This window comes from Engystomops pustulosus, chromosome 8 (assembly GCF_040894005.1).
Source record: "Engystomops pustulosus chromosome 8, aEngPut4.maternal, whole genome shotgun sequence".
Taxonomy (NCBI): domain Eukaryota; kingdom Metazoa; phylum Chordata; class Amphibia; order Anura; family Leptodactylidae; genus Engystomops; species Engystomops pustulosus.
In genome coordinates this window covers 91,324,227-91,456,501 of record NC_092418.1, presented here as the reverse complement: position 1 = coordinate 91,456,501, position 132,275 = coordinate 91,324,227, and the positions used below count along the sequence as shown (strand labels likewise).

Below are 132,275 nucleotides of genomic sequence, written 5' to 3'. Positions count from 1 at the left end.
ACTCGCACAAGGACAGAGCTCAGTGTGTGGTGAGATGACATCAGTGGGGGAGGGAGGAGCTGTGCAGGAGCAGAAAGGTGGGGGCTGAGAGCCGAGGAGTGAACGAGCAACACAAGTCACATGTTGTAATTTAGACATATGGGGAATTATTTTTTTTGTGTGGATGAGATCCACTTTTCAGGTACATAATGTATCATTTTTTGCCACATTCATCCACTGAGGCTTGACCTTGGTGTGGAGGCACCTGGATTCCCTGGCACCTGAGTGGCTAGCGCCACAGGGGGCTTGTTCCAGACCCCGTCCACGGCAGTAAGAGCCAGAAAGGGGATGCAAGAACTGGGGGAGGCCGCAGTATGATGGAAGGTTCCCCCTGGGGCATTTGTAATTTATGTGTAATGAAGGAATACCTGGGCAGAGGATAAAGGGGAGGCCCATGATGGTAGCGGCTGCAACTAGGGATCAGGTGTGGAGACCGGGGATGATTAACATATTACTCACAGTCTCTTTACTCAAAAGACTTCCAACACCGTAACCGTAAACAAACTGAGGTAGTAGATCCTTCCTGATGGGTTCCACAAGGTAGGTGTTGGTTGGCTAACAGTCTGCATGTAGTTCACAGCCCTAGTCCTTTAGCTTGAGCTGAAGAATAGCTTAGGCAGCTAGGGAAGGAATACATTGTTACATTTTATTGTAAACAGTCAAAACTTTAACCCTGCTTTCATAGGCAGAATACAATTCGGCTGCAATATCACAAATGACCACTCGGTGGTAGTATAGGATAAGGGATTTGGGCATTGGCAACAGAGCTGTGCACACTCTGCTTACCACACAGCAGCCAACCGGAGTGGGTTTAATTCGTTTTGTTCCATCCAGCAGGCCATTACAGTTTCCTTAAACCAAATCGAGCAATTATTATTTTAGTTACACATTTGATAATAGCAGTTGAATGCCTTGATTCTATTTCATGTTGAGAGGTAGGGCCTATTAGGTTAGTTAGAGGCCAGGCCCCTAGCTTTTGGCATACCTCCCAATTGAGATGTAATGGGACACTTCCAGATGGGGTTAAAGTGTGTCCAAAGCTCAGGTTGTGTACTTGGACATAGTTAGAAGGGAGGAATCGGATCCACGCTTCACTGTGGAAATTTTATTTCCCTTAAGCCCTGCTTTTTATCCCGCCTCTTACTCCACCCCCACACAGTAAAATTTTTCCCTTTGCCTAGTTCCACCTACAGCTCCCCTTCACATTTTGCCCTATCATCTCCCCCTACCATTGTGGCCCCCTCATTTTATTAATAATAATTATTCTTTATATAGCTAACACAGATTCCGCAGTTCCTGTCCCCAATGGGGCTCACAATCTCATCAACCTACCATTATGTTTTTGAGTGTGGGAGCAAATCAGAGGACCCGGAGGAAGCACACACAAACGCGGGGAAAACATGCAAACTCTTTGCAGATGTTGACCCTGGGACTTGAATCCAGGTCCCCAGCGCTGCAAGGCTGTAATTCTTACCACTGAGCTACCGTGTGCCCCCAGCTCCCTCTTATTGCTGCTTAAAAAAATATTAAACACTGTAGTCCTCCTGTCCCCTTCTGTTCCTGTCTGTCACCCTGAATCCATCAGCCAGATGAAGACATATCGCCCTTTGGAGGATCTAGAACACCCTACCACTTGGAACTGAACCCAAAATCTGGGACTGTCCCACTAGATCTGAGACAGTTGGGAGATATGAAGATTGTAATCATGGTCACATCAGTTCTACATCCAGAAGCTTTATGCTCTGGACCTATCGCATTCATCTCCCCTTATATTACACATGGACAGAGGATGTCCCAAAAGGTCAACTCCAGTGATACAATGACCTGTACAGGTGACACGTATCCCTCTTTTCCTGTGTTTAAAATTCTTTTAAGATAAGAAAATATTTTAAAAAAATCTATACTGTATATACTCGAGTATAAGCCGGCCAGAGTATAAGCCGAGACCCCTAATTTTACCACCAAAAACTGGAAAAACATATTGACTCGAGTATAAGCCGAGGGTGTAGTATACAGCCAGCCAGCCCCTTGTAGTATACAGCCAGCCAGCCCCCTGTAGTATACAGCCAGCCAGCCCCCTGTAGTATACAGCCAGCCAGCCCCCTGTAGTATACAGCCAGCCAGCCCCCTGTAGTATACAGCCAGCCAGCCCCCTGTAGTATACAGCCAGCCAGCCCCCTGTAGTATACAGCCAGCCAGCCCCCTGTAGTATACAGCCAGCCAGCCCCCTGTAGTATACAGCCAGCCAGCCCCCTGTAGTATACAGCCAGCCAGCCCCCTGTAGTATACAGCCAGCCAGCCCCCTGTAGTATACAGCCAGCCTGCCCCATGTAACATACAGCCTACCCCATGTAACATACAGCCAGCCTGCCCCCTGTAGCATACAGCCAGCCTGCCCCCTGTAGCATACAGCCAGCCTGCCCCCTGTAGCATACAGCCAGCCTGCCCCCTGTAGCATACAGCCAGCCTGCCCCCTGTAGCATACAGCCAGCCTGCCCCCTGTAGCATACAGCCAGCCTGCCCCCTGTAGCATACAGCCAGCCTGCCCCCTGTAGCATACAGCCAGCCTGCCCCCTGTAGCATACAGCCAGCCTGCCCCCTGTAGCATACAGCCAGCCTGCCCCCTGTAGCATACAGCCAGCCTGCCCCCTGTAGCATACAGCCTGCCCCATGTAGTATACAGCCTGCCCCATGTAGTATACATCCTGCCCCATGTAGTATACAGCCTGCCCCATGTAACATACAGCCTGCCCCCTGTATGCCAAGCGCATAAAAGAAAAACAAACTTAATACTCATCCTCTGACGATACTCACCTTTGATGCTCGGCACGGCTCCCGATGCTCGGCAGTGGCTCCCGGTCCTTGCGGCGGCTTCCGAACCTCGGCGGTGGCTTCTCTTTGCTTACTTCACTAGCCGGCAGTTGCGTCCATGCGGTCTGGCGGTGGGCACACTCTATGATGCTGATGACGTCATCAGCGGCGACACCGCCGCATCATAGTGTGCGCCTGCTAGCAGATCGGATGGACGCGGCTGCCGGCTAGTGAAGTAAGCAAAGAGACTGGGAGCCACCAGTAAAGAAAGAAGAGAGAATCGGGAGCTGCCGCCGAGGATCCGGGTGTTGGAGGGTGAGTATTAATTTTTTTTTTTTTTAGTTGACTCGTGTATAAGCTGAGGTGAGGTTTTTCAGCAAATTTTTGTGCTGAAAATCTCAGCTTATACACGGTATATAAAAAGAATTTAAAAACAAAAAAAATGACCTGTACATAATCTTCTTCTCTTTCGGATGCGAAAGACGTACATTATCAAGCCTTAAAGAGGACCTGCCACCCAAAATTTTGGCACTAGGAGCTGCTTACTAAAGTAAAAGCAGCTCCTAGTGCTTGAACAAACGCTGCAGTGTTAGAAGGATAGCGTTACCGGAAACCTCCGGTAACGCTATCTAACACTGCGGCGGGGTACAATGAAATCATCGGACAGCTCGCAAAGCTAGAGGCGCTGCCTCTACCCCGGACCGCCCCGCTCACTCCATTGGCCGGCGGTGACCGCCGCGGGTCATGCCGCAGTCACCGCCCCTAACCATGCCCCAACCCCGCCCCCTCATGAATACGTCAGACAGTTTTGCGAGCGGTCCGCTGATAACATTGTACTCCGCCGCAGTGTTAGATAGCTATCCTTCTAACACTGCGGTACTTTAGTAAGCAGCTCCTAGTGCCGAAATTTTAGGTGACAGGTCCACTTTAAGACATTGGGGGAGATTTACTACACTATCCTGGACTACACAAAGCCTGTGGAACTTGTGCAAAACAGCAGCAACACAACACAAAAGTGTGAAAGTAAAACAGACTTGGCCGACCTGCACACAACGTCTGCACACCTGTCATAGAAAGACCGCTTTATCTTATGCAGCTCCAGCAGTGGTCACAGTCTCAGTGACATACATGCGCTGGTGCCATAATTACCATAGATGATGTATAGACCCCTGAAAGTGACCAATTAATCGCAAAATCATACAGCACCACCCACCTGAACTAGCCAATCAGAAGCCACATCACCCTGCCCCACCCACCTCCCTCCATTAGAAATACCGTTGCCACTCATATGTATAGACAGTTGGCGGCAAGACTTCAAGAGGTGAAGAAGCGTGGACCTATGGAGCCCTGGGACCTAGGGATCCTGAATGTCTGGACGTGTGGATCTCTGGAGACCTGGCTACCTAGGATATTTATTGGCAGTAACCGTCTAAGCCCAGAGGAAGGGCGATCCTTTAGCAATGGTTTCCCTAAAGGTTTCCTCCACAGAGGTTTTTCCTCTCCTGAATGCCGAATGGTCACACCTTGTGAGTCTGCCATGGGATTGGGATTATAAATAATAATATTTAGGAAAATAAATAAATATTTGGTCCTTTAATTCCCAATCATGTTCCCAGTCATTTTTCTTGATAATGAGGGTTAATACAAGGTCTGTACACATCACATCGCACAGTTATAAGGTAAATATATGCAGGGGGTATAGTCCAATAACTGCCCCTATGGATGTTTCTGCCCCCAGTGATTGCCCCTTACCATGTGAAGAAGCCATACTTCCCAACTGGTGTACAAGCCCCGAAACAGGTGCAATTCCCGACCTTGCAATTATTTCCTATTTTCTTGGTAAGGGGTTGCGCTAATACTTGTTGAGGACATTTGGAAACCTTTATTCTGAACAAGTCAGAAAACTTGCATACAAGCCCAGATAAATGTAATCTCCCAACTTTCGAGAAAGAAAGAAAAAAGATGTGGTGTGCTATGCATGCCATAATTTTTTTTTTTGCCATAAGCCACGCCTTTTGCTCCACCCCTTATTCCACTACACATTATAATTACCCCCTTAGTGCCCTCCATCCCCCTCACATTGTGTCCCCCCAGTTCACTGTCACTTTGGAGCCCCTCTAATATTGTGCCCCAAGCTCTCTCATATTAAAGCCTCCACCAGCTCCCCCTTATATTATCCCCCACCAGCTCCCCCTTAATTTGTGGCCCCCAACAGCTACCCCTATTATTTTGCCCCCCCCCCCCACTAGCAGCTAACCCTCTTATTTAACCCCCAAGCAGTTGTTATTCTCCCCCTATAGTAAAATAATTCACACCTTTCCCGTTCCCTCTCAGCGGCTCCTCTCCCTCTGCTGTGTGTAGTAGAAAACCCGTCAGGCAGATGACATTATCACATCACGCCTGCCGCCTCTGCTACATTTAGCAGAGTTACTCAGTTAATCAGCTCTGTTGGTGTCCAAATTGCTGCCTCGGTACATACCTCCCACTGGGGGGGGGGACAGAGCCCCAGCTCAGTGGTTAGCATTACAGCCTTGCAGCGCTGGAGACCTGTGTTCATGTCCCAGGGTCAACATCTACAAAGAGTTTGTATGTTCTCTCCATTTTTGCGTGGGTTTCCCCCGTGTCCTCCGGTTTCCTCCAACACTCCAAAACATACCGGTAGATTGATTAGATTGTGAGCCCCATTGGGGACATGGACTGATTTGGCAAACTTGGTGCAGCGCTGCGTAATCTGTGTGCACTATATAAATAAAGGAATTATTATTATTATTTCTCTGCATATGTGAGGGTGATGCCACACGTGGCGTTTTGAACCCGTTTTTGGTCCGTTTTTAAGCAGTCTGTTAAACGCATGCGTTTCTTGAAAACGCATCCGTTTTTGACTGGTTTTACCAATGATCTCAATTAAAACTGGTCAGAATCAGATGCATTTTCAAAAAAAACGCATGCGTTTTTGGACGGACTGCTTAAAAACGGACCAAAAACTGGTTTAAAACGCCATGTGTGACATCACCCTCACAGGTGCGAATATAAATCAATTGACCTCCCAGCTGCCTCCATTGTTCTCCGCATAGTTTACAAAGTGGTTGTTCGGATTCCATGAGCGCTGATTATATAATGGATGTCTCCATACCTAGTTCTTATAACTTCTTCCTCTGTGCCACTCAGAACAAAGTAACTGGCACTAACGATGAAACACAGAAGCGCCTTGGGATTAGAGCCAGACTGAAGTTGCAAAACACGATACTAGAGCTCTGCTATTTCCCCACAAAGCAGTGACCCTCCTCCTCCTCGTCCTCCTCCTCTCTCCTCCTTCCTTCCATCATTTCAGGGGAGGGGAGGAGGTGTGGGCCCTACTCTGCAACCACCACACAAAGTCAGTCCAGTAGCAAAGTTTGTGCTGCTAAAGATGGAGGGTTACAAAAGTTTTCTGTTTTTCCTTGTGTCTGCCCTGGTTTTAGGATTCACTCTGGTCATCTTCGTGTTGGTCTGGGTGTTAGACTACAGCGACGGGCTGGCATGGGACGGAGGCAATGCTGAATTTAACTGGCATCCGGTATTGATCATCACAGGCTTCATCTTCATCGAAGGCATCGGTATGTTCCCAGTGTCTGATATCATCCTAGTTTCTAGGTGTGAAATATATTTGTCATTTTATATCTTCATAATTCACATTCTTTTACTGATTTAGTGTAGTTTTACATTCTTCGGCCCTGGGCTTATTCCGGTGTAATTATTCGTACAGACTGTATGCTGGTATTTGTAGTTCTTTAGAGCTGACACCGTTTGTTGATGCTAAACCTTAGAAAATTAAGAAGTCTCCAAAATGTAAACAAATCCCTATTTCATAACTTCTTACCACATGCCACATCTGGCAGGAAACCGAAACGGTGGGGAGTCCTGCACAAGTCAAGTCTTCTTACATAAGTGTCTACTCACTAACAGATTTTGGGAATGAGGGATTCTTAATTTTGTAATTAAGCTTAAATATAACAATTTAAAAAAAAAAAAAAGTTTTTAAAACCTGTGACATGTCAGACGTTTTGATTGGTAAGGTTCTGATCCAAACTCATATGGAGCCTGAAGGTTGTTTTCCTTGTGGCGTTTTTGGCGCATTTTTAAACGCATCCAAAACGCAAGTGGAGGGGATTCTGACAAAACGCAAATACGTTTCCCATAAAATGCATGCGTTTCATTAGAAAAATATATGAGTTTTGGCCAAATCCCCTCCACTTGCGCTTGGAATGTGTTTAAAAATGCGACAAAAATGCCATATAATAATGTCATATAACATACCCCCAGTAACATAACGTAGTGAATGTAATGTCATATAACATACCCCCAGTAACATAACGTAGTGAATGTAATGTCATATAACATACCCCCAGTAATGTAATGTTATATAACATACCCCCAGTAACATAACGTAGTGACTGTAATGTCATATAACATACCCCCAGTAATGTAATGTTATATAACATACCCCCAGTAACATAACGTAGTGACTGTAATGTCATATAACATACCCCCAGTAATGTAATGTTATATAACATACCCCCAGTAACATAACGTAGTGACTGTAATGTCATATAACATACCCCCAGTAACATAACGTAGTGAATGTAATGTCATATAACATACCCCCAGTAACATAATGTAGTGAATGTAATGTCATATAACATACCCCCAGTAACATAATGTAGTGAATGTAATGTCATATAACATACCCCCAGTAACATAACGTAGTGAATGTAATGTCATATAACATACCCCCAGTAACATAATGTAGTGAATGTAATGTTATATAACATACCCCCAGTAACATAACGTAGTGAATGTAATGTTATATAACATACCCCCAGTAACATAACGTAGTGAATGTAATGTCATATAACATACCCCCAGTAATATAACGTAGTGAATGTAATGTTATATAACATACCCCCAGTAACATAACGTAGTGAATGTAATGTTATATAACATACCCCCAGTAAGCAGCTTGTTCTAGTTAAAGGGGTCACTGGGATCAATTATATTTTTATCAGTGGCCTAAGGTAGTGTAAAATAAAAACACAGTAAAAGTAATACTTACTACACTGGACCATATGCGAAGATGTATCTCTGGTATCGCTGGCCTGTTTTTGTAAGGATATATGTTTACTGTCAACAGACAGGGGTAGATTTATCATTCAGAATAATGTCGTAATTTGCACCAAAAACTTGTCAACGCCCCATTTGCCGCTGGTTATAGACAGTTTTCAGGCACTTTTACGACATAGGTGGCGTGAGCTGTGAAAATCAGTGTGGGTTCAAGGTAAAAAGTCTGTGTGCCAAATATTTGTCCCCGCTTTCAGATATAAACTAATAGGAGGTTCAAAGTGCGACTAGACCGTCTTATACTATACCACATCATCCAGCATCAGACTCTAAGGGTGATGCCACACATTGCGTTTTTGGACCATTTTAAAACGCATGCATTTTTGTATGCTTACCGTGCGCTTGGCTGCTTTGAACCTGTTTATCATTTCTAGAAGTGTAGGCAGCTGGAAAACTGATTAAAACCAGCCAAACGCATGATAAACATTTAAAACGGTCCAAAAACGCGGCGTGTGGCATCACCCTTACCTGAATCTTGTGCAGCATAAGGCCGTTCTCACACTTTCGGTTTTCATGCGCACGTTCTTGAGGTGCAGAACCCGGATTGCACTCTACTTGGTTTTGTTAGACTTTTTTTCATGCACGTAAAAATCTCCGCATGCTCTACTTTTGCAAGTCACCTGCGGGAAAAACGCACCATACAAGTATACTCCTCAAAAACACATTGCACTCTGAGACAAATGGAAGTGCTATGCGTTATTCACTGATCAATTGTGATAGAAAAGATGGACCATAGTCATGAGTCTTAATTTTACACACGCTGTCAGCGCATGAAAAACACATTGGAAACAAAAAAAAAGTATGTGAAAACCTGTAGCCCAACTCATGTGAATATGGCCCAGCTACTGCTCTGTAATACATTGTACCACTGGGCCAAGTTATTTCCTAATTGAAAACATCTGTAACCGTAAAGCTTGTTGCCTCCATGTGAGTAAAATTCTTGAACCAATATTACCAAGTGAACACACTTTCTTGCTTGTCCCATTGTCCATCCACTGTCAATAAGTTTTCTTAAATTAGAGATACATATCACCTTCTCATGGAGAAAGTATCATGTAAATGATTCACAATTTTGAGCTCTTATATATGATTCTTTATAAAGGACTCGGCAACTCTGCGTGACCCTGCATGTTTGTATAAAGGTTGTCTACCGGTTAAATGTAGACAATGATAACACAATTATTATCTCATGCATATGGCAGAATATTCTGCCTGGGGCCTGTACGGCAGAGCACAAATGTCCTGTAGCTTATTGCACTTCTGTAAAGGAAAACAGGAGGAATCCTTCTGATACAGAATATGACGAAACGCGCTACTATATACACACTTCACTGACTTGGTAACTGATGGATCGCTGTGTAACTATAGAGCTTGGAATGATGCCCGGCTAATCTGTCTCCAAACACATGTCAATGGTAACCAACAGAAGAAATAAGGATGTTTTTATTTATAGGTAATGGATTAACCCTGCATATTTACCAACTGTATAGTTGTCAGGATCGTTAAGACCTGGAGCCCCAAATCTGCCTGTAGACCACATGTTTCCCCTTCATATTTTTTCCACTACAGAATCACATATTTTGGTAATCCCATCCATAATGATAATAATAATTCTTTATATAGCGCACACAGATTACGCAGCGCTGCACAGAGCTTGTCTAATCAGTCCCTTCACCAATGGGGCTCACAATCTAATCAATCTACCAGTATGTGTTGGAGTGTGGGAGGACCCGGAGCAAACCCACATTGTAAACAGTAGTAACTGCAGAGAACCTCCATCCACCATTCACTTCTATTCAAGTGTAAACTGTAGCAGACTTTTGGTAGAGGTTTACTCTTTTGGAGGGATTTCCTACTTATAGGTTATCAATATACAGTTATATATATATATATATATATATATATACACTCACCGGCCACTTTATTAGGTACACCTGTCCAACTGCTCGTTAACACTTAATTTCTAATCAGTCAATCACATGGCGGCAACTCAGTGCATTTAGGCATGTAGACATGGTCAAGACAATCTCCTGTAGTTCAAACCGAGCATCAGTATCGGGAAGAAAGGTGATTTGAGTGCCTTTGAACGTGGCATGGTTGTTGGTGCCAGAAGGGCTGGTCTGAGTATTTCAGAAACTGCTGATCTACTGGGATTTTCACGCACAACCATCTCTAGGGTTTACAGAGAATGGTCCGAAAAAGAAAAAACATCCAGTGAGCAGCAGTTCTGTGGGCGGAAATGCCTTGTTGATGCCAGAGGTCAGAGGAGAATGGGCAGACTGGTTCGAGCTGATAGAAAGGCAACAGTGACTCAAATCGCCACCCGTTACAACCAAGGTAGGCAGAAGAGCATCTCTGAACGCACAGTACGTCGAACTTTGAGGCAGATGGGCTACAGCAGCAGAAGACCCCACCGGGTGCCACTCCTTTCAGCTAAGAACAGGAAACTGAGGCTACAATTTGCACAAGCTCATCGAAATTGGACAGTAGAAGATTGGAAAAACATTGCCTGGTCTGATGAGTCTCGATTTCTGCTGCGACATTCGGATGGTAGGGTCAGAATTTGGCGTCAACAACATGAAAGCATGGATCCATCCTGCCTTGTATCAACGGTTCAGGCTGGTGGTGGTGGTGTCATGGTGTGGGGAATATTTTCTTGGCACTCTTTGGGCCCCTTGGTACCAATTGAGCATCGTTGCAACGCCACAGCCTACCTGAGTATTGTTGCTGACCATGTCCATCCCTTTATGAGGACAATGTACCCTGTAACATCTGATGGCTACTTTCAGCAGGATAATGCGCCATGTCATAAAGCTGGAATCATTTCAGACTGGTTTCTTGAACATGACAATGGGGTCACTGTACTCAAATGGCCTCCACAGTCACCAGATCTCAATCCAATAGAGCATCTTTGGGATGTGGTGGAACGGGAGATTCGCATCATGGATGTGCAGCCGACAAATCTGCGGCAACTGTGTGATGCCATCATGTCAATATGGACCAAAATCTCTGAGGAATGCTTCCAGCACCTTGTTGTATCTATGCCACGAAGAATTGAGGCAGTTCTGAAGGCAAAAGGGGGTCCAACCCGTTACTAGCATGGTGTACCTAATAAAGTGGCCGGTGAGTGTACATACACCAATATTTCTATAATCAACACTGCTTTGTAACCCTGAGAGCAAAATTCGGACCCTAAAGGGGTTACTCAGAAATGGCAGTGAAACGACAAAAATCCTCTCCAGAGCCAAGATGCAGCGGAGCCTGTCACATGTGATCTTATTAAACCACAAGTCCATGGGTGCAGTCTATGGTTAGCGTTCTGCTGCTGATGTATTTATCTCACAGGGGATTTCCTAGACTTTGTTCAGGCTTCGTTCACATGTTGTGTTTTCATTCCGCTTTGAAACGCTGAGGAGAGGGGGTTGGCTTAATTTCATTACTCTAAAGGGCATCTACCACCAGGACGAAAGACTGGAGCGTGGAGCCCCTCAGGCCCATTTGCATACAGTCCTTCATCCTGGCGGTAGATCCCCTTTAACTGTAGCATTTACAAAACACAATGGGATGTTAACACATGTGTAAACAGTAATGTAATTGGGCATATCACCTCTCCTCGGCTGTTGTAATGCGTTTCAAAATGCAATGAAAACGCAACCAAAATGCAACGTGCCCTAAATGCTGCATATACTTTTCAAACCATTAGGCACAGATTGAAGTAAATTGGAAAGTTTTCAAAGTTTTCTGATGAGCCAGAACACAGAGGGATGCTAATAACACCCCCCAAAAGCACTTCAGGCTCATTAGCATACTTATTAAAACAGTTTTTTTTATTGGGAGGTTGAATTAAAGGGAACAAATTACATGAATGACTTCCTTTAACCCCTTCCCGACATTTGACGTAATAGTACTGCATGGCGGGAGGTGCGTTCCCGCAAAATGCAGTATTATTACGTCATGCTTCTGGCCCCGGCTCCTGAACGGAGCCGGGGCCAGAAGCTGCGGGTGTCGGCTATATATTATAGCCGACACCTGCCCCTAACACCCGCGATCGGAGATTTCTCCGATCGCGGGTGTTAACCCCTAACACGCCGCGGTCGCGCTGACCGCGGCGTGTTAGAGGCATTTAAAGTTTGACAAGAGGGAATCGGACCCCCCCGCGGCGCTTACCGGGGGGGTCCGCTGCTCCGATCGCAGCCCCGGGACTGCCGGTGCCCGGGGCTGCGAGATCTTCATCCCGGTGCCGGGTCCCTGCCTCCTGGCAGGACCCGGCTGTAAGACACTGGGCATGCGCAGCATGCTCAGTGTCTTACATTACACAGTGCAATACATCTGTATTGCACTGTGTAACCTGTAAAAATGCTTGAACAAGTGATCAGAAGATCACTTGTTCAAGCTTAGATGGCAGTAACTGTAAAAAAAGTAAAAATAAATAAATAAAGGTTTTTTTAAATAAAAATAAATAATAAAAGAAAGTGAAAGTCCCCCCAAACACCACATTTCCCTGTACACAAGTAATAAAGTATAAAAAACACTAAATCACAAAAAAACCCCACTTATTTGGTATCGCCGCATCCGTAACAATCTGTACAATAAATCCTAATCATAATTGGACCCCCTCGGTGAACGTGGTAAAAAAAAAAACCCAAAAACATGCCAAAAATTTAAACTTTTTATCAAATTGCTTTACAAAAAATGTTCTAAAAAGTTATCCGAAAAAGTTACAAGCACCAAAATGATACCAATGAAAAGAACAACTTGTCACGCAAAAAATAAGCTTACAACCAGCTCCGTCAACCAAAAAATACTATAGTTATGCTGCTATAAAAATGGAAATACTAAAACAAATGCAATTTTTTCTATTCTAGTTTTCCTTCAATAAAATTGGACAAATATGAAATAAACTATATAAATGAGGTATCACCGTAATCGTAGTGATCCGTAGAATAAAGATAATATATTATTGTTATGCTACAGTGAACACCCCCCAAAAAAATGCTAAAAATCCAAAACAAGAATTGATGATTTTATTTTCCTCCACACGTAAAAAGTTAATAAAATTGCTTCAATAAGCTAAAAACCCACTAAAATTAAGTTTTTTTTACAGTGCATCTCATCTCGCAAAAAATAAGCCATTATGTGTCTAAATAGCTTAAAAAATAAATAAAGATTGTATAGCCTATTCCCAACGCGCATTGTTATAGAACGGTGCGGCGGGTAGTGACTTGCCAACACGGTTCAGACACAGTGATCGGGGTAAGACGGCGGCTGTTCCTGACGGCCATTCATCCTGCCCCATGGACCAGAAGGGTTACGTCCCCCCCACATGATCGCTGCTACTGGCTCATCAATTCAGACCAGCCAATAGCAGCGAATTTACTTATGACGTCAGTAATACCGGTCACCACGTCTGTAGACACGGTGATCGGGGCAGGGTGACGGCTGTTCCTGACAGCCACCAATTTTGCCTTGCAGTCCAGAGGGGTTTTGTTGCCCCCCTCTGTCCATGTTTGCCGCTATTGGCTGGTCGATTTGGTCCAGCCAAAAGCAGCAATATTCGTCACAATGGGCATCGCTAGGGTGAATAAGAGCAACACTTGGCGAAAATTTCCCTACGAAAAAACAAGATTTGGTACAAAAGCGCTGGTCATGCACATTGTACAGATTATGCTGTACAACTCTTACGTGCTGTTCCAATGTGCAGGTCCTGCCGTATCATTTCTCCATTTTCGAGAGGAAGATATTAGGAAACTAATATTGGGACAAGAAGGACGGAGCCCCAGTACCTCTGGTTTAGATGTTCCTGTGTTTTGCCAGGACAGCATTTTCCCGGTGAATTCTGCTGCTTCTAATGGTAGGACTCAATAAAGAGTCTGTTCCAAAAGAGAAGTTAGGATGGACACTATATACTAAGGATGGACACTATATACTAAGGATGGACACTATATACTACTAAGAGACATGCGACAACTCCAGAGTGACAAAAGTTTAGTTGGTCCCCTGGTATATTCCACCTCCTTATACGCAACACATTCACAATTCACAACCTGTTGTGAATTAATTTCGGTAAAATGAATAATTGTAACAACTGTTAGGTTACGATGCTCCCTATAACCCTCCATTATTTCATATGGGGCGCCACATAACGGGCACTGAACGTTCCAGAAATAATTGCAATTTTCATCTTGGACTCCATCGCACATCATATTTGGAAACCACCTATATGTTCAAAATGCTCATTTCGCCACATGTATTACACTATACCACATATTACACCTTGCTATATTCCCCAAGGGGTGTACATTCAACAATTAGGGTCACTTTTCGGGTTTTCCTCTGTTTTGGTACCACTACGGCTATCCAAATGTATCCTGACACATGTGAAGGATTTCTGTCAAATTTGGCCTCTAAAAGACAAACATCCCTCTTTTCCTCTACTGTGCACCCATAAAGCATTTTATATGCACATGTGGGGTACTTCTACACTCGGGAGAAATAGTTTCACTCCTTTTTTGGGGTTATTTAATATATTATCCCTTGTGGCTTACAAAAATTAGGGGTAAAGTGACATTTATAGGAAAATTTTCACCTTTTTAATGTTTAGGGCCTAATTGGATCATTCACCTGTAGGGGCAAATACATATATTACACATTGCAAAATTCTCTAAGGGGTGTGCGTTCAAAAATTAGGGTCACTTTTCGGATTTTTATCTGTTTTATACCACTAGGGTTCTCCAAATGCATGTCAAACATTTCTGTCAAATTTGGCTTCTAAAAGGCAAACATTCCCCTTTCCTTTTACTGTGCGCCCATACAACATTTTATATACACATGTGGGGTACTTCTACACTTGAGAGAAATAGCTTTACACATTTTGGGGGGTTATTACATTTTTTTTATCCCTTGTGGCTATAAAAAATTAGGGGTAAACTGACCTTTATAGGAAAATTTTTAACTTTTTCCTATTTAAGTCCTAATTAAATCAAACACCTTTATGGACAAATACACATATTACACCTTGCTAAATTCTCTAAGGGGTGTGCTTTCCAAAATGGTGACACTTGTTGGGGTTCCCCTCTGTTTTGGTACCACTACGGCTCTCTAAATGCATCCTGACATATGTAAAGGATGTCTGTCAAATTTGGCTTCTAAAAGTCCAACGCCCCTCTTTCCCTTCTGAGCTTCAGTGCGTACCCATACAACATTTTATTTGCATGTGTGGGGCAATTTTATACTCGGGAGAAATGCTAGTACACATTTTTTTGGGGTTGTTTCATCTTTAATGCCTTATGGGATACAAAAATTAGCCGTAAAAGTGACTTTTTTGGGAAAATGTTCATCTTTTTCCTTTTAGGGACCTATTTGAAGCAAACACCTGTAGGGGAAAATACACATATTACACCTTGCTAAATTCTCCAAAGGGTGCACTTTCCAAAATGGTGACACTTGTTGGGGTTCCCCTCTGTTTTGGTACCACTAGGGCTCTCCAAATGCATCCTGACACATGTAAAGGATGATTGTCAAATCTGGCTTCTAAAAGGCCAAAGCCCCTATTTCCCTTCTGAGCCCTACTTTACACCCATACAACACTTTATATGCAAAAGTGGTGCAGTTCTATGCTTAGGAGAAATAGTTCTACACATTTATGGGGGGTGTTTCATCTTTTATCCCTTGTGGCTTACAAAAATTTGGGGTAAAAGTGACTTTTTTGAGAAAATTTTCACCTTTTTTCCTTTTTGGGGCCTAATTGAATCAAACACCTGTTGGGGCAAATACACAAATTACACCTTGCTAAACTCTCCAAGGGGTGTACTTTCCAGAATGGTGTCTCTTGTTGGGGCTTTCCTCTGTTTTGGTACCATTATGGCTCTCCAAATGCATCCTGACACATGAAAACTTTTTCAGCCATATTTGGCCTCCAAAAACGAAACAACGCTCTTTCCATTCCAAGTGCCCCCCTGTGCCCGTACAGAAGGGTACAGTGACAAAATGGGTATTGGCATACTCAGGAGGAATTGCCCTCAACATTGTAAAATGCATTTTCCTTTTTAACCCATTGTGAAGGTGAAAATTTTAGTGTTCAATGAATCTATAGTAAGATAAAATTACATTTCTGTAATTTCACTTTCATTTATCTTTCACCCTCATGAAACGTTCATAGGGTTAACAAAATTCCCAAAGGTTGTTTTGAATATTTTGAGGGGTGTAGTTTCTAAAATGGTGTCATTTGTGGGGGTTTCTTGTCATGTGGGCCTTATAAAGTCACTTCTAACTAAATTGACCCTCCAAAAGTAGGTTTTGATGATTTTCGTGAAAATCTGAAAAATTGCACCTAAAGTTATAAGCCTCCTAACATCCTAAAAAAAGGAAAAGATGTTTGAAAAATGATGCCAAGTTAAAGCAGACATATGGAAAATGTTAGTTATCAAGTTATTTTAGTGATATGACCAACTTTCCAAAAAGTAGAAAATTTTGAATTTGGAAAACATAGTTTTTTTCAAAATTTTTGCCAAATTTCCATTTATTTCATAAATAAATACTAAACATATTGATTAAATTTCTCAACCAGCATGAAGTACAATGTGTCACAAAAAAACAATTTCAAAATCAACTGGATATGTTAAAGTGTTCCAAAGTTATAACCATTTATAGTGACACAGGGCAGATTTGAAAAAATGGGCCGTGTCAGGAAGGTGAAAAGTGGCTTCAGCGTTAAGGGGTTAAACTTGTTCAAATGGTGGGCGAATGTGATGGAAACATACAGAGTTGTACAGAAGTTCTGCCACCTCGACTTTTGACGACTTTTAATGAAGTTGCCTTATTTTTACTACAATTTTATAAAAAAAAATTCCTGCATGATATCAATCACTTTTATTTCCTGTACAAGTGGTTGATCAGCGGTTAAAGTTGCCCAGAAAAAAAAATTTGACTGTGTATTATACATTAGATATGAATAGTCAACATACCTGGTGCCCTTCGTTTTGCTCTTGGTGCCTCCGTTACTTTATTCACCTTCGCTGACATTAGGGAAACTGTCTATAAGTCACAGAACTTACAACTGAACTGAGACAATGATGCATCTGTGTCTGTGCAGTGGTCTCAACAGCATCTGTCGTGTTTGATGCTTGGGTTTCGGAAAATTAAGGCCAAAAGATATTCCCCTTTATAAGACAACTTTCCTAACATTGCAGCTTAGATACAGCAACTCTATGTAGGTTAGATACCTGTCTAGTATTATTTAGATCAGGGGTCCCCAAACTTTTTACATAGGGGGCCGTTCATTGTCTCTCTCAGACCATTGGAGGGCCGGATAAAAAGCGGTACATGTGACCACATCTGTAATACACTGCCCCCCCCCCCAATTAATTATTTAATATACTGCACCACCTTGTGAACTATTTTATATATTGGCCCAATGAATTAATTAATTGGGTCAATTAATTATTAAATATGCTGCCCCCCCCCCTATTAATTACTAGACTGGCCCTTAAAATTAATTATTTCCTATGCTGCCCCTTGACCATTAGTTATTTTAAGTGCCCCCCACCCACCATTAGTTATTTTATGTGCCCCCCACCCACCATTAGTTATTTTATATGCCCCCCCACCCACCATTAGTTATTTTATATGTCCCCACCCACCATTAGTTATTTTATATGCCCCCCCCCACCATTAGTTATTTTATGTGCCCCCCACCCACCATTAGTTATTTTATATGCCCCCCCCCCACCCACCATTAGTTATTTTATATGCCCCCCCCACCCACCATTAGTTATTTTATGTGCCCCCCACCCACCATTAGTTATTTTATATGCCCCCCCCACCCACCATTAGTTATTTTATATGCCCCCCCCACCCACCATTAGTTATTTTATATGCCCCCCCCACCCACCATTAGTTATTTTATGTGCCCCCCACCCACCATTAGTTATTTTATATGCCCCCCCACCCACCATTAGTTATTTTATATGCCCCCCCACCCACCATTAGTTATTTTATGTGCCCCCCACCCACCATTAGTTATTTTATATGCCCCCACCACCATTAGTTATTTTATATGCCCCCCCCCACCCACCATTAGTTATTTTATGTGCCCCCCACCATTAGTTATTTTATGTGCCCCCACCACCCACCATTAGTTATTTTATATGCTCCCACCACCCACCGACCATGAATTGTTTCATTATTAGGGCCCCCCAGCCGGCACAATGTTTTAACTGCTGTTTAAAAAAATTTAAAAATCCTATACTTACCTCTGGCTCCTGCGTCTTCTTTCTTCTTGTGGCTGCCGGACAGGAAAAGGTGCGCGGCCGCGTGATGACGTCATCACGCGGCCGCGCATGCAGGTTCAAAGAGCGATGTGCGCCGGGGTTGTCTTCCGGCCACATCGCTCCACCTGCAGTAATAGTGCTCGAGCGGCCGATTCCGACCGCATCGAGCACTATGTTGTGACTGGCAGGAGCTTCCTGTCCGGACGGACGGAGGCTCCTGCCCGATTGCCGAAGTTTGCGGTCCGATGCGACGGGGGCCGCATAGAAACGGTCCGCGGGCCGCATGTGGCCCGCGGGCCGTAGTTTGGGGACCCCTGATTTAGATGCTAATTGTACAACTCAGGGGCGTAATAAGAGAGGCAGGGCCCCATAGTAGACTTCTGAATAAAACCCCCTTAAAATGTACATATTACATTCATATACACCCACACATTTATATATCTATATACATAAACATACAGTTCTTCACTCTAACACACACACATAGAGTATATACAAATCACATAAACATACACATATAATGCCTCACACAGGCATTTACATTTACAAGCAGCTACATGGACATGAAGTGGTCATTTAAGGAATATGCTATTGCTAAACATGAGAGATCGGGGCCAAATATTCCAATAGTTCAGAGTTTGGAGAGTAATAAGGATGTTTTAGAAGTTGATTTTTTGTTCACCAATAAATGTAAATTCTTGTTCATGGAAAAATAAGATATCCACTGAAAATAAGACCTAGTGCCTCTTAAGGAGCAAAAATTAATATAAGATGCTGGGGCACATTTACTTACCCGTCCCATCGCGATCCCCGAGGTGCGTTGTGCGATGAGGATTCGGAGCTGCCGCGATTCACTAAGATCGTGCGTCCAATATCCTGCATGTGTCGCTTCCCCGCTGAGATTCACCGGAGTTCACCATCTTCTTCCCGGTGTATGTGAGTACTTGGCTTGCGACACAATTTTGAATGTTAAATCCTGCCCTTAGTCCGAATCAGTTAGGTTGTCCGACGGCCACGCCCCCCAATTTGTGTCACATGAAAATGCAGTCCGTGCCTTATTCTCGGGGGAAACAGGGTATATACACACCATACACCATGTACACATACACACATACAGCATGTATACATCATATAAATGTTACAATATATTTATAATCGTGCACATCCTCCATTCTTTAGTGTCAGATGATGGGACAACCCCCTGCCCCCCCCGACACTGCAGGTCCCATAGCAGCTGCTATGACTGTAGTTACGCTCTGTGTACAACTATGGTATATATTTGATTGTAATGGGAATGGAGACAAGGAGATACCCACCCAGCTCTGGTACAGACCATCTGTTTGGCCCAATATAAAGTCAGGAAATAGCAGCAATTTGAACTGTGCACTGTCCTGAAGGTGTAACTGTAGGTCCGGTTCCCATTCACTTCTACAATTATAGAATTCTGTACAGTTACATAAGTCTCATAAATGCCCATGTCATTTCCACTGCTTTTGTAACTTGTTGCCACTTTGACATTCTTGCTACGTTTGATATCACCTGATAGTTTCCAGCTCAGAGAATCACATGGCCAACTGCTCATTCTTAAAAACTAAGAGATTAGAGGCAAAACTTCCTGTTTTTAATATTTGATACATCAAAAACTATGAGTCACTATAATGTTATGCTGTGGGGAGTGCAAAAATATTTAGTGTTCTTTAACCTTCACCAATCTTGGTGAAGTGTCTTTATTACTGTATATCTGGAACACATGTGGAAATGGAAAAACATGTGGAATAACAACATTTTGGACTAAAAACATAGAGTTTCATCATGAAAACCTGATTCCCCGTTGTCCATTCTGCACACGGTAAATAGAAGCTGTTAAAATGGGGCTATAGTATCATAGCCTCCAACTTTTACATCAGGGAAAGAGAATAAAAACTCTGATGCATATAATTTTTTATGACCTAAGCCCCTTTTACTGATTCCCTCTGATGCTCTGACCTTGTAGTTAGAATGCCAGGGAATGGCTGGCATTCTCGCATTGGCTATTAAGAAACTAATATTATCGATGACACTGGGACAAATAATCCCACCACACCATGAACACGACCACTATATAGCATGATAGATTTAATATTGTGACCTGAAGACAACCGTTCTTATAATGAGAGAATAAATAATGTCAATACATGACCATTATCATGACCACCACATGGTGCCATTTATATTCTACTACATGTATCATAGTGTAACTACTTTATTTACAAAATAATAATAATAATGGCACAATACAGTGATTACATCCATGGTAGATATCAAAGGGAACCTGTCATCAGGTTATGACCTTGCAATCAGATGGCTGGTTCCTATAGCATAGCATATAACTCCACACCGTTTTTGTCTTCCCCACAATCCTCCCTTGCGCTGACATTATTATTAAAGCTCCTTGGCTCATTGCCAAAGATGGAGATGAGTCACTAGGGTAATTCACAAAGCTGTCTGAGTCATGGAGTCACTGCAACCTCTGTTCACCCTCCTGGCTCCTAGCACAGCTAGCCCACATAAGCACATGACAGAGGTTTCCTTCTTGTTTTGGACAATGTAGACTCCACTGCTATGTTATGTGGAAAGGGATATGTAAGGAGGGACACCATGACTCGCTGTCACCCACCCTCATGACTCGGCTGCATCTTTAGCAATGAGCCCGGTTTGTAAACTTAATTTTCTTCCCAAAGGTTCATAGGAGAATTAAAGACACAGGGACCTGTCATTCGCTTCCTAGGTCCAGGCTGCCTTTAACAGTAGATGTTCTACTTATCTTATAGTTAATTATAATACATGTTACATGCAATGAATTACATCTGACACATCTTTTATGATTCTATCTGTTTGCTTCACCATTTGTTCTCTGGGCCAGACCACTATGACGACTTCTTCCAATCATGTCTCTGCCAAATCTGTATCAGATTTGGAACACCTTCCTTACATTATCTGTATAATAACTTCCCATTCTAACCCCCCCATATGATGATTTGTTCATTGGTTCCTACATACATTAGTTATGTTACTATATTATGTATCATGTCTGGTGCTGTTTACACTGGAAGACAATAAACTCCATATGTTATAAAATGTGTTGTAAACAATTAAGAAACATATGTTACACGCCCATCTGGTTAGGATACAAATGTCTTTAGCAAAATAAACCGTTGTTTTGTTTGTTTTGTGTGTTTGAAAACAATGAAAATTAACTTTGTCCTACACACAGAGTTCTGTATGAGAAAGATGTTACTACATAAATGAACCAATGGGCTTGGTTGCAACCCTGAAAAAATGTCTTGCAAAGAGTGTTACTGTATAAATTAAGATAAAAAAATTCCCTTTGAATTTCTGGGCATTGCAGTGCATTCTAGATCTTCAATAGTCTGGAAGTGGAGACGTCCTGCTCATGTTTAAAGAGTAACTGTACAAGTTAATTGACAAAAAAGTGTTGGCTGGAGGGAAGCCAACGATACCTGTATCATTCTTCTGGCTTCTTCCTATGCTGAGATATAGGGCTAGTAGATATATGAGGCTATCTGTAAAATCCAAACTCCTAGAGTTTTTTACATATTGCGGGGACCGATATTCTCTGCTACTGATCAGGAGCGTGCCCATCTCCTAGTGCTCCTCCCAACAACATCCACCCACCCTCTACTCCTCACCACCCTCTACTCCTCACCACCATCTAGTAAGGCAATCTACGGATTCCCATGGCAACCAACCAAACCATGACAGACAGAGGGACCAGATAAAACTCCTGCTAGCAGGCTAAAGACTACAGATGGCTAATGAGATTAAATTAGAAAATTGATTATTTTAGCTAAGTCCAGAGCTAGGAAAAAGATTTTATACTTTACAGTTGTTCTTTAAAGTGACTGCTTCAGCTAATCACTGACCTCATTGTTCCTGTGGATAAATGACACATGACCACTGAGGCCAGTGATTAGTGTCTAATGTTTAAATTTTTTTTTATTTTATAGATGATTGGAAATCAAATTCCTAAACATCTAGTACAACCTCTTTAAAGTGGTGGTCAGTTTCAGCAAACAAATGTTATTGTTTGCATGATGAAAAGTTCCAATTTTCATCATACTTTCTGTATCAATTCCTCACAGTTTTATAGATCTCTGCTTCTATCTTTACTTCCAGTTGACAGAAATCTGATCATGAACCAGAGCTCCACAATGCTTTGGCTTCAGGCTGTTACACAGCATTGGTGTAACTTGTAGCTGATTGGCCCCAGTGCAAAGACTGTGCCAGGTTTATAGTACTAGTCTTCTCATATGGGAAAAGGAACACCTTATAGGCCCCCTAAACCTCTTGGGCCCAGTTGCAACTGCTGCCCCTGTTACACAGTGCAAGAGCGGTTCCCCCTTTTGCCTATTGTATATTCCTGCACAGCCTCTGGAGTTGCAGCATGGAGGAGGTCTGGTAATGCCCCCTGAACACTTCTGGCACATTAAAATAATTTTAAACATTGATTTTAGGAGGCCATAGACAACAGATATAAACAGATTACCGCAGTCACGGTGCCTGGATCTATGAGTAAGTGCCCCTGGTTTATCATGCTCCATGCATTGATGGTAGATTTCCTTTTTATCCGTGATGTGTTAATGTTATTAGAACCTGTATGTGATACTGACATTCTGGAACGTTCCATCCTGAAAGTTTTCTTTTTTTTCTCTTTCCAGCTATCATAGTCTACAGATTACCATGGACCTGGAAATGTAGCAAGCTGCTCATGAAATGCATACACGCAGGCCTGCACCTTACAGCAACGACACTCGTGGTGGTGGCTTTGGTGGCTGTATTTGAGTACCACAATGCCAAACATATTCCAAACTTATACAGTCTGCACAGCTGGGTTGGGCTCACTGTCGTCATACTTTTTGTATTGCAGGTGAGACAGAATTAGAATTATTTCCAAATTTACATTTCTCTATAATATTTCGCTGCACTTTAATCAAGATGAACTTGCCATGTTTGTTAAAGGGGTTGTCCAGTTTTCACAAATAAATGTTATTGTTTGTATGGTTGTACAATTTCTCAATATACTTTCCCATACTATCAGTTTCTAGATCTCTGCTTGCTGTGATGCAACAAGAAGCTTCATTGTTTACTTTGTGTGGATCAAGCCGATTCGGGGTCATCTATTGTCAACATAGAAGCTATAACAACCCCTTTAAGTCTACACTTTTCTCTTTTGGTGTAGTCCTCTGTTTCCTCATTTCTAAGCATTAATACACATGGTGCATAATGTTCATAATCTTTTGATCAATTTAGATAATCCTATGGCCATTGCAGTATCCAAAATCTAACAAGTCAACACGACCAATAGTAAACCAGGTCACTTTTAGAAGCATTTGGCCTAAAAGGCTACATTCACATATTGTAGTTTCTATCTCATTGTAATAAAATTTCAATCTATAAAATATACATAAAATTGTCTTTTCTTGCCCTGGAAGTAAAAAATTGTTAATTCCTCACTGAATTCTATCTTTTATTTTCTAGCTGTTTGTAAGTATCATAGTCTACCTCCTTCCCATCACTCCTGTCTCCATACGAGCGGCTTTCATGTCTATCCACGTCTACGGTGGTCTTCTTCTGTTTGGATGTATTATGGGGACAGCACTCATGGGGCTCACAGAAAAACTCATATTTTCATTGTAAGTATCATCACAACAAATATACCTCTGTATGTGATTTTTCTACCTTTTATTAAAATTTTTAGTGAGTCACTGATCTTCTTTGAACCAGGAAGAACTGACGTCCGCTATATGATGTTCTAGTTTTCCTCTGAATTTGAAAGAACTTATCCACTATGATGCTATAAAACAATGATTTTATTCTCTATAAAACTAGCCATATCATTGAGATAGTTGTCAACAAACAAATACTACACCTGTATCACCAATACATCTATGGCAACAGCTCATTCTAATGAGAGGAAAGGATTGGGCATCTGAAAATACACCAACCTGGTTCTTTTTTTATCCTGCCATTTGGGAAGAGTCCATATGCTCCTATAAGCATTAGATGGTCAGCCAGTTACACAAAAACATGGAGGGTTGAGCTAATGTGTATGGACAGCTTTAGACACAGTAGGGTGAATTTATTAAGACTGGCACATTGTGTGCCAGTCTTAAAGTGAAGTGGTCAGTTAAACTAACCCACACTAACTAAACATATCTATGAGAAGTGCTATTATACAGCAGTACAACTATCCTTATATTGTTATTTTCCATGCCTGAAGTTCAACACTCAATTTGTAAAGTTGTCTGTCATCTATGCATTTTCATATTCTGTGATCTCAGCCACACATCCAGCTTCCTGATTAACAAGGGACATCCTTTCTCTTCCGCTGAGCCAACTCAACTACATCATTCTTTTGCTGGTTTTGTGACTGCTGAACAGAATTCAGCAGGGGTAAATGAGGGGATTGAGAGACACTGGTTGTATGTGATTGACTGAAGACATATCAGCTCCCACACCCTCAGGAATTCTCATCTCTCTATAACAGAATATTCTGTTATTCATGTTTGCATTTTTGTTTTACAGTAAAAGTTTCCACAAGCGTTTTCCAAACCCTACTAACTGCTACTTTAGTTTACAATACATCGTCATACACTGCCATAGTCTATGTCAGTGGTGGCACTCGGTGCCCTTTCTGTGGGCACCCAGGCCATCACCAGAGAGGACTCCAGGTATTTTCCTGCAGACCCAAACAGCCCAGGACTTGCTGTGCACAGAGCTGTGTTAGAGACACAGTGCTACCTGGGACTACTGGAGGAGTGGGAAGGTGTGGACAGATCCGGATTATCATTGTAGCTCCTGCTCCGGCCCTGACAATTCTTCCTGTTTATGGGACTCTGATGGGAATCTACAATGATCATCAAAATTTCTTCTTATGAATGAAAGCTGTGACAGAGAATGGAGTATAAATCACAAATTAAATTTCTGTGTTGGCACTTTGTGATAAATAAGTGGGTCCTGGTTGTAGTTTGGGCACTCAGTCTCTAAAAGATTCGCCATCACTGGTCTATGTTCTTCTAGTAATCACATCAAATGCTTGCTTTCTAGGAGAAAACCTGCATACAGTTCTTTTCCTCCAGAAGGAATCTTTGTGAACACTTTGGGGCTTCTCATTATTGTCTTTGGCGGATTGATTCTATGGATCGCCACACGACCAGGATGGAAGAGGCCACCTGAACACGTTGAGAAAGACCAGCATCCTTTAGGAAGTGAAGTGGATGATGTCAGCACAACTGACTACAGCAAAAACAAGTCTGATGTAGAATTAAACAGCGAAGCCAGAAAAAGGAACCTGACGTTAGATGAGGCCGGGCAAAGATCCACCATGTGACAGTGATCCATTGGGAATTTGTTAATGAAGGACTTTTCACCGGACCCCTTGAGAATCAAATGGGTTATCCCATGATAAACATTTATCACCCGTTCACAGACACAGTGCTTGTTTATCTCCATCAGTCCTATAGATACTGATGGGACATGCGTTCACCACTCTGTTCAAGTGCCTTCAGGACAAAATGCTAAGGACCCTGATTTAGTGCTCAGTAGGGATCACATTAGTTGGGGGATTATCTAAAGGAATTAACAAACCTTCTCCAACTTTAAAATTAGGGCAATGGCATTTAATGGGTTAACACCCACAATTGGTGCCACCGGTGGGTGGGGGTCTAGATTCAGGTACCCAAACCGAACTTTTGTTCAAAGTTCGGACAAACTCTGCAAACCGGAACCTGAATGGGTCTGCTCGTCCCTACCTATAATCAGCTGCCAACCTGCTGTAGAGCAGATCACTGTGAAGCTAAACATGTCTTTGGTTTGTTGTTGCATTTAGGGTACAATTTAGCCATTATGCATACCATGCAATGGCCTGGGACCCCGAGAGAGAACACACAATGGTGAAATGCAGAAAATTCTTCTGGGCTGGGACAACAGCTGGTTTTACAAGACACACCAAGCAAGTAGGCCCCCGGACATAATATTGTTAGGGGTTTTAGAAATTCCAAATCCACTCTGGCTGCATTACATGTTTTTTTTTTTAGTTTTTTACATTCAATATGCTAATTAGCACATTAGACGGTTTGGGCGGCCTTCCAGGGCCCAGAAATTCTAAGGTGTCCATGACTGACTGAACCAATTGCCAAATTTGCAACTGTCCTGCAGAAATACATCACATGAAATGCATAAAGAGAGGCGAGAGAGATAAGAAGAGAAAAGAGTATGTGCCACACCCCAAAACTTTGGTGCATTAGTTAATGAAATAACAAGTGAGATAGATGGGCCATCACTGGTAGGAGAGAAGAAGGCAACAACTGGGATATGTGGTGTTATGGGTGACAAGGAAACTCCCTGGGTAAACCAAGCCCCTAATCTGAATATTAGATAAAACAATAAATTCTTTGTGTGTGTGTGTGTATATATATATATATATATATATATATATATATATATATACATATTAGTGCAACAACAAACCAGAGATGTTTTGGTTTTTAGTGACTTGCTGTACAATGCTGTGGCAAAGTTTTGTGGGGACTCCCTTAAAAAAACCATAACAGTACTTAAAATTTATGTGTAACTTTGATTTCCAAAAGTTTAGATTATCTAGAACTCCTTGGAAATATTCCCATCTAATCTGCAACAAAGTGTAAACCGGAAGCGCTGCTACTCCTATGTTCTAGTGTATTTCAGCACATGGACCTAATTCATCTCTATGACACGTCAATATTCTCTGGAATTCTTGTTTAAGTACTGTTTGAATTAAATCTACGCTTTATATACATTGAAACATATATATCTGGACAAGTTGACATGTTTTGAAATCAAATTAGCATTAGTATAAATTGGCCACATTGTTTTACTTATCATTTACCTCATTGTCGATTCACAGATTATATTAAATGTTTAAAAAGTGTCTGTTTTGTTCCCCCTAAAAATATTGTCGCTTCTCTATTATTTTTACAGGCTTTGGCAAGTGTTACAGCCTTTCTTATATAGTAAATTCCTTCCACTGACTGTTTCTCACCAAAACAAAGCTGCTTTTCCTACTTCTAGTCCCTCTTTGTGAACTTTATGGCAGTATTGAATGCATTTATATCCAAGAAATGTGATGAGCTTACAGTTGAGAGACAGATGGAGGGGGTCTTTCCTTGACTTGTCACCTATGATCTCTCTGAATGTGTTTTATGGATCATTGTAGATAAAATAAAATTATTGATGCTTTATTTACACATACGAAGATGTTATCATTAAAAAAGAGGGAACCACTTGGTTAAAGAAAACCTACCATAAAATCCATCAGGGACACTTACTCATAAAACGAGGCATGTAACTGTGGTAATCTTATAATTGTTATCCATGGCTTCCTGATTTCAAAAATAAACTTTTACATTTATTCTAATGATCCTGAAGGGCTCTGGTGCGTGTTTTAAGCCCCTTAGTGCTGTAGCTTCGCAGGCTGCAACAATGAGCAGAGCACGTCTCCCCTCCCCCTGCACTTGCTGCTAGATTACACAGGCAAAGGGGGAAAGGAGAGAGCAGGGGGTTGGGTGAGACATGTTCTGCTCATTGTAACCGCACTTGAAGCTGCAAGAGCCCTTCAGGCATATTAGCATAATTGTAAAAGTTTATTTTTAGAAGAAGGAAGGCCTTGAATAAAAAATATAAGAAGATTACCACAGTCATGGTTCCTGGATCTATGAGTAAGTGTCCCTGGTTTATCATGATGGATTTTGATGGTAGATTATCAAGGATTTTGTGATGGTCTCTTTAAAACTTGTGATTTACCAGAATCGTAACTTATTAAGCTCTGTTCACATCTTGGTTTTTATTTATTCCATCAACGCAATGGAAGCTACTTGTACAACCAAACCTATAGATCAGTGTTCCCCAACCACCAACTTACAACATATTAGTTTTTCAAATGTGAAAAAGAAAAACATAATATCACATTATATACATTCTCAAATACAAAGGATATATGTAAACCACAGCCTTAAAACCACCCCCCACCCCTCCTTCCAAAAAAACCTGTTCCCATTTAAAAGGTATTGTGAGGCGTTTAAAACACCAGTCTTAATAGATTCCCAAAGTGTGTGGTGGAATTGGCCAAACCATGCACATAAAATGGGTTTTACCAACTTAGGAAGTTACCCCATCCACAGGATAGGGGATAACAATGTGATCATGAGTCTGGCATGTGTCCATAGTATCAGTGCTTCACAAATTGCTAAGCACAGATTTTGGGTATCTTCCCACTCTCATTGACAATGAATGAGAGTGCCAGAGATAACTGTGGTGCAACCCACCGATGTGTGACATATCTGTATATCGACTGCGGGTGAATGGAGAGGACTTACGTGCTGAGCCCTCTCCATACAGGGTGGGTGTTTGCAGGGCCGCATTAAAAAAGGGGTTGCTGATTTTCTCTGTGTGCGATGTGCAGTGGCACGTGGCTGCCCACATCGCACATAGGGATCTAGGAAGTCAGATGTGTCAGTGAGACACAGCTGCCATCGCTGGGGGAGATCGCTGATGCACTGTTTCGGCAGCAGCAGGTAGTGATGGGACGCTGTCGGTATCCAATCACTACATGCTGCCGCCGAAACATCGACGATCTCCCCAGGTGATGACAGCGGTCTCTTCAGTGGCCGGCGGCTGCCCGAAGAGCGAGGAAGAGCCTGCAGCATCATGGGATCACTGGAAGAGAAATTGCAGTAAGTATAAAGTTTATTATTTTGTGGCTATTGTATACTACAGGGGGCTGCCAAGCTGTATACTACAGGGTGCTTGCTATATAGTACAGGGGGCTGGCAGGCTATATACTACAGGGGGCTGGCAGCTATATTCTACAGGGGACTGGCGGCTATATTCTACAGGGGGCTGGCAGCTTTATTCTACAGGGGGCTGGCGGCTATATTCTACAGGGGGCTTGCAGGCTATATACTGCAGGGCCTGGCTGGCTATATTCTACAGGAGGCTGGCAGGCTATATTCTACAGGGGGCTGGCAGCTATATTCTAGAGGGGGCTGGCAGGCTATATACTACAGGGGGCTGACAAGCTATATACTACAGGGGGCTGGCAGCTATATTCTACAGGGGGCTGGCAGGCTCTATACTACAGGAGCTAACAGGCTATATACAGAGGCTGGCAGGCTATATACTACAGGGGCTGGATATATACCTCCAAAAACATTGTTGGAAGGGCCACCACCAGTTTGCGCCCAGGGGCCCCCACCACCCTTAATCCGGCCCTGGGTGTTTGTAGCAAACACCACTGGTAACATCCGCCATCTTGGCTGAGGTGTCGCCCCTAGTTGTATAAAGACCTGTGTAGTTTCACAACATCTGTTACAATGTGCCAGTGGCACATTGTAATAGATGATATGTAAAATCCTACATATTGCTATAGTGTAGTATGGTAGTATATGGTAGGATCAATCAGACAACCTTAGGGGTCTGAAATATAGTAAAAAAAAAATGAAAACTAAAAATTCAAATCACCCCCTTTTTTCCTAGAACTGATATGAAAAAATAAACAGTAAAATTATAGATATGTTAGGTTTTGCTGCGTGACAAAATGTCAATATAAATTTATTATAGTAAACTGTGCCCAAAAGTCGGGAACAAAAAGTTGTACAGTCCCCAAAATTGTAGCAAAGTACATAAGCTCATACTGCAAAAAATTACATGTCACAAAGCTGTGTATACCAAAGTATGAAAAAATTATTGATGCATAGCAAAAGATGGCAATATTAAGAATGTTATTTGTACAGAAGGTTTAAATGTTTTTGAATGAATTAAAACACAAAAAAAACTATATAAATTTAGCATCCCTATAATTGTACCAACCCAAGCAATGAAGAAGATATGTTATTTGGGGCACACATTTAAAACCATAAAAACCGAGCCCACAAGAAAACGTCTAAAACATGTTTGTTTTCATCAATTTTACTGCATTTGGAATTTTTTCCCACTTCCCAGTACATGGCATGAAATAGTAAATACTGTCACTAGAATGTGCAATTTGTTATGCAGAAAACAAGCTTGGGGGGCTGTATATTAATGGAGCATGGGGGGCTGTATATTAATGGAGCCTGGGGGCTGTATAGTAATGGAGCCTGGGGGGCTGTATATTAATGGAGCCTGGGGGGCTGTATATTAATGGAGCTTGGGGGGCTGTATAGTAATGGAGCCTGGGGAGCTGTATATTAATGGATCCTGGGGGGCTGTATATTAATGGATCCTGGGGGGCTGTATATTAATGGAGCTTGGGGGGCTGTATAGTAATGGAGCCTGGGGAGCTGTATATTAATGGATCCTGGGGGGCTGTATATTAATGGATCCTGGGGGGCTGTATATTAATGGAGCCTGGGGGGCTGTATATTAATGGAGCCTGGGGGGCTGTATATTAATCAAACCTGGGGGGCTGTATATTAATCAAACCTGGGGGGCTGTATTGTAATGGAGCCTGGGGGGCTGTATATAAATGGAGCCTGGGGGGCTGTATATAAATGGAGCCTGGGGGGCTGTATATTAATGGAGCCTGGGGGCTGTATAATATTAGAGCCTGGGGGCTGTATATTAATTTGTATCTTAAGGTTCAGCGTTTTTAATCCCACCACATGAGTTCAATGCTAAGGGGCCCGCCCCTGCACTGTTGTCCAAGGGCCTACTGAAGCCTGGAGCCAGCCCTGCCAGCAGACACTGCTTCGAAGTACAATAGGAACGTCAGACCGATTTGAGCGCATATTCATGAAGGGGTGGTGGTGACTGCCGAGCTTCATGCAGCAGTCACCCCCTCCTAGTCCCACCCCCTAATAAATACGCCAGCATTTCTATTGTACAGCGCGGCAGTGTCTGTTAGCTTTATCGGTTCTGATAACGTTAACAGGGTAACACTGCTACACCTGAGATATTGCTAGGAGCTGAGGTGACAGGTCCTCTTTAAATCTGCCACACGGTCCGACTGTGCACAGAAACAACCTTTTCAGAGCAGAAATTTGTGTTGCCTGTAGTATAGTGCATCTGCGCCACATAAAAGTCCAGTGCGACACATATGTGGCCCGGACAGTTTCCACTACAAAGAACCTGCAAAGTCCGATAGAAAACTGGTGCACGGCCCATAGTAAATGTGCAGCATAGACTTTTGATGGTGGGGAGTAAAAAAGGGGAGTAAAAAATGTTAATGCAAAAAACAAAGAGGGCTTACCGTACCGTAGTGGCTTGCCAAGGCCCCAAATTTTACCACAAAAAACTGGGAAAACCTTTTGACTCGAGTACCAGTATATAGCTAGCCTGCCCCTACCCCAGTATATAGCCAGCAGCCCCTGTCCCAGTATATAGCCGCCCCCCCTCGTCCCGTCGTGCAGCCGCCCTCCCCGCCACGTTGTGCATGCAGCCAGTTGATTAAAAAAAAAAAAAAAAAAGAAGACCTGCAGGGGCTGCCAGAAAGGTGAGTTTTGATTTATTAAGCGAGTTTGAGCTTTTCAGCACATTTTTTGAGTTGAAAAACTCGGCTTATACTCGAGTATAGCTGTCATGTTAAAAAATCCCTCATTCAGGAAATATCCTTTCTTCTAGACCCCATTAAGCATAAATACTACATCTTCCATGTCAATGTATTCCTGGTAATAAGAGGGAATGTTAATTGCTAATTAAGCTAATTGCCCATGTTTATACCCCCCAAGTGTAGGCAGGGATAGTTCCCATACACATCTGTATGTCCATACTCCATGTTTCGAGAGGTTTATTGCTATACATTACCTTGTGATGATACATTTCATCTTCAGTTGCCAATAGCAGCTGCGGTTTGGGCTTCGGAGAACACTCCAGCATTTAGATCAAGGTGCCAACAGTAATGGCCCGGACCTACCATATACCCTAAGAGGGTCCAACGGAAGTCATTTTACTGAAATACTTGGTGTCATTTTGGCATTTTCTTGTGTGGTTCTTCTGCATCTGTGGATTTACAAAATTATACCTAAGCCTGTTAGGAGATGTTTTGGGTTTTATAAATGTTCCCCTTTGTTTTTACATGTAATATACTGATTAATTGACTTCTGGCTGGAGTCTTCACCTATTTACACAGACTGCACCTAGTTTATTTATTTTGGCAGCAGATGGAAATTCTTCTCCATGGGGGATTTCATTTACATTAAAGGTGACTCTGGAGAGAAAGGTTTCACACGTTCAAGTACCTGGCGTTTCTGTGGAGGAGTCGTATATTGGGATCAAATCAAATCTTGTCCCGAAAACTGATGTCACTGCAAAACTGGGGAAAGGCATTGGGCCTCCTGCACAGGAACGTGGCCAAATCTCTGAAGTGAAAAGCGCAAGTATTACATCCGTTTTTTTACAGACCATAATCTTTGTCCATAGGTTAATGCAGTCATCAGTCATTGACACTTTATTTCAGTGATGTTATTTGTGAATAGTCCACCAGGTTTGTAATGGAACAGCACAATTGGGCACATTTATAATTTCCTTTTTTTAACCCTTTAAAGGGCTTTGCCCATGAAAGAAAGTTCTAATTTTAATCCCCTAGTGTTTACACAATAAAGATAATTTTTTAACCCCTTACTTTTGATCCTATTACTCCCTAGACTGGTCAGTATAAGGATTCAGAGTGTGGACGGGACTCTCTGAGCAGACACTTCATGATCCCTCTGTGCTGTGAAATGCTGTATGCTGACAATGTGCTTAGATAATGCTTAGATAGTCATAATACTGGATTCTACATTCTACTAGTATCTGACACATAGAAAAATAGATGTGAGACAGATCAGAGATGAGAGATGATGAGATCCATGAGATGGATACAAAACACAATGTCACTCTTAGTTCTGCTAACTCACCTATAACATACACAGAGTTAGCCCTGCTAAATGTCTACCTCCTGGATAAAGACTTTATCTTGTCTGTAGCTTGTAGAGTAAGTCTCTGCAAACTGCTGCTTGCCCACAGGAAGTGCCTGTGTCTGAGCTCGTCTTGTAATGCAGGGGGGAGGGGCAGGAGGCAGAGAGCACTGCAGTGTGCAGACAGGAGAAGCTATTCATGAGAAGAATCTGACCATAGTTGTAAACAGTAATAAAACAAAATTGTAAACACCAGGGCTCATAGATATAGGTTGAAATTATATCTGTGAAATGCTGTATTTTTGGTAATAACAATGAATTAGAGAATGTGTTGTTTTGTTATCCTGAGTATATTTAATAATCTTTTCTTAGTGGGAATACCCCTTTAATTTGTAAATGACATTTTCTTCCATAACAGTGACTCCTATACTTGAGCCCCCATTAGTGTCAACTATGTTTCCAGCAATAACAGCAAAAGTCATTAGTAATCCTTGTAAATGATGCAACACTCATTTTATCAGAATGGTTTTACCGTGCAGCTTTATGCTTTGTATCTTAAAGGTGACCTCATTTCACCCTCCAAGGTTATATAGTGTTTACCACCATGCAGTCGCGGCTCCGCACACACTGATAGCCCTGGAATGCTAACACATGCATTTGGTCGAAATAGTAGGTATTTTTATTAATACGGTATCTGCTTCTTTTCTTTGGAAAATCTAGTGGACAACCTTGAGGTGTAGGTAGCAACTTGAAGTATGTTTCATGTTTCAATCTATTAGGGATTTTATTGTATTTAATTAAAACAGTTTTCTTTAATAGTCTGGTAGTAAAACTTTGTTGCTCACAATGAAGATTAACAGGGTGGTGAAAGGGGTTGTTCTCTTTTGACAGGCACAATTAATGAGTAGGGTCCACTGGAGATATGATTCTCACAGGGTGTAGAGGTGGTGCAACTCCCAGGGTTGGTACTCATCTTTTTGTATAGAAAAGAAGCATCCTATGGGTCACCCAAAGTCTTATGGTTCAACAGTTTCATTAAATGATGCACAGTTTTAAAACATTATACAAAGCAGTATAAGTTTAGATAAATAGTCATGTGTGGACAAATTTTCTCTTTTAACTGGTTGCCGCAGGCGCCTCCTTGATTTCTGACATCACCCTGTCCCCTGAACCCCTATGACTTCACAGGACCAATTTGATTGGTCCTGCAATGTCTATCGCTGCCATTGGCCAGTCAATACAGACTTGCCAGTGACAGTGATCTAAACCATGACAGATCTAAGTACCCCCCCTCCACTCTCCAACAAGGCCATTCTGCATTTGGTGGCGTTCGGGAGCGGAATACTTGTGATCTGTCCTGTAGTTACTGTGCCCAAAAACACTATTACCCCTCCCCCCATCATCCTTTTTTCCTTGTGTTATGCCCCCTCATTTTCTGTTTTCCCTTCCCCCTAACCTCACTTATAAGTGCGTTGTGATTAGTATTAGGAGGAGTGCACGCGGTATTTAGAGGAGGTAGTAGTGCACGCAATTTGTGAACCTGCTACTAAAACTATAAACCTTCTGACATTCGTAAAAAATCAGCATACGTAAAACAAAATATGGAGATAGAAATCAGACAAATGGCAAAAGTTTTCTACAACAAAAAATTCTGGTGTTACCTTTTGAAAACTGAAATTTTTTTGAAATTTTTCTTGTGTCACAAGATCAAGCGCTTACATGCACCAGGAAGAAGAAGGTGAACTCCGGCGGACGTGAGCGGGAAAGCGACACATGCAGGATATCGGGCGCACGATCTTGGTGAATCGCGGCAAGGTGCATGATCATCGGACAATGCATTTTTGTGGACTCCGCAGGATCGGGTAAGTAAATGTGCCCCAATGTGTCAGGAGAAAACAATCTCAAATTTAGTTAAAGTTACTGTATTTTTCGGACTATAAGACGCTTCTTACTATAGGGCGCACCCCAGATTTCGGCTTCCAAAAAAAGGAAAAATATATTTTACACCAATTAAAATATCCCTGTTGGTCACACTAAAGTACAGCACACACAGACATACATTTACGCACACAGCTCTGCATCTTCTCTAGTTACACACTCAGTTCTGCATCATTCATAAAGTTACACACACAGCCAGCATCATCCATTCAGATACACACACAGAGCTCTGCATTATTCATACAATTACACACACAGCTCTGCATCATTCATACAGTTACACACACACAGCTCTGCATCATCCATCCATCCAGATACACAAACAGCTCAGCATCATCCATTCAGATACACACACAGCTCAGCATCATCCATCCAGATACACACACAGCTCAGCATCATCCATCCAGATACACACACAGCTCAGCTACACACACAGAACCACATACAGAATTACACACACATACTTCCCCCATTCCCCATCTTCTCACCCTGTCCCAGCGCAGCATGACAGTATCAGACCTGTGGTTATGTAAGAAGCATGTGATTAGTCACATGATGCTGACATCATCGCAGGTCCTGTAGGACACCCGAAGAGGAGAGAGCAGTGCGGAGGCTCTCCTCTCTGGGAGATTGGGTGCAGCTCTATATTAGGGCATCACCCGATCTCCATTATAGCGGTCAGGAGGGTCTGGCAATGCTGGATCCTTCTGACCTTCAGTCTATAAGACGCAGGCACTTTTTAACAATATTTTTTCTTGCCAAAAAGTGTGTCTTATAGTCCAAAAGATACAGTAGTTAAAGTGTTGAAAAGTTATTACAATACGAACAGACTCTGATAAGAATTAAAAAAGTAAAAACTTGCTGCGTCCTTAAGGGGTTGATAGATTAGCCAAAATATCTACATTTCTGTTTTGTTTTCTGTAAAAAAAAAAAAACATTAAAAATGGCAAAAAATAACAACTCAAAAAACCTTGCATTCAGCAAAATCAAATTAGAATTAAAAATTTTTAATATACCAAATCATTTATCTTTTACAATGAAGCAGTAACAGATTTGGCTGCCTGTTTTAGTAATATTTTAGTTAGCGGGTAGCTGTAGTAAATTTATGGGCATCAGTGATGAAGCTTATTTCCTGACCATCAATGGTTCTTTCATAGTCGGTGAACAAAGAGTCATATTCATAGAGCTCCTTACATTTGTGTGCTCCTGCTTCTCCAGTAAAGCAAATTCTCCTTTACAGCTACAGGGTTTGAACAGGAGATTCTAATCAAGTATTGCTGACCCCGATGCCCCCACTATGGAGGAAATCTTAGCTATCGGTCTAAGACAAGCAGCACGGCACGAAACCAGTGACACCTGTGAATTTTCTTAATGCCCTTGTGTAGTCATATTTACACGAAGCCTATAACATCATGTTAACTTTATATTTCCTGTATATTTGCGATTTTATATCTAAAGCACAAGGGTGTTACATACAGCTCACATTATATAAAGCACAGAATTGCTAATCATTGGGAGGAGGGTAATTAAAGGAAATCTACCAAAAGGGTGGAGGATTGTAAACCAAGCACACTGACATACTGGTGTGTGCCCCCCCCCCCCCCTTGCAGGATCTGCTTTTCTTTTAGTTTCTTATGTCCTTGTTTTCAGACCAAAAGGCTTTAAAAATTATGCAAATAAGCCTGAGGGGCCCCAAGCTCAACTGGCAGCTATGAAGCCCCTCAGGCTAATTTGCATAATTTTCTAATTATTTTTGTGTAATCAAGGGCATAGGTGCTAAAAAGTGTGGATCCTGCCAGCTGGGGCGCACACCTGCATGTAAGTGTGTTTGGTTTACAATGCTTCATCCTTTTAATAGATTTGCTTTAATAATGGGAACTTAATAAGTTTGTTAATTTATAAAATCTCAGATATAGATATTCATAAAAATGAAGGGTTCATCTGCAGTATGTTTCTGTATAGGACAGATCATTTTTTTTTCAGTCCAAATCCAGCAATATCACATACTACAAAATGGTAAAACACAGGAGAGATTGCAGGACATTTCAGCATTTGGAAGCAGTGGAGTGCATCCAACAGAGGAAGAACATGTAGATCGAAGGACACCGGTGAAGCAGAGCAAGCTCTGTGTGCGCCCTCTCTGTGACACAGATGGCACAAAGGCACTGTGATTGTGGTAATCTTCTTATATTTGTTGTCTATTGGCCTCCTTCCTTCTACAATCAACTTTTAAAATTATGTTAATGAGCCTCGCCCTTCCCGGGCAATGAGATCACTAATTGAAAGCGGTCACTGCACAAGGGCTGAGGAACCAGGGTGGAGAGTGAGGCAGTCTTTAAATCCAGATGACAGAGAGGCTAGGGGCTAGGGTTGCCCCTCGGGCTCATAAGCATACTTTTAGAAGGAAGCAGGCCATGGATAACAAATATAAGATGATTACCACTAAGTGCCCCCCGTTTATCATGTTTGATTTTGATTGTAGATTTCCCAGTGTAACTAAATCTTTGAGGCAATTTTTTTTTTCAGATTTCAGATATTAATAGATCAAGTGATAATAATGAACTTTGTAATATACTCCATTGAGTAAAGCAGCTTCTCTGTGCCTTTTTCTGCTCTTTCTCCTGCAGTGAGCATCTGAAAGTGTACAGATAAGGAGGCTAATGATAACTCTTTCCCTGCCTAGAGAATATTTCACTTGATGATTCAGCTCTCTGAGAAGAATTAATTATCCAGGGTTAGACATCTTTATCTCTCATCTGGCAGTAGATACAGGACAGAAGGACAGTAAGCCGAGTTACACAAACTGCTTACATGAGGAAGAAAGGAGGGGAAAAAGAAGGACATCAGAACAGATTTTATTAATAAAGTACAGGCAGTCCCCGGGTTACGTACAAGATAGGGTCCGGAGGTTTGTTCTTAAGTTGAATTTGTATGTAAGTCGAAACTGTATATTTTATAATTGTAGATCCAGGCAAAAAATTTTTTGGCCCCAGTGACAATTGGAGTTTAAACATTTTTTTGCTGTAATGGGACCAAGAATTATCAATAAAGCTTCATTACAGACACCTTACAGCTGAGTATTGCAATCTGGGACTATTGTAAAGTGTTCAGAGAGCTTCACCAGAGGTCAGATGGGTCTGTCTGTAACTATGGGTTGTCTGTAAGTCGGGTGTCCTTAAGTAGGGGACCGCCTGTATATTACAAAGTTTTATTTTCAAATCTCTTTTTATTAAATTTTTAACATGAGAAAGACAGAAAACAAAACGTATGAAAGCAGCGTTGTACAACAATTGTCCAAACATCCTTTCACAAAAGGTTGTAAAAACAATGGGGCAGATTTACTTACCCGGTCCATTCGCGATGGATTCAGGTCCGGCCGGGGTTCATTAAGGCAGTTCCTCCGACGTCCACCAGGTGGCGCTGCTGCGCTGAAGAGCATCGGAACGCACTCAAGTTAACCTGCCTATTCCTAGTGAAGGTAAGTGCAAGCTCCGTGACACATTTTTTTAAAAAATGCGGCGGTTTTTCCGAATCTGTCGGGTTTTCGTTCGGCCACACCCCCTGATTTCCGCCGCATGCATGCCAGCGCCGATGCGCCATAATCCGTTCGCGTGCGCCAAAATCCCGGGGCAATTCAGGGGAAATCGGCACAAATCGGAAATATTTGGGTAACACGTCGGGAAAACGCAAATCGGGCCCTTAGTAAATGACCCCCATTGTATATTGAGTCATGGGGGCTCATTTACTACAGGTCCGTCAGATGCATTTCTGTCGGGTTTTCCGAATTTTTCCGATTTGCCCTGAATCCCCCCCGAGTTTTTGGCACACTCGGTCGGATTTTGGCACATCGGCGCCGGCGTGCACACGACAGAAATCGGGGGGCGTAGCCGTCGTCCAACCCGATGGATTCGGACAACGCGCAAGATATGACATTTAGAATTGTGTCGCAAGACACGCATTTACAAGCACCGGGAAGAAGAAGGTGAACTCCGGCAGACCTCGGCAGGGAAGCGACGGATGCAGGAATCAGGCGCACAATCTTCATGAATCGCGCCGGACTTCATCCTCGTCAGACCCTCCGAATTGGGGATCGCCACAGGACCAGGTAAATAAATTTGCCCCATAGCATCGCTTCAGGACCTTAATATAGTCAAAAGAAAAGTGCAATGATGAGGTAATGGTTCTGTAGTAGAACAGTATTACATATTGTAGATATAACTGACATCAAGGATTCTAGATGCATCTTCAAGCTGGGAGGGGGGGGGGGGACTCCTTTATGTGTCCCCAAAGAGCTAGGGGAGGACAACCACCTTGGGGTGATATGTAGTTAGCAGGAGGAAAGGAAGTTTAGAGGCGAGGGGGATGAGAGGAGGCAATGATGATATAAAGTTATAAAGTTAATAGCTGTGTAAATGTCAAATTTGGGTCTTGTGGTGGAGAACTCAGGATTTCAAGCCAGGGGAACAAAGTTCTCAAGAATTTTGGATAGTTTGGATTGCTTAGAGCACTAAGTTGATCTAAACGACATAGTTGTGATGTCCTGTTTGCCCAGTGTGAGGGGGATAGAGGGAATATTAGCTGCAACCATAGGGATTTGTTGTTTCCACCCTTCCAGGACAGCAGGATGACATATACACACACAATTTGTTCATTCAGAGGAGGTGCGTTGGAGCAAAGGCTTCTTATTACCAAATCGACTGACTTCCAATAGGGGTGGGTAAGGGGGGCACATCCACCAGATATGTAAGAGAGTCCCTCTACCGCTTTGACAACTCCAACATTGGTCGGAAGTGTTAGTATCAAATTTATGCAGCACAGAAGGGGTCTCGTCCCACCTACTCACTAGTGTATAGCTAGTTTCCTGTAGTATGACACATTTAGATCGGCCAAAACTATGTTTTAGAATCAATACTTTCTCTTGTGTAGCGAACGAGCAGTCTAATTCCTTCTCCCGTGCCCGTTTCAAATTTGTCATATTCTCAGGTGACCCGGACTTGAAAAATTTATATATCAAGGACGCAGACTTAGTAATGGGAGAAGAGGAAGCCATCATTTTTTCCGAGTCAGATCCCAAAACAATTCCCAAGTTTTTACCATATTACATTGTTTTCTTTTATAATCTGCACTACTGAGTTACATTTTATTTTGGAAGTTTTGTTATGTTTTAAGTACAGAATAGAAAACTCTCTTCTATTAGGATCTTTCCTTTTTGGGTCTGGTGATAGGTCTTTATGATGGAAATACAGACAGCTGTATCTCTGTGTGGCGACATAAAAGCTTTCTGATATTCTGACATTATATTGTGAGTCTTGTTGGACAAGAGTGTAGGACGCAACAACTCCTTGTAAAGTTTAATGAGCACCAGACACCTTAATGCACATCTGCCCATCCCAAAGGATAATCTATTAAATGTCTTCTAACATTTATGACTCACATGGTGCAGGACATGCCTGGGAATGAGCATGCAAATAATGAGTACACTTTCTAAAATAAAGCCAGGATTGAATTCTCTACTTTTCAGTGATTCACATCATGCTAGAGACCGGTCTAGGACACCACTAGTAATAGGAAGAAGTCGCCCCCTTCTGGACACATTGTTAAATGCTTTATAAGGCAAAATGTTACAAAAATAAATAATTGAAGACTGACTTAGGCCTCTTTCACACAAATATGGAAAAAACGGACGTATACTGAACCGTTTTCATATGGTTAGCATTAGCTACATTAATCTCAATCGGCAAAACGGCCATCCATTTACATGACTATTGTCCAAATGGCGGTACCCCTGAAAAAATGTGAAATGTTAAATTGCGGTGTGTCCACTAACTAGCATCACAGGTAACTACCAGTCAGTGGCCTTTATATAAGGCTACAGCTACTCACTGTGCTGTATATAGGGCCACAGCTACTCACTGTGCTGTATATAGGCTACAGCTACTCACTGTGCTGTATATAGGGTACAGCTACTCACTGTGCTGTATATAGGGCTACAGCTACTCACTGTGCTGTATATAGGGTACAGCTACTCACTGTGCTGTATATAGGGTACAGCTACTCACTGTGCTGTATATAGGGTACAGCTACTCACTGTGCTGTATATAGGGTACAGCTACTCACTGTGCTGTATATAGAGCTACAGCTACTCACTGTGCTGTATTTAGGGTACAGCTCCTCCCTGTGCTGTATATAGGGTACAGATACTCACTGTGCTGTATATAGGGCTACAGCTACTCACTGTGCTGTATATAGGGCTACAGCTACTCACTGTGCTGTATGGGCTTCAGCTACGCACTGTGCTGTATATAGGGTTACAGCTACTCACTGTGCTGTATATGGGTTACAGCTCCTCACTGCGCTGTATATAGGGTACAGCTCCTCACTGTGCTGTATATAGGGTACAACGTCTCACTAAGCTGTATACAGGGCTACAGCTCCTCACTGTGCTGTATATAGGGCTACAGCTACTCACTGTGCTGTATATAAGTTACAGCTGCTCACTGTGCTGTATATAGGGCTACAGCTCCTCACTGTACTGTATATAGGGCTACAGCTCCTCACTGTGCTGTATATAGGGCTTCAGCTACTCACTGTGCTGTATATAGGGCTACAGCTCATCACTGTTGACGACAATCCTTTCTGTTTGTATTGTTGTGTCTTTGTCACTAGGTTTTGCACTTTGGAACAGGCATGGAACGTTGACCAGTTGTCTCCTACTGCTTAGGGTTGGTAGTGTAATTAGGCAGGGACAGCTGGGAAGGAGGTTTAGACTTTGGGCCCTCTGTCTTTGTCTGTTTCACCAGTCTGTTCCCTAACCCTGCATAACAGCCATATTGAGACCATGAATTTCTACTTTGCAAGTTCTTATGGGTGCCTGAATAGCTAATATGAGTATATGAGAGTGTGTGTAAGACCATTGTAATGAAAGTCATTAATATATATAAATATATATATTTTTTTTTTTGCATAAATACTATCTCCTTTCTTGTCTTAATATAGGAATAAATTATCTGCCACAGTCCGGCAGCTCCTATTTAATATGATGTAGCTCTGTCTAATTTGTTATCTAATAGAGATGAATATACAAATTATTCATTATTTAGCAAACATGATTAAACCCTCACTGTATTTACCTGTATTTACTATATTTGGAAACATGACTGCAGGGTGTGAGGCTAGGGAGTAGTAATGTGTACTGTACACAGCCCTTTATACAGTATTATTCCTGGTTCTACTAACCAGGATAAAACTGCTAACAATTTCACTCACTTTTTTGGCTTTCCAGAGCAGTATTTTGTCCTTTACTATGACATCTTTAAAGAATATTACCCCTTTGCCATACAAGCTGTAAGTCTACCATGGTACTTAGCTATTAGGGTTAAGTACAAGCTATCCAGAAGCATTTTAAAGGCTATAAATGGTGAAGATACTACACTTCTGATCATTCTAAACCCTATCATCAAAAAGATTATCTAAAATGCCAGGAAAAAAAAGGTGCGGAGAAAGTTGAACTTGACATTTATCATTCTAGCATTCCACCACTAGGTGACACACTAATTCTAGACATCCTGGAATTGGAAAGTACATAAACACATATGAAGTGCGGCTTAAAACCATCTATTGACTCTTCCAATTTGCAGGGGCACATCGGTGTTAACAGTATAAGACAGAGATGGATAATAAGGTAATGAGCTTCCCAGTCTGATCACAAGACTGAGCTTCTAGGTTTTGTGCAATTCAGTTCTATCACATATTACAACCTGCAACTTTCTTAAGGAGGTGCCTTATTTTGGATATTGTAGTAGTATAAGACACTGTGCATGATACTCTTGTAATTGCTTCCTTTGTAAGGTTAATTTACAGAATATTTTTAGTAAGTAGATGTGTCCTTTTGAACACTGCAACACATGCATGATATACCATAGCCATAATGACAGCTAGAAAGCTTCCATTTATAGTGACTCCATTATTACTTCAATTAATAAGTAGCTCCATAGAGATCCCTTCACATCGCCATACAATTATGCGGCAATCAACTGATGCCGGCACACCCCTTTAAAGGAAAGCTACCATCAAATATCAAGAATGATAAACCAGGGACACTAACTCATAGATCCAGGCATCATTACTGTGGTAATCTTCTTATATTTGTTATCCATGGCCCCCTTCCTTTTAAAATCCCCTCCATGCTCTGGCTTCACAGGCTGTTACACTGTCTTGCCCTTCCCCCTACTGCTCCGTGGCACTTCTACTTTCCCTCTTCCTACTGTATTCTTACAGCTGCAGGGGGGGGGCAGGAGGGAGGTCAGAACAGTATAACAGCCTGTGAAGACATCGCACAGTTCTGGTACAGCCCTACTTGCTCATAAGCATAATTTAAAAAGTTGATTTTAGAAGGAAGGAGGCCATGCACAAATATACGAAGATTACCACAATCACAGTGCCTGGATCTATGATAAAGTGTTTATGGTTTATTCATGTTTCATTTTGATGGTAGATTTCCTAGTAGTATGTTCTCTCTCTAATCAGTCAGCATATAACATTACTTAAAGGAAACCTACCACTTTAAGTGGCAGGTTTCAGAAGAAAACACCGAGCACCAGCTCAGGCTGAGCTGGTGCCGGTGCTTATTTTTGTTAGTGTTTTAAACCGCGGTATCGCGGTTTAAAACACTTTTTAAACTGTATAGCCGGCGCAGGGAGGTACGCGCTCGGCGCTTACCATGCGCGCGGCTCTCCTTCACTTCCTATGTAGCCGCGCGCACAGTCGCACGCATGGTAAGCGCCGAGCGCGTACCACCCTGCGCCGGCTATACAGTTTAAAAAGTGTTTTAAACCGCGATACCGCAGTTTAAAACACTAACAAAAATAAGCACCGGCACCAGCTCAGCCTGAGCTGGTGCTCGGTGTTTTCTTCTGAAACCTGCCACTTCAAGTGGTAGGTTTCCTTTAAACAGTTTTTTACAGGAATTATGGAAAAACCCCTGAGGACACAGTTTGTTTTTGGGGGTCGGGGCAAAAAATAAATATAAAGGTTTAATTACCTTACTTAAACATCATGATGATACTTCCATTCCACAGCACCTTTGCCCGATTGAAGTGCTGGGGGTGATTTGACCACCTTTGGCCAATCCCCGGACTCTGAAAACAGGATGTCACTTCCTCTGAAGTCAGAAATTACATCCCATGGCCCCAGGAGTCCATGGATGGGAGAAAGTGGTTCAGTGGTCCCCCTGGAAATTCCACTGGGGCATAGATGCCGTATACTGGAAGTACTGGCCCCTCAAGGGAATCAAGAGCCACAGCAGGCCACCCTTTGTCATTTTAATTGACTGATTTCTTCTCACTTATTGTCAATGTGGCAAACCCATAGTACGGTTACCAATTGCCAGATCCGTCTGTGGTTCACCGGTGACCAGGTCCACACACAGGCTGGTCACGGCAGACCAGACCCATGAACAGCCTTGTTCTTGTTGTCTAGTACCATATACAGATGGAGTGTCCCTGGTCCACTACAGAATTCAGGTCACTGATGACCAAATGCCCACAGACAGGTCACTACTGGATGGACCCACATATTGGCCGTTTACTGATGGTTGGACACCCACACACAAACTGGTTACTGCTGGCTAGGCTGGTAAATGCTGGTAGGTCTAAATACAGACTAATCACAATCAGACAGGCTATTAATGTCCAGCTTTAAACACAAACTGATTATCTCCTGCCAGACCCACAGAGGGGCTGGTCATTCTTGGCTGAACCCCAAAACAGTCTGGTTATTGAAGGATATCTACCATCAAAATCCATCATGATAAACCACTTACTCATAGATCCAGGCAGGGTCGGCTCCAGGTTTCAGTAGGCCCCTGGGTGAAAGAACCTCAGTGGCCTCTTTACAGTGAACTCACGTGGAAGCTTTCAAAATTCAGAAACTCAGTGCTGGCTCCGACCCTGGATCCAGGCACTGCAACTAGGGTAAGTGTCTTATATTTCTTATCCATGGCCTCCTTCCTTCTGTAATCAACTTTTAAAATTTACAATAGCCCCTGTGTGATCTGACTTTACAGGCTGTTACACTGTCTCACCCTCCCCGTGCTTCCTCAGCACCCATCACGCTCATTAGCATAACTTTAAAAGTTGATTTTAGAAGGAAGGAGGCCATGGACAACACATATACGAATATTATCACAGTCACAGTGCCTGGATCTTTTTAAGTGTCCTTTTTTATCATGATGGATTTTGATGGTAGATTTCCTTTTAATTTGGAGGCAAATATTTATAGTTGACATAAAACCCAAAAATAGCTATTTTTAGCACTGCATTCTGCATTTTTTTTATTACATTATTCACCATGTGAGATACATATTTTTATATTTTTAATATTATTGCTTTTCAAAAGTAACTTATATGGGGAGGGGGGGCATGTTTTGAATTTTCACCATGGATTATATGAGATACCTGCTGTGTCCCATTGATGGTCGTCCATTTTTTGTATACGAATACAGCAGGTAACAACTATTACTCGATTTGTCACTCGATTTTTACAATTACTTGAAAAAAATAAATATTTGGCGTAGCTATACAGTACTACAGGAAAACCCCTTTAAGCCCCACTGCAGCACCATACACCACCAAATATTACTGCAATCATGAGAGCAGGCAATAAACGCTAACTCCCAGAATGTGACTGCAACCCCCTCTAACCAAACCCAGACACGCCTGATACACAATAGTCTTAAAAACTGTCCTTTAAATAAATAATACTAGGACAACATCCTCGGAGACCAACACCTATTATAGCTTATGGACACGTCCACAGCAAAATGGCTTCTTCACTGGAGACATGTAGGAAGTGTTCAGTTGTAGCTCTTGTGGTTTTGCATCCTGTCCTCCTGTCATCTCATGGGGTGACGTCATTGCAGCTGCGCGGTCAGTGTTTTGGCCTCCATCGTTTTCCGTAGAGCATCAGTCATTCGCAGTGTATGTGGCCGGTGTCGGGCGGGGTGCACAGGGAGACAGGGCGGTGACGCGATCGGAACCAGTGGGGAGAAGTGAGGTTGGCGATCCGGTGGGTATTGGTCGTGGTGTGGGTACTTGGCGCCATGATCTTCTCTGTGATTATAGTGAGGCCTAGTGATCGTTATTGTGCACGCAGTGAGCAGCCAATGAGCGGGCTGCTGGAGGCAGGGGAGCCGGGTGTAGCAGCAGGGCTGTGGACCGGCACATGTGCTCTAGTATGGCTCAATGGACTCAGCATGACTGACTGCCATTGTCATTACACAGCAAAGGCAGATGCATCATATGTATCTGTTTCTGGGAAAGCTGGGTGGCGGTGCCCCTCTAGTGTCACCCATCTTCCCCAGACACCTGCTTCCTTATGATATTGTGTGTACACTGGGTGCACCCTCTGATTTTTGAAGGCACCACTTCTCTAATACTGTACACAGGAGGAGCCGCCAGCGTAGGCAGCTGCTTACCAAAGTACAGATGCCAGCTATTACCCCCATTACACATAAAGGAAAGAAGATAATTCTGGATACTTTGTCAGCATCAATGTTTAAGGACATCTTCACCAGGATGAAGGATTGTAAACCAAGCACACTGACAACTTGGTGTGCGCCCCCTCTGGCAGAATCTGCTCTTCTTTAAGCTACCTATACCCTTGTTTTATAGAAAAAAAGATGAATACATTATGCAAATGAGGAGATCCAGGTTCCATTAACACCCAAAACAGATCCTTCCAAAGGTGGCACACGCCAGCATGTCGGTGTGCTTGGTTTACAATCTTTAATCCTGGTGGTAGATGTCCTTTAAAGAAAATCTACCATCAATATCAAACATGGTAAACCAGCGACACTTACCCATAGATCCAGGCACCATGACTGCAGTAACTGTTTTATATTTCTTATCCATGGCCTCTTTACTTTTAAAATCAAAGCAGGTACACTAGCCTGTGAAGCTATAGCACAGAGCTGCTTCAGTAACATGCCCCTCCCCCATAGTCTTTCTGGCTCATTTACGAAATTTTGAAAGTTGATTTTAGAAGGCTGGTGGCAATGTATAACAAATATAAGAAGATTACCACAGTCACAGTGCCTGGATCTATGAGTAAGTGTCCCTGGTTTAATATGTTGGTAGATTTCCTATAAGTAAAGCAGCTTTTATGCTTTGTTTTTGCTCTTTCTCCTGTAGTGAGCAGTATATTTGAATGCTGTCATAGCTCCATCTGCTTCAGACATAAAGAGCCTAATGATTTACTCTTTCCCTACCATAGAGCAGTGGTGGTGAACCTATGGCACGTGTGCCAGAGGTGGCACTCGGAGCCCTTTCTGTGGGCACTCAGGCCATCACCACAGGACCGAATCCACCAAATCTTCCTGCAGTCCCAGGCAACTTAAGAGATGCTGCAGTCAGCGCTATTTTAAAGTGACACTTCATTGGCTGTTTTGAACTGCAATATCTTTGTAGGTCATCCTGCTGGACCCAACATTCTTCCTGTACTGAGAGACCCTGGAGAGAAGCTATGTGCCCTCTTTCTTTCAACTGTATTGGTAGCCTTACGAGGAAGAACACGTAGCAATAAGTTACTGCTTAAAATGCCATGTTGGCACTTCATGGTAAATAAGTCGATTTTGGTTGTAGTTTGGGCACTCGGTCTCTAAAAGGTTTGCCATCACTGCCCTAGAGGATATTTCCCTTGATGTTAGGAGATTAGAATATCCAGTAACTGTAAGGAGAAGTTGCCTGGGATAACATTCCAAGAGCTTCAGCCTTGATCACATGCTAAGGTGTAACCTCAGCAGGCTGAAGCCTTTGGAATGCATCAAAAACACATCAAAAAACATGGCGCAATGCATCGTGTGAAAGTGCCCTACTTTAATTCCAGACAACCCCCTTAAAGGGAACCTGTCACCAAGTGGCGCAACCTGTCATTTGGGGCGCACAGTAAAAGCTTTAAATTCCAAGCCCACAAGAAAACGGCGCAATTGCGGTTTTTCACCAAATTCACTGCATTTGGATTTTTTTTTTCCACTTCCCAGTACACGGCATGGAATATTCAATACCATCACTATGAAGTGCAATCTGTTTCGCAGGAAACATGCCGTCACACGGCTCTGTACGTGTAAAAAAAAAAAGTTATAGATTTTTGATTGTGGGGAGTGAAAAATGAAAAAACAAAAAAGGGCCAGGTCCTTAAAGAGTTAATGGTTATACAAGTCATTAATAATAATAATAATAATAATAATAATAATATTATATTTGTATTGTATTTACTGCAATCTGCATCACAGGGTAGCACTATTTCCATCTGGGTTGTCATATGGGGAGTTTAGTGGAGAAGTTTCCGTGACTGAAAAATCCATTCATGTGTTTATTTTCAGATTCAGCCTCTGACTTACTGGCAGATTCAGGCCAAAAATATTGACTTCTTTCTACTAGTGCTATTTCCCGGATTGTATACTGCCCCAGGACCTGGACTCATAGTCATAGTCAGATATGATTTTTGTACTCTTTGCCTTCCTGCAGGACGTCTTTTGTTTTGTACTATAATTATATTATTAGTACAGGGTTGTATTCTCTGCAAGAGGAAGAGACGAATAACATCATGTATGACTACTATGCCCGGAGTTTGGGTTATGGCGCATTGTTCAGTCCAGGTAATAGCTGTCTAATGGTCTGTATTGTACAGACTAAGGCAGCATTTACACAAACGTATGTATAAGTTCCCCATAGACGGCAATGGACGCACGTGTGGGGAACCGTACCGCTCTGTACACGGGGAAAAGATAGGACATGTCCTATCTAACCCTGTGTTCACGACTGTGCGCCATGCATCTCTACAGAGAGGGGAGGGGGTCACAGTATCTATGGAGAGGGGGTTTGTGTGAATTCGCCCAAAGGCCTTCTGCACACAGCCAGTAGTAACGGGCCTGCATGTCGGCCCGACCCCACAGACTGTATACATTGCACAGGACAGGGGCCTTGCATTTTAATGAGATATGATACATGTCCATCCCATCTGCCAACAATTAATACAGTATCGGCGCTGCAGCTCTTCAAGCAGATGGGAAGACCTTGCACCATATTTCAGCATAATGCATGCATTCCCGTCCTGTAAAACATGTGCAGTCCTAAGGACCGGGCCATCATACAGACTGCACACAAACTGTGTTAGGGTACATTAAGACGTCCGAATCTCTTACACTGAAATCTCTAAGCTAACGGTTTTTATTTTGTCTGCCTTTGGGTAAAAAAGGAGAAACCTGCCTTATATTTTGCTTGCAAAACAGGACATGTCTGTCAAAAATTTGTCTGAATCTTAATACACATTGGGGGAGATTTATCGTCAAGTGTCTGAGGTAAAACTGTTCTAGTTGCCCAAGGAAACCAATCAGAGCTCAGCTTTCATTTTATAAACCGCTGTGGGAATATGAAATCTGAGCTCTAATTGGAACAGTTCTGCTCTAAGAGACTTAAGATAAATCTTTCCAATTTTCTTCTGTACGTGTATAAGAATGGTTGCCGGATTTACCGTCACAGTTTCTCTGCAGCCATTACACAAGCAACAGAAACCAGACAAAATTGACTGGTGTGCAGTGTGTTTGTAGGCCACAAATTTTGGCACAGGAAGCGGAGCGGCACCTTTGTATTGCATCCGGGATCCGTAACGGATAGATGACATGAGAGAGGCAGGAGTGTTGTGAAGCCATTAGACCACACATTCCTCTCTCAGGTGTCCAGATATAAATGTGTATGAGGAAATGTATGTGTAGTTATGTGTAGGCCCAGTGCATCTCGTGTTACTGTATAATTTTTCAGGATTTCCAGGACTCTTCCTCTGTAACCTACATTCAGCCCTAAAATTTAGTGACCGGTTCCATTTAAACTTGTTGCCAAGGTTGGACAAACTTTTCCCAAGCAGCAGATCTGCTGCCGCCTCTATAGATGAATAATGGTATAGCGTGGCTCCTGCTGTATAGACGTGGCCCCGGAGGGGAGGGCCCTTCTCTGTATTGTACCGTCCAGGCTTATGGAAAGGGAAAGTCATAATGGGATAATATTCTCCCACTATCTAAATATTATCACATATTATACTGGAGGATAGCCTCAGGTTTATGTCCTGACAGACTGGGTGTTGTCCTCATGACTCACTGACTGTCTGTGGCTAAATATAAAGTGTTGTGCCGGAAGCCGATGGGGCTTTTTTATTTCATGTTTTCATATTTATTGTTGCCATATTAAAGGGAACCTGTCACCACATTTTTCTGAAACACAGCTAGTGGCAGGTTCCCATAAAGCCCAATTAAGTAACTATCACCTTCTTATAGATAAATATTGTTTCCTTCGGATCCCCATATAGTCAACTTTATAATTTCATGTCGAGGGAGACATGGCCGCCTCGGGCTGACACATTCGCATACTGTACCCCATGCATATATCTGATGAATGAAATCATGGCACAAAGAGGAGTAGAAGTCCATGCTGGCTTCTGTGATTTCATGTGACATGCGATCCTGTGATTCCATGAGATATAGCACATATCTCATGGAATCACAGCAGTGTACAGTTTGATAATGTTAGAAGGCTAAAGGACCTGCAATGATGTCACTCTGGTCACATGACATTACTGCTGCATGCTGAGACTGTGTGGGGATGAGTTGCTGAATTCACCCCAAAGAGGCCACGCTCACCTTGACTTGCTGTAGATATCCCTGGATACCAGGTCAAATTACAAAGTTGTTTACATGGGGACCTGAGGGAAACCATTTTTAGCTAAAAGAAGGTTGTCAGTTAATTAATAGGGCTCTATGGGAACCTGTCACTAGCTGTATTTAAGAAAAATGTGGTGACAGGTTCCCTTTAATACACAAATATTAACCTCTTCATTGTGCTGCACTTCTCATGTATAGAGCAACCACAGTACAGTTGGGTACATAGGTGCTGTAAATTGCTTGTAAATGCCATCTGAATTGCTGCAATCTGGGCATGTTGCATACATACAGTAAGCTTCAGTACAAACACTGTCTATACAGATATGTTTCTTTAAAATGTAACTAACCCTTTTTAACCCCTTAAGGACGCAGGGTTTTTTCGCTCATTTCTCGCTCTCCACCTTCAAAAATCCATAACTTTTCATTTTTTCGTGTACAGACCTGTGTGAGGGCTTATTTTGTGCGTAACAAATTTTACTTTCCCGTAATGTTATTTATTTTAACATGCCGTGTACTGCGAAGCTGAAAAAAAATTCCAAATGTGGAAAAATTGAAAAAAAAAAACGCACGTGGTCACGTTCTTGTGGGCTCAGTTTTTACGACTTTCACTCTTCGCTCCAAATAACATGCCTACTTTATTCTTTGGTTCAGTGCGATCGCAGTGATACCAAATTTTTATAGGTGTTATTGTGTTTTAATACATTTTCAAAAATTAAACGAATGTGTACAAAAAAGAAAAAAAAAATTTGTCATCTTCTGAAGCTAATAACTTTTTCATACTTTGCCGCACGGACCTCTGTGGGGTGTAATTTTTTGCGAAATGAGCCGACGTTTGCATTGCTACCATTTTGAGGTCTGTGCGACATTTCGCTAATTTTTTATTCCATTTTTTATGTGATGTAAAAAGGTGTAAAAGTCGCATTTCGGACACTTGGGCGCCATTTCCCGTCTCGGAGGTCACCGCCGGCCGTAACCGCTTTTATATTTTGATAGATCTGCCATTTTGGGACGCGGTGATACCTAATGTGTCTGTGATTTTTACTGTTTATTATGTTTTATATCAGTTCTAGGGAAAGGGGGGTGATTTGAATTTTTAATATTTTATTAATTTTTTTTTATTTTTTAAACTTTTTTTTTTCACTAATTCTTAGACCATCTAGGGTACATTAATCCTAGATGGTCAGATCGTTCCTACCATATACTGCAATACTTCTGTATTGCAATATATGGCATTTTTGCAGCTCATTCATTACAATGAGCCACTGGCTCATTGTAACGAATCTGCAGAAGCCATTAAGCCTCGGGTCAAACGTCTTTTAAATGCCGCTGGCGACTTTGCCGGCGGCATTGAAGGTGTTAACAACCGCGATTGGTGCAAGCACCGACCGCGGTTATTAGCGGTGGGGGTTTGCTGCAATATGCAACAACCCCCACCTTTTGTATGAAGAGGACTCAGCCCGGGAGCCCTCTTCATACATTCCCTGTACCTCTGCGCCTTAGAGCCACGGCGCAGAGCGTTAAGGGGTTAAGTAGTGTTTTTTTGTTTTTTTTTAATTTGAATACTTCAGGTGAAAATACTAAACTTTGTATGAACTGCTTTTCTGTTCCTTTTTCTTCTTTCTCCTGTACTGAGCAGTGATAGACTTCTGAACTCCATCCACTTCAGACAGATAAGGAGGCTAATGATTAATTCTTTCTATACCTAGAGGGACTGTCTGTATTTAATCTGATTTACACAAACAAAATTATATTACAGTTTATTATCATCTGCATTATTATCCATTTATAAAGTTTTATTTACACTTTAAACTACAAAGAGGTTTCAGTTCCTCAGTAGTGAAATAATAGATGATACACTGAATGTATGGTATATGTTAATGTGTAATTGACTAGGTTTGTATTTTCTGGCAGATTAAAGCTTGAAGTCCTTCCTTTTCTTCCCCGAGGATTATAAGGTAAATGATATTTATGTGTGTTATTGTATTTGAGCAGCGTCTGGACTCTGCTTGTAGCTTTTGTCTTAAAGGGGTTGGTGTCTCCTTGTCTTATCCAGCTGGATGGGACATTGATATCTCATTGTGGGGGACCAACACCCAGCCCCCATATTGGATAACTGTAAGGCCAGTCATTAAAGCGCATCAGTCCCCGAGATGCAGTTACAGCTAGTGGCCACTACACGAAGCTCAGAGCCCACTGCTTCAGGCTCTGTGCTCTCTGTGTATAACAGGTACTACGGCTTTCGCCCCCATAACTCATTGGTGACCAGGCCTTAAAAGGCTTTAATGATCACTAGAACTGTTTTTAACACATTTTCATTCTTTGTAATGTACGGTATATACACACACCGGCCACTTTATTAGGTACACCTGTCCAACTGCTCGTTAACACTTAATTTCTAATCAGCCAATCACATGGCGGCAACTCAGTGCATTTAGGCATGTAGACATGGTCAAGACAATCTCCTGTAGTTCAAACCGAGCATCAGTATGGGGAAGAAAGGTGATTTGAGAGCCTTTGAACGTGGCATGGTTGTTGGTGCCAGAAGGGCTGGTCTGAGTATTTCAGAAACTGCTGATCTACTGGGATTTTCACGCACAACCCTCTCTAGGGTTTACAGAGAATTGTCCGAAAAAGAAAAAACATCCAGTGAGCGGCAGTTCTGTGGGCGGAAATGCCTTGTTGATGCCAGAGGTCAGAGGAGAATGGGCAGACTGGTTCGAGCTGATAGAAAGGCAACAGTCTGCCATATATACATTTCTTCAATTAGATGTTATTAAAAATAGTGTTCCCTGTGTGAACATAATTTCTCATAAATGTAGTGATATGGTCCCTTAGAAACAAGACAGTGGCCTTGGATACGACCACCTCTACTTGAGTAATTAAATAAAGACACAAGGGGTGATTTTTATATGAAATGTCTGGGAGTTACTGTATTATCCCACAGCTGTCCTGTGGTAATGAACGCTGAATCCAGGAGGTCAGGCAGGACTCAATAGCGCATGTCTGGCCACCAAGCCAGAGTGTGAGGTGGTCGTATCCGAGGAAGCTGGTCTCATTTCAAAGGGACAGCATGGCAACATATATGAGAAATTATCTTCACACAGAAACATTTTTTTAATAACCTCCAATTGAAGAAATGTTTACATATGGCAAATGAATTAAATTAAATGTAAATGCCCTGATGGGAATACCCCTTTAATTCCCCAGTATGTGACGGTCGTTTTAACACGTATTATGTATAGCCTGGGTGTATAGTTTTTATAAGAGAAGAAAAATTTTTTGTTGTTGCTCACCGACTTGACCAGTTCACATGTGCAGGAGATCCACACCGACTTAGTCATGACTAAGAGTGCCTTGTGCACTTGAAACGCGTAGGTTCCTCTCATATGGTTTAAGGGTCATGCTGTGTACATTTTTAAATGATACTGCAATAAAGTCCGGATGGACAAGAAATAATTTTATTCCATTACTGGTGCGGAGCTCCGTTTTTTTTTCTTCAAAAGCCGTGTATAGTTTTTATAGGGATTTTTATTTTATTGGGGAATTATTGTGTATTTTAAAATATTTATTTATATGTAATTTGTGTATATGTTTTATCTTTAAGTCCCCTATGAGGTTATAGAAGACCCCTGTGGGACCTTTCCCCCCCCCCCCCCCTTTTTTTTTTTTTTTTTTTTTTTTTTTTTTTTTTTTTACTTCTGTTTTTCACCTGGCCCTGGGGCATCTGTAACATTACTGGAGCAAACGACCTCTGGGGGCAGATGTTCGGTGAGGGCTGGACAGCAGCATTGGTGCATAGTACAGGTATTTTTGTAGCTAGCAGATGGGATTGTATAAATCACATCCATTATGCTGATACTGAAAATCTATGTACGGTAGATTAAATATGGACGATTCCACCAATGCCAACCCACAGCATTTTCATAGTATGTGTCCCTGACCGAAAGATTTAAAGGGCAGTCCTCCACCTTCCACAAAAATTACAATCAATTGGCAGAAACTTCTATAGAATTTGGCTATGATTTCAAAATAAAGATTTTTTTTTTCTGTCCATTATGTAGTTTCTGAGAAATTCCCAATTTTAATCTGCATGCTAATGAAGCAACTGGTGCACTCAAAGCGCTGCTGTACCTCCTTAGACTACTCCACGCATTGTCAGATAAGCATTAGATTTTATCTTGCGAGAAACCTATAAACAGCAGAATGCTATCCACAAATATTGTAAAACTTAACTTTTAATCATAAGTTTCCAATAAAAATTGGTAACGAAAATACAAATGTCTAAAATATGCCTAGTGTATTGATCACAGGAGATCAAATAGATCAATAGGTCAACGGATGCACATTAAATACATCTTTGCATAACAAGACGACAGTATTATATTAGGTAAGGGAGATAAATAGGTTTGGTCTCACCAGTCTTCACTCGAACGGGTTGGATTAGCAGGCACTTCTGTAGGGAAATACTCAGATTTACCCTGTTTTTGCCCTTTCTGCAGTCCTAATCCCGTTGTTAGTGACTCCTGCGAGAAACCTGGTGCGACACTGAAAGAAGAGGGACGTGATTTAGCTAGGAATAGCAGGGCCACATTTGCTGAGGACTTGCCCTGGGTGCACCAAGTGCCTCATTAGCATATGTATTAAGATGGGAATATTTTGGAAATGGCATAATGGACAGAAATTATAAAGATATTAATACAGAAATCACCCTCTGCCAAAATCCAGCCCCCCCCCCCCCAAAAAAAAGTAGAGAAATATGAGCTTCCATTAACATAATATTGAACGCCATAAAAATTATTATTTTATTTTAATATATATTTTTTTTAAATTTTATTAATAACCATTAAAAATCCATATCAATATACAATAGAAACAAGAGAGATTCCAAATAAAACGGGATATTATGCATGTGCGAAAAATATTTTATATTATATACCAGTGTAATTGGCAGAACACTTCCCAACATTATATGTATATACTGTGTATTTAAGCTTGTATCTTTGGATCCCAAGATAGACACAAGGTATTGCCTCAAAGGGGGGAAGCGTCCACACTCTGACCACAACACTTACCCATCATTGCACCGCACAGTCCCGGAACCCCCGGAATTATAAATATAGGTTGTAAATTGCAGGGAATTCCTCTAAAACCTTCTGCCAGCAGTTACCATATTTGTATGTAGCTTGTAACAAACAGACCGCTATGAGAAAAGATGACTTTGGTGGCTTATCTAAGCTGAATCTCTCCATTAACACAATGGGTGGGATACATTATGGCTTCTTTGACAGTTTTTTGGCAGAGATAATACAGGCAGTCCCTGAGTTGCGTACAAGATGGGGTCCATAGGTTTGTTCGAAACTGTATATTTTATAATTGTAGTTCCAGACAGAATTTTTTTTTTGACCTTGTGACAATTGGAGGTCATTGTAGGCAGAGGGGTCTGTCTGTAACTAGTCATCTGTAAGTCTGGTGTCCCTAAGTAGGGGACCACCTGTACAAGCATCACCCTCTCCCTGTCAGTTTTTGTGGTTCTCCAATCCATACACCACTTTGGGCATGTCTGGTAGTGCTGTGGGCAGGGGAGTAAATGCCCAACCCAACACATCATACACCACACTGTTGAGTAGTTATACACTACTATAGTTTTTGCTTGAAAACCAGTGGAGACTAGCAGAGGACTCCGCCAGTTCTGATCTGGTCTACAGAGGGAATCTTAGGGGGCTAGTAATGTGCTAAACCCTAATCTATGTTTGCCTAATCATAAAATACTTCGTAAACCATGCTTTATATAGCTAATATGCAAATTATCCTCAGAGGCTACTGGGGCATCCACTGGCTCCCACTGACCCAGAGGCTACTCCAACCCCCAGTAGCCTCTGGGAATAATCAGAATATTAGATTAGGGCTTAGGGTGCAGTCACACGTTGCTTTTTGGTTGCGTTTTCATTGCATTCTAAGGAGGGTGATTTGCCTAATTACACTACTGTTAACATTTGCATTTAACATATAAACACTATGTTAACGCATGTGTTTTGTTAACGACGAATTAATGCATGTGGTTTGGTAACATGCGCTAACTTGGTGTTAACACATGCGTTAACATCATGTTTATGATGCGTTTTGTAAATGCAAACGTTAACAGTAATGTAATTGGGCAAATCACTTCTCCTCAGCTGTTGTAATGTGTTTCAAAACGCAATGAAAACGCAACCAAAACGCACCTTGTGACCTCGCCCTCAGCATTTAACTAGCCACCAAATATCAGATCTAGCTTAATAGGTAGATTTCTGATGGTAGGTTTCCTTTAATGCCCACTTTTAGGGGTTTGAGGTGGCTTAGTTTCCATTTTTATTGTGCTTGGCGTTGTACAGAATATTGATAAGTTTTCTTTTCTCTCCAGTTAAGTCTGATTTGTGTTGTTTCCTAACATGTCATGAGCTATCATAAGGTTTTATGACGAGTCTACAGTAGTGTAGAAAGGCGGCTTTGTATCGGTCTCAATGACTTCCCTTGTGTTTTGGGAGCACAGCTGTAAGTGTATACTGGGTGCAGTGATAAAGCACTTCTCCAGAACAATTCATTCACATTTTTTTTACTCATTTTCCCAACATTGGATGAAATGGGTTATACTTATATGTGTATGTGTGCATGTGTTGAAGGGAACCTATTGTGTACTTTCACCATAATAACCACCAACTGACAACCACCGCTGCAGAAATATCACTTAAAGGGGTTGTACCAAGTTTGATTGTTATCCCTACCCTAATAGATGGTTAATGGAAGTGCTCTAGAAAGCTGAGCGCTGTACATGTCTTTTCCAAAGCTTTCGTAGCAGGGCTGTGGAGTCGGGAAGCCAAACCTCCGACTCCAATTCCGGCTCCTCAGTTTCCCAAACTCTGACTCCAGCTCCTCCAAAATGGTCACCAACTCTAAGACTCTAACGCCACAATTCTGTTTTCCCGGTCACCCTCGAGGCGCTTGAAATAAATGCACCCATTTTTTTCCCAATCCTAATCTATAGCTGAGGAGATTCACTACTGAGCATGTACATAAAGTGCAGCACATATTCATCTCCACTAAAAGGGGGGATCAGGCATGCAGAAGCCGCAACGAAAGGCTGCATGAAGCCTGTAAAGCCATGAGTTGCGGCCTGCTGACAGTCTGAGTCCATTGAACACTTCCATAACTGACGAAAGTGTTCATTGGTGCAGGAGGGCGGGTAGTGGTGAGTGCAGCTGAGAAGTTCTTACTACTTCCGGGTCATCTCCTGCCACTCTACTCAGTGTCCTAAATCCTGACATTGATTGATTGTATGCGTCAACATCAGCAGCCACAGGAGAGGACCCAGGAGTGGTAAGTACTTGTCAACTGTACTGTACTGCTCCCGGGTCCTCTCCTGCTCCTGGTGTAGTTCTGCTCCGGGTCCTGACAACGCTGCATACAACCAGCACAGGAGGCAGAGCGGCACATTGAGGAGAGAAGAGTCAGGAAAGGAGAGGTGGCTTTTTTGTCTACTCTGGGGTATACAGTATTATTAGTTTTATGCTCGGGGGGGGGGGGGTCTCTAGTATGCTTTTTTTTTTTTTTTTTTTTTTTTTTTTTTTGTCTGCTCTGGAGATCTCCATTACCGCACCACATACATCCCCCGGGGAAGTCCTCGGCCCAATCACTTATGATTTTCCATGGAAATAGATGCGATTGATAGCCAGCACCCGGTGTCTTGCATTGTTTGAAAGCAAAGTTGTGACGGAGTACAGGTCATCACCTCCTATAGGACTAGTTAGAGCTAATAAGCTTCACTTTTACAGCTGATCTTAATAATATATGAACGATGTTTCTGCTTTCGGGGTAAGTTGGGTCTAAGTGAAAGTACATTGGTTGTCTGGAACTTGGTAATGCAAGTCCTGTCGGCAGATTAGAGATGTCTTCATAGAGAAGCTGATGTGTCCTGACAAGTTCCAGAAGCGGACGCTTGGGAGTGAGACGCAGCGCTGTATAATAGGCTTGTGTGCTGCTGTCATCCCAATTACCCAGATAACGCGGCAGCCAGTCTTTGGACGCGGTGCCAGGCTGTGTGTGCTGTGACATTTTCGGAATTGGAAACAAGCGACTGGTTCTCTTGTACTGAGGCGACCCTTGTTTCTTCTGTGGGTACCGAAAGGACACCACAAATTTTGTCTAGTTTTAGGGGAAGCATTGTGCTATTGTGATATTTTTGATGATCAATAGTTACTGTAGTACAGGGGTCCCCAAACTTTTTACATAGAGGGCCGTTCACGGTCCCTCTCAGACCGTTGAAGGGCCGGACTAAAGTTAAAAAATAAAAAAAAAATAAGAAATTCCTCTGTACACTGCACATATCCTATACTGCTCCTTCATCATTAATTATTTCCTATGCCTCCCCCCACCACTTATTATTTCCTATGCTGCCCCTCCATCATTAATTATTTCCCATACTGCCCCTCCATCAATTATTTCTCATACTGCCCCTCCATCATTAATTATTCCCTATACTGCCCCTCCATCATTAATTATTCCCTATACTGCCCCTCCATCATTAATTATTCCCTATACTGCCCCTCCACCATTAATTATCCCTATACTGCCCCTCCATCATTAATTATTCCATATACTGCCCCTCCACCATTAATTATTCCCTATACTGCTCCTTCATCATTAATTATTTCCTATGCCTCCCCCCACCACTTATTATTTCCTATGCTGCCCCTCTATCATTAATTATTTCCCATACTGCCCCTCCATCATTAATTATTTCCCATACTGCCCCTCCATCATTAATTATTTCCCATACTGCCCCTCCATCATTAATTATTTCCCATACTGCCCCTCCATCATTAATTATTTCCCATACTGCCCCTCCATCATTAATTATTTCCCATACTGCCCCTCCATTATTAATTATTCCCTATACTGCCCCTCCACCATTAATTATTCCCTATACTGCCCCTCCATCATTAATTATTCCCTATACTGCCCCTCCATCATTAATTATTCCCTATACTGCCCCTCCATCATTAATTATTCCCTATACTGCCCCTCCATCATTAATTATTCCCTATACTGCCCCTCCATCATTAATTATTCCCTATACTGCCCCTCCATCATTAATTATTCCCTATACTGCCCCTCCATCATTAATTATTCCCTATACTGCCCCTCCATCATTAATTATTCCCTATACTGCCCCTCCATCATTAATTATTCCCTATACTGCCCCTCCATCATTAATTATTCCCTATACTGCCCCTCCATCATTAATTATTCCCTATACTGCCCCTCCATCATTAATTATTCCCTATACTGCCCCTCCATCATTAATTATTCCCTATACTGCCCCTCCATCATTAATTATTCCCTATACTGCCCCTCCATCATTAATTATTCCCTATACTGCTCCTTCATCATTAATTATTTCCTATGCCTCCCCCCACCACTTATTATTTCCCATACTGCCCCTCCATCATTAATTATTTCCCATACTGCCCCTCCATCATTAATTATTTCCCATACTGCCCCTCCATCATTAATTATTTCCCATACTGCCCCTCCATTATTAATTATTCCCTATACTGCCCCTCCACCATTAATTATTCCCTATACTGCCCCTCCATCATTAATTATTCCCTATGCCTCCCCCCACCACTTATTATTTCCTATGCTGCCCCTCTATCATTAATTATTTCCCATACTGCCCCTCCATCATTAATTATTTCCCATACTGCCCCTCCATCATTAATTATTCCCTATACTGCCCCTCCATCATTAATTATTCCCTATACTGCCCCTCCATCATTAATTATTCCCTATACTGCCCCTCCATCATTAATTATTCCCTATACTGCCCCTCCATCATTAATTATTCCCTATACTGCCCCTCCATCATTAATTATTCCCTATACTGCCCCTCCACCATTAATTATTCCCTATACTGCTCCTTCATCATTAATTATTTCCTATGCCTCCCCCCACCACTTATTATTTCCTATGCTGCCCCTCTATCATTAATTATTTCCCATACTGCCCCTCCATCATTAATTATTTCCCATACTGCCCCTCCATCATTAATTATTTCCCATACTGCCCCTCCATCATTAATTATTTCCCATACTGCCCCTCCATCATTAATTATTTCCCATACTGCCCCTCCATTATTAATTATTCCCTATACTGCCCCTCCACCATTAATTATTCCCTATACTGCCCCTCCATCATTAATTATTCCCTATACTGCCCCTCCATCATTAATTATTCCCTATACTGCCCCTCCATCATTAATTATTCCCTATACTGCCCCTCCATCATTAATTATTCCCTATACTGCCCCTCCATCATTAATTATTCCCTATACTGCCCCTCCATCATTAATTATTCCCTATACTGCCCCTCCATCATTAATTATTCCCTATACTGCCCCTCCATCATTAATTATTCCCTATACTGCCCCTCCATCATTAATTATTCCCTATACTGCCCCTCCATCATTAATTATTCCCTATACTGCCCCTCCATCATTAATTATTCCCTATACTGCCCCTCCATCATTAATTATTCCCTATACTGCCCCTCCATCATTAATTATTCCCTATACTGCCCCTCCATCATTAATTATTCCCTATACTGCTCCTTCATCATTAATTATTTCCTATGCCTCCCCCCACCACTTATTATTTCCCATACTGCCCCTCCATCATTAATTATTTCCCATACTGCCCCTCCATCATTAATTATTTCCCATACTGCCCCTCCATCATTAATTATTTCCCATACTGCCCCTCCATTATTAATTATTCCCTATACTGCCCCTCCACCATTAATTATTCCCTATACTGCCCCTCCATCATTAATTATTCCCTATGCCTCCCCCCACCACTTATTATTTCCTATGCTGCCCCTCTATCATTAATTATTTCCCATACTGCCCCTCCATCATTAATTATTTCCCATACTGCCCCTCCATCATTAATTATTCCCTATACTGCCCCTCCACCATTAATTATTTCCCATACTGCCCCTCCATCATTAATTATTTCCCATACTGCCCCTCCATCATTAATTATTCCCTATACTGCCCCTCCACCATTAATTATTCCCTATACTGCCCCTCCACCATTAATTATTTCCCATACTGCCCCTCCATCATTAATTATTTCCCATACTGCCCCTCCATCATTAATTATTTCCCATACTGCCCCTCCATCATTAATTATTCCCTATACTGCCCCTCCACCATTAATTGTTCCCTATACTGCCCCTCCACCATTAATTGTTCCCTATACTGCCCCTCCACCATTAATTGTTCCCTATACTGCCCCTCCACCATTAATTGTTCCCTATACTGCCCCTCCATCATTAATTGTTCCCTATACTGCCCCTCCATCATTAATTGTTCCCTATACTGCCCCTCCACCATTAATTGTTCCCTATACTGCCCCTCCACCATTAATTGTTCCCTATACTGCCCCTCCACCATTAATTGTTCCCTATACTGCCCCTCCACCATTAATTGTTCCCTATACTGCCCCTCCACCATTAATTGTTCCCTATACTGCCCCTCCACCATTAATTGTTCCCTATACTGCCCCTCCACCATTAATTGTTCCCTATACTGCCCCTCCACCATTAATTGTTCCCTATACTGCCCCTCCACCATTAATTGTTCCCTATACTGCTCCTCCACCATTAATTGTTCCCTATACTGCCCCTCCACCATTAATTGTTCCCTATACTGCCCTATACTATATTTAAGGCCCCCATAATTAATTATTTCTTTTATATCCGGGGCCCCCCGGCCGCTAAAATATATTTGCTGCTGGTTAAAAAAAAAAATCCTATACTCGCCTCTGGCAGCGGCTCCCGAGTCTTCTGTCTTCGGGCTACTGTCGGCCGGGAAGGGGTGCGCGGCCGCGTGATGACGTCATCACGCGGCCGCACACTCAGGTTCACGGAGCGATGTGCGCCGGGGTCGTCTTCCGGCCACATCGCTCCACCTGTAATAATAGTGCTCGAGCGGCCGTATCGGCCGCGTCGAGCACTATTCAGTGGCGGGCAGGAGCTTCCTGTCCGGACGGACGGAGGCTCCTGCCTGACTGCCGCGACCTGCCGGGGGCCTCAGCAGGAGCCGCTGGCGCTCCAAGGGGCCGGATAAAAACGGTCCGCGGGCCGCATGTGGCCCGCGGGCCGTAGTTTGGGGACCACTGCTGTAGTATGATAGTAGAAATCTAAGGTGCGCCTTATAGTCCAGTGCGCCTTATATATGAACCTACTTACAGACAACAGCTGCCTTGAACTATGCACAGGTCTGCCACCTGCTGGTCATTCATCCTTATAAGCAGGTGCGCCTTATAATCCGGTGTGCCTTATATATGCACCTAGACATCTAAGCAGGCATTTATTGCTGCTGCGCCTTATCCCGCTCTACATCCGCTCTTACCTCTCAGGCAGTCACCTTGTTACCCCACTAGACATGCACACTCAGCACTCTAGAAGTCACACAGCTACCCTCACCATACAAGGCTATGGATTCGCAGAGCATACAGGGACCAACATTTTAAGTAAAAAGCTTTAATAGAAAAAGGAGTTCAGTGCTTATAATAAGCTGACACCTAACACCATTTGCGGACGAATTTTGGTCTCCATTGATGTCTATGGCCCTCAGTTAGTGTGCGGTGAGCACACTTTGGGGGAGATTTATCATCAAGTTTGAGGTAAAACTGTTCTAGTTGCCCATGGAAACCAATCAGAACTCAGCTTTAATTTTATAAACAGCTGTGGAAAAATGAAAGCTGAGCTCTGATTGGTTGCCATGTGCATTTAGTACAGTTCTGCTCTAAGAGACTTATGATAAATCTCCCCCATTGTCTCACTGCACCCTGTACGGCGATTTATAGCACATGTCCTATAGTTTACCATATTACGGTGCCTGCCAATTGCTTCTCTGTGCACGACCCCTTCCTCCTCCTCTAGAGTGCGCGGGTGTATGTTCGCCCGGACCATACCCCGTGTGAATGTACACTAAGCCACCTCCAACGTGTGAACACTGTTTTCCACTATAATTCACATTATTTTATATGTTTTCTGTTTGGTTCAGGTTTCAGAACCATCCATTGATTAATTAGTCAAAAGTGTTAGTCATGATTGACCAAAAGGTTAATTAAGAGGAGAGTCAAGGAATATTTTTTAAAAATTCTTTGTCCCTCTGGGTGTGGCCACACGGCGCATTATTGGTGGTTTTTAAACACATAGGGGGAGATTTATCAGAAGTGTCTGAGAGCAGTACAGTTCCAGTTGCCCATGGCAAACAATCAAAGCTCAGCTTTCATTTTCCCACAGCTGTTTATAAAATTAAAGCTGAGCTCTGATTGGTTTCCATGGGCAACTAGAACAGCTTTACCTCAGACATTTCTGAAAAATCTCCCACATTGAAAACTGTTTTTGGTGCATTTTTTGCCCGTTTTGCTGCTTTGAGTCTGTTTTTCTTCATTTCTGGAAGTTCACACCCCATCTGGTGTGGGGGGGGGGGGGTGGTTTCATGGGGTAAAATCTTGTCTACAGACCACTGTATAGAGAAAAGATAACTTGCCAAGTTATCTTTTCTCTATATACCGTATTTTCCGGGCCATTAGGCGCACCGTAATATAAGGCGCAACAGTCCGATGCGCCTTATATATGTAATAATTCCATATATAAGGCGCATCGGACTATAAGGCGCAGGGTCGGGGGCGTGGCGGAGGTCCGGGGGCGGAGCGGAGACCCGACGGGACGCGACGCCGAGAAGGGACGCGGAACGCGGGGAAGGTGAGGGGGAGGTGGAGAATGGAATACTTACATAGGTCCCCGCTACCGGAGACAGCAGATCTCCAGCGGGAACTGCAGACCACGCGGCAGAAGTTGTTCGTGCCGCGTGGTCTGCAGTTCCCGCTGGAGATCTGCTGTCTCCGGTAGCGGGGACCTATGTAAGTAGGGTCCGCTGCCCTCATATAGGGTGCACCTATCCAAGGCTTTTAAGTGCTTTTAAGTGCGCCTTATAGTCCGGAAAATACGGTATATGGTGTAGTAACCTACTTGTGCACCCGTATACTCCGAAACATTGAGTGACGTGTATTTTTTCCAATACAGACCACTGTATTCCTCACAGTAGCTTTCATCTTGTTGTGATCACACACTGCAGTATACTCTGATCTTCTTGCTACCCATCCAGGTTCCTCAACATGTCGGACAAAAGTGAACTGAAAGCTGAGTTGGAGAGAAAGAAGCAACGTTTGGCTCAGATCAGAGAAGAGAAAAAAAGGAAAGAGGAGGAAAAGAAAAAGAAAGAGGTAATAACAATATCACATTTTAAAGGAAACCTACCATTTAGAATGGTCTGTGTAAGCTGTAAGTACCGAGCACCAGCTCAGGGTGAGCTGGTGCCGGTACTTACTTTCGTTTGTGTTCTGCACTTTTGAAACTTTAGAGCAGAAGGGGCTTCGGCGCTGCGCGCAACCGTGCGCGCGCAGCAGCCCCGCTATTTCCTATGTAGGCGCGCGCACCTACGTCTTCTGCTCTAAAGTTTAAAAAGTGTTAAAACCGCGATACCCCGGTTTATAACACTAACGAAAGTAAGTACCGGCACCAGCTCACCCTGAGCTGGTGCTCGGTACTTACAGCTTACCCCTGCCATTCTAACTGGTAGGTTTCCTTTTAAGGATGTTCTTTTACCAACCTCCACAGGTCTGTGTACGAAATTCTACTAGAATGACTGACTGAATCCACAAACAGGTTTTTGCTGCATGAAGCCTACATTGTACAACACAAAATTCTAGATAACTTTACGGACTCATTTTGTCACGCGACAAACATGTATTTGATGTGTATCTTTATTTTGACTTGGTTTTTTTTCTGAGCTTTTTTTAAGGAGTATTTGTGTATTTTTTCTTTTACCTATGCCAGGGTGTTAAGAGGTTCGCTAGTGGGTGTTGCACTGTTCCTAATGTATCTTTGCAATACAGAGGTTTTCTTTGAGCCTTCTTCAGCCCTTATTTTTGAGAAAATTAGAGACTTTAGGCGCAAATCGAAGTTCAACTGACCCATACTTACATCTATACATGTTTTGAAATTGGCCTAAAAAATTTTTTTTTTAAATGTGCAAACTTACACCTACAAAAACAAAAAAAAAGTGTGCCGTCAACTTTGAAAAGAGGCAGCATAATTACAATGATACGTGTGCCCCATTGTGTATTCTTTATTGATAATGAGACAGCACCATTCACTCTCTGAGCAAGGTAACTGCAATTTGTATATGGACTCATCACCATTGCATTACCAATGGAGAGGACTAGAGGGCAGCACTGGGTGATGGAGACATAGCTTTATTTGTAATTTGTTCATATATTGAATTTGGTTACGTTGAGGATAGCAGTTTTTTATCATTTTAGCTTTGGATCTTCTTGATCGCTGTGTTCATATAGCAGCTACATGGTGGATTCAAAAAAATCCAAACCTTAAAGGGAACCTGTCAGCAGAAATTGACCTAATGAACCTCTGCCAGTATGTTGGCAAGCAGCTGAAGTTTGATGTAAATTGCTTGTATAAAGTCAAGGAGGCGGACAGTTTAACACGGAAGTCCGCAGAAAACCCCCATCACTGTAATTGGTGGTCCTACATCCAGAGACTACACAAACAAGATCTATAAGATTTTTTGACCGAGGAGGAGGCGTTCTGTTTCCCACCTTGATTTCAGTATTAAACTCTCCTCCTCCTTGACTACATACAACCAATTTGCATCTCACTTCAAAGTTGATTTTCAGGTTGATGCCACCACACTGGGCCATGAAAGAAACAAAAACTAGAAGGTGTTACACTGCCTGACAATATACTGGTAGTGGTTTATTAGGCCAATGTCTGATGACAGGTTCTCTTTAAGGATTTCAGTGCGACCATTTGACCATGTAACATTTGCAGTCCTAAGAATATTACTCACCCTTCCTAATAGAAAGGCCACCTAGAGAAGGCTTGTTTTATATCATCACCACTTTCAATTGGTAAAAGTTATTCTGGGATGAAAGGCAGCCAGTATCCCCCCACCCTTACTTAGGTGACATTTTTTTACAGTAAGGTTGTGCCTTGGAAATGATGGCGTGGGTGTGTAGCCCATGAGCAGGTGATGATTTTACAGCTTTCAACATGCTGAAGACAGAATCCATTCATACAAAGCAGCAACTTGTTCTTATACATTCATAGTTATAGCTGTCAGACTTTTGGATTGTACAGTATTTGTCTAATATTTGGTATTATTAATGGGGTAGTCCCATTATGACCCCCCCATCAGCTCTGAGAACAAGGGGAACATAATGCTTCTTGTGTGTGGAACATAATGCTCTTTCGCTTCTGTGGGTATTATGCACAGAGCCGTAGGTTCCACATCCCTGTGCATGAGCCGAGTGCCCGACACCAGACACGGAGCAAGCCCTGTTTATAGTATCATGATAAAAAAGGTTAAACAAAGACATCAGTCCATCTAGTCCAAACTATACATTATTTTGGGTTGATCCAGAAGAAGGCACCAACCCTGCAAGGCTGATGTCAAGTGGCCGAAAGCGGGGAAAAATGCCTTCCCAACCCCCAATGTGGCGATCAGAATAAGTCCCTGGATCAACAGAAGCTACTAAAAAAAAGTTTTACTCCTATACAATGTTCTATTATTGCTCTCCAAAAAGGAACCCAGTTCCTCTTTGAACATGTACAAATTATTAGCCATTACAACATCTAGTGGCAGAGAGTATCATTGTCTCACCGCTGGTACCATCACCTTTGTCTGGTGATGGTAGAACAGCGTCTCCTCTAGGTGTCGAGGATGCCCCCTGTCTATGGTGATGGCAGAACCGCCTCTCCTCTAGGTGTCGAGGATGCCCCCTGTCTATGGTGATGGCAGAACCGCCTCTCCTCTAGGTGTAGAGGATGCCCCCTGTCTGTGGTGATGGTAGAACTGCCTCTCCTCTAGGTGTAGAGGATGCCCCCTGTCTGTGGTGATGGTAGAACCACCTCTCTTCTAGGTGTAGAGGATGCTCCCTGTCTATAGTGATGGTAGAACCACCTCTCTTCTAGGTGTAGAGGATGCCCCCTGTCTATGGTGATGGTAGAACCGCCTTTCCTCTAGGTGTAGAGGATGCTCCCTGTCTATAGTGATGGTAGAACCTCCTCTCCTCTAGGTGTAGAGGATGCCCCCTGTCTATGGAGATGGTAGAACCTCCTCTCCTGCAGGTGTAGAGGATGCCCCCTGTCTATGGTGATGGTAGAACCGCCTCTCCTCTAGGTGTAGAGGATGCTCCCTGTCTATGGTGATGGTAGAACCTCCTCTCCTCTAGGTGTATAGGATGCCCCGTGTCTATGGTGATGGTAGAACCTCCTCTCCTCTAGGTGTAGAGGATGCTCCCTGTCTATGGAGATGGTAGAACCTCCTCTCCTCTAGGTGTAGAGGATGCTCCCTGTCTATGGAGATGGTAGAACTGCCTCTCCTCTAGGTGTAGAGGATGCCCCCTGTCTATGGTGATGGTAGAACTGCCTCTCTTCTAGGTGTAGAGGATGCCCCCTGTCTATGGTGATTGTAGAACCGCCTCTCCTCTAGGTGTAGAGGATGCCCCCTGTCTATGGTGATGGTAGATCCTCCTCTCCTCTAGGTGTAGAGGATGCCCCTGTCTATGGTGATGGTAGAACTGCCTCTCTTCTAGGTGTAGAGGATGCCCCCTGTCTATGGTGATGGTAGAACTGCCTCTCCTCTAGGTGTAGAGGATGCTCCCTGTCTATGGAGATGGTAGAACTGCCTCTCCTCTAGGTGTAGAGGATGCCCCCTGTCTATGGTGATTGTAGAACCGCCTCTCCTCTAGGTGTAGAGGATGCCCCCTGTCTATGGTGATGGTAGAACTGCCTCTCCTCTAGGTGTAGAGGATGCCCCCTGTCTATGGTGATGGTAGAAAGGTCTCTCCTCTAGGTGTAGAGGATGCCCCCTGTCTATGGTGATGGTAGAACCTCATCTCCTGCAGGTGTAGAGGATGCCCCCTGTCTATGGTGATGGTAGAACCTCCTCCCCTCTAGGTGTACAGGATGCCCCCTTTCTATGGTGATGGTAGAACCTCCTCTCTTCTAGGTGTAGAGGATGCCCCCTGTCTATGGTGATGGTAGAACCTCCTCTCCTCTAGGTGTAGAGGATGCCCCTGTCCATGGTGATGGTAGAACCTCCTCTCCTCTAGGTGCAGAGGATGCCTCCTGTCTATGGAGATGGTAGAACTGCCTCTCCTCTAGGTGTAGAAGATGCCCCCTGTCTATGGTGATGGTAGAACCACCTCTCCTCTAGGTATAGAGGATGCCCCCTGTCTATGGTGATGGTAGAACCACCTCTCCTCTAGGTGTAGAGGATGCCCCCTGTCTATGGTGATTGTAGAACCACCTCTCTTCTAGGTGTAGAGGATGCCCCCTGTCTATGGTGATGGTAGAACCTCCTCTCCTCTAGGTGTAGAGGATGCCCCCTGTCTATGGTGATGGTAGAACCGCCTCTCCTCTAGGTGTAGAGGATGCCCCCTGTCTATGGTGATGGTAGAACCACCTCTCCTCTAGGTGTAGAGGATGCCCCCTGTCTATGGTGATTGTAGAACCACCTCTCGTCTAGGTGTAGAGGATGCCCCCTGTCTATGGTGATGGTAGAACCACCTCTCCTCTAGGTGTAGAGGATGCCCCCTGTCTATGGTGATTGTAGAACCACCTCTCGTCTAGGTGTAGAGGATGCCCCCTGTCTATGGTGATGGTAGAACCGCCTCTCCTCTAGGTGTAGAGGATGCCCCCTGTCTGTGGTGATGGTAGAACTGCCTCTCCTCTAGGTGTAGAGGATGCCCCCTGTCTGTGGTGATGGTAGAACCGCCTCTCCTCTAGGTGTAGAGGATGCCCCCTGTCTGTGGTGATGGTAGAACCGCCTCTCCTCTAGGTGTAGAGGATGTCCCCTGTCTATGGTGATGGTAGAACCACCTCTCCTCTAGGTGTAGAGGATGCCCCCTGTCTATGGTGATGGTAGAACCGCCTCTCCTCTAGGTGTAGAGGATGCCCCCTGTCCATGGTGATGGTAGAACCGCCTCTCCTCTAGGTGTAGAGGATGCCCCCTGTCTGTGGTGATGGTAGAACTGCCTCTCCTCTAGGTGCAGAGGATGCCCCCTGTCTGTGGTGATGGTAGAACTGCCTCTCCTCTAGGCGTAGAGGATGCCCCCTTATCATGGTCACAGGCCTAGATCTAAAAAAATCTTTGGAGAGATCCTTGTACTGTCCATTCAGGTATTTGTACATTGTAATGAGGTCTCCCCTCAGTTGTCTTTATTTCTAAAATAATGCCAAATCTATCATTTTATCCTAGACCTCCCCATTCCCCTAATAATCGTGGTTCCTCTGCTAGTTTTAATATGTCCTTTTTATGCACTGGTGTTTTTTGTTTCCGGGAAATCCCCTTTTAAAGGGTTGTTCCTGTGAGCAAAAATAATACCAAATTGGTTTCAGAAAATCCCTTTGTGCTACCAGTATAAATAAATTGCTATATTACTAGTTCTTGGTTGTAATTAGTGATGGCACCAGCAGGGGGTGCCAGACACATGGGTTTATGTAAAAACAAAAAAAAAACATTCACTCATTATTGCCTCCCCTCAGAATTGATTGACATTTCCCTGCTCCTTTTGTGAAACTGAGAAATAGAAGGTGAACCTAACCTGGGAGCCGTGTCTATGATGCGCCAAAATATTCACTTGCAAATAAATAAACATGAAGAATTTTTTTCCAAGAAATGAATGTAAATTATGCAGGACACCAACTTTTGTTTATATGTGCGTGAGAAGCTGACAGGTTCCCTTTTGATGTATAAAACCTGGGAATAGTTAACTGGTCAAAATAAGTTAGTGTAACTTTTTTTTTCGAACTTTTTGAGAACTTCTTTCCCCTCCTTGCACTTGTTCCTGATATCAGTGGCTCATGTGTTTTGTACTTTGTTCTTGTCTTACTGTAATGTATGTGAACCCCTTATTGTTTGTACAGCGCCATGGAATTAATGGTGCGCTATAAATAAATAACGACTTGCTAAATTAGATTAACTCTTCCATTTTTTCATTATAGTCTGAAGTAAAGAAGGATGCGGCCCCTCCACAGGAAGAATCCGATTTGGAGAAGAAGAGGAGAGAAGCTGAAGCCTTACTCCAGAGCATGGGGATCACCCCAGAACCCCCACTGGGTAAGACCCCTGAGGCTTCCATAGAGATGCATGCTATCCTGCCTGCTTCATGGTAATGCTGCCTGCACACTCTCCATCCAGCACCTTCCTCTCCTTGGCTAAGAAGCCGAGATAGATAAGTTAATAACACTTTCCAGTGCAATATATCGCCAAGGTAACATGATATAGTAAGGTAAAACCTATTACCTAGGTGTATATGAAATGGAGATCAGCTTTACGTATCATTGTCGGATTTACGATGCAAGTCGTAGATACATCATGTGCAGCTTTGCAACATTTTGGAGGTTTTCATTCTTATATAGAACCTAAAAGGGGTTGTAACAAGACAGTAAGTTCTCCCCTATTCACCCCTATTCACAGGATAGTGGATTACAAGCTGATCTATGAGGCACAGATTGGTTTAACCCCCAACAATCCTTATAAAGAGGCCCTTTCTCACTATTGGTGAGCAACAGGTCAAGCATGTATCCTGCCTCTCCATTCATTACTATGAAATTGTTGGAAATTTCTGAGCACAGCGCTCCGGTACCACCGTTACTCACATGGATAGTGAATGACTGCAGATAGCAGGGTCTGTGTGCAGAAATTTCCGCCACCCACGTTCATTTGAGTACAGCAACAGTGCACATGCACCTCCAGCAGCTCCACCTATTAGTGAGAATGTGACCCCCCATTCTCCAGATTAGTGATTGGTGGGCATCTTAATTTTGTTATCCCCCTATCCTTCTAATGTAACTTGCTAATGTGGAGAAACCCCTTTAATTTAAAGGACATCTATCACCAGATCAAGGATTGCAAACCAAACATACTGACATACTGGTGTGCAGCACTTCTGGTAGGTTCTGTTGTTCCTTTAGCTTCTTATGCCCTTGTTTTTAAGAAATTATGCATATTAACCTGAGGGGCTCAAGGCTCCATTAACTCCTATGGACCCTGGAGCCCCTCAAGCTCATTTGCATAATTTTAAAAGCTTTTTTCTTAAAAACCAGGTCATAAGAAGCTAAAGGAACAGCAGATCCTACCAGAGCGGGCGCACACCAATATGTTAGTGTGCGCGGTTTACAACCCTTCATCTGGTGATAGATGTCCTTTAATAGGTTGTTATGCCTAGATATGACTCGTACATACATGTTGTGCTGCCCCCTGCTGTTCAATTATTACCTTCTTATGACATCCAATTCTATTATGGGACAACTAGTTTAAAGGGGTTGTCCAGAGGTCAAAAAGAAAGTCTGCTTTCTTCCTAAAACAGCGCCACTCTTGGCCATGGTTTGTACTGGTATTGCAGCTCAGCTGTATAGAGATGAATAGAGTTTAGTTGCAATACCATGTTCAGGCTTGACGCTGTTTGTGGAATAAAACAAACATGTTTTTTTTATATACTATCCCTTTAATCAGGTCCTCTAACAAGAACTCTTTTCAGTAAGTAAACACCTTCCCCTGCAGGATTAATGTCCCAATTATTGACAGTCATCTATGATGCTGGGAGTCCGTCTGGGTCCTGGTGCCGACATCAGGGATTAGGGTTACAATTCTATCGTGATGCAGAGAAATTGTTTCAGAACTTTGGAGGGAAAATAAATAATACATTCTTATGTAACCTTTATAGATTCTTTATCGATTTTGACTGTGTTTCTAAATCCCTTATATATATATATATTTTTTTTTTTATTTTGGGGGTAATTTTGCTAAAGCCTTGTTGTGTCCCAACATTATCTCTTGGTCCAGGGATAGTCACTTTTGGCCAGGTGTCTGCATCCCTCACCAGCATTAATTGGTTTGTTAGTGGTGTCCTATTAGTGAATGGATTGAGTCTGAACAGGGCTCTGCAGGTGGCCCTCTGGGGATTAGAAGGCAAGTCAGTGGGAAGGGGCCTGCTCTTGTGAACCAGCCACACTTCATTTCCCCACACTGCTTATCCGTCCCCTCTTCAGATGACCTAAATACACAGTCAATGTGGCCGGAGCTGCTCCAGACAATAGAACAGTTGGGAAGTGCAGGAATATATAGTGTTCGCTCGCAGCAAATGCTCCTGTGTTTGCATATTTTACCATTTTTGGCAGCCAGATTTACCCAGATGGGGTTAGTTCAAATTTGACTTCATTTCCTATTAAAAATGTAAATTTATTGTTTGTGGATATTTGCAGGTTACAGATCTACAGAAATCCAAGCTGTAAATATTCGCTGCATTAGAGGAGCTGACTGATCCCTGCCTCATATGTCCTATATATGTACATTAGTTACCAAAATCCTAAAGTAGACCTATCACAAGATAAAGGGCCCCTAAACTAGTTGCATGTTCTTATACTGCCGGGGACCCTCATCATGTTATGGCTCTCCCCATCGCACCCCTAGATAAAGCTCTACTCCCCACTACCATCAAAATCCATCATGTTACACCAGGGACACTTACTCATAGATCCAGGCACCATGACTGTGGTAATCTTCTTATATTTGCTCCTTCCTTATAAAATGAACTTTTTAAATTATGCTAATGAGTCAGAAGGGCTCTGGGTGAGTGTTGCCAAAGCCCATACATGCTGCAGTTTCACCGGATGTTACACTGTGTAGGAGCATTTCCTCCCTCCACTGTGTGATATTACAGAGGAGTGGGGGAAGTAATGTGCTCCTGCACAGTGTATCGGCCTGTGAAAGTGCAGCATGGACGGTAACACCCATCCAAAGCCCCTCTGGATCATTAGAATAAGTGTAAAAGTAGAAGGAAGGACATCATGGACAATACTGTAAATATAAGAAGATTATCACAGTCACAGTGCCACAGTCACAGTAAGTGTCCCTGGTTTATCAGCCTTGATTAATGATGGTAGATTTCCTTTAAATGTGCAATGGATGGGACTGGGGGTCATCAAATTTGAGGCCCTAAAACCAGCATAAGGCCATTCTACTAGCAGAGGAAGAAAGCAGCCAAGTTTTTCATCCATTGTACACCCCCTTTAGGGCTGCATTCACACTCTGTGTTTGAATCGCGCTTGAAAATGCTTTCTCTGATGGGTTTAGACCTAAACGCTTGCGAATGGGCAGAAGCAACATGTTTTTGCCGGTACACAATTCAGTCCTCATGTTGTTTTGTTTCCAATCCTAGACGTTTAGGTATAAATGCATCTGTAATTGGGTGAAATGCTTCCCGCTGCTCTTGAATTGCATTTTTATACCCAATTCAAATGCATTGTGTGAACTGTAACAAAAACAGCATACAAGTCATGACCACCATCTGGCACTGGTGTAGTCCCCTCTACTCATGCAGAACACATGCACACTTGGCAGATACAAGTGTGCATGTTTATGGAGACATTACAAGGACTTACTGTTCGGCTGACAGCGCCCCCCTGTGTGGTTGTAAGGAAATGGAGCTACGGTATATATGATCACTATTTTCATATCCCGCTCCAAGCCAGTCGTAAATCTCCATAAGCAGCGGGGCATTTGGGAAATGAACATTAAAGGGTATCTACCACCAGGATGAAGGATTGTATGCAAATGAGCCTGAGGGGCTCCAGGCTTCTAAGGGGCCAATGGAGCCTGGAGCCCATTGGGCTTATTTGCATACAGTCTTTCATTTTGATGCACTTTAAGAAATTGGCAGAAGTGGCCTCGGTAATTTAAGATGCCAGATTATATTTAGGAACACTTTGCTTATTTCTATAGGATTTTCACCTTTACAAATCCCCCCCATTATGTGACATGGCGGAGGTGGTGCTCTGTGAGGGTCAGGGCCTCGTCACGTCTTTCTTGTATTATTATCTAAGGCTGCGGTGGGGAACTAATCTTCTCATGCCTCATTATGCTGGCACTAGGCGTCTACGCTTATTCACATTACACGCTTAAATAGGGAGGAGGAAAAGCAGGGATTTAGATGTAAATGATGGAGTAAATCCTCTGTAACCTGTCAGCACATAGTATAGAGAGTGTCACTGAGGCAGGCAGCGCCTCCTTTCCTTCAGTAGGGGGCGTATGCCTTATTGTATCCCATACACTCCTGCCCGGGACATAAAGCCACCATCTTCCAGTCCCTGTTTATTTATCCTCATAAATATCCGATTGTTGAATTGCCGCAATTGACTGAAGACTGCCGAGACTGTAATTATAGAGTCGTACAATTACATACAGAGTATTACAGAAAAGACTCATTAGCAACCGGATTCATCATTTCTGTACAGTATCTGGTGCTAAGATTATCTTTCTATACATGGGGCAAATTTACTAGTCCTATATAATATTTAGACAGTGTAAACATAAGCAAGTTATATATTTAAAGGGATCCTGTCACCAGATTTTACCCCATTAAACTACTAGCCCCCTCAGGTAGGGGATGAAATGGCCTTCTAGAATTTCTAGTTTTATGGGAAATCTCACCTGTTCACTACTAATAATAATAATAATAATAATAAAAAATTCTTTCAAAGTCATGTGAAAATCAGCACGGTCATCATTGCCTAAGATAAGTCAAGTTTAGAGGCTACGGTCGGAGTGTAGCTTCAGATGTCCCTCTTCTTTTAAAAAAAAAATGTGAAACCTGCTACCTGTGTTATATTAATGTCAAGAATCTCCTCTTTCAGATGGCATCAGGCTTGTGGCTTTGGAAGCTATAGAGCCGAAGATAGAGGCAGCTAAAGAAAGGAACTAATTGGATATTTGTCCGCATCTCACATTTACAATGGTGTTTTTAACTGATTCATTGCAGAACCTCAAACTTTGATGAGATCTGAAAGATGAGTTCCGTATCTTTAAAATGACCGCAGCAGAATATTTCTTGGTAATATAGAACCAAAAATGGGGCGTCTGAAGTGACACCACCCACCCCCTGCAGCCTCTAAAGTTGACTCGTCTTGAGTATAATAAGATTCTTCTCCAATCCTTTTCACTTGACTTTGGAGGAATTTTTTCTACAGCCGAATGAGTGAGATTTTCCATAAAAGAAGAAATTCTAGAAAGGACACTTCATACCCTGCCTGAAATCTAAGGCAAAACTATTCCTTCAGCCGCTAAAAGGGACTCATTTTGGTAAAAAATATGACTTTTCTAATTTTGGAGGAGATTTTTATAGGGTAAACAGACAAGATCTCATATAAGAGAGGAAATTCTAGAAGGACATTTCATAACCGACTTGAGGGGACTAGTAGTTATCCCATGAAAGCAACTTGTAACCTGTAATAGGAGGCACAAGCCCTAAACATCAGACACATTTGGGGAGATTTATCAGAAAATTCCTCTTGGCGACGGCTCCTAGGTCATAGAGAGGGTCCCTCAAAGGACACATTGCTGCCAGTGCCTTAAAGGCTCTGATCACTTTGGACGGTCACGACACTTCTGATAAATCTCCCCCATTATGACTATGAGGACTGCTCTATAACCTGCTTCCTGTATATAGGACACTATGTGCAATCTGCTGAGCTACTCCTGCGCTATAACATGCTTCCCGTATATAGGATACAATGTGCAATCTGCTCAGCACCTCCTGCGCTATATTATATATATATTATATATATGATCCTATATACATCCTGCTCAGCTCCTCCTGCTCTATAAATTGCTGCTTGAGGTTAGAACATTATATACAATCTGCTCAGCTCCTCCTGCTTTATAACATGCTGTCTACAGATAGGACACCTTGTACAACCTCCTCAGCTCCTCCTGCTCTATAACAATCTTCCTGCACTTCATTTTCAACATGATGAGTTCCTTTTCAAAATAGGTACACGTTTTACCCTCTTAACATGTCGGTGACATATTTTACCACTAGATGGCAGTACTGGTCCAAATGTATTACTAGGTGATTTACTCACATTTTAAGAAAATAAAAAATCTAAACTAATCCTCTAAAATCATTAAGGGGTGGAAATAGTTTTGCCAACATTGAAGTTAAAGTACACACACTTATATTTCCTTAAACCGTCATTATCTTTTAATAGCAATATCTGGTTTCAAGGGGGCGGGGAAAATGTATGTCATACTATTAAATTAAGACACTCTAGTAAATCTGTCACGTTGTAAGTTTGAAATGGACTCTGTGGGGTCCCATATATTTTTCCAAAATGATGTAAAGATGTAAAGGGTAGATGTACACCCCTCCCCCATCACCCCACCACCACCACCACAGAATCGGTGTATGTATATTATTCTGCATGACGATGTTGGCTGAGACACTTTGCTGTAATTAGCTATAATGTATTCCCACGGCTGACTTTTCAGTAAGTTCGGAGGGGAGGGTAAAGTGCAGTATAGATTTCCTCTGAGCTCTGTCAGTGTGAGAGACAACTGAGCAAGTGTAATGCCATTAGCATACAGATGCGATTTACCACCAGCCCAATACTCTCCGGGGGCTTTACAATTTAGCTTTAAAAGACAAAGAGAAAAAAAATGTATAAAATCACATTATATAAGGATCCGCATCAGTCCATAAATCTTTTTTAAAAAAGTCTCAATATTGTCCATATAGGGGATTGTGTACAGGTAACGTTATCAATCCGTGCTATATTCTGTATTATACATACATGATCCTATACTGGAGAACATTTACGGTAAAGGCTCAATTCTTGGGCTCTGTTATTTATTTATTTATTTATTTTTTTAAAAAACCTAGAGAGAACTTTCTCAACTAATAAACTAAAGGAAAATCTACCATCAAAATCCTTCATGATAAACCAGGGACATTACTCATAGATCCAGGCACTATGACTGTGGTAATCTTCTTATATTTGTTATCCATGACCTCCTTCCTCCTAAAATCAACTTTGAAATATATGTGAATGAGCCAGAAGGGCTTTGAGGGGGTCTTACCAGAACCCCTCCTTGCTGCAGCTTCACAAGTTATAACACTGTCTTCTTCTCCCTCTGCTTCTTCAACACTTCCCCTCTCCCTGTCTGATGTAATCTCATTGCAGGAGAGGAAGTTTCAGCACACATTAGGAGGATGAAGTGCTTTTGCACAGTCTAACAGCCGATGAATCTGAAGCATAGAGGAGCTCTGGTAACGCCCACCAAAGCCCTTCAGGAAAATTAGCATAATTTTAATAGTTGTTAATAGAAGGAAGGAGACCATGGATAACAAATATAAGAAGATTACTACATTCGCAGTGCCTGGATCAATGAGTAAGTGCCCCTGGTTTATCATGCTAGGCTTGCCGGCTGGAAGCTGAACGCAGTACAGCTATCATGCCCTGTTTGTTTACAGTTACGGTCTTGGACAACCCCTTTATAACTATTAATTAAAATGGTGCACAATTTCAGCACAAATATAAATAATTTTTTTTTACCTTTTGCAATCATAATACTAGAACCCCACACTACAATGCTTATGTTGCATCTTATAGTAAAGAGTAGGAGACGTAGATCCAGTTCACACTTTCAGACCTCCATTATTTTACTTTTGCAGACGTTCCCCTTCATTGCTGACGTCTTTCCTCCTTTTCATTATATACTAATGCCTGAATCCTCCAGAGCCTGCAAACTGCCAAAACTTCTGCTTGTACAGAGGTGGTCACACTTGCTCACATGATCACATTATCAGTGTATATTGATATTTGTGGGTGCAGCAGTACTGCCACAGACCTGTTCACTACCGATCAGACACTTGTCCATTTTTTGCAGAGAGACTAGTAGAAATGTTTCTTGGATGCAAACATGTCACCGTGCGCAGAACTGTCAGTCACAACCTCAGGTTGTGGCTGCAGTATTACACCCTTGATCTATAGATGTTGCTGGTCATGTCAGTGAACATTTTAGACGTGGGCTAGTACCTCCGTAGGGGCGGATAGGCCGATGTGCCATAAGATTACCACTACTGCCATTTCCTCATCATAGGAATGCAATGTCCCAAATCTTCCTCATTACTTTTCATTCTTTTCTCCCCTCTTTGTCACCGACATGTTATATGCAGATGCATGAATAAGCCAGCATGTGATGGTAACTCTCTCTCTTCCCTTCTTTTTCCCCATTCTTCATCCTCCATCCACGTACATTTTGGTTTGCCATCCTTCTGGTTTTGTTATCCGTTTCTGTTTTTTTAAATCAACTCTTCATGTAAAATTGCTTTGGAAACATCCTAAGCGGTCCAACCCCTGCGAATAGTAACAGAGGATACGTGTCTGTTTCACTATTTAGTCCCTCCACCAACGTCTCCTTCCTCTAAGTCTGTGAGCACCCCAAGTGAGGCTGGAAGCCAAGACTCTGGTGATTTGACGACGGGAGGCAGGTAAGTAGCCACAATTTGGGTGTATGCTTTTACCAGTCATTTACTTAAAACTAGAGATGAGCGGACCTGCCGTTCCGGTTCGGCCTCACAACGAGGACCTATTGCCGGTTTGTCAGCCAAACAGACTATCCAGCAAATTGATGCCCAAAAGCAACTAGCCATCACTCTGATTGGGCAGGGAGACTCCCCCTGACCAATTGTAGCCATGGCTAGTTTCTGTGGGCGTCAATTTTCTGGATTGGCTGTTGGGCCACCAATTAGGCAATATGTTCATGTCGGGCGGCCAACCAGGAACGGCAGGTCAGTTTATCTCTACTTAAAACCTGATTTTGTCAATATATAGCAAAATAAGGTTTGGTTTGTTGGACATGGACTCTACAGAAAGTTGCAGATGCTTAAAGAGTCTCGAAACGAGGTGAAAATTACAATATCTACAGCCAAAACTGTCTCTTTCCACAAACATAACATCTTTCAATAGAAGCAATTTATCCCTTTCTAGCCTGATTTTGAGGTGACACTTTAAATTATAATAACTCTGTACCTTCCATTGGTTTATACAGCGCTACCACTCTGGTCAATCCGCTTTTATACTGTGACTTCTATGTTGCACATAAAGCTTCTTGTTAGATGTATCAGTGGAAGATACCCCTGGTTCCATAGGTCTCCGGACACCTACTAACCTCCTGCATGTGCTTGTTTTTCAGTTCCAGACCTCCAGTTACCAAGAAGTAAAGCATATTCCTTTTCCCCGTTTCTGCACTTAATTATTGTTGTGTTTTTTAAAAAAAAAAAAAAAAATCTCCAAAAATACAATAGTGTAGTAGAGGTTATTCTCAGAAATTGTTCCCCGAAAACATCCAGGTCTTCATTTCCACCTAGAAAGAATATTTTCTATTATGTGGTTTTTACACGTATGCAACTATTTATTTTCATAACTTAAAGGGGTTGTCTGAAGGTAACAAAACCCGGCTGCTTACTTCCAAAAACAACGCCACACCTGGCCATGGTTTTTGGGGGTATTGCATCTCGGCTGTAATAAAGGTGATTAAAGCTTAGCTACCCGTAGCCAGGTGTGGCACTTGGTATAAGGCAGCCATGTTTTTTCAACTCCAGCCGATCCCTTTAAGGGAGTATACGCATCTTGGAAATTAATGTAATATCCACAATGTATGGGACCCAAATTCTTTTAATCTGGGTCTGCAAGGTAGGAAGATGATGTTCTATTTGTTCTTAAAGTACTCTGTTATGCCGTTCTTTTATTATTTCACATAGAAACATATGAAAAAGGACACGTAAGGACACACCCCTTTAAAGACACATGGGATGAGTCACGCAAAATGTTCAATTCCTTCTTACATTTTTAGCTTGCATAATCTGAATTATGAGAAAAAAAATGCTCCAATCTAACAATTTATCCATCTAGCTTTTTGTCTATCTATCGTTGTATATTTTATCTATCTCCTATCTATTATCTATCTATATATCAATTGATCTTCTATCTCTCTTCTACTGTATCTATTTTTCTTTCTCTCATATCTCTTCTATCATCTATCTAGCCATTTATAATCAACTTTATATTTATGCATCTATAAATGTATCATCTCTATAAAATTATATGATCTTTCATATTTATCTTCCATCATCAATCTGCCCATCATCTTTCCATTTTCTATATATTCTCCTACAGCCCCATATTACACATTGTCTTACCTACTACTGTGTGTAACTACAAAGTGTTGTTACTGTGCAGGGCTTATTTTGGGGACCATCTTTTAGTTTTTTTTCTAAAACGGTCTCTGCCACTACTATCGGTCAGTAGCTTGCAGTATGAGGCTACATTCACATACACGTGTGTCGTAGCTTGGCGGGCACACGGGGGAGGGAGTCCCTCTACATTGAGCTACATGGCGTATTAATACGGGGAATGATAGGTCATGTCCTATCTTTTCTCCTGGTATGGAGCGGTAACGTGCCGCATGTGTGCTGCTCTGTACCATTCAGTGCACCCGTTGCCAGCCTATGGGCGACCTATATACGGCGGCCGTATATACGTCCCCCATCGGTCGTGTGAATGCAGCCTAAGTTGTACGAATACATACTACTAAATAAACAATATGGAGGAAACCAATCAGAGCTCAGTTTACATTAACTCACAGCTGTTCATAAAATAAAAGCTGAGCTCTGATTGGTTTACATGGGCAACTGGAACAGTTATACCTCAGACACTTCTGATAAATCTCCCCAATTATATTTATTTATAGGTGGAGGTAGAATATGAGCTAATTCCTATATGCTTGACGCAACATGGTAATTGGTATAGAAACATGTATTGAGTCTCGCCTCTGTCCGGGGATCTTGTGTCATCAACCCATGGACGACATAAAAGGAAGCGAGCAGCAGCCTCCATGGCAGATGACCAGGGTTAAGCCGTCTTGCCCGGTCCTACTGCATTTCTATTAGATGTATGCTGGGCTTCACGTGAAGTGACACATCTGAGCCTAAGGCTGTGGTTAACCTATAATTACAGCCGTGTCACATCTTGGAAACACTATCAGTACCACATCCCAGTGGAAATGCAGATTGTTTCCTTACCAAAGAGCTGATGTGTTAGCCGTCTTCCTGTAGCAATACTACCATTTCCTGCACATGTTTTCTGCTGTGGGCGATGTTACGAGATACCCATCATTCACACCCAACATGTACACGTTCTGCTCAGGATCATGTGCCGCGGAGGGGGATCACATCTCAAAGTGGATGAGAAACAGATTAACAAATTCTGCATGTAGCAGGGGACATCAGAGGAAAGGCGCGTCACCATACGGAGGCTTCGGAGGCGCTACTCGACCTATCCGGGCTGTATAAATATTGATCTTACAATTAAATATAGAATAATTACATGATCCATATTGAGGATCAGCTGCTGATTTTTTTTTTTTTTTTTTTTATTGCAAAGATTGTAACCTGCAACATTAGTTTACATGCTGCAGGTTGATATTCTGCAGCCAAGATGCTTTCACTAGATTTTAACCCCATTAATCTACTACCCTCCTCTGGTAGAATATGAATTGTCCTTTCTAGAATTCCCTCTTTTATGTAAAATCTTATCCATTTAACTATAAATAACTACACCAAAGTTTTGTGAAAATGAGTAGAGAAGAGTTCTATTTGGGCCTGAGATTAGTCACTTTTAGAAGCTGCAGTGGGAGCCGCACTACTTAGGTCTATACTACTTAGCAACTTGCTTTAGTTGTCATGTTAAATATAAGAATCCTGTATTTCAGTTCACATGAGAGCTACCGAATTAGAGAAATCTACCACTAACTGTAAGCAAAATTAAACTGAACATACCCACCTATAGTCCGCTTCATCTTGATCCCAGTGCTTGTCTTCTTTAAAGGAGTATTCCCACAAAGACAAGATTCTTTAATATACTCAGGATAAGACCATAAATCTTATATCTATAGTCAGAAAGTGCAGTTCTCATGAATAGCTTCTCCTGTCTGCACAAGAACCGGTTCAGACACAAGCACTACCTGCCAACATTCATTGTGCAGATAGTACTCCACAAGCTACAGATAAGATAAGGTCTTTATCCAGGGCAGAGAGGTATAGGAGCTGACTGTGTGTGTTTATAGCTCAGATGTAGCAGCACTGGTAGTGAGTCATTGTGAGTGATATACATCAAATGGTTCTCATCAACTCTGATCCGTCTTATGTAGGTATGATAAAGGTGTCATCCCCCTCCAGCTTCTAAAAGTGACTCATCTCAGGAACACTAGGACCATTTCCAGATAACTTCGGAGGATATTTTATAGGTAAATGGTGAAATTTTACAGCAGAGGAAATTCTAGAAAGGACATTTTATACCCTTACCTTACTTTATTTAGGTAAAATCCAGTCAATAACAAAACCACAAGGCTGTAAATCGCAGAGTTTTTCATAAGAACCCCCTGCAGGCTGTGCGCTAGCTAACTATGTACAGTGGAACCTTGGATTACAAGTAACTTGGTTTACAAGCTAAATTTCATAACACAAGCCCTTATGAGAGCCCTCACCACTCTCTACTGTACCTCCCTCTCACAGAATTGTTTAACACAATTTAGAGAAGTAGCAGAAATGAAGATACTAGATGTTGTACTACACATGGCTAAATATTTTTGGGGCTTGGAACGAATCATCTGCATTACAATGATTTCCTATGGGAAAACTTGCTTTGTTATACAAGCGATTTGGATTACAAGCGTGTTCCCGCAAATAATTATGCTCGTAATCAAAGGTTCCACTGTATGTAAAAATGAGTTTTTCCTAAATTATAGCAAGTGGCTTTCCTTTTGTTCTTGTAAACTTACAATAATTTGATAGAAAATCAGTTGTTACTCCATGTGACCACCAATTCAGACCTGATACTTTTGTATAACACAGAGCATATAAACCTGAAAACCCAACAGGAAAGCCCCCTTGGCTTCTTTTCAGCTCAGTATCGCAGTATACAGATGTTGATTACAACATGTCAGGAGAAGTCTCCGTCTGTTCTCATATTGCGGTTTTCTAGATCTGTTCCTGAATGGGGCAGCTGTAGTTGCTTATATACCGCAGACAACTGAAGATTTATTTTTTTTTTTGTAAGTCCCTTCTCAACAAAATTTTATTTAAAAAAAAACAAAAAAAACTTCTACTAATGAGCGTAGAGGGCTACCATAGCCCCTTGGTGTTGTAGCTAAAGCGGCTGTTAGTGTGAAGGAGCCCCCCCCCCACACACCTCTGTGCTCACTGATGCTGAGATTACTGTAAGTGCAGGGGGAGGGTGAGACTGAGACCTTCTGCTGCACAGTGTAACAGCTTGTGAAGCCAGAACACATAGGGGCTAGGGTAGCCCTTCTAGCTCATAAGCTTCATTTTCAATGTTGATTTTAGAAGGAAGGAGGCCAAGGATAACAAATTTAAGAAAATTACTTGAGTCATAGTGCCCGGATCAATGAGTAAGTTTCCGTGGTCTATTAAGCTTAATTTTCATGGTAGATTTCTAGGAAATCTGCCATTAGTTTGTATGCATTGTGAACCAAACATACCTTGAGAATGCTGTAGCTACACTGATGCAGAAACATATCTTGTTTAATCCCTGAACTCAGTGGTTTAGCTCAAAAAACTATTATAAAATTCAGGACCTTGCGAAAGCTGGGTGCTGCTGGCTGCAGTACATAAGCACATTACCAGGAGCTTCCTGAACTGTCCAGACAGGACTAATCAAGCTGAGCTGGATGACTTAAACACAGCTGCTGGGGGATGGTGCAGCGATTGATTACTTCTGCCTGTCAGGGACAACACAGTGATCATGTATTCTCAGCTTATGCTGGATGGGACAAGGCTGGCGCAGTGCATAATAACGCGACAGCGTTTTTTTTCAGCAAAACCAGATCAGGGATAAAACAAGATATGATCCTGCATCATTGTAGATTTCCTCTGAGCTAGGTCCACACACAGCAAAGTTTTCAATACAAATGCATTACAAATTTTGCCATGGGTAATTCCATAAGTGAAACATGCAGATCTATGTTAGGATTCATCCTGCTACATAAAAATGTGCAAGACTCCGCAGTGCAGATAAATTCTATCTGGATAAGATTTGTAATCTGCTGCAGATTTTACCAACATATAGGCATATGCAAAATCAACAACGTTTCCATCCTGTGTGGATTCAAATACAGTAGCAGAGCCATGTAAGCGTCACATATACCTCTCCAACCTGCAGTTTTCTACCATATTGCCCTATGCTGTGCTCCTCCATGGAAAGTTTATAGAACCATCCACAATAAAAACAAAACTTATTTAATTCATCTTAAAGGGAACCTGTCAGCAGGAATGTCATTTTAGCTGGTGGCAGGTACTAATACCGTGACAATTTAAGCATTAACTTATGACTCCCTGCTCTTTCACAGGTTTAAATTGTATTGGCACATAAGGACACCAATATACAGGCAGTCCCCTACTTAAGGACACCCGACTTACAGACAACCTATAGTTACAGACAGACCCCTCTGCCCACTGTGACCTCTGGTGAAGCTCTCTGGATGCTTTAAAATCGTCCCAGACTGCAATAATCAGCTTAAAATTGTCTGCAATGAAGCTTTATTGATAATTCTTGGTCCTATTACAGCAAAAAAATTTGAAACTCCAATTGTCACTGGGGCAAAAAAAAAATTGTCGGGAACTACAATGATAAAATATACAGTTTCGACTTACATACAAATTCAACTTAAGAACAAACCTACAGTCCCTATCTTGTATGTAACCCGGGGACTGCCTGTAGTAGAAAGAAAGAGAGAAATTTTGCATTATCATTCTAGCTTCCTTCTAGGGTCCTGGGCTGCCTGGGACTGCAAGAGGCCTTGAGCGATTTCTGCGCTGGGGTGATGGCGAGGGTGCCCATAGAGAGGGCTCGGAGTGCCACCTCTGGCACCCGTGCCATAGGTTCGCCACCACTGGCCGATGGTATGCTGGTTTTAAAAATGTCTTTGTCAGCATTCTGAATCATTTCAGTAGTTTATTTCACATTACCTGGCTCCCTGCTAACAGCATGTGGTGAGCCCCAATTAAGCACAGCCTGTGTGCATTGTCTAAGCAGGGGAGGGGGATGATGTGGAGTATAGGAAGTAATGCAGGAGGAGGCACCGGTGGCAGCTGCCTTTCCCCTGGGAATCGCCACACTCTGCTGGCACAGAGCCAAGTAATGTGATTCAAACTTATATAATGTACTGAAATAATTCAGATTTCTGACACATTCTTGAAATCTGCATAGCAGAGGCTACTGGTTCCAGGTATAAATGACATTCCTGCAGACAGGTTCGCTTCAAAAAATAGTCGCAAAGTGGGCCTTCACGTTTCAGGTCTGCATTAGTCATGGCTTCAGTGCATGGAGTTTAGCAGCGTTTCTTTTTACTTGTACTGCTTCAGGTAGATATAATTGTTACACAAGTGTACACGAGCCATGCAGATCCTAAACTTTTCTCTTATTTCCAAGATGCGTTACCTCTATACAGTTTATGCTGCAATGTGTTTAACATTGCTTTTAGTAGATTAGTCTTGTAGGCATATCAACTAATTTAAGGGGAAAATAAGATGTGACAAGTTATCGCCACTAACTGCATGGTTGAGTATCCTCATCCTACTTGCACTAACTGCTATACAATGTATTGGTATCTGTCTTTTTGCATTAGTTTATTTTTACCACTTTGTTGTGTTTGCTTAACTAACTTCTGACCTCTTCTGCTAACGCTGCGTGGTGATCAGGACTCTGCACTGGGACACTGATCCGTCAGTTCTTCAGCTCCACTCTGACTCCGATCTGGGGTACTGCAACCATTTACTATTTACTTGTGTAGTTTGTATATCGGTCATACTATAGACTCTCCAAAGTTGCTATAAATTATACTTCCTCCCCATAAAATTGTGTATATAATTCATAGCATTATAATGCCAACACACCAGTTAAGCAAAAATATTGATATATTTATATATCCATACACTAGGTTTTCAGTTTCAGATTGGGGAGATCCAGCACGTCGGCTGTTGATTGGAACATGAAGCAGACAGCGCCATTCTCTGTGCAGTGGTCAGACACGGTTACTTCATATTTGCTGCCATTCATTTGACTGGGAGCTAAGCTGCAGTGACTCAGTTTGGCCACTAAACAGAGAATGGAGCTGTCCTTTTCCTGTCTTATCAGCTGATAACAATAATCTGTAATGGTCCTGGGGAACGTTCCCGCCAAAATAGTAGTAAGGACATATCCTTTTCAGCCCAAAAAAATTTTAATGGTAATTTAATTAGATTATTAGTTTAAAATGTAATCCAATATCTGTAATTTGAGGAATAGCTGCATTCTGTAATAGATTTCCTGTATTCTAACACTAATTCTGAAAACCTTCTGTAGACGTGGTCCCTTCAAGTTGGGTATGGCCAAAATCACCCAAGTGGATTTTCCTCCTCGAGAGACCGTCACCTATACAAAGGAGACACAGACCCCGACCCTCACCCAGGAAAATGAAGGTAACTACTTCTCTTTATCTATACAATATGTAGTAAGTCATTTTGGTGTATTTGGCCCAGATCACATCTCTGTTAGGTCTTCAGTTATTTCCTTCAATTATTGTGAGCCAAAACCGAGATTAATGGAACATAGAGAACAGGAACAAGTTTTTCTAAAAACTATACAGAGGTAAAATATAATGGAAAGACTTGTACATTTTCTGTGTGTTACAACCACTCATGATTTGGTCTCACCACCAAAATCAAGCACTTACTCATAGACCCAAGCACTGTGACCGTGGAAATCTTATATTGGTTGACCACCTTCCTCCCAAAATCCCAACTTTGGAAGTGCTCTTAGATGTGTTACTAGGGCCCCTCTGTGCTGCAGCTTCCCAGACTGTTAAACTGTAAAGAAGCTCTTCACCTGTTCCCTCTGCCTGTTGTAATCTCACACCGTTAAAGTGTAACAGCCAGTGAAGCTACAGCATGGCGGGGCTCTGGTAGCACCAGCCTTCCCTTCCCCGGAGAGCACTTCTTGCTCATTAGCATACTTTAAAAAGTTTGTTTTAGAACCAATGAGGCCATGGTTGACAAATATAAGAAGATAACCACAGTCACGGTGCCTAGATCTATGATCTTATATGTTCATGCAAAACATTTTTATAAAATGTATATATTATATGTATGTGTATGTAAATATCCCTGGTGGTCAAAGTCTGAACTGCTGTTCATTTTATCATTACTAAAAATGTATGAATAGACGAGCATCGAGGTGTATCCCTACTTGAAAAAGTAGTTGTGTCCCCCTGCACAGGCTTGGACTGGTTAAGATCTCCCCAACTAGTAACGCCTAGTTGTCAATGTATTTATTGATACATTTCTAAAAGAAGAACAGAGGAAAGATCTACAATAAAAGTCAGGGGAAAAGATGTTCCCGAATTATTGGGAATAAAAGTATATATTGAGACAGACATGTCGGTGGACGTGACCTGTTCTCTTTGTAGTGGTCTTGCCACTAATAACATTTATTCCCTATAACAAGGATTATGTTAAACATAATCTGCCATCAAAATCCATCATCATAAACTAGGGACACAAAAATCCAGGCACCTTGACTGTGGTTATGTTCTTATATTTGCTATCCATGGCCTCCTTTCTCTCAAAGTCAACTTTGAAATGTATTCTAATGAGCCAGATGGGCTCCTAAGAGTGTTAGCAGAGCACCTCCGTGCTGCAGTTTCAGAGGCTGTTACACTGTGCAGGTGCACTCTCCCATCCCACTGTGCTCTTCCTAGAGGAAAGGGAAAGTGCTTTCAGAGCTGAGGGCAGGGTGAGACACTGTACCATCCTGTGAAGACAGAGCACAGTGGGATTCTGGGAGAGCCCTTCTGGCTTATTACCATAATTTTAAATGTTAATTTTAGAAGAAACAAGGCCATGGATCACAAATATAAGAAGATTACCACAGTCAGAGTGCCTGGCTCTATGAGTAAGTGTCCCTGGTTTATCATTCTGGATTTTGATGTTCGATTTCCTTTAGTATATGTCACCATTCAGAGGCACATGCTGTCCCTGTTCTCACGCTTGCTGGGAGATTTCTTTGTGAAATGTCATTGTGATAATCCCTTAAAGGGGTTCTCTGTTAGCATCGTATTCTAAAGGACACAGTTAAACAGCACCTTTCAATAGGTCTGTTCTGATCCCCATAAGGAGGGGGGGAGCCAAAAGCATTTTTTTTTGGACTTTAGTTACACTATTACCTCTCTGGCATTGTTCACACCTGCATTCCGTTACACTTTGTTATTATTAGAGTCAAGAGTTAAGCAGCAGTCCACTACTAATAACTGATACATGACGGAAGGTCCATTAAACTCTCTGAACTGCGCTGAAGCAGGTGTGAACAGGGCCTTACAGCGGCAGTGATTGATTCTACATCAGTGTATATCTACGATGCAGTAATATGCATGCACAGACCTCATTCTTTCAGATACTAATGGTAGCGGTGTACTACTTAGGATTTTTTTAGGAGGGGGGATATAATCCTCCCAGTATAATCTCTGTACTAAGAGACACTATGTAGCGCACTGCAGGATATAGGAAAACAGGCTGTGAAATAAAATTTTAATGTCACATGTGACAGGATCCACACATTATATATGTATGTATTCATTTGCTTTTAAAAGCTGAAGAGATAAAATGATCGGATGCCGGGGTTCGGAGACAGCTCTTAAGAAACGGAGCTGAAAGGAAGAGGTGAAATACGTGAACGCACTTTTTTTTTTTTTCCCCTTATCCCTTTTTATTCTTCGATGAATCTGTAAATAAGAGATTGACAGACACCTGAAATCGTCTTCATGGTAATTGTCTCCAATGTTGAGATTAGTCCAACATACTACATGCAGAAGTCTGCAGCGGGTGACGCCGCGCCTGCGAGCTACGGTATAGCGCTGGTCACACAATCCCTCATTTATTCAGTGTCTGAGAGTAATAATAATAATGTTTATTTATATAATGCTCCTCTCCCAGCGGGAATCTCCAATCATTCACAGTTACAAGTAAAATCTTTGTGCCGTACAAAAGAACACACACACAATATCGCGGAGATAAAAGCACGCCACGTGGCGTTCGGATAGAAATTCACGGCCGCTGAGGCTTCTCGTTAGATCGTGATTTTATACTTTTATATAAATATATATTCATAAGGGCGGCATGATTGGTTGAGTGGTTAGCACTACAGCCTTGCAGCACTGGGGTCCTGGGTTTGAATCGCACCCAGGCCAACATCTGCAAAGAGTTTGTATGTTCTCTCCGTGTTTGCGTGGGTTTCCTCCTGGTCCTCCGGTTTCCTCCCACACTCCAAAACATACAGATGGGGTGATTAGATTGTGAGCCCCATGGGGACAGGGACTGATTTGACATACTTTGTGCAGCGCTGTGTAATCTGTGTGCGCTATATAAATAAAGAATTATTATTTTATGAGACAGAACCATACACCTGCCCTGAAATATTGTTGTCTCTCACTGCCGATCATTCATGGAGTTAAAGGGATGCCAAACCAAAGTTTCATCTACGTGGTGTCCAGTCTGTCATTCCATGTTGTCGCCATTCCTTTTTACGGTCAGACCAATTTTTGGGTTTTATTTTTTTTTTGCTGTGGCAGAACATCCGGTGAAGACATCTCTTCCAACAAACCCGATGCGTTTGTTCCCAGTAAGGATCTAGGTCCAAGTTTGATTACTTGATTTTGCACTACAAAGGGCAGTTCTACGCTGCGTGATCTACTTTCCACGCAACTTATCCGTTTTTGTATTGACCTCTGCCATGTGCGACTGCCCTAATGCAAATGGATTGCACGGCAAATGATCAAGGGCGCCACCTAGTTTTCAAAATATATGGCAATGTGCACGGCCACCTATTGTGATTAATACTGGTGTACACACATTCTCGTTTCACCCTCCACACAGCTAGGAATCTGCATTATCCTCGGTTACCCACTGAGCATCCAATAGAAAAAACTTTTTGTCCTGTTTGTCGGGAAAGGAGCAGGACCTTTGCAGTCAGACAGAAGTATGGCTTAGACTTCTCCTGTAAAATTATTAAGCACTGACTATTGTCAGCAGCAAAATTGGGATAAAGACAGAATCTATACAGATCCCACCTTAGTAGTGAAGATTTTATTTTGTTTTATTTAAATGAGTGCATGAGTGTTTCTTTTATATATTTTGATTACCTATGTGAACACTTTAGAGAAAGTTTGTAGGTAGTACATTAAAGTTCTATGGAAGTTGTCAAATTCCATTTTAATTCTCGTAACAATAAATAGGCTATAAGACGGGCTTAAGGGAGCCACTCTAGGAGTCGGGCAGAATGGGGCCACTCTAGGGGTCGGGCGGAATGGGGCCACTCTAGGGGTCGGGCGGAATGGGGCCACTCTAGGGGTCGGGCGGAATGGGGCCACTCTAGGGGTCGGGCGGAATGGGGCCACTCTAGGGGTCGGGCGGAATGGGGCCACTCTAGGGGTCGGGCGGAATGGGGCCACTCTAGGGGTCGGGCGGAATGGGGCCACTCTAGGGGTCGGGCGGAATGGGGCCACTCTAGGGGTCGGGCAGAAAGCGGGCCACTCTAGGGGTCGTGCAGAAAGGGGGCCACTCTAGGAGTCGGGGCAGAAAGGGGGCCACAGTTTCACACAAGGGAATTTAAACAATCAAACTTTCTGCATTTGCTGGCTGGACTGACTGGCCCCAACACTTAGTAGCCAGAAATGAATCCATGTATCAGTTTACTGCCAGATGCCCAGTGTTTACTTCGGCTATTTTCCAGCTCTACACTGAGCAAGTTTGCTGATGTTCTGGTGTGACACTGATTCAAGTCTTTTTTTTTCCCTGAATATTGCTTTATTCCACGGAACTGTTAATTCTTATTACCTACACAGTGGACAGCTGAATCCGCGATGTGTAGTGTAAGGGAGACATCATAACAACTGGTCTCCAATCACCAGCTTTAAGACCACTAAGAAGTAGAGAAAGAACCTGGGGGTTCTGTTTTCTCCATTTTTAAGATTGGTGTCCCGTTGTAGCCCATCTTTGCTTCATCAGCCGTCTCTGCATCCCATTCGTTCATCCCATCGGCCGTTCTGTAGGTTTGTTCTTAAGTTGAGTTTGTATGTAAGTCGGAACCGTATACTTTATTATTGTAACCCCAGTCAAAAATTTTTTTGGTCTCTGTGACAATTGGATCTAAAACATTTTGGATTGTCATAAGAACCAGGATTAACAATAACGCAGACCTATTTGGTAACTGTTACATCTGTTCATTGTAGCCTAAGGCTAAAGTACAGTAAATTACCAAAATCCAGAGGTCCGTTTGTAACTAGGGGTCGTCTGTAAGTCAGGTGTTCTTAAGTAGGGGAGCGCCTGTATACAAGAAGCCAACTATAGAGTAGTCATTGCTGACACGTCTTGCAGTATAGGCTTTTATCACCTCCTTGCTGAGATAATAACCTTGGTAACGGTGCCCCAGACGTTCCTGTGATAACCCATTAGCTCCCCTGACTGGCGTTATCTTTGTATTTCCCCCATTTCCGTCATTTATTCTTTATTTTAATAGAAGGCTTTTGTTAATTGAGCTCAATTTTCCCATTAAGCTTTTGTTTTACAGAATTAATCTAAATCCTGTCTCCGAACGTGCATAAATCGGGCGTGCATGATGCATGTAGAAGGTGGGTTATCACCTGGAATGCCTGCATGCAGATTTTTGGCTATTTTTTATATATATACATATATTGTAATGCCCTTGCTTGCGCACGCCGCTGTCTCCTCCGCTTCCCTCCTTCGTGGGGCATGCCCAAAATCTTAAATGAAATCCTGCTGGAGAAATCTTTTTTTTTTTTTTTTTTTTTTTGATATGAAGACACCTTGAGCTTAACAAAAGGCACCCATTTCACAGATGATTTAACTTTGATTAACCTGCTCCGCGGCAAAGGATTATTCAGACAACTGGAATTTTGCTCTATAGTGTTATTGCCGGCTGCAGCCTAATTTCCAGAGCTGTTTTTCTTTCCATCTCGCCAAAATACATCACAATTTTGATGTTATCTCCAAGTAAAAAATTCGCCGGTTCATTAAACCAGGCTTTAGCATCTATTGACAAGAGGTTTGTCATCGCTTAAGGCAACCGCTACTTTTCTGGCATTTTTTTTACTACACGGTGTGTAACCTTAGCTCTCCTGTCAGGAAAAGCATGGAGTTAACCACTTAGGAGACGGCGATGAATATTCATTGATCTGTTGACGTGACATCCAGGGTCTTAACAGCTTGGAAGTTCATGCAAAGTTTTTTTTTTTTTTTTCTCTTTTTGTTTTATGTTTTCTGTTATGCAGTGCACTTTAACAGCTGTAAATGAATGAAAAATAACTAGAGGGGGGGAAGACATCATTTTTTTAAAAGGTAGAACAAAATGGTCATGCATAAATGCATTACGATTCCGTGACATACATTCTCATGTTCTTCGATGGCAGAGAGAGATCATGGAATAATTACTCCAGTATGCCAGTTTTTTTCAACTATACAGGCGGTCCCCTACTTAAGAACACTCGACTTACAGACGACCCCTAGTTACAAACGGACCTCTGGATGTTGACAATTTACTGTACTTTAGCTTTAGGTTACAATAAACAGCTCTAACAGTTATCAGAAGTGTCTGTAATGAAGCTTTATTATTAATCCTGGTTTTTATGACAATCCAACATTTTTAAAATCCAATTGTCACAGAGACTAAAACAATTTTGGCTGGGTATAGAATTATAAATTATACAGTTCGGACTTGCATACAAATTCAATTTAAGAACAAACCTACAGAACATATCTTGTACGTAACCCATGGAACTAGAACAGAGACTGATGATAAATCTCCTCCATTTGTTTTTGTGTATAGATAGGTGGGCTGTCATTCTAGATCACAAATGTCTGGTCTGCTAGGGATGATAAGTAGAGAAAACCTACATTAATCAAAGTTGTGCAGGATTATGGCTCAGTTCACACTTGCTTCTCGACTTTTCGCTACACTTTCCATTTTAGCAGAGATATACAGATCTGCAATACACAAAGCATGAACAGGGGTTACTGTATTGTGTGTAGTAATCCAGCTAGCCTTTAGTGTCCCAAAATTGCCTATATCAAAATCTTTATAAAATAAGATTGTAGCAATCCCCCTGCTACCACTGAGGAACGAATGAGTCTCAAACTCCTCTCTAGCAAAGTGTTAATCCGTTTTCAAAAGCCTGATAACTGGTTAGCGTTCCTAATAAGGGACAGTTCACATTGGTTATTTCATCGTTTTTTTTATTTTATCGTTAATTGTAAGACCTTACCGGGAGTGGTGGACACACAGAACAGGTGGAGATCATAACATTACACTTCATCTCTGTGTAGTCACCTGGTTCTGACTGCGTTGTAGATTTTCGTGATTGGAGGGGATTCTTTGTAGATGCAAAATTGGGAAAAGAATATATTGACTGCCAGCCGTTACCACTAGGGGTCACTTAAGAGCTTGGCGCATACAATTGTATTATTGTGCCTGGTGTGTTAATTGTAATCACTGAGCTTGTTCATGTCCTCTGGGGGAGGCAGAGGGTCTTTAAATTTTTTCTAAGCAGGGGATTTGGAACTCCATCACAAAGTTGTGACCTCAGTAAATCTTCTTTCCACAGAAAGAAATTAATTTTGAACCAATTTAGTTGAAAAAGGGGCAGCCGTTTGCTTTAAGGTGGACACCAGAGCTTCATTAGGAATCATTGTTTTGTGCATATTAGTAAATTGATTGGTGCCAAGTGATGGAAATTTTGTCCCATCAGATGTAACAGATCTCTGACTCGCGTTAAAGTCATTACTGATTAATCTGCTATTGTGCACATAAAGGACATTCGCCAGAGTGAACAATTTTTTATTCACTTGGAAGATCATTGTCATGATTACTGATGTAGTGACAAATATATTGCAGTGCCGCTCTCATCAGGGCCTGTGTATTGCCAGGAAAGGAGCTGGTCCAGGTTTAAAGGAAAAATAATGTAGAAAATGGCCATTAAAAAAGCAGAATATCAGTTAACATTTTTAGAAATAAATAATTAATAAACCCTCCATTTCATCATTTGCACCACCAAATCCAGTTCTCCCACAGGAGGTGTTACAGAGGGTGACGTGCTATGTGTAGCAGCCTCAGCGTTCTCAGGCCGTACAATATAAAACGAGACTACGAGTAAAGGAAGCCGTCACAATCTGTGTTGCTGGGTCTGGTGCCACTTTAAAGGGAATGTTTTACCAGCTTCTTACAAAAAAAAAAGCTATACAGCATGTAGGAAACCTTATTCCCCCCCTAAGTAATTTTGGCAAAGAATTGTTGCATATGTTGTTCTTGCCTCCGACAGGGTTGAAGGGAAACGCCGCCTTTCAACAAGGATCGGGTCAGTTCATTTATCTTTATAAAAGGTCTCCAGATCAGTGATAAATGGATATTTGATTTGCTTCTTATGGCTTATTTTTACTCAGAAAATACGTCATAGTTGTTATTGTTTTTCTGATGACAAATGGATTTAATATGCCTTTTTGTTCAGTTGCATTCCGCCTAAAACTGCAGTACAGGCGGTCCCCTACTTAAGAACACCCGACTTGCAGACGACTCCTAGTTACAAAAGGACCTAGTAACTCACTGTACTTTTGCCTTGGGCTACAATAAACAGCTGTAACAGTTATCAAAAGTGTCTGCAATTAAGCTTTATTGTTCATCCTGGTTCTTGGTTCTTATGACAATCCAATGTTTTGAAAAACCCCAAAAAAATTTGTTTGGGGTTACGAATATAAAATATACGGTTCCAACTTGCATACAAATTCAATTGAAGAACAAACCTTCAGAACCTATCTTGTACGAAACACGGGGACTGCCTGTAACTTTAATCTCTTATTCACTTAACTTATCAATGATTTGCGTCACTTTTATTGTATGTTTCCTACTATTTAATATCTTCTAAGACAGTGATACATATGAGGTGGTCCTCGTATAGGGTCCTATTAGGTTCAGGAGGAAAGAGTTCTCCTTAGGGAGACTTTGCCAATTGAGGCCGCCTAATAGGCGTGTGGAGTCTTGTAGCCATTGATGCTGCACTAGGGGATCCTTGCAACGTGCAAATACATTTTCTGGGATGGGAAAAGGAAAACAATGCCCCTTTTTTCTACCATGTAACGCAGCCTCCTTGCCATCAAGCATGAATTTCAAGAAGCCTTATGACATGATGCGGAATTAAAGTCAAACCAGTCTATTTATTCCAGAAGGAACAGCCTCCCATCTGTAGACAGCACTGTTTCGACATGGTTTCGTCTCTTCAGTACAGCAAGGCAGCCTTAATTGGCGAAGTCTCTGTAAGTAGGACTCGTACTCCCTGACCCTAGTCACAAGCCTCTCACTCTGCCTAACCAGGTCCCTCCACTGTACTGAAGAGACGCAACCACATTGATACAGTGCTGTTAGATAATAGATATTCTGGATTGGCTGTAATCCCACATCATGTCATTAGGCTTCTTGAAAGTCATGCATAATATTGAGGGGGCTGCCTTTCAATATAGCAAGAAGAGGCATTGGGGCTCATTTACTGAGGGTTTTGCTGCTCACTTTTGTCAGACTGTTTGCCTTTTTCAGGAATTACATGGCTTGGACAGGAATTTAACAGGTGTCTGCGCTGGGATTTTGGCACATACGATCATTTTGTGTTGCAGCCGCTCTGGCTTCCATGGAACATAAATGGGGGGTGAGGGGGGCGTGCCGACTGATTCGGACTTAGCGCAGGGTTTAACTTTCAAATTGTGTCGCAAGTCAATGCACTTGCATGCACCACGAAGAAGAAGGTGAACTCTGTCGGACCATGAGCGGGGAGGCGACACATGCATCGTGCGCACGATCTTAGTGAATCACGGCACAGTGCATTTATCGTCGGACAATGCACTTTCTGTGAACTCCAGCGGATGAATAAGTAAATGAGCCCCATTGTTTACCTTGTCCCATCCTGGAAAACGTATTTACATATTTCCTGGGGTCCTATTAAGGCTGTTTTTGGCATGGGTGCTCTCATGAGGTTGCCATACAGGGATAATATTGGGAATTGTACATTTTTTGAGTATTTTTATGATATTTTAATGTGGATTGATGACTCTGTGATCTTATGTCTGTGTATAAATATACATACAGGCGGTCCCCTACTTAAGGACACCCGACTTAGACAACCCATAGTTACAGACAGACCCCTCTGACCTCTGATGAAGCTCTCTGGATGTTACTATAGTCCCAGATTACAATAATCAGCTGTAAGGTGTCTGTAATGAAGCTTTATTGATAATCCTTGGTCCCATTATAGCAAAAAATGTTTAAACTCCAATTGTCACTGGGGCCAATTTTTTTTTGTCTGGATCTACAATTATAAAATATACAGTTTCGACTTGCATACAAATTCAACTTAAGAACAAACCTCCGGACCCTATCTTGTATGTAACCCGGGGACTGCCTGTATATGTAGATGTTGTAATTTCTCCTTTTGCTAAGCCTATAGATGTATGCATCCATTAACTACATCTCAGGCTCCCCGCAGAAGGTTATTCCAGACCTTGTCCTCATCCTTCACCTCCTCATGAGCCGCTTATTTCCTCCTCCTCCTCCCCACAGCCTCCATCTCCTTTCCATTCTGTGATTATTTTGCACCCAAAAAGCTTTCTCTCTCCTTTCCAAGAAGCACAAAAGCCCTAACTGGCATGCTTTGTAAAAAAGTGTCAGTGTGTTAGTGAGTGCAGATCAGTAAGATTTCTTTGAAGCGCTCTTTCCCCTTTGCACCACCGCCTCCTCAGCGGGGTCACTGAGATCACTAGCTTTTCTTGAAATGGCCATTTTCACTGGCAGGTGCATTATACCCTGTATTTTCAGATTGTTTTTCCATTCTGAATGCTTGGCAGGTTGATTGCTCGGGCTGCATTGACGGAGAAAGGGCTGACAAATGCGGTTGGGCCGGCTGAAAAGACAGTGATTACTGTTTTCCTTTGTGGCTGATTGAGGCCCTTGAAAGGAAAGATTTTAACCTTCACCATTTGGTTCAAAAGTATGAGCATATATTGAAATCATTCATGCCATTTATCCGAGTTCTGTAAACTTGTCAGAACGTGCAAATCACTCAATTTCAAGTTATGTCGGACCGGCGTGTGTCGTTACTATTGGGATTAAAGCACCCATCCTTCTTTTTTATTTCCCTCAAAAAAAAAAAATAAATTAGGCCTGAAACATGGCTTCAAATTCTTGTCCTACACGCTCAATGCATTAAAATTTTGACTTGACCTTCTATTTTTTTACGGATCTGTCCGGGAGACATTAGTCGGCTTTGTCACTTTGGGATATTTGTCACTCCCACAACTTCTACTTTGCGCCTTTTCTGGCGTCATTTATGTAATTTCACTATATTACATGTACATACATTGGCCTTGACTTTGTTGGCTTGATTATTGATTTGTGATTTTACGTCTGTCGGGGTGTAATGGGTTAGCGAATGTTTTCTTGCCAATTGTTTTGGACTGTTTAAAAGGGGGTTTTCCAGCCTTCACAGTTCTTTCGGAACGTCAAAATCTAAAAATTTTGTATAATTTTTTTTTTGACCATGGAAAATTGCTACTGCTGTCTATCAACTGATCTGGTGCGTTCAATGGGGCGTGATAATGTATAATCCATAGTGACGGGGAAATAATGTCTAGAAGTATATAATAAAAGTCACATTTTTTTACAAATTCTTTTGTTCCTCGGAAGGTCTAAAAAATAAACTTCTTTGATACCAGTTAGCAAATTTTTTTATGGTAAGTTAATTCTCCTTGTTGCAAATCGGATGCCATAATAAGAGAAATAAATCTTTATTTATATAGCACCAACATATTCTGCAGCACTTTACAGATCATTGGGTACTTATACAGACAAAATACGGGTCTGTTCACATCTCCTGTTAGGTTTTCAGTTATTTCCTTCAGTTATTTTGGTTGAACTTGACATAAAATTTTTCCATTATAGCTTACCTTAGTATTGTCGCTACAAAGACTTATCCTTGTTCTTTGTGACCACTCCTGGTTTTGGCTCCAAATAACTGAAGGAAATAACTGAAGACCGAACAAACTCAACCCTAAGACATTACCAAGCAATGGCATGCTTATATGAGGGCCCTGCTCGCAAGAGCTTACAATCTATCTGGTTCCTTTTCCAAGGCAATAAAAGTAATTGGCACATCACTGGCCTCAGTCATTTATAATAATTATCACACAATGGACCTGAATCCATTATAAAAATACAGTTTATATGAATTTTTGAAAATAATTCTTGTAGCGAACGCTCATAGACGAGTTTGTGAATACAGCAGAATTTTTCAAGTTAAGTTTGAAACCTATTCCGACCTGAAATCCATGTCTGGGAATGTGTTTTTGCGTGTCCTGGGGTGAATTTTAAAAATCCGTAGTAAAAATATGTACGTGCCCACCTTGGATTTTCGCTGAATCTTCCTTAGGGCGGATGCACTCGACAGTGAGAATCGGTCGTGAGCAAACCGTTTTTTGGAAGGAGGGCTTACACCTGCCCTAAATGCAATACCTAATAGGGCCGTAATTTAATGGACTATGCAATTGATCTGTTAAACAATGTAGCATGTACTAGTCAGAACCGTTTTTCATAGATCGCTCATAGACACTAGTTTATGCGAAGCAGCCATTTTTGGAAGACCGTTTTTGTAGCGTTTGGGTGCAGGTAGCCTTAGGTTAGATCAGTGATGGCTAACCTATGGCACTGGTGCCAGAGGTGGCACTCAAAGCCCTTTCTATGGGCACTCAGGCCATCACCAGAGAGGACTCTAGGTATCTTCCTGCAGTCCCAGACAGCCCAGGACTTGCTGTGCACAGAGCTATTTTAAAGTGACAGCTCTACCTGGGACTATTTTCTGCTTTATTGGTGTCCTCAGGGGCTGGTATCAATGAAAACTGTGACAGAGAAGGGAGTATAAATCACAAATTAAATTTCTGTGTTGGCACTTTGCGATAAATAAGCGGGTCTTTGTTGTAGTTTGGGCACTCGGCCTCTAAAAGGTTTGCCATCACTGGGTTAGATTAATATTGAGCAGTTAGCTTGATAGTGAGGCTACATTCGCACATCGGAGCTTTTTGATCAGGCTTCTGTGCCTGAACATTGCCGTAGAAACCCTGAAATAATCGCTAACGCTCGCATTTTTACTAGAATTTGCAATTATTTTCCCCTTTTTGCCATCTCCGCACCAAGCATGGAAAGGACCTGGCATATAAATAAAACGTGACGCGCCGGACACGTTGAGACCACTATTGGGTTTCGACTCAACTTGATTACACGATGTGTCAACGTTGCCTTTCCAGCGCGTTTAGTAAACGCAGTGTTAACGTAAAATGTGATTAAAGGTGGAGCCATTGGATTGCATTTCATAACGCAATCAAAACTCAACTTATGAATCCACCCCCCCTCCCCCCCGAAAGTGCAGTTATAAAGATACCTTTGGATAGGATTAAATTGCATATGCTGTGTATATCCACGGCTCTATGGGGGGCATATGATTAGCTGGCAAAGACAATGTAAATAAATACATAGATACAAATAACTTTATATTCTTCTCTTAGCTGTTTATTCTTTCTTTTAAACAATCATTTCTCTAAAACGTGTCACCTATAGAACAAAACCCGAACACTTAATCGCATCAGCCTCTGTATGACGCCGGTATTTACACACCTGAACGGAGTAAATATACGTTTCCAAAGAAATCACAGAAAGTTAACGACCTTTGCGCTGTGTCCAAGCTCCCGTCTATGTGTGTGGTTTGGCAGCTGGTCATAGAGCCCTGCGAGATGTATTATTTTTGCATTGCACGGGTGCCTTCTCTTGTGTGGGACCGCCTGCCGTGCTGGTAATTGCACATTCTTGCCATTGGGGAAAGCCATGATTGGAAGCAGCCAAGCGGAAAAATGCTGTGCCATCCCCTCGCCACCTCCGTAGCACAGAGAGACAATCCCCAGCAGTGCCATCTGGTTGCTGCTATCTTGTCAGCTGGCTAAGCTGGCCGAGACTTGGGCTTTGCAGCTGTTCGGTGTCCCTATACCAGTTCTTTTTGTATGCGCTGCTTTGGATAACTTTGAACATGGGTCAGAGGCGTTATATAGACACACACGATGAATGGCTGCTCATTACCAGAGATAAAGCAGCATCCAGTCCCCCTGCTGCCATTTACTCATAGACAGATGACATAGCTGTATAACCGGCCGTGTTTTCCGTGGGAGGCAAATAATAGAAACACCGGAGTCTCACCTGTTTTTATCCAAACTGCTCAGGTTATTTTCCTGATCCCCCCGTTTTCCGTAGTCGGATATATAGTGATTATGCAAAGCAGTTGTCACGCACCGTTCTGCCGAGCGGCGCCTCCCCGCATGCCGTACAAGACTCCTACATTATTCATGGGGAAAAATTAAGAAAATACATTTTGGTTTCGAATTCTCATTGTCAAACATGATACTAGGTAGCAAATGAGTCCTGCATCCGGGATGATGGGGGGAATCTGATGCGGCGGAGACTATTATGTTTTCTGGAAGAATTTGTCTACAGCGGCAATCTGAGAGCTAATGAAAGACATCTTTATGCCAGCAGGCCCGCGGCCCATTAAGCCCATGATCACAAGCCCCGCTTTTGGATGATGGTCTTTATTCAGCAGTATTAATATGTCACTGTGTTGCATACGACTATACAGCAAGCGGTTGTTTTATTAGACTTAGCATCCGAAATACTAGTGAGGTTTCCAATAAATTTCATCTAAGTTTTCTGGCACCGCTTATAAAGAAATCTCTCCTATGATGCAACATGGCATAATCTACTGTAAGGAGGCAACATTTCCTTTTTTTTTTTAAATAAAATTTGGAAAGTACCTTGAAAATGGTTCTACATTTGTGTTTTTATATAGCGTAGGTTTTTTTGCTGTGTTTTATGAGACCTCTCTCTGGGTTGCATGGTTTACAGTGGGAGAAGCTGACTAGAATAATATAGGGTGAGAAAATACTTATCACTGTTTTTGTATTCAGGAGTCCAGTGGGCGGTCCTACATGTTGATTGTGTAATTTAAGTTTATTTAAATACTGAATGTTTTCCCCATTAACATTTTTAATCATCTTAGCTCCTCCTGCTCTAAACTATACTGCATTTAGATAGGATACTATGTACTATTCTCAGCTCCTCCTGCTCTATAACATGCTGCCTGCAGATAGGACACTATGTACAATCTGCACAGCTCCTCCTGCTTTATTACATGCTGCCTGCAGATAAGACACTATGTACAATCTGCTCAGCTCCTCCTGCTATATAATATGCTGCCTGCAGATAGGACACTATGTACAATCTGCACAGCTCCTCCTGCTCTATTACATGCTGCCTGCAGATAGGACACTATGTACAATCTGCTCAGCTCCTCCTGCTATATAATATGCTCCCTGTAGACAGGACACTATGTACAATCTGCTTAGCCCCTCCTGCTATATAATATGCTCCCTGTAGACAGGACACTATGTACAATCTGCTTAGCCCCTCCTGCTATATAATATGCTGCCTGTAACTATAACACTATGTACAATCTGCTCAGCTCCTTCTGCTCTATAACATGCTGCCTGCAGATAGGACACTATGTACAATCTGCTCATCTCCTCCTGCTATATAATATGCTGCCTGTAAATATAACACTATGTGCAATCTGCTAAGCTCCTAATGCTATATAATATGCTGCCTGCAGATAGGACACTATGTACAATCTGCTCATCTCCACTTATTTATCGCAAAGTGCCAACACAGAAATTTTATTTGTGATTTATACTCCCTGCTCAGTCACAACACCTTCCCACTCCTCGAGTAGTCCCAGGTAGCACTGTCACTTTAAAATAGCTCTATGCACAGCAAGTCCTGGGCTGTCTGGGACTGCAGGAAGATATCTGGAGTCCTCTCTGGTGATGGCCTGGGTGCCCACAGAAAGGGCTCCGAGTGCCACCTCCGGCACCCGTGCCATAGGTTCGCCACCACTGCTATATAATATGCTGCCTGCAGATTGTACATAGTGTCCTATCTGCTCATCTCCTCCTGCTATATAATATGCTGCCTGTATATATAACACTATGTACAATCTGCTAAGCTCCTTATGCTATATAATATGCTGCCTGCAGATAGGACACTATATACAATCTGCTAAGCTCCTTATGCTATATAATATGCTGCCTGCAGATAGGACACTATGTACAATCTGCTCATCTCCTCTTGCTATATAATATGCTGCCTGTAAATATAACACTATGTACAATCTGCTAAGCTCCTTATGCTATATAATAGGCTGCCTGCAGATAGGACACTATGTACAATCTGCTCATCTCCTCTTGCTATATAATATGCTGCCTGTAAATATAACACTATGTACAATCTGCTAAGCTCCTTATGCTATATAATAGGCTGCCTGCAGATAGGACACTATATACAATCTGCTAAGATCCTCCTGCCATATAATATGATGCCTGTAGATAGGACACTATGTACAATCTGCTTGTATATATTATGTTAGATCAGACATGGCAAGATTTTTTTCTTTTTTTAGAGGTTCTACAGAGGTTCCAACCAGCTCTCATATTTTGGCTTCTAGGACTATAACTGCAATATTCTGTAAGTAGGGGAAGTGTTAAAAATTAGAATTGGCTCAGTGGACATCAACTTTTAAATAACTAGATGCCTCACTAGAGAAGTGTTCTTAACCATTGCACACATTTAAGGAAATAAGTTTTTTTTCATAGTGTCCTATCTGCAAACACCATTTTATAGAGCAGGAGGAGCTGAGTAGATTTTACATAGTGTCCTATCTGCAGGCAGCATGTTATAGAACGGGAGGGGATGAGCAGATTGTATATAGTGTCCTATCTGCATGCAGCATATATAGTTCTTGCTATCTGTATGATGGCATTTTTATCCTCCCCTTTTTCTCTTGGTTAATCTGGAAGACTATAAGTATACAGTCAAGGAGGAGAACCTGCCATTTTCTTCTTAATGACTGTGTAACTGGGGTCCATCCTATTATTGGCAGTACCTGTCATAGGATATAATATGAACTTAAATAACTCCTGTTAGATCTTTTTTTTAACAATTACTGTATTTATCGGACTATAAGGCGCACAAAAAAAATCCTTTGATTTTCTCAGAAATCAAAGGTGCGCCTTATAGTCCAGTGCGCCTTATATACGAACCGTACTTACAGACAGCAGCTGCCTTGAACTGTGCACAGGTCTGCCACCTGCTGGTCATTCATCCTTATAATCCAGTGTGCATTATATATGAACCTAGACATTTTAGCAGGCATTTATTGATGGTGCACCTTATAATCCAGTGCGTCTAAAATACGGTAATCGTTTAGTGCCATGACCTTTACAACTCTACACATTATCTAGTGGAGCCTCTTTGACACAGAATCTAAAGAAACTACACCCTTGTGTGGTAAATTTGACAAAATTAACCTTTCAGTAGGAACAGCCCAATTTTTTAAAGTTAAATTTAAGCTTAAAATCGGATAAAGTTTGGTTTCTAATTTCACGGCCATTTGAGTCCAATGATCTAGATGCCAAATAAAATTTGGGTGCATGAGATCATGATTAACTACCCAAAACTGCATTATCCGATTTTAGGTGGAGTTCATCTTTCAGATGTTGTGTAGCTCACAACTAAACAGATCCACTTGTTATGGAACATACATATCGGGGAATGACTCATGGAGTCTTCAATTTAATAATATTGTACATTATACACAAGTCGAAGGGGTAGAGAAAAAAAAACCAACAAAGAATTGATTATTCTCCCAATTATCATAGCTTCTTCCTTAAAGGCTCCTCCAAAAACAGTGCAGCTCAGTAATTTATTGTAAATAGATATTTGACAAAACCTGAAACTTAATAGGTAGCTGATTGTCATGCAGCTAAATGGGACTGATTAGAATTTGTAAGATAATGATTATAATAGAGAGGAATCTTCCCTGGGCCTCTCGAGGGCAGATGAAAGCCCTGGAATTCTTTGCCGTTTCGGGATGAACATCAGGATAGAATAAAAGCTTGAGGTTTTCCTTCTGGATCTGCATCTCCACCCTCACAGAGACACAAAATACTAGCGTACAACATCGATAAAAAACTGTTATATAATCTGTAGAAGTATTAAATCCCCAGTCGTGGAATGCACTCTTTTTTACATGTATCCTATAATGGATCCACAATTATCCCACAAAGAGATGTCCCATGGTGGCTTTGCCCCGGGTGGGGCCTTGTAATTGAAAAAATACTATAAAATGCACAAAGACGTTAGAAATGATGGCCGACTTACTAGCGTCTACAGTCTTTGGGTTGTGTGGTGGCATAGTACAGTAGTGTAGAAGTAGACGCCACTGACCTAACTGTACAGCCCAGGTTTCATACAGGTTACTTCTCTACTATCTACTAGATCTATGCCCACAGCGCTGCCGGTTTTGTGGAAAGCTTGAGTTATTTCTGTTCTTTCGGGCACCCCCCCCCCCCCCCCTAGACGTGAATAGAGCTCAATTCTTGGCACTTTGTTGACTTGGAGAACCAAGGTTTTTTATTTTTAGTTCCCCATTCTCTTGATCGATGGGGGACTCCTAGGTTGACCCCAAAGTAATCTGATACTTGGCCCCGATCCTGTACATACTTAATTAATTTCTCGGGGGAGATTTTTCAAGGTACCCAAGAATAAGAATGTGCTCAGTTGCCCATGGTAACCAATTACAGCCCAGCTTTTATTTTACCAGTGCTCATGGAAATTTTAAAGGGGAGCTGTAATTGGTTGCAATGGGAAACTAAACACATTCTTACTCATAGGCAGCTTGATAAATCTCCCCCCTTGTGTCTATGTTAGATATGGCAACTACAGCAACAGATGACGAAGGAACAGGTTGTGGCTTACGAGAAGAAGGCAGATAACGGTCATCTCATTTAAAAAATATGAAATTGTAAAGAACAATAATAGTGGTAAAGAAGTAAGAAGTAAATGAAGGGCAAATACGACATATGTAGAGGGAAAGTGAAAGGATAGTCTGGAGAAGGGGGATGTCTAGGTGCGCTTCATAACAACTAATGTTGAGGTTGCCATGATCACATGTAGGTGCTAAATCTGGCCACGGTCTAGAAAGTTAATCCAGGTGGTGGATGATGTCAGGATGATGGTCAGATACATATTGGATGATTTTCTTATGGAAAATTCCCTTTAATACTCTGGATCCCCTATGAATCGTACTGTAAAAATACTTTAGGAGTTGTCTAGATACTGATGACCTATCGTAAGGTCAGCTTAGATTGCCTTTGATTGAAAGATGAATTTCTTTACCTTGAGATCTTCCATCGGTGTGGAAGCAGGACATAACATAGTGAAGATCATCTGACTTTTCTTTTACATTTATGTGTTGAAGACATAGGGGCTTATTTACGAAGGGTCCCGTGGCCACATTTTCGTTGGGGTTCCCGACTTTTCGGGGATCGTGCGGGGGATTGTGTCGCACATGATCGGATTTTGGTACATCGGCGCCGGCTTTCAGGCGGCAGAAATGGGGGGTTCCTTGAACGATCTGACAGATTTGGACTGAGCGCGGGATTTAACATTTAAATTTGTGTCGCAAGCCAAGCACTTGCATGCACCAGGAAGAAGAAGGTGAACTCCGGTGGACCTGAGCTGGGAAGAGACCCAAGCAGGAATTGGGTGCACGGCACGGGGATCGTGCAGGACCAGGTAAGTAAATGTGCCCCATAGACTTTGGTTCATGCGTACACCTACAATCCAACACCAAGAGTCACAATATATTTATTGGACATTATATGGCAATACAATACTCGGTTGTAGCCTTTGAACAATTATTCTCAAACCTTCATTTCTACAAAAAGTTTAGTTGACCAAAAATATTGGTAAAATATTGGCTGCTGAACTAACGGACAATAGCGGACAGGTCAAAAATCGAAGAAATAAAAACGACTCATTGGCTTTGCCTTTGATTCTTGAGACTGTGCCGCCATTACATACAACCAGAACATCTCTGCATAGCTGGAAGGTAATGGAGGCCTCATCTTGCTCGTACTATTTTTTTTAAGGGTAGATTTTAGACATATTCGCATGGACCAAGAATATTTGGCAGCTGACCTAATGGACGCTGGGGGACAGGCAAAATATCTAAGAAGGAATAACTACAATACATGTTGTTGTACTCATTGAGCGACATAGATGCTCAAGACTCTACCACCATAATACACAGCTAGGACATCTACATATCTCAAAATAATATTTATGCTGGCAGATAATAGAGGCATTATCTTGCTTGTATTTTTTTTTTCTCGCATATATTTAACAAACCTCCTCTTATCAAAATAAGAATCGAAAAGTCAGACATGGAAAACACAGTGCAGATGATTGGGAGCCAAAGCGACAATTGAGCTTTTATTTGTGGATATTTATGAGATGCTCGGCCCCGCTCTTTGGTCATGAATATTTCAGTGTGTTTACGAACCGTCGTAACCTGAATGTTTCATATTCATGCCATATGTGCAAAAAAACGCTGAGATCATTTCTTTGATCAAGTATTCGCTACACTTATTAGGAGGCCCTCCCATGACTGCTCGTTTCCTTACTGAGCCCTTCATTCTTATTTAAAACTTCTTGAGTAGCTCCATTGTCTTTTGATTGCCGAAACATTTGTGCAGCTGTTTTCACTGATTAGAACTGGCAGGAAAACATCTTTTTTTTCCTTATAATATTTCAATCTGCTGAATATATTTACATTGTAGTTACAAGGATGCTTGGCAGCGATCGTGTGTATTTACATATTCTACCAGGCCGCTCTGGTTAGGGCTCTATATTTGTCACCTTTAAAATCAAGTGTTTGGCTATATATTCTTTGTCATTCTATCATGTTATTCCTTGTGTTTCTTGAAAATGAGTCGGTGTTTGTATGTGGTTTTAGTTTTTTTAGTCATTTTTTTCACCTTTTGGACAGAGCCAGTTAGTCTGGCGTTAGTCAGCAGGGATGATACATAAAATTTTTAGCTTGGTGTACAGAATAAAATAAATAATATATATACAGTATTATATAATATATACAGTTTATGTAATAAACTTTTGGGGTGGGCTGGATACACAAACAAAAAACAACATATACTCACCCCCTTCAGTGCTCCCACAGTGCCTCCAGTCATTGCTGGCCTCTGTTTACAGCCACTGCTGCTTGCCTGCTACACATTGAAGCTGCTCCTGTAGCAGCAGTGGTTGGGATGGAAGAGCCAGCTTCAGTAAACGGAGGCCAGCAGTGACAGGCGGCGACTCAGGAAAACGATCGCCAGAGGAGGTGATTATAAGTTTTTAAAATTGTTTTATAACCCGCCCGAACCTTATATTATTAATTTTTAAAAGCTCAAACAACCCCTTTAACCAATCCATTTGACTCCGACCCCATCTTTCTTCCTCACTCCTACCTCATGCCTGACTCCAACTACTTGGTTGGTGGCTAATTTATTATTTTCTTTTATTAATGAGGGGCCTTAAATTCCTATATTCCTTTACAATAGATGAACAACAATCTATGCATTTAATAACTTGGCGGAACTCTTTATTGTTGGTAAACAATGAGCCAAAACCTGACAAAGCTAAAACTTGGACCTTCGCTACTCCACCGCCCTGAGGTCCGCAGTCTTGATAAAGGCAACGGCGTCAACTGCATATGACAGGAAAAGGGGCAGAATCCTGCAACTAAACAGGGTGTTGAGGGACAGCAGTGAATGGGGGACTGAAGCCAACTATCCCATATATTGTGGAACCGTTGTTCCTGCTTTATATGTCGTCTTTTAAGGGGACGTGATGTATTTACAGCTTGTCCCCTACTTAAGAACACCCGACTTACAGACAACCCCTAGTTACAAACAGACCTCTGTAATTTACTGTCCTTTAGCCCTAGATTACAATAATCAGCTATAACAGTTATCCGAGGTGTCTGTAATGAAGCTTTATCGTTAATCCTGGTTCTTATGACAACTGCACAGTTTTAAAATCCAATTGTCACAGAGGCTAAAAAATATTTGGCTGGGGTTACAATTATGAAATGTACAGTTCCGACTTAAATACAAATTCAACTTAAGAACAAACCTACAAAAGCCATCCTATACGTAATCTGGGGACTTCCTGTACTGACTTTATGCAGTCATGAAGGGTCAGTACAGAGACAGACGCCACAGTTTTCTTGGCACAATATAAGGTCTCTGTGAGGAAGACAGTGGTTGGGTCCAACAGGAGGAGGCGGCACACTTTGGGGTCAACTGGGACCGCAACACCCATTCTAGCCAAAGTAAACTATAGGACTTGAATCCAAAATTCTCTGATAATAGGACAGGACCACAGCAAGTGAAGAAAGGTTCCCAAGATCTCAGCACATTTAGGGCATAGGTCTTGGAAACCGGGTTGAAACGTGCTGACTCTTGTCATAGTCTTATTGGCCCGGTGAAGTGTTTTATATTTGCAACATTGCATCTCCCAGGCAGGGGGGACACCATTTTGGGCATTGAAAGTGCAATACTCCACAGGTGTCGGCTTAATCTCAATGGACAGAAGCTCTTGATATAAATGGGATATGAGGACTCTCCAACGAGTCTCCAACAGAAGAAAGTGGAAGGGAAAGGGATTGACTTTCTTCTGCTCCCCTGAAAACTCTTTACAGCCCGACAAAGTTGTAGAATTTAAAATATTAAATCATTTTATTTTAAAGTAGGAGTTGGCGCAAGAAACTCCATTTATAAATGAGATTTTTCCAGCTAATTTTTATATATTTTCTAGTGCGGTTACCATAGTTGGAATTTAGATAGAATGCTGCATTATGTTGCATCCGGACCTTCTACTCCTGTTCACAAAATCAGAAATGTAATCTGAACAGCAATTTAGAAGAAATCTATTAAAATGTATCCATTACAGAATTCTTTGCTTTGTACACATACACTGGTCTGCAAAAGGGTATCGGAGGATTATATTAACCAAAATGTATAAATCTGAAATATTGGTTTATGTGGTTGCTGAATCTAAGGAAGGTTCTTTGTGTTGTACGTCCAAAATACATGAAATCAGAATTCCCCCAATAATGTATAGTGGATTGTCGGTGCAGGGAATCTTCTATCAAAAAGAGGATATTCTTTGCATGATGTTTTGTTATCAGGATTTACATCAATGTGTCTGTGCTCTAGGAGATGATGATGAAGAAGAAGCTGTTACCGCTAAGCCGACCTCTGCACCCGAAGAGGAAAAACCTGCTAAGAAAGAAGAGAAGAGCGAAGGTAATTCCAGTAGATGGTTGTGGTCATAGGTTTTTGGCTTTCTCGCATACTGAAACATCTGGTGTATTATGTGGATTGGCGTCCTTGACTCCTATAGATCCAACCAACTACAGACATCCATAAAAGTCATCTTAACCTCTTATATGGTGTCTCAGCACTAAGGACCCCCAGTATAATTGCCAGTAATAGATTTGGCTGACTATACATTTGATGTCAGCAATGAATGGCTGTCCATGTAATAACATACAGTTGCTCTTCATCTGTGACTTATCCGGTCCATACTTGAACTCAGAGGTGGTCCTGCACAAAGACTCTTTATTTTGTCCATATGTCCTGAGTGACAACCCAGTGGGTAAACAGATAACAGTTGAGAGTCCTCAGTTGATGATACCTGTTATTGGCTAACTTGCAACTAACTAGCCTATCCCATTGGGTAGTTTTTTAAAACACAAAGTATGGAAAAGTATCCTGCACATTTGACAGACATAAATACCAGCTTTGGCCACACACTTTAGATAGCCCCCACCATGCATATGTTGACTCAGATGAGCCCTGCCTCCACACCAGTGTTATAAGGACATGCCTGGACAACATTTACTACACCCTATAACAGTGATGGCGAACCTTTTAGGGACCAAGTGCCCAAACTACAATCCATACTCACCTACATCCATACTCACAAAGTGCCAACATGGCAATTTATTCCATAACTTATTGCTCAATGCTCGGTTGTGATTTTCAATCGTATCAGTGATCTGAGGACAACAATATAATAGATAGGAGGGCTAATTCTTCCTGTTCCCCAAGACATTTTTTGCCTGGAGAAGGAGCAACAATGATAATTCTGATCTGTCCACACCTTCCCACTCCTCCTGTAGTCCCAGGCAGCTCTGTTGCTTCATAATAACATTGAGCGTGACAAGTCCTGGGCTGTCTGGGAGTGCAAGTAGATACCTTGAGTCCTCTCTGGTGATGGAGTGGGTCCCCAGAGAGAGGTATCTGAGTGCCACCTCTGGCACCCGTGCCATAGGTTCGCCACCAGTGCCCTATAAGGTATGTTTAGGGGTTTAACAGGTGTCCCGCTGGTGACCGGTTCCCTTTACTTTATTTCCCCCACTTTACCTGGGAACCCCCTACAAGTGTCTGGGAATGGAAGTTGTGTGGCTGCCACATGTTCACCATCTTGGAGAAACTTCTAGAGCTGCGTTCAATGCAGTTTTATTGTGTTTGAATATATCTATGGAACAAATATTCCATAGTTTGTGTACAGTCCATAGGCACAGACTTGAACCTTCTGTTGAAGTTTAGATGTGAGAGAACTCAACCCACTAATGCGAACCATATCTAAAGTAATTTCCAGGTGTCTATAACCACACATGGACACCATGGACAGGCTAATTCTATATGTACATATATGTTGAATGTCACCAGCTTTTTTTTTTTGTTATATTATTTGGCCAATACAATTCTGACCACTGGTTGTCATGTATGAAGCTCATTACTGTGATCGTTACTTGTCTCTTATAATTCTACGCAATAATTCCGCAGTCCCACCACATGAGCTCACAGAAGAGGAGAAACAGCAAATCGTTCACAGCGAAGAATTCATAAGTTTCTTTGACCACAGCACAAGAATTGTGGAGCGCGCCCTCTCCGAACAAATCAACATCTTCTTTGATTACAGTGGCCGAGACTTGGAAGAAAAAGAAGGGTAATTATGGAAAACAGAGAATCATTTCTAATCTTCTCCTGATTAATTTGTTTCATGTACTTTACAGTTTGAGCTAATCATTGTTGATTCTTTTTTTTTTTTTTTTTCTATTTATTAGGGAAATCCAAGCCGGCGCAAAAATATCTCTGAATAGACAGTTTTTTGATGAGCGTTGGTCAAAGCATCGTGTGGTCAGCTGCTTGGACTGGTCTTCTCAGGTATAAAGATGATTTCAATATGTTTCCTGCCTCTTATTTCTCAATTTTTGCATCTTTTACTTGAATTACTTGATAGAAAAACAGAGTGTCCTGGGATTGTCACCAATCCAACTAGGTGCCACCATGCAATAAAAAGGGTAAACGCAATCCCCAAATAATGGCCTTGTCCAGTGTCGGACTGGCCCACCGGAGTACCAAAGGATCCTCCGGTGGGCACAGCTGTAACCTAATATTATACCTCATAAATACAGCAGAAGACAACCTAATTTGCAGCCTGGTAGTGTCCATTTCATGGGTGATGATCAAGAGTGGAACCCAAAGAATTGAAATCTGATGGAACTGACACTAGCCCAATCGGTGCCGTCACTGTTACATATTACTTATGTCTTCTAAGGACACTAATTGGCCATTGTTTCAATAAACCAACCAAGTTGCGTGTAGTAGGGTAGCTTTTAAAAACAGGCGGTCCCTGACTAAAGGACACCTGACTTACAGACGACCTTTAGTTACTGATGGACCTTTCTAACCACTGTAACCTTCTGTGAATCTCTCTGGATGCTTTACTTTAGTCCCAAGCTGTAAGGTGTCTGTTGTGAAGGTTTATTGATGATCCCTGCTCCCATGACGGCACAAAATTTTGAAAATTCAATTGTCACTTTGACAAAAAAATATTTTGTCTGGAACTACAATTATAAAATATAGAAGTTCCAACTTCCATTCAAATTCAACTGAAGAACAAACCAAATGAAACTATCCTTTATGTAATTTAGGGACTGCCTGTAGTGATGTACATGTAATGTAAGCCTATGCATTTTGTGATCTGCCAATCACTTCTGTCACCTCCAGTCACCTAATTGGTAACTTCAAGTGGATGTGATGTTTGTTGAGCCATTTTAAGGGTCAACTATTTAGGTCAAGTTTTTGTTGGTTTCAAACCAAATCCATGGAGATATATTTCATTACTGTTATCATAAATCACCCTGATTAGTAAATGTTATGACATCACAGTGCTTGTGTTCTTACAGTTTGTTCCCAAATTTTTCAGCTTTTTTGTTTTTTCGTAATTTCTTTTTCTCGACACTGAGAACTCCGCTGGTTATGTGCTTCTAGCGTCTAACTATAAATAGCCTTAAGCCGTGGACTGACTGATGTCTCACAACTTCTAATTGCAACACTGTAGTTGACATTGCAGCTTGCAAATATTTCTGCCTTGATAATGTGAGCAGGTTGCATCAAAGGAGGGAACTGAATCCGACAAATGTAACCCTACCTGACTTCCAGATCTTCTCATACATTGTGAACTTAAAGGAAATCTACCATCAACATCCATCATGATAAACCCGGGACACTAAGGTTACATTCACACTGCCGTATGGGGGACGTATATACGGCCGATATACGTCCCCCATAGACGGCAATGGGCGCACGGCGCCCTTTGGGAGCGGTACGGTGCGGCACCGTACCGCTCCGTACCCCGGAAAAAGATAGGGCATGTACTATCTTTGTCCGTAGTATGGCGCCATGTGCCATAACTTCCTATGGAGAGGGGCGGGGGTGAGCTGCGCTCACCTCCTCCTCCTCTCCCCGTACACTGCCGTTGCCTGCTATGGTACGGTACGGGCGGGCAACGGCAGTGTGAATATAGCCTTACTCATGGATCCAGGCACCATGACTGTGGTAATCTTCTCATATTTGTTATCCATGGCCTCCTTCATTCTAATATCAACTTATATAATTATGCTCATGAGTCTGAAGGGCTTTAGAGGGCATTACCAGAGCCCCTTCATGCTGTGGCTTCCCTGGCTGTTTCACTGTGCAGGAGCACTTCCCCACTTCCACTGTGTGAGATTACAGCTGGCAGAGGGAGGGGTGAAGTGCTGTGGGAGAGCAGGGGTGGGGTGGAGACAGAGTAACAGCCTGTCAAGCTACAGCACGAGGGCCTCTGGTAACACCCCCCAGAGGCCTTGTGGATATTCAGCATTGTTTTAAAGGTTAAATTTATAAGGAAGGAGGCCATGGATAACAAATATAACAAGAATACCACATATCAGGGTTCCTGAATCTATGAGTAAGTGTCCCTGGTTTATTGTGCTTGATTTTGAGGGTAAATTTTTTTAATTAATTTTTGCTGTGGATATGTGTGCATGCCAGCATTTCCTAGCCTAAAAGTATCATTTGTGCACTGTATGGCGGTATTATTTGGGCACTCTTTGAAGTTTTAGCATGCATTCTAGCAGTTTTATTTATTTATGTTCCATATGGAGGTATTTTTTAAGGATACTGTATTGTGTAGATCCCGTCATTCAGTAAGAAAAGCAGGTTATTCATCATGGATTCACCACAACCGCGTGATGATTACTTAAAGGGGTATTCCATAGGATATGCCATATGAAAGATCTAGTCCCCTATATAAATAGTGATGCAGATATTGCATCCAGCCCAAGAATGCATAGAGTTGGCTGCTAATGTACATCACTATTTCCCCATTTATGGGATTTGTTGAAGCCTCAAAGCATCAATTCTTCTCTGACTGGGTGCCTAAAAAATGTTCCAGGATCCCATTTTCTACATAGGTAGTAGGATATGCCATGATTATCCAAAAAGGGGGAATACCGTCTATGAAAACGTAGACAGATGAAATTCTAAGGAGACGTTCCTATTGTTAGAAGAACATGGATAGAAGGACGTGGTGTGAACACCGTCCTACATTAGTGATTTTCCTGTTTCTAAGTCTTATTATACATTATGATGATTTTCTGACAGTATCCAGAGCTACTCGTTGCATCATACAACAACAATGAGGACGCTCCGCATGAACCAGACGGCGTGGCTCTCGTATGGAACATGAAATATAAGAAGACAACCCCGGAGTATGTGTTTCACTGCCAGGTACGAAAACCCAGACATTTTATGCTAATCATTTGGATCCATGCTCCGCTATGCCCCGAATACTGGTCCCCATAATGGTTTCATTGCTCCTATCTAAACCACATGTATCCACAAACCTATGCTGATTGAGCTCTTCATCAGTTCAGTGGGGGGGGGGGGAAACATTTCTTCTGGACCCGCTGACATTATTCACATGGTCTCGGGATGCCAAAAATCTGCATGTACATCCCGTCTGATTTATATTATTTCAAGGCCCCCGCCCGTCCCAAAGACAGATCCGAGCGGCTTTCTCATGCCAGACAATACGTTGTGGGCCATTAAATGAGAAGAACGTGGCCCGAGGAGATGGAAACAGACTTGTTTAAGTGGAAACACATGCCCAGAATGTGAGCGAAACTCTAAGCAAAGAGAAAAGCTTAAATGTGTTTGCCAACAAGTGAGCGGCTTCTATTTTCTGGATGTCAAAATTTGCTGAGTTTATTGTGATGGATTAAATGTAGCGTGTAATCCCGAGCTGTCAGATTACTGTCAGAGAACAGTGGAGATGACTGACAAATGTTCATTTTGCTGCGAGTGATATGAGGAAAGACCTTAAACACTTTTGAGTTGAAAACTATATTTTGTGAATTTTTTTTTTTATCTTTTTTTTGCCTGTTTTGAAAGTTTCAATTTTAGGACACTGCCATGATATGCCATGCTGTCCATCTTAAAGGGGCAGTACAGGAATGAGCATAGATTCCCTGTCCACAGGATAGGCTATCAAGGTCTGCTCAGTAGGCGGCTGACTCCTGTCCCTGCACTGATCAGCTGTGGGGTCTGGCATAAACCCTGGACGTGAAGCTGACGGTACAGGCTATCCCCTACTTAAGAACACCCAACCTACAGACTACCCCTAGTTACAGAAGGACCCCTCGGCCCTCTGTGACCTCTGGTGAAGTCTCTAGATGTTACTATAGTCCTAGGCTGCACTGATCAGCTGTACGGTGTCTGTAATAAAGATTTATTGATAATCCTTGGTCCCATTACATCTAAAAATGTTTAAACTCCAATTGTCACTGGGACAAAAAAAAATTTGTCTGGATCTACAATTATAAAATATACAGTTTCAACTTGCATACAAATTCAAATTAAGAACAAACCTATGGAACCTATCTTGTACGTTACCCGAGGACTGCCTGTAGTTAGCGTTTTTATAGGCTCACTGTAGCCCCCATTCATTTTTGGGACCATTGATGTCCTATTCTTTCACCTCTATGGCATCAATCTTTGACATCAGTCTTTATACCTCGACAACCCCTTTAATGCCAGTCCCCACACAAGAGAAAGTGACAATTTGTGATGTACGTAGAGGTTGTAACCAATATTTTTGGTGATTATATTTTGCATGTAGCGTTCTTGGCATCAGAAGTGCTTGGAAGTTGATTCTAATCTCTTGACCTATGAGGGGAAAAAAAATCCATGAGTTTACTAAAGAATTTGTACAATCGTTAAAGGGAACTTGTCAACAGGAATTACATTTATAGCTTCTGACAGGTTCCAAAGGCCTTTGGTTTCACTAAGTTGTATAAAAGTTTATACAAGACGACCTGGATCCCTGCCAGCAACCTGAAATCAGTCACAGGGGTCCCAACACAACACTCCTCATACCATAAAATGACATTTGGCCGCTTTTAGGACCTAATTTGTCAGTGGTCACTTTAAGAAAAGTATATTGTAAATGCAGAGATTTTGCTACGCTGTTTTATTTTTACATCATCTTACATTAACACATTATTTTTTTTTTTCTTTAGTCCGCTGTCATGTCTGCTGCTTTTGCAAAATTCCATCCAAACCTGGTAGTCGGCGGGACGTATTCAGGCCAAATTGTCTTATGGGACAATCGAAGTAACAAGAGGACACCAGTGCAGAGGACTCCACTATCCGCTGCTGCTCACACAGTAAGGGAGAAAACATTGCGCTGCACCCATCTCTTATGGGGGGAATTTATCATGTCCAGAAGTAGAGATGGGCGGACCTGATGTTACCATTTGGCTTCTGGGTTTGGTTCGACACGTGCCTCACAGCCAATCCTACAAATTGATGCCAATAGCTGTGGCTATGATTGGCCAGGCGTGTCTAGTAGCTAGAGGCGTCAATTTGCCGGATTGGCTGTTCGGCCACCAATCCACCAATATGTCTGGCTAAACCCGAACAAAAACATTGAGTCCACTAATCTCTATCCACAACATTACATTTCTCAAGCCAAAAATTTGCAAATGCTTACACAAATTTTTCTGGAAAGAGCTTGGAGGGCATAGAATTTCATTCTAGTAGAAGTTAAATCTACAACCCCTGATATAGAGCTCAATATCTGGCTCATAAAAGTACAAGAGATGAGACTAATGAGTTAAGAGAACGCCCCATAAGACCCATCTAACTAGAAAAGATGCTGTATATGTGGTTACAATATATGTACCTGATTTATGTGTCTGCAGAAAGGTTGAATAATAACATAATTGCACAAATAATAATTTGACAAATCTGTGCCCCCTTAGTCTGTCCTAAGGATGAGACTGAAATATTTAAAGTTCAATCCCAATAAAATCTTCCATTTGGGGCTCTCTCCTTCTCATACATCTAGCACCAGGATGAAGGCTTGTAAACTAAGCACACTTACATGATGGTGTGTGCCCCCTTTGGCAGGATCCGCTCTTCTTTTAGCTTCCTATGCTCTTGTTTTTAAGAAAAGAAGGCTTTAAGAATTATGCAAATGAGTCTGAGGGGCTCCAGGTTCCATTTGTTTGCATAATTTTAAAAGCATTTTTTTTTTTCTAAAAACCAGGGCATAAGATGCTAAAATAAGAGCAGATCCTGCCAGAGTGGTCACACATCTGTATGTCAGGGTTCTTGGTTTAAATTCCTTCATCCTGGTCTTCAAATTCCTTTAAGTTACTGACTCAGCTAACGTATAACCTGTTGTTTAAAAAAAAATGTCCTTCATCTTTTAGCACCCGGTCTACTGTGTGAATGTGGTTGGCACACAGAACGCCCACAATCTGATCAGCATATCAACAGACGGCAAGATCTGTTCCTGGAGTCTCGATATGTTATCTCAGCCGCAGGTAAGTCAACAGCTAGAATCAATGTGCATAAAATAAAATTGTAACGCACTAATCGGGGCTCCTCCTCCATAGGGTGTGTGGACAGGGGTTTATTTCATGAGACCACTCTATAGGCACTTCCCTCGCTTTTGAGGAGCTCTTACATAACATCTGCATCTAATCCTGTAATATTACAGGAACCATTTGATTACAGTAAATGGTGGTTTATTTTATTAGGGACAGTAGTATTCTCCGGTTTCCCATTACACGTATCTGTGTCTCTGTGGTGGTAAATTACTTTATTAAATATACAAAGACTATCAGATATCCTGGGATTCACTGCACAGAATGATCTGACATGAACCGCAGAATATTCTCCTGGTTTTTTTGTGGCTGTCATGTGAACAAGATCATAAAAAGATGGGTCTGATTGAATTCTGAATAACCACATGGGGGACAGTTCCCACCAGGGGCGTAACGACAGCGGTAGCAGCCACTTGCATGTATGAGTATACAAATATGTATATAGTGAAGTGGGGCCCTATGTAGAAAGTTGTGACCCCACACACACACACAAAACGAGAGGACGTATCGGAGCGCACGGAACGCTACAGTTTTTCTTCTTGTACTAATTGAAACTATTGTGAAACTTGTTCTTTTTCTAAACTTTTAAAATAAGAGTATTTATCTATTTAGTAAATAAAATATAAAAAGCTAATTCCCAGCTGCCCCTGTGGAAGGATATAGGTCAGGGGTCCCCAAACTACGGCTGACGCTTCAATAGTCAATGATTAGGCCGTGGCCTATGATTGGGCCACGGCCTTCGGCAGTCGGGCAGGGGCCTCCGTCCGTCCGGACAGGAAGCTCCTGCCCGTCACTGAATAGTGCTCGATGTGCTCGAGCACTATTATTGCAGGTGGAGCGATGTGGCCGGAAGACAACCCCGGCGCACATCGCTCCTTGAACCTGGATGCGCGGCCGCGTGATTACGTCATCACGCGGCCGCGCACCCCTTCCTGTCCGGCAGCAGCCAGAAGAAAGAAGACGCGGGAGCCAGAGGCAAGTACAGGGTTTTTATTTTATTATTTTAAACAGCAATAGAAACGTGGCTGCCCTAATATATGAAATAATGGATTATGGGGCCATTATAGAAAATAATAATCGAGGGGGAGCATAGGGAATAATTATGAGGGGCAGGATAGGAAATAATTAATTATGAGGGGGCAGCATAGGGAATAATTAATTATTTCCTATGCTGCCCCTCATAATTAACTATTTCCTATGCTGCCCCTCATAATTAACTATTTCCTATGCTGCCCCTCATAATTAACTATTTCCTATGCTGCCCCTCATACCCTCATAATTAACTATTTCCTATGCTGCCCCTCATAATTAATTATTTCCTATGCTGCCCCTCATAATTAATTAATTTACTATGCTGCCCCTAATAATTAATTATTTACTATGCTGCCCCTAATAATTATGAGGGGCAGCATAGGAAATAATTAATTATGGGGGGCAGCATATTTAATAATTAATTGACCCAATAAATAAAATAGTTCACAAAGGGGTGCAGTATATTAAATAATTTAATTGAGGGGGCCCAGTGTATTACGGATGCGGTCGCATGCACCGCTTTCTTATATTTTTTTTAATTTTTAAACTTCAGTCCGGCCCTCCAGTGGTCTGAGAGGGACAGTGACCGGCCCGCTATGTAAAAAGTTTGGGGACCCCTGGTATAGGTTATAGGGGTTCTTTATCCACTCCATTCACCCCCCATTAGCAGCCTTACAGATGGCTAGGGGTCTCATCGTGTAATTAAATGGATTCTTTTAGAATGTGCGATCTACAGAAAAAGACGTAAATGTCTGTTCGCTAGGGGCTCAAAGATAAAATCCACACTGGCCAGGTGAGGGATCCGGAAGACTCTGTGGCTGAATAGAGGAGGAGGAGTTTGAATGGAGCGATGTTCACACGTGCACCCTCCTTGACATATCCACCGTCCACTGATACAGCAATGTCTCATGGACATGACTATGCATAGCGAAAATCACTCAATCTGTCTTTACTGTGTGTTTAATAACGTACATGATCATATAACCCTTTATAGGGGTTGTCCATTGGGTGAAAAACATGTCCGCTTTCTTCCAATTTCCAAATTGCACCACACCTGACTATGGTTTGTGTTGGTATTACAGCTCAGGTGTACAGAGATAAATGGAGCTTAGTTACAATAGCGCACACCACCCATGGTCAGGAGAAGAGCGTTTTAGGAAGTAAAGCCTTTTTTTTTTAATCTTTTTACCCTTTTAGTAACCTTAATCATTAGGAATGTACCTGTTGACCGCTTTAATGGACCACCAAATATAATACCGCACTCGGTTGCCATTTTGGGAGGCAATCAATGGGTCAGTTTGCCATCCGACAAAAAAAGAAAAGGATAACATACAGACCACAAAAAAGCACTGCCGAATGAGCCCTAATTCTGTTATGTATTATATAGTGTTTGGGGTTTTTTGCTTTTCTTTTAAAGTGATTATTATTGTAAAAAGCATAATTTTTGCCTGCACTGAAAAATTTTTGCTTCACCCTCGAGTTTACATAATATTCTAAGCCCAAGGCTTGGCTCTACAAATATTACAGAAAGCCTTTGTCGGCTGCCGCCATGACGTGGCATATGGAGAATACATTACTTGCGGCCTGAAAATACATTTTTGCCCCCTGTTTTTTTCTTTCCAGGACAGCATGGAGCTCGTTCACAAGCAATCCAAGGCCGTAGCTGTCACCTGTATGTCCTTCCCAGTGGGAGATGTCAACAACTTTGTGGTGGGAAGTGAAGAAGGTTCCGTCTACACAGCGTGCCGCCATGGAAGGTAAAAAAAACAAAGGATTGAAGTTTTTATTCTATCATACAATTCATAGAGCTGTCAAGGAATAAGCTCCCCTAATGTCTCCATGATGGGAATATACCAGCAAGACATTTCTGGTTAAATATTTAATGGAAAGTGCCCCATTTATGTAGAAGCTCTGAATCTGCCATTCTGGGTCTTGTCTTCTTATGTTCCTTTTTGTTACTAAAGGAGAACATAAACATTTTGAAGAATCCGCCCCTTCACTTCTTACATTTAAAGTGGCAACACTAATGTACTGTCAGATACACACCCAGGGGGAGATTTATCATGAGTCTCTTGGAACAGAGCTTTCTCTTAGAGCTCAGCTTTCTTTTTCCCACAGCGGTTTATAAAATTAAAGCTGATCTCTGATTGGTTTCCATGGGCCACTAGAACAGTTTTACATCAGAAACTTGATGATAAATCTCCCCTCCCCCCAGGATCATCTGATACACATCGGATATAACACAGTTGTTGATTTGTCGTCTTCAGTGTTGCACATAATGGAGAGTCACATTACTGTTTAGTCTTATTATGGGATAATTCATCAAAACTTGATAATTTGGGGTCTGTCGCTCAGGATCAGCTAGTTTTGCAGTGTTTTTGATATTTTATGCTTTGTGTTTTTATTGTAGCAAAGCCGGTATCAGCGAAATGTTTGAAGGACATCAAGGACCAATAACCGGGATCCACTGCCACTCTGCGGTGGGAGCTGTGGACTTCTCTCACCTCTTTGTCACCTCGTCTTTTGATTGGACGGTAAAACTTTGGACAACCAAGGTAAATTTTTGGCTTTTTTTTTTTTTATTTGAAAAAATAGGTAAAATATAAAAGGGGTTGTCCCATCTTTGGAAGTTATCTCCAATCCATAGCAAAGGATATAACTTCATTGAGAGAGGGAACTCCACCGATCATGAGAACGGGAACCCAGGCAATCCGGTGAATTATTTACTCTGTTGCTCCACCCATTATTGAAAACAGGATCCTCCTATTGGGGGGGGGGGTCCCATTTTCATGATCAGTTTCAGCAGTCGGACCCTCACCGATTTTAGGAAGTTACCCCCTATCCTGTGGATTGTAATTGGAACATTACATTTTTAGATATACTATTTAATAATTCATTGTTATTTTGGGTTTGTAGCATTCCAAGTGCAAAGGGAAATTTTCCCACGCTATTCCCTAGATCCCACCTCCTGTGCTCTGAGTAAGAGCTCTAGCAGACTACTGATAAACAGCAGTTACTCAGAGTAGAGATAAGGAAATATAGAGCAAAGAGTCTGTATTAGACCTATTTTAGCAAAAAAATAAATATAAGCAACGCTTACACTGATCAAGTAGAGGCTTCAGGCGGATATTTTGATAACAGCCATGCGATATAATACATAACGATCTCAAGATCGCGACATGTTTTGCAGTTACTATTTCTTCGATGCTGAATCTCCTTTAAAAATAGTTGAATTTATACCTGCCAGAGAATTTATAACAATAGAAATGGAAAAATTGGGCTTTTTATTAGTAAGAATCGCAAATCATAGTTCTCCTATGATCAACGCATTTCAACGCATAGCGTCTTAGTCATGATCTACCATTGCTTTACTACATACACATACATACACATGACGTCGCGGGGAGAAGCAGTGACAGCTATGCCAATGACGAGTTTGGTAATTAAAGACATTATTACAAGTTAATGTTTTTAATTAACTCGTCCGTGGCATCGCTGCGAGTAGTACTGGGTCATGTGACCTTTCATCACAGCCACTGCTCCTCCCCGTGACGTCATGGGCGGTTCTTTAAAAACGTGTATGTACTAAAGCAATGGTAGATCATGACTAAGACGCTGTACGTCGAAACGCGTCGAACGTAGGATAACTATGTAACCAATTTGTGATTGTTACTAATAAAAAGCCAAATTTTTCTACTTCATCTGCAAGAACATTTGTTGTTTGTGGTGTTGCCTGACATCGGCTCTTATTAATGGATCTCTCTGTATCATTGTAAGAGGCCGAATGCACATGAACGTGGTTCCTTGTTTGCGGCCTGTCTGTCATCGGCATGCAAAAACCGCAATGCATAACAGTGACCATAGAATAAGACTGGCAGGCGGGAATAGGACCTGCTCTATAAGGTAGTTAAGATCTAAGACTGTGGGCATGGGGCCATTTAAGAAAATGAGGACAAGTGCTGGCTCATGATAGTAAATCTACCATCACAATTATGATAAACCAAGGAAACTTGATAATAGATCCAGATACCATGACTGCCGTAATCTTCTTATATTTCTTCTCCTTTGCCTCCTTCCTTCTAAAATCAACTTTTAAAATTATGTTAATAAGCCAGACGGGCTCCTTGTGGAGGTGCTAGAGTCCCTCTGTGCTGTAGCTTCTCCCCTTCATCCCTCTATGTAATGTAATCTCACTGCAGCAAAGGAAGTTTCAGCACATAGTGGGAGGGGGAAGGACTCCTGCCCATTGTAATTGCAAGAGCTCAGGTAACACCCAGGGGAGCCCTTCACGCTCATTAGCATTATTTTAAAAGTTGGTTTTAGGAGGAAGGAGGCCCTGGATGACAAATGTAATAAGATTACCAATGTCACGTCACCTGCATCTTTGAGTAAGCGTCTCTGGTTTATCATGATGGATTTTCGATGGTAGATTTCCCTTAAACCATGGTCAGAGCATTAGGCCTAATTCTCTGAATACATTTCAGAAGAGCTGCTAATTGGCCCGATTCGCCCGAAACTCCTCTAAATGCGACTTCTCTCCAGCATGACTCCGTGTTCCAGATAGTTACAGACTCCATCTTGGTAATTTTTCTTTTAAATTTCCGTCTACATCGTAGATTTTTTTTTTTCTGTATAATAAAGTCACGTCGGCTCCTTTGATAGAACAAGTTTCTTTATCGCAGGCTGAGTTATTCAGCACAAATACAAAAATGTTCTTGCCTTAATGCAGAATTGTCGGGAACACTAGGGGTTGCTGTTCCCATTTATCCATTAATTAAGAATACTGTAGGTGGCTTTAAATGAAATAATTCAATTTACTGAGGCAAAAAGACTTCGGCGGGGAAAGAAAGCGATTTTCAGGTTGTTAAGCCAAACGTATAAATAAAATGTCTGAAGTGCGAAGCTAATACAAATGATCTTAATTATAGTTTTGTAAATGGAAGAGTTGTTAATTGAAAATTGCTTGTTGTATTTGCAGGCGTCGGAGTCTCTGTGAATATTCCCTCGCCGGGGCCTGATTATTAAATCCCCCCTATATTGTACTTCTCGCTTTCCTGACAAGCGGTTGAGAAAATAATTTTTTTCCCGAAAAGTTGACATTCAAAAATGTTTAGCGTGTGCATAAAAGATATTTATCCATAATCATTATGGGGTGGAAGGAAAAAAGTGCATTTTAGACAGAATAATACCGCAAGCTGCTTCCATGATGCTCAGCTGTCACTCATGGCGGCGATTCCTTCGATAAATTGTTTGTAAGTGTAGCAATATCTGTACTTTGTGAAGGAGGTAATTAGGCAGAAATCCGCTGGAAGGTAGCAATCTTCAAATGTATTAGCGCTGCTTTAGATAGTAAAATAAACCCGCATACTACATACACATAGTGCACTCAAACCGCTATTCCTGTGCTACACGGATACGAAAACCAATAATCATCCTCCTAGAAAATATCGCCTTGTGTGCCAAAATAAGGTTTAGCACACGACCAAAATAAAACGCCTCCAATGATGGTCGTGTCTGCGCTTTTACCACTTTTTGTAATATAGAAAAAAAAGGATCATCTCTACCCGATCATGTAATCACCATGCAGGGTCTACCGTATCGTATGATGATGTTATGTCTGATGAGCCATCTAAATTGCAGGCAAAATGGCTACAGGGTCCTCCTGGGTCTCCAAAAACAAAAACTTGTGGCCGACGAAGATGCACGTTGACTTCTCATTTAAAAAAAAAAACCTCATATACAACATGAGAGAGCGGTCACATCCAATATGGCCTCCTTTACAGCTTCAAAGGGCATCCCCTTTTTTTTCTAGAATGAAATAGTCAGTAACTTGGCATTCGGCGCGAGCAGTAGCGGATTATAATATAAGCGCTGGAGGTGGTGACCAATGGTCACCCAAACCTTCCACCTAATTTTATACTCAAAAGAGCCTTTACCCATCTGTTTCTCCTCTCCATACACATGTAAGCAAGAGCCAATTCAGGAGCTTTGAAAGTCCTCTAAAGGTCCTCAAACCCCAGATTGAAAGCAGCAGAAAGGACCCTTCCTCCGTACGCCAAGAAGTTTGGTTTAGTACCAGATGTAGGAAGCAAATACCAGACTTGTAGGGGCCATAATATTCATGCAGCTCAGGGTCCGTGGCTGACTTAATCCCCCCCCCCCCCCCTTGGTGCTAGTATGGGTGAATTAAAAACCCTGTAATATATCAAAGGAAAGTATTTATTTCTCTGTTTACTTTGCTACTCTCAGGTCCCTGGAAGTTTGCTCTGAATCCTCTGCTGATTTTCCTTACGTTAGCAAGACCGAGTCATTACATAGAAGTCTAAAGCGAAGTGAGGGGGAGGAGTAAATTACTAAGTGAGACAAGGACACGGGGTTAGTGGGACTCCTAGTGCTCAAATGCTTATCACCGAGACTGTGTTTAATGGTTGGCCCATATTATACTTGGCCTGATAGTTTCCCGTACACGTGTGACCACCACAAAGCAGGACTCTGGACTTCCTGTGAGATTCCATGTCATGCCGGCTCCTGGTGGATGGAGGAGGCCATGCAGGTCTTTACTCCATCATAACTTTTCACAGGGACGGCTTGCACAGCAGGAAACGGGACATCACAGGAAGGTTTAAGTTGCGGGTCACGTGACCCACTGCAACTGGCTGCGAATGGCAAACTTTATCAGGGCAAGTACAATGTGAGTGACCCCATTAGGGGCTTATACTTGCCTTGTTAAAGTGTTCTACAAGTGTGTAACCCTCTTAAGTGACAGGTTGTGCTTCTCGAACAACCGGATATCGGCCACCAGATTCTGGAAGTAGCACTGACGGCCGATCACTAAAGGAAGGGATTGTAAAAACATGACGTGTTATGTCCTCGTGATTTCCGTCCTTATTCACAAAACCTCTACTTGTCTCTTCCAGAATAACAAGCCCTTGTATTCCTTCGAGGACAACTCTGACTATGTGTATGACGTCATGTGGTCTCCCACTCATCCTGCCCTCTTTGCTTGTGTGGATGGAGTCGGGCGACTGGATCTGTGGAACCTTAACAATGACACAGAGGTAAGTGGAGTCACTCGGGTCACAGAGACGGGCCCAGTTCTATCAGCGTGTACCTACAGGCGCTGCATGGGCTTTGTTTTCCAGATCAAATTAGATACTGATCTGCCATGTCTAAGTTTTTGGGTAGAATTAATATGCCATGATATTGTCCTTGTAGATGTGATGGGCTCCGTGATGATGTGTGGTCCTTACTCCAGTTACCACTGGGGAGGTCACTGACCCGCCAAAAACGGGAACCTCTTCTCAGGACTACCTGTGGTTTTTTTTCTTCTACATGCACACTCGGATCAGCCTAGTGTGCATGTGATAAGAGATCTCGGGCTGCTTAATGTGTGAGGACACTGGAAGTGGGGATGGCAGTTTTCTTATGGTGATTTAAAGGGATTGTCTCCTTCCAGCAAATAATTTATATTGTTTGTGTAGTGGAAAGTTTGAATAATTTTCCAATATACTTTCTGTATCATTTCCTCTGTTTTCTAGTTCCGGGAATGTGCATTTAGGAAATAAATCACATGCAAAATTCCCTGGTAGATATTTCTATCGCTTTGCTACAACAAAGATCAGGCATGTGGAAGTTCAGCATGTCCAAGCTTTCTTCCACCCTGGCTGTCGAGGGGGTCGGGTCACACCCCCAATGTACATAAGATGTTTGTTCAGTTCTGCTAAAATCTCTAGTTGGGTCAAAATAAATCTAATATGTTTACTGGATTTAATGCACTAAAAATCACCCCCTCCCTTTACTGTCCGGCATGGGGGACGCAACATGTATGAAATTACTGTGAGGCACTCGGTTTTAATAACAATAACAGTACCTTTCCGTTTTTTTAGGATAATTGAGTGCCATCGATCTGTTCATTAAAATATATCAACACACCGGAGACAAAATTGTAAAAAAAATTTTTTATATTTTTCCTAAATAAGATTTTACTTTGGAGGAATCAGGATAAAACAGCCTTCTGTACGCCTAGAGATGAAATAATTATCCCCTTTAATTCTGCATGGGAAGATTGGTCTGATCATGCTTTTATTTTCACACCTCGAGTGGTTAACAAGCAGTTTGCTAAGAGACTCTTAAAGACTCATTAACACTTATTACTTGGTAATTGTGCTTTACGGATATAATAGATAAAATACAGTATTTGTCCAATTTTTTTTTTAGTTGTGTTAATTTAGACTGGGAGATGACAGAATTTGTCATGCATACATGCATACACACATATATACATACACACACATGCACACATATATACATACACACATATGCATACATACATACATGCATGCATGCATACATACATGCATACTCACATATGCATATACACACACACACATATGCATACACACATATATACACACACACATACATACATACATACATACATACATACATACATACACACACACACACACACACACACACACACACACACACACACACACACACACACACACACACACCTAGAGAACACTGTAAATTAACGTAATTTTTATCAAAAGGGGTTTTTTTTGGTAAGGGGTACATGCCACAAGTATTCTCAAGTGGCACATTGTAACAGATCTTAAGAAATGACAAGTCCTCAGGTCTTCTAGGCTGACAAATTGTTGCTCCCTGATAATATTATAGGGAGAGACAACACAGGCAAGATGGAGGCGCCCATGCCACGGTTGATGCTCAAAAATGCAGCAAACACCCACACAACCACACACTGGAGATCAAAATTGGAGAACACACAATTTCCTAAAGGTCAAGCTCATTGTGTAGGACCCGAGGACTTGTCATTTCTGAAGATCTGTTACAATGTGCCAGTGCAGAACACTTGTGGTATGGTGTACCCCTAACAAAAACAATCCTTCTAAAAAAAATCCAGTCCTCATACAATTTTTATCTCCAGTCTGTATGTGTGTATGTGTAATATATGTGGAGTATACTGTCACATTAGTCCACAATTAAAGGGGTCTTCTCCCATTTATTACTTTTCACAAGGATTTCCTTACTAGGAAGGGATCCTCAATCTGTTTTACTACTCCCTGCATGACTAAAGAAGGAGGAATATGAAAGTGTTGGTGGTTCAGATTGAGTCTTCATTTACATCTGGTTTCATGTTTACGTTCAGTGTATAGCCCAGAAATACTCCCGGTGTATACACTGAATGTGTCCATAGATATATACTGGTAGGTGGGGGCATGCTTTTTACTTCTGTCTGCTCAATATACATCAAATCCTGTGGGAAATGCATTTTTCCATACTGCTCAGCATAGGCCTAATGGTGGACGGATGCTACTATATTGCATCTATCCCAGGCCTCCGCTGAGTGTACGTTCAGGGACGTCCCCAGTGATGTCATTGTCCATATAAGGACATTGACATAATTGAGAAAACACCCTGAATATCAGCAGCAGCCAATAGTGAGATACGTCCAAGCCCTCCATCGTAGGGACACCTTGGGAATCTGAGGTGTGACCGTAACCTATCAGTGTTGCTATATGAAGCATCTACAATCATTTATAAGTCTTGCTCTCGTCTTGTGAACAGGTTCCTACAGCCAGCATTACAGTCGAGGGAAATCCAGCTCTCAATCGGGTCAGATGGACTCATTCCGGCAGAGAACTCGCTGTAGGAGACTCTGAAGGACAAATCTATATCTACGACGTGGGAGAGGTATGTTCTACTCAGTGGTGTGAATGTGGGAAGGACAAAAACTAGAACCACAAAGATAAGTACTAGGCCGGGCCTAGTAACTGCAGGTCTACAGAAGCCTCGGCTGCCGTTCACCGTATTGCTTAATGTAACAGATTTATTCTATTTTTACCTTCACAGCAAATCGCCGTTCCCCGTAATGACGAATGGACCCGTTTTGCAAGAACGTTGGCAGAAATCAATGCCAACAGGGCCGACGCGGAAGAGGAAGCGGCAAACCGCATCCCCGGATAACCGATTTCTCTGTATGACGTCGGGGAGAGACGCAGCGACCGGATATACCCCTCCAGCACTCTAGCATGTATCTGATGAAAAGCTAATTTAAGACGACGTATGTGGATAGGATCTGTGGACTACAATGTTTTATAAACTTCCTTGCAACCAAATGCAGTGTCCCTTTTTATTTGTACCTCCACGTGTGTCCTCCCGTCACCCTCTCTGTGTGATGACTGTCCGTCTCGATCTGACTTGTGGTTGGTGTCCCCTTCCGGTCAGACACACCGGTCCATGTACTACCAGTTGTTACCTTACTAATGCAAATCTTTTTACTGAAAGCCTAACCCCTCAGGATAGCGCTCTGACTAGGGCTGTGTATGTGCGCAGAGGCCAGCTCTGACTACTGCATGCAGAGGACACTTCTATGTTAATACCTAGTCTGCCATTTTATTAAAGGAAAATGTTTTTAACTTGAGATCTTCAATGACTGTCTCGTGTTTTGTGTGGTACCTATAGTAAAGACCGATAGAAATTTACCAACCACATCCAGAAATCTAACTGGTAAATAATGGGCTACCGGCAGGATAGACCAATGATTATCATTCCTTACATTCCCTTTAACTAAAACAAAACAAGAAAATACTCAGTGGTGCTGAATCTTACTGGCCAATCTATCTTTTACTTATGATTTATTGATGAGTGGACCCATAAAAGTACTTGAAAATCTGTTGGGGTCCGGATTTGATTGCTAAACCCTGACCTGAACCACACACCCAATAACACCCGAGATTAGTGCTGGCACTGTTTACAGGTGATTATACTTCAGATGCTCCCCAATGCTTGGTAGCATTTTGGGGAGGATCACTGCTTTCCATGATGTCATCAAGGAGTGCCGTTCCTCTCCAAAATGTTTGGCAGGTCATGTGATCACCACTGTGTTTGGCTGTAGTCGGTTGGTTGCAGTGCATCCTGTATGGCCGGTGTTGTGGTGATGTCCAGTGATGGTAGTTACACATCATTACTATGGTAACAGAGCAAGAAAGTTTGTTACATTATCACTGGGAGCAGGGCATAGGAGGGAGGAGGAGTTACTGAGAACTAAAGGATCATGGGATGTGTAGTTTCCAGTGGCAGCCATCTTGGGGATAACTCCGCCTACTATAGAAAGCCCATAACATTTTGTAAATCATCAAATCAAACTATTTAAGGTCAGTCTTGTGATTCATAAAATTGAGTTTTGTTAGTGTCAGGTTGGTCGTGGTGGACCCACTGAACCACCATTAGTGATGACGTAAGCCAACACCTGGGACCGGAGTCTAAGTGGTACCCGGTATTCACCAGAGCCTGCCACAAAGCGGGTTGGACTTGCTTCAGTGGGATACCGCCAGGACGCTCCACAGGCGTGACTTTGCTGCCAAGTCGAGGTGCTGAATCGGCAAGCAGAATCTGAGTCGGCAGAAGGCCAGGACGGGAGACACAGGATCGGAGTCTGGGACGGAGCATAAGGTCAAGGCAGGCGGCAGGGAATCAAGCAAGAACGTAGCAGGAGGTCACAACCAATAATACACAGGAATCGCAGAAGACCACTTTCTTTAAGGTTTTGAGGCACAAAGATCCGGCAGGCTATATATCAGATCAGCAGCCGGCCAGTGCCAAACGTGTCACAGGAGGTGACACTGGAGCGCAGACGGGCAAGTCAGCTTGTGGTGGCAGCAATGGGGGAACCGGAGGTGCATGGGTGTGCCTGCGACCAGGGACATTTTACATTGACCAACATGTAACCTCTGGACTCACTTTGCTGCAAGAAAAAAAATCACTATAGAATGACTACAGGAGAAATTCATCATTCCCCCACATCCAAAAAGGTTACAAATTGTTGAGGCACATTTTTCTTTTTAGAGTTGCTAATGTATGCAATTTTTATGCATACATTTTATTTAAAGGAAAACTACCATCAAAATCAGGTACGGAACACTTACTCATCGACCCAGGCACCGTGACTGTGGTAATCAACTTAAATTTGTTATCCACAGCCTCCTTCCTTCTAAAATCAACTTGTAAAATTATGCTAATTAAGGGGTCTGGGGATGTTACCAGAGCCCCTCCATGCTGCAGCTTGAAAGGGTGTTATGTTGTCTCTCCCCTCCTGCTCCCACAGCATCTGCCTGCTGTAATCTCAAGGTAACAAAGGAAGTTGTGGCACACAGTGGGAAGGGGGAAGTGCTTCTGCACAATATAACAATCTGTGAAGATACAACACAGAGGGGCTCTGGTAATGACCCTCATTAGCATAATGTTAAAAGCTGATTTTTGAAGGAAGAAAGCCATGGATTTATATAAGAAATATAAATATAAGAAGATTACCACAGTCACGGTGCCTGGATCTATGAGTAAGTGTCCCTGGTTTATCATGATGGATTTTGATGGTAGTTTTCCTTTTAAATCATGATATTTGGGTTCATAGGGACTTCATAAAACTCCCATGGTACCACTGTCCAGGTGACAGGTGCTCTGCAATATAACCCCTTCTGTAAAATGTGAGAAAATTTCAGATTTGCAGCTAATTAATGCACTTTTACCGCTCACCGCTAGAGATTTTTAATTTGGTGAATTAGCAATTATGGGGAATTATTAAAATTAACAAATCCTATGGAAACAGTCCTGTACAGACGGCTGATTTTTGATTCAGCAACATACAAAGTAGTGATTTATTCGCGGCTTTCCTGGAGCACCCGGCAGTGGTAGCTGTGCACTAGATGTATAATTGTAATCATAAGGCATTATTGATATTTATGTCTTAGTATATTTGTGATTGTAGTGTGGCTTTCATCGTAATTAGAAAATTTTATATTTTAGCAGGGAAATTGCTCTCTTACAATGTCGTATCCTTGGTAACCAGCCAGACGGGGTTAAATACAAAATGAACCTTGAGTTATTAACAAATGGTGTAAACTACACAGCCAAAAAGTAAGTGAACCCCTGTTTTATTAGACGAAAGGTTCCTACACACAGACACTGTTTTTTTT

At 42.1% G+C, this 132,275-nt stretch overlaps 2 protein-coding genes across 9 annotated transcripts; both read left to right on the top strand.

Moving 5' to 3' along the window:
- Positions 1–6,156: 6,156 nt before the first annotated feature.
- CYBRD1 (cytochrome b reductase 1) lies at positions 6,157–27,553 on the top strand. Its single transcript, XM_072121745.1, has 4 exons — positions 6,157–6,446; positions 22,994–23,202; positions 23,814–23,968; positions 25,383–27,553. The coding sequence occupies exons 1-4, from the start codon at positions 6,260–6,262 to the stop codon at positions 25,663–25,665; spliced, it is 834 nt and encodes a 277-aa protein (XP_071977846.1). The 5' UTR covers positions 6,157–6,259; the 3' UTR covers positions 25,666–27,553.
- Positions 27,554–46,026: 18,473 nt separating this feature from the next.
- Positions 46,027–129,733, top strand: DYNC1I2 (dynein cytoplasmic 1 intermediate chain 2). 8 transcript variants are annotated; one of them, XM_072121737.1, is made up of 19 exons: positions 46,027–46,047; positions 52,743–52,786; positions 65,050–65,167; positions 70,971–71,085; positions 79,153–79,297; positions 80,002–80,025; positions 86,585–86,644; positions 87,228–87,343; positions 110,174–110,263; positions 111,812–111,974; positions 112,093–112,192; positions 114,956–115,081; positions 116,872–117,018; positions 118,069–118,182; positions 120,901–121,034; positions 121,688–121,832; positions 126,195–126,335; positions 128,869–128,994; positions 129,154–129,733. In XM_072121737.1, the coding sequence occupies exons 3-19, from the start codon at positions 65,060–65,062 to the stop codon at positions 129,265–129,267; spliced, it is 1,968 nt and encodes a 655-aa protein (XP_071977838.1). In that variant the 5' UTR covers positions 46,027–46,047; positions 52,743–52,786; positions 65,050–65,059; the 3' UTR covers positions 129,268–129,733. The 8 variants fall into 8 exon arrangements, with proteins under 8 accessions (XP_071977838.1, XP_071977842.1, XP_071977837.1 ...); XM_072121741.1 differs by having other exon boundaries at positions 46,047–46,186; positions 79,207–79,297; XM_072121736.1 differs by having other exon boundaries at positions 46,047–46,186.
- The last annotated feature ends 2,542 nt before the right edge of the window (positions 129,734–132,275 follow it).

Coding starts and splice junctions, on each gene's coding strand:
- CYBRD1 (XM_072121745.1), top strand. CDS start 6,260: ATGGAGGGTTACAAAAGTTTTCTGTTTTTCCTTGTGTCTGCCCTGGTT. Junction 6,447..22,993: donor CATCTTCATCGAAGGCATCG/GTATGTTCCCAG, acceptor TTCTCTTTCCAG/CTATCATAGTCTACAGATTA. Junction 23,969..25,382: donor GAAAAACTCATATTTTCATT/GTAAGTATCATC, acceptor CTTGCTTTCTAG/GAGAAAACCTGCATACAGTT.
- DYNC1I2 (XM_072121737.1), top strand. CDS start 65,060: ATGTCGGACAAAAGTGAACTGAAAGCTGAGTTGGAGAGAAAGAAGCAA. Junction 115,082..116,871: donor AGTATGTGTTTCACTGCCAG/GTACGAAAACCC, acceptor TTTTTTCTTTAG/TCCGCTGTCATGTCTGCTGC. Junction 126,336..128,868: donor ACCTTAACAATGACACAGAG/GTAAGTGGAGTC, acceptor TCTTGTGAACAG/GTTCCTACAGCCAGCATTAC.